Source organism: Molothrus ater, chromosome 5 (genome assembly GCF_012460135.2).
Source record: "Molothrus ater isolate BHLD 08-10-18 breed brown headed cowbird chromosome 5, BPBGC_Mater_1.1, whole genome shotgun sequence".
Classification (NCBI taxonomy): domain Eukaryota; kingdom Metazoa; phylum Chordata; class Aves; order Passeriformes; family Icteridae; genus Molothrus; species Molothrus ater.
The window spans coordinates 35,000,315-35,144,493 of NC_050482.2; the positions used below are offsets into that span (position 1 = coordinate 35,000,315).

At 39.5% G+C, this 144,179-nt stretch overlaps 2 protein-coding genes across 4 annotated transcripts; both read left to right on the plus strand.

Moving 5' to 3' along the window:
* The first annotated feature begins 203 nt into the window (after positions 1 to 203).
* On the plus strand, positions 204 to 32,979 carry RAB3IP (RAB3A interacting protein). 3 transcript variants are annotated; one of them, XM_036401010.2, is made up of 11 exons: positions 204 to 266; positions 8,359 to 8,631; positions 8,838 to 9,099; positions 15,886 to 15,981; positions 18,446 to 18,523; positions 18,884 to 19,087; positions 23,820 to 23,948; positions 26,139 to 26,251; positions 29,667 to 29,766; positions 29,871 to 29,940; positions 32,613 to 32,979. In XM_036401010.2, the coding sequence occupies exons 2-11, from the start codon at positions 8,384 to 8,386 to the stop codon at positions 32,693 to 32,695; spliced, it is 1,383 nt and encodes a 460-aa protein (XP_036256903.1). In that variant the 5' UTR covers positions 204 to 266; positions 8,359 to 8,383; the 3' UTR covers positions 32,696 to 32,979. The 3 variants fall into 3 exon arrangements, with proteins under 3 accessions (XP_036256903.1, XP_036256904.1, XP_054370875.1); XM_036401011.2 differs by lacking the exon at positions 204 to 266 and adding an exon at positions 6,284 to 6,386; XM_054514900.1 differs by lacking the exons at positions 204 to 266; positions 15,886 to 15,981 and adding an exon at positions 6,285 to 6,386.
* A 2,374-nt stretch (positions 32,980 to 35,353) lies between these two features.
* On the plus strand, positions 35,354 to 75,775 carry MYRFL (myelin regulatory factor like). Its single transcript, XM_036401742.2, has 25 exons — positions 35,354 to 35,537; positions 42,098 to 42,188; positions 45,158 to 45,225; positions 45,320 to 45,578; positions 46,366 to 46,457; positions 48,332 to 48,479; positions 51,636 to 51,831; positions 52,295 to 52,371; positions 52,880 to 52,990; positions 53,568 to 53,658; positions 56,453 to 56,653; positions 57,636 to 57,744; positions 58,193 to 58,302; positions 61,690 to 61,853; positions 62,437 to 62,500; positions 63,226 to 63,311; positions 64,110 to 64,181; positions 64,304 to 64,350; positions 64,465 to 64,629; positions 68,997 to 69,071; positions 71,228 to 71,315; positions 71,581 to 71,655; positions 72,628 to 72,736; positions 74,820 to 74,894; positions 74,988 to 75,775. Exons 1-25 carry the CDS (start codon positions 35,492 to 35,494, stop codon positions 75,072 to 75,074), a joined length of 2,706 nt encoding a protein of 901 aa, XP_036257635.1. The 5' UTR covers positions 35,354 to 35,491; the 3' UTR covers positions 75,075 to 75,775.
* The last annotated feature ends 68,404 nt before the right edge of the window (positions 75,776 to 144,179 follow it).

Below are 144,179 nucleotides of genomic sequence, written 5' to 3' on the forward strand. Positions count from 1 at the left end.
GTGTTTAACTCTCGGGCGCGGTGAAGAGCGGAGCCCGGCGGCCCGGGCCCTTCGCTCCCTCGCCCCAGCCCCGCTCCCCTCACGGAGGTCACCCGCGTTCCCTCACCCCCGCCCCGCCGCTAGGGGGCGGCAGCGGGGGCCGTGCACACCTGCCCCCCCCGCCCTGCTGAGTGCGCCGCGCCGCGCATGCGCGGCCCGGCCCCGCAGGTCGGCTGAGGGGACGCGGCGGCGGCGGCGGCGGCCGCTCCTCTCTCGAGGCTCGGCAGGTACGTGCGGCGGGGGCTGCGCGGCCCCGGCCCCAGCCCCAGCCCCGGCTCCGGCTCCGCCAGTGGGAGCGTGGGGTGGCTGCTCGGGCTTTGGCTCCCCGCTGGTGCTGCTGCTGCACCTGCCCGCCGACGCGTCTCCGGGAGCCTGTGCCCAGGCGGGCGGAGCAGGCGCCGCCGGGAGCGCTGCCCCTAGCCGGGGCGCCGTGCCCGGGCGCAAGGCTGGCTGTGGCGGCTGTGGGACTCTGCCCGGAAGAACGTGGGGACAGGTGACGGCCCGGGCCATGCCGCTGTGCCCGTCTGCAGCGGGAGGGCGTCCCCGGATCCGTCGGGGCTTGCGTGGGCGCGGAAGGGGCAGTCGGCGGCAGGGATGCGCTTGTCCCCGAGTCCAGCGGCGGTCGAAGGCAAAACTGGGCAAAAGTACCTCTCAGGGATCATCCCGGGAAGTGCCGGCAGCACCTGCTCCTGGGGTGGCAGCGGCGGCGGACAAAGAGCCGTGGCATCCCCGGGGCCGGCGGGTCGGAGCAGCTGCCGTGCTCCCCCGGTCGCGCCTGTGCGGGGCCCGAGGAGAAGGGCGGCCCGGCGGCGGTGACCGAGGCGAGCACAGGAGCGATGAGAGGAGAAGCTGAGCTAGTGCTGAACGCTGAACGCTTCGCCTCCGCTGCCAGAGCTCTCGGCCGGCGGGGCGGCAGGTGCGGATCAGGGAGAGCGCCGAAAGGGGCAGAGAGAGAAGCGGGCCAGGGCAGGGCAGGGCCCCTTTTGGGGTTCGCAGATTTGGCCCCCTCGAGGGGTGCCAGAGCAGCCTGGGCAGGGAGCGGAGTGGCGTTCTGCGCTGTGGGACAGTGGGGCTGCGCTCGCCTGTGGTTTTGTGGTTGCTTTATGGTCTGTCGAACGATATTGAGGGTCATACTTAAGTCGCCGATAACTGGTCTTGTAAGCTGAAGTAGTTAAGTAGCATGTTTGACTTTGCCTTAATTTCTAATGTAGTTGTGTTGGATAGTAAGGCTCAGAAAGTAAATTTTGGTACAAGTTGATTTCAAGCGATGAGCTGTGCAGAAATTTGTGCTGCCAGAGTGCTGATGCTCCAGTAATTCCCCGAGGGTCGCAGGGCTTTGGAAGTAACAGAACAGAGTGACCAAGCTTTAATGATACCGTCAGAGTTTGTCTTGCTGACAAAAAGCTACGGTGTTTTCATGAGTTTGAAAGTGTGGTCTGTTTTGTTTGCAGATAATATACTAAGTTTTATGTTGGTTGCTTTGTTTGCTTCATTCCTTTTTAAGCATGTTCTTAGGAAGTCTCAAAAACAGTTGTCTAAATAGATAAAATAATTATTCTTGTATAGACTTGCTGTAACTGAAATTATCAGCTTCTCTTTTGAAGCAGATGTAAGGTTATTCAGACTAGACGTATGTATTGGCAGCTACCATCTGTTCAAATATTTGTATTCCTCACTGTAGGGCAAAACCTGAAATCTAGTTGCTTTAATATTTTTATTGTTGTTTCTATTATAGATCTGTTAAATGAGTTTTTGGAAGGGTTAAAGTTTGGCCTTCTGTATTTGTCTCTTGGCAGTCATTCATCCATTGTGCTTGGTTAGTGTTACCTAGTGAGCAAAGGAGGATAAATAATTTACTGTTCTCATTATGCTTTTAATAAATAACAAATGGGAGTGCACCTCACAGCTGCAACTGAAATATCCATCTTGTTATGCTATATTTAAAAGGAGAATTTTTTTTCCATAGGAGAACAAGAAGCATTTTGATTATAGACTGCAGCTTTCTTCATAGCTGTTATTGATTTGGTTTAAAAATTCATGTAAAATACCAAATGAGATGGTCACTCACCATTCCACTTAGGTTTATGGATTTTCTCAGAAAGGAGACATGTACTTTGGATTTTTATTTTTAAGACCCTTTTAATATGGCATGTAAAATATTGTCTTTCTGTAACCTGTCAAGACTTGTATTAGAGACTTTATTAGCACTAATACACTAACCCTTTTTTTTTAAATTAAGAAAATATTTCTTTAAATGCATTTGCAGGTACAATGTCAGGAAGTTCATGGTAATTTTACTGAAGTTTAAGTTTACTTACTGAATATTTTCAGTGTTAACTGAAAATGAGAGGATCTTTAGGTCCAAGTCTTGGCAAGAATGACACTACAGTCATTGTGATCAGGTTTAAACCTGAGATGGGCTTGTGAAATTGTTTCCAAGATAAGGCAGAACAAGGCTCTGCTTTAAAAAGAACAGGAACTGCAAAGAGAATCATATTTTTATTTTAATTAACTTGGTTTGAGACTCTTTGTTAACAGAACAGCATTCTTTGAATGTTTGTTTACAATGAAAGTTCGTGGTATTCTTTGTCTTTGCAAAGCACTGGCTTTTCACTCTAGTAAGAGGTGTACTATCTCCCAGACTCTAAACCATGTTTATTTATAAGTTTCACAAGCACTACATAAATATAGGTCATTGAATCTTGTGTGCTGCTTGTTTCTGTAAGAGAGACACTTGCTGTCTGTACCTATATTTTTCTAGTTGAAGATATACCTAAAAAAAAGTTTTCGAAAGAGATTTTTTTAATCATCAGTTCATCACAACAAAAATCCTTGTAACTTCATAAAATCCTGCTATGAAGTAGAGTGTGTTTCTTTTAAAACAGGGCAAAATAATGTTTTCAATGCATAAAGTGAGAGTAAAAATAGACCCACATCATAGTATTCTATGGCAGCAGTAGAGGGAATGCAGTAGAGAAATATTCTCACATTAAACCAAGTGTGTTTCTGCTAGCTGTTAAATTCTGTAAACTTGCTGAACTTAACACCTTACCTTCCATTTACTGTCTTGCCTAATTTATCATTTGTTGGTAAATACATAGTGTGAGGTCACTTGAAAATAAAATAAAAGTAGAATATGTAAAGACTGGAATAGTCCAGTGCTTTCTTTTCTCTCATATCTTACTGGCTCAAAAAAACCCCAAAAAAACAAAAAAGAAAAAGCTTTGTTTTGGGTTCCTGGAGAAGAAATTTCTATCACAGTTGCAAGATTTTAGGACTAGGAATTGTTTTTTGCAAACCTTAAAGGAATTCCTATGTCAAATCTTGAATTGTGTTCATGCAATCAACTGGCATTGATAATGGTATTTAAACTTACTTGAAATCTCTGGCTAAGCTTAAATACAAACAGTTTAGGAAGAAAATCTACCAGACTTTTTCCTTTGTCTGCCTCTCGTGAATATCTTATACTGCATAGATGTAATTGAATTAGTTTTGAACTTGAAATTATTGCCCGTATATGCCTTACAGCAATTTAAATTTTAAACCACCTGTTTGCATCTGATAGGTTTGAAGTAGCAGTACTTAACTGAACTGTTTCTTTAAACGGTGTTCTTTAACCTACTATTTTTAATTCCCTACTGAGTTCTTTAGAGTTTAAAACATATTACATTCCAGGCTCTGTAATGCCACATACTTCAAAATTTTTTCCCCTAAACTGACTGAGAAGAATGCAGGCCCAGTGGTGGGCTAATGGCAGTTGTTTTGAGGAAAAATCCACTTTCCAGACCCCTCTCAAATCAGCTGAAGCAGGTTTTGGAGTCTAATAAATGAAGTCTTGGAGACTCAGTTACATATTAAAGGCCTGCTGCATGGAGGTTAAACCACAGTGCCTAATGGGCACATTCTTTTGATGAATACTAACTAGAATTTGCTCTTGGTGTAAATGTTTAGAGGTGTTAACTTTCTTCCTTAAGGGATTTTTTTTTTCTTCCTACTCGAGCAGGTAGCCATTCTGTTATGATTGTACTCTTTTACTATTAAAGCTGAAAATGAGATTACTGATGTGTGAAATGTTTGGTGTTGGCATTGCTTTTAAATGGACTATAGCAGTCAGGAGATTGTTCAGAGTTGTTATCTTCAAAGTGTCTGGTATTCAGAAGCAATCTGTGAAAGACAAACTCCAGAGTTTGTGGTAGGTGATTTTCAACAATTTTTTTTCAAAAGGAAACAAACCTTAATAAATTACTGCCTTTCAGGGGGCTTTTTAGTATTTAGTTATTGAGTGCTTTAGTTCAGACAAGTAGTTAAACCTCTCTTAGAGTTATAACAGAAAAATTAAGTATTTTGATTTGATTGCTGTTAAAAATGTTTGTGGTTCTCAATTTCTGTTAGAAGCTTTAGGAAGTGTTAAACCAACTGTTGTTGAACTGGTTTCTTTGTAGTACATTTTAGTTTACTATTAGACAAAATAACAGGTTTGAGCATAGCTTCCTCATGAAGTTGTGGTTAGTCAGCAGTGCAGGTGTGGCAGTGAAGAGGTAATAAAAAGCGACCTCCAAATTTGCATTATTTCCAGATGAAAGCATAAGGAAATGAATTATTTTGTTGTTTCATCTTGATTTATTACAGTACTTGACATTTTTATGTCATGCTAATTGCATAGTATCAACTAAGAAAAAAAAGTCATATTTAGTAGGCACTAATGTGATTCCAAGCCTTCTTATATTAATGTAGTAGAAGAAATACTAAGAAAATTAGTTATTTTATCTGACATATGTGCTGCCCTGAAATGTCAGAATATCAGCTTTTGTTCACAGTAGCAGAATTACTACTAAGGAGTGCTGTGTCAACACTGTGTGGCTTTTTTGCACACAGTCAGCTTGGCTCCTAGTGAAGCTCTCAGCTTACCATTTGCTTCGTGTTCCTTCACAGCAAAGCTCTTCATTGCTCCCTTAGTCAATAATATGAATCCTTCCTGCAAGCCTTTAGGAAGCCTCTGATCTTTAATGACACTGAAATTTAATGTGCATTTTTAATTCTTCTCCTTTTGGTTACCACTGCTTTGAAAAGTTCTTTCCCAAGAGAGAGCTTTTAGTTTTACAACCACATTCAAAGAATGCTGTTCTGTTAACAAAGACTCTCAAACCAAGTTAATTAAAATGAAAATATGATTCTTTTTGCATCTATGTTTGGTTTCATGAATGTGTAATGTGTCTTCATAATGGTGTTGGTGAGTCTTGAAACTGAGATACTTAATATGGTCTCCTTTGTCTTGTCTGGGTGGTGTACCCGGCTTCTGCCTAGTGAGAAGTAATCTTAGGAAAGAAAAAAGTTGTGACTGGAAAGTGTTTTACACAGATGGTTTGCTTATGAGTGCCCATTTGACAGGCTATGGGAAAAATATAGCTGAAGGACTTTATTTTCAGCTCTTCCAGGAATAACTTACATAACTTTTAAAACTTTTTTAAATTCCTGTATCAGAAAGAGCTTGTTTTTGGATAGCTGAGAAGTTATGTGTGGATTTATTTACTGTTTAGGCTGAGGTCAATATTTAATGTATAAGCTGAGTGATATTCTTGTAAATTTCTCAGAGGAGTGGGACCATGTAGGTAGGATAGATTCCTCCCATCCATCCCCTGAACGTATTATTTGGCCAGGGTAAATTGATGTGATGGTCCAGAGGGACAGTTAGAGGTGCGTTTGAATATTTGAAAGGTAATAAGTAGGCTTTCAATTGTTTTTTTTCTATGGGAGCCAGCATGGCCTTCTAGGCTTCAGAATATAGACAAATTTGTGTCTGTTATCACAGATATATGGAATGGTGCATCTTTTAACCTGTTGCTTATTCTGTGTACTTAAAAGTATTTGCTTCAAACAGACAGCCCTAGTATTTGTGCAGGAATAGTAAAATAAATGAAAAAACAGTAAAGAAGCTTTTCTTGAGCCTTTTGTTTATTCTTGGAGAAGGCTAAGTAGTATTATTTTAAAAAACAGTTTTTTGAAAAAAGCCTTGCATAGCAAAGTTCAGCCAGTGGTGATTTGAAGTTCCATGATATCTCTACTGAATATCAAGGCAGACTGTGAGCTTTAAGAGTAACTAGCAATGACAAACATCTTTCAAACTTGAAACAGAAACTAGTCAACATCAGGGAGTATGTGACAAAAGTGTGTTCCTGTTTTAGTTTCAGGTGGGTCTCATTGTCTGCTTCTGTTTTGTGGATTTGGGTGCACTTTCCTAGGTGCTGTAGAAAAGACAAGGCATCCAGACAGCCCTTCCACATCCATGCTCAGAGCCTGTGTCTTCTGTGAAGACTGGAATCCAAAAAATTGAGAATTTTAAGTGGCAGGTTGGTATTGTTGCCAGTATAGTGGTGCTGGGTATGGCTGGCTTGGTTAAAGAAGAGGACAGTGGTGGGAACAAAGAAAGGGAACCTGTTTGTGTAGATGTCACCCTGACTTTGAGATCTGCAACTTGGATATTTTTCAGCTGGTGTGATGAACTATAAAGATGACAGTATTTTAGCTTATTAAATGTAAAACAATTATGTAATAATTGCATTGTAGAGCTGAAAACATTCTTGAAATTAAACTTTGAAGAAATGTCCTGTAGCTGTGTCAGTTCCTTCATTTTAATTTGTCTACTTAACAGGCTTTATCATCATATAGAGCATGTAATTATAAGGCTTCTAATAGTTAAGAACTGTAGGGGAAACAAACAGCAATATTTGCCAAAGTTACTTAAACTCAAAAATAAGCTTTTCATCTCTGTTATAGGAAAGCTTCGAAACCCAAAGTGTTTTTCTGTGTAAATCATTTGTGCAACTGCTCTTGATAGTTCAAAATAAAACAAATTTCTGCATGAAATTTTCTGCAGAAAAGGAACCTGAAACAAAACCATTCCTTTTTGTTCATGTAGGGTCCTTTTTGTCTCTTAAGTTTCTTAGAGGGGGATGAATTTTTTCTTTTAATTTTTTACCTTTTTGTTTTGTTTTGAGCAATTAACATATTCTTGCTGTCTGAATGGTTGAATTTCTCCCACATGTACCTGCTGATGTGGCCAAGCTCTGTGTTTCACTCTGGTGTATACACACTGCAATCCTTGAGATGCAGAACAGTTTTGAATAGTGTTCTTTGAGTTTAAGGTGACCAGAAAGTCTTAATTTAACTAAAACATTACTTCATATGTAATTTTGGGATTCTGTTCTTGATGTCTTCCTGTGTATTTTGTGAAGTAGCTAAGGAAGTGGAGGTACATGTAAGGTGATGGCATCCTCTCTTCCTGGTTATGACCATCATCTTTCTAGATCTTCTTCCTGCCTTGTCTTTTCAAGTGTAGGATCAAGCAACTTTCTCTGTAAAATACGATTTATTATTTTGTTTAGATTTTTTTGCACATTAGGTAACTTTTTGAGCACTTCCTGTCTTCTGTATTTATGTAACGTGGAAAAGGTGGAGTTTTTTGCAGTGAATAATCAGTGCTAAGTAATTCCTTCACAAATTTCTTCATACTCCTTCCAACATACAGTTTTGAATTATGCAAAGATTTTTGTCATCTCTGAGAAATTGCTGGAAAGTAGGACTTGTAAAAATCATGTGTTGTAAATGTTTTCTGTTGATTTTATGAAAACCATATGTAACTAAAAAAGAAATTGAAAGATGGTCAGTGAAATTGCCAATTCATAGTACTTTTTACCTATAATATATTTTTGGTATACTTGTTCACAATTGTCATGTTCACTTAATCATGGGATGTATTAAATATATACCATCATACTTCATGAGAAATCTTATTAGCAAAGTCTGTCATTTCAGTTAACTGTTAAAAGATCAGATGTATAATTGAGCCAAAACCACTATGGACTGTAATTTATTTAAAGGTTCACTGATTTCTGTCCTAGATTATTTGCTTCATTGAGATGAAAATTGGAAGTTTTACATTTAAAATTTTTTCTTTTCTTCACTGATTCCCAGGTCTGCCCCTCTTTCATGAATGAAATATATTATTTTGATATGAAACAGCTCTAGATTATATTAAGAATGACAATGTTTAATGATATAGAGTATGTTCTTGATTTCATCATCCCATTTAGATGGGATAACAGAGTCTGCTGTTAGATCTTCTGGACTCAGCAGTACAATGGGTGGGAAAAAACATTTTTGGTGGTTGAAGTTTGTACTTTTGCTGGAGTAGTTCACAGTTTCTATTCTATCACAAAGTATCTGAACCCGTTTGAGTGAACATATTTAAGATTCAAATAGCTGTCAGATATATTTAAGTATTTCCTGTTTACTTTCTGATAATGTGATTATTTCATTTAGGGATTCATATAATGAGGCTTTTATTATGGCCAGTGACCCCTTGGAAGGCTTTCATGAAGTGAACCTCGCTTCACCTACTACACCAGATCTTCTTGGAGTAAATGAGCCAGGGACTCAGGAACAAACTACCTCACCCAGTGTAATCTACCGACCACATCCTTCTGTTGTGTCCACACCAATCCAACCCAATGCATTGAATGTTTCTGACCTTCCCACACAGCCTGTTTATTCATCTCCCAGACAACTGAATTGTGGAGAAGTATCAGGTGTCAGGTAAATGCCAAGTGTCTTTTTATTTAAATTGTTGATGTTTGTTACATATAAACTATTTGCATCATTAAAGATAGTTTTAATATTATTTACAATGTTGCAATATTAAATTGTGTCCATAATTATATATTCAACATCACTACTGCCACTTCTAAAATATTTACTCTTAATGTATTATATAAATAAAAATTATATTGCTCTCTTTACAGCATCAATGTTACCGACGCAGTACTTTGTTCTACCTCTGGACCTCAGAGTGGGTCATTCAATCACAGTAATGCCAGGAAGGAGAGCAATAACGTGGAGAGAGAGCTTTTGCAGGGTACTACAGTAGCAGATGTTGCTGAAGGAAATGAAGATATTTTTGGGTTGAGTACAGACAGTTTATCTCACTTACGGAGCCCATCTGTACTGGAAGTAAGAGAAAAGGGCTATGAGCGATTGAAAGAAGAACTTGCAAAAGCTCAGAGGGTAAGGTTCGTTGTCTTGTTTCCTCCCTCTTTTTCTCTCTTCAAAGTGTTTCTAATATTGCAGAATGATAGATAGGCCAGAAGGTGTATTTGAAGTCTGCTCATTTCTTCTAGATTTATTATGATGTAATTATTTTATGTAAAATTTTCTAACTACTTTTCTAAGACAGTACTGATGTCTTAGAATTATTCTTTGATAATGTTTTTTTTTTCTAGTGCTGCTGCTGCTACTTAACCACGGAAGCTTTTGCTGCAATATCTGGTTAAACACACTCTCTTTTTTGAAATGTAGGCTTTCCTTCATTCTGACATTTGAGAATAGGAGTAGTTTTCTGTCATTCTGTTGTTACTGAATAAGTATTTATAGACACTGATTATATACCTTTCGAGTCTTCTTTCCTCTAGAGTTTAAAAGTGTAGCATGTGTCATGGAATTTATAAATGCTTTAGAAACAGAAGTGTTTCATAGGGGAATGCTTGCATAGGAAAGAAGCAGTAAAAATGCCTCTAATGTTCTTTAGAGTACTGATACACTACACTTCAAATTGAATATGGATACCTTTGAAGACACTGTGTCTCAATTCATTAATATTTGTAAAGCGCTTTGTCTTGTTTGGATGGATGGTGCTATATAAATGCAAAACCATTATTTATCATTTTAACATTTCTCTGTGCTTAAGTTTTTGAGTAGATTTTGTGCTATTTGTATCTGTGCCCTTTCTCCTCTAGGTGACTCCATTCTTGTTTAGGTTTAAGCTCATCTTGTGTTTGAACTTGCTATGCTCTGTTTGTTACCTTATCTTGTTGGATGCAGTCATCATTACTGTCATAGCGAACCTTAACTATGGATTCAGACATTGCTTTTTCTGTTGTATTGCTGAGTAGTGGCTTCCTTTGCTAATGTGTGTGTTTGCTTAGCTTTTGGCCACTGAAAGAAAACATTAACCTGAGCTAAACTTGAGGACCTTGCATGTGAATATATAATCCTAGCAGTTAAACTTGGAACCCTCGAAAATAAGAAATTAACATCCAAACTTTAGAAAAGCTCTTCTTTACAGTGTATGAAATTACAGCTCATGTACTTGAGAACCACAACTTGGATCTGCTGCTGATAGCTTGGAATGATCTAAAAATCTTATTCCAATGTATATCACTTTGTCTCTTAAAGATGGAAATGTTTCTTATTTCACTCTAAAATTTGTTAAGGCTGTTCTTAAGGAAGTGGCATGAGGGCTGCTAGGACATACTTAACTGCATGTTATATGTTTTTCAAGCCCTTTGTGTGGTCTTAACAGAAGCAATTCAGCACTAACTTGCGACTGTTGATGTCAGAGTTCTTGCTAATTCTCAACCCTTCATGTGATTCTTACCAGTGTTATACTGGAGAGGTAACTTGCTTTGCTTGTCTTTCTGAACTTGCACTGTTTCAGAATTGCTTAGTCATGGCAGGGGTCTGTACAGACTCTACAACCATAAACCTCTTCCTTCCATTATACCCACTTTCTTCCTCTTCCTGCATGAGGACTACTTTTTCCTATCCCTAACTCATCTCTGGTATCTTTCCTCCAAAACTCATGGCTGTTCACATAGTGCTGTATCCTCTCTGTGATATTCATATGTCATGCAATCTTTAAACTTCTGTTTCCAAGCACACTCACTTCTGTTGGTGAGAGCTCAGTTCAAGCCCTCTAGGGATGTAATGAATAGGTAGTGTCTTTGTATAACTGGTTGTCTTTTGTGTAATGGCTTTAAATTCTCTGTAATTCTCTGAGCTGTTTACTAGTGAGAAAAATGAGAATTACAATTTGCACTTGAAGCTTATTAAGCCTGGAAGCTTTACAGGCTACAGAGAGTGAACAAAGTAAATGCAAATTTGCTATTTTGCATTTTTCATTTGTTCCAAATTTCCTGCTCAAACTGTGTGCTATTGTACTATACATTAAAAATTGTTTTGAATTTGTTGCAGTTGTGATCAGAAAGGGAACTAGAAAGGAAAATGAAACTTTAAAGTTTAGGGATCCACTGATTTTTTCCTTTTGCTTGGAGTGCAACTTTTTTCTTAAAGTGCTGTCAGTTTTTTATATTAGATAATGCATGTATGCCATATATTTGTTAGACATTTCAATATGGTTCCTGAATAAATTATTCAGTAATAGTAATAGAATAAGTATTATTTTTTTCCTGCTTTGTGTGTGCCTTGGATTTCTTAAGACTATAGACTTCTTAAAATGAAAGATGTTGCTGGCAAGATTGTTAAAAAAAGTCTTTCAAAAGTTTGTGTCTTGATGAGAGAAAAATACACTTTCTACTTCAATCTAGATTAGTTGAAGCATCAGATCATGTCATAAGATTGGGAGGGAAGGCTGGGTCAGAGGTTAACAGCAGTGCTGAATTCTGTACTAATGGGGCATTTACAATTTTATGTTTGCCTTAAAATGCTCTCTTAATTAAAATGACAGATTTTTTTCAATCTCTGAGACTATTCAGATAATTTTTTGCTTATTTTTTAACTGAAGTGGTAATTTCTGGCTATATTCTAAAAGTGGAGATGAGTGTTTGCTTTAGATCATCTGAACCCTTCTTGTTTCACTAATCTTCTAAAGCAGCATCAGGGAAATGGAGAAGGTGTTAAAAGACTTAGTGATTGTAATGCCTGGGACCTTATGTCCTCGTGTCTCTATGCATTTGCATTTTCCATATATTTTCCATGTTTGCATTGAGCTCTGTCGCTGTGGCTTATTGACTGTAGGTCAAGCACATGTAGATAGTCTCCAGAGAATAGGGATGGTATTTTGATACATCACTATATACATTTCACACATGGTATTTGTTGGTAACACAAATATAGTGGAGTCCTTGCAAGGGAATACCTTTTGCTTTTCCTCTGACTTAACCAGCATACTGCATGTGTTTTAGGTAGCTTACCTGTAGTTTCTGAGCTTTAGCATTTCATAGTCATGTTTTTCTTGAATTCTTGTGTGATTCAACCCAAAACTATTTCCTTGTCAAAGAAGCTGATGTTTTAGCCCTCTGATGAGGAAAGAGCAGTCTGCCAGAGGTGATGGTAACAACGTGTTTGGTTTCCATGATTCCTATGACCTTTTAGAGTTAGATCTGTATAATTAGTAACAAGTAAAACCATGTTTGACTTTCTGTAGTAAAATGTGAATGAATTATATTTTCCTAGTAGAGTAAAATTGATTTGTTTTCCCACGATACAGTAATTCTTGTGAAAGAGGTGACAGTACAGAATGTACTGTAAATTTCAACATAGTTTGAGCGTCTGATTCTCAAATCTAGAATTTTCTTTCAAAGGCTTCAATTTCTGTATGCATTTTTCGTCTCAGAAACAAACAGAGTGTTACAACAAATCTCATGTCTTCAGATCTGCTGTAAAACATGATGTTTTAAAACTCTGATGGATTAATAATAAACAGTTTCACAATAACTACCCAGGAATTCCAGTAGTACTATACAGTACTATTCAGCGTTATAAAATTTCTGCTCTTTTCTTATAAGTTAACAATAAAAATGAGGGTGTGTTAGAACTCTACTGAAACATATACTTTCAGTCTTTTCTAAAATCAATTTCCAGTTGAATTGTAAGGCCACAGGCTTGTGATGGTTAAAGGTGTCTTGGTTCTCTGAAGGTGTTCTAGCAGTTCCTGGCTGTCTTTGAAAGTTTCCACACTTCTTGTGCCATTGCAGTGCATTGTAGGCGAGTGAAATTTTCTCAGGCGAGTAGAAAGAAGACTACATGAAAGCAAAATAGAAACATCTTCACCCACACCATAAGATAATTCAATAGCTTGTGAAATTATGCTAAGTTTGAAAGGAGATTCTGGATCTTCTGTCACATCAGATCACTCCCTTGTGAATCTGGTTGCAAAGAACTGATTTTTATGTAGCTTTTTAAAGTTGTCTGCTGAGTGAAGACCAGTCAAATAGGAGTGCATTTAATATAAATACTTCTTTGACAACTTCAGCAGTATCCCATAGTTCAGAATTTAGGTGATATCTATAGAAAATGTTCTTTCCTTGGTATTATGAGTCTAGTTCTGACTTGGTTAAATTGCTGAGTTAGATGTAGGATGATTTTCTTCCTAGAATAAAGTGTGAATTGTTTTGAAGCAGTAATTTGCAATTCTTATCTCACAGTTGTTTTTAAATACCCACTCCATAGTCTGAGAAAATCAAAGAGAAATAAACAACAATATGACCCTTTGATACAGACTTTTTTTTAACTGTAAGTTTTTTTTCTCTTGAAGTTAATTTTTTCTGTAAGTGTGTTTGTAGTGTGCTTTATAATAGTTCCTCATCTTCATGTAGTTACTTTTTCAGAACAGTAATGTGTAAAGGACTGCAGCATGAATGGTTAGTCTAGCACACAGAGTTGTCTTTTCTGCTTCTTTATTGGGTATGGCTGGGAAGTCTCCAGAAATGCCTTGAAGTCACAGGCAGTAGTAATGTTTCTGATAACTGCTAAGCTTTTTGCTTTGGGCACTCTTCATTTCTGCCTTGCCTAAAAAACCTGAACCTAAATTTGCTTGACAAAAATGTCTTTCATTATGCTTCTCTTGAATCATGTCATGGAAACTTGTGTAGTGTTTGATAAATCCAGCTAAGCAGCCATGCGTAGTAGACTGCCTGATGCTGTCTTTTTGTTGAGAAACTTTACTCATCTGCCTAATTTTTAATCTAATCTCTCCTGATCTTTCCAGTTGCAGGCAAAATGTAACTGTTTAAAGTTAGTAGTGTATCAGTAGTGGTAGGTGAACCTGAGGTTGTTCTACTTGCATTGTTAGTTTGACAACTCTTTACCTGAATATTGATACAATCTGCTTTTAAGAGGTATATAGCATTGTTCTTATAAATCAGGGAAGTAAGCCAAAGGAAATGTTGATGTTTCCTCTGCATTTATAGGAAAAGTTTCAACTCTTTTTTGACCTTTAAGCATTTTGCATCAGATCTTCTTTTTCCTGATTAAGAACCATACTTTATATGGAAAATACTTTGAACCAACACAAAATAATTAAATTTTCCCCCTCCCACTTTTTTTTTTAGCCTCTTTCCTTTTTTTGGGGGGGGGTTTAGTTTTTTGTATTCATTTCTCCTTCTCATGCCTCATCTTGTGGGTATTTTCCAGCTGCCTTTTGGGGTTTTTTTTTTGAGAAAGCGATAAGTCACTGTGTGCAGAGTAGTAGCTAGCAAGTAAGATTTGAATAGAATTTGAGAAATACCAAGTTTGGGAAAATCCCCATCATTTAAGTGGTACCTCTCAAAATAGTTGCAAATTGAAGCAAAAAAAATCCAAATGACAAACAAACTAGACTAAAAATCAATCAAAATGTCCAAAGTAAAAACCAAATAAAAGGATAGAATAATGCCTTTGATACTAAATGATTCTAGAAGAGTCCCTAAACTCTTGTCCAGTCTAGGACCTGAAGTCAAACAGGAGCCTTCACCTTACATTAAAGTCTATTGCCAATTTCACTGCCGAAATTGAGAGCAAGACCTAATACCTGCATGCTACAAAGCAAAATGCAGTTTCCCATGTAGTTGTATGCAACATAACTTCAGTCATGAAGACTTTGGAGGAAATACTAACCACCTTCCAAAAACACAAAAGAAGCTGCAATTTGGGCCTTTTTTCATGACTCTCTTGTGACTGGCCTCCCATAGTTTTCTGAAGGCAGCTATTTTTTACTGGTTTGTGGAGGTTTTCGGAGCAAATCATTGCTAGATTGTATTTGAAATCTTTAACCTACTAGTGACAGTCTTTGGTCTTGCATTTCAGGAACGATGGCAGTGTAATACCTTTCTTGGCAGGGAGAAGTGGAAAAAGAGGAGATGGATGGGGATGAGAAGGGAGCTAGGGCCAAAAAGAGTTTGAAAGGTCAGAATTGGCTACTTTTCTTTCTTTGACTTTATCTCTGCATCTTTCTCTTTCTGCAAGATGCCAGGGTTTAATGGATACAGAAGGGGAGAAGAACTTTCTTTCAAATTTCTTGTCAGCCTTTTTCTACTTCTCTGCAAAGGACCCCACTTTATCCTCAGTATGGATGAGATTGGGCATATGTCACTATTTTAGTGCCAAATCTGTGTTAAAATATTACTGCAAGAATAGATATGGTCAGATATTCACTCAGATTTTAGTGGGGTGGAACACTAACATTTTGAATTTCATAAAGTTGCTTTAATTTTATTTATAGATCGGCATAAACAAGGGCAAGGATATAATTAAAGAACAATTTTAGAAATATTGTAAAGAGATATTTGAAGACAGTATTTATAGTAAAATATGTTTTAAGATTTGTTTAGAATGCAGATTGTTCTGAGCCAATGCTTTTTTATTTTTTTAATAATTTTTTTAAAGTCTTACTTTAAACATATTTTAAGGAAATGGGTAGATGAACTGGTGTTCTGTCTGTCCCAATAATTAATTTGATCTATATTTTATGTGAATACAGCCCTTTACACTTCCAGGGGAAAAAAAAAGTTTTTTTTACTTCAGAGTATTTTGGAAGTGTTGGTGTTTAGCTTAGGTATACATTAGATTGCCTTGGTATAATTCTGTACAGCAGGAAGAAACAGCTATACATGCATAGCATTAATTTAATTGCTTTTAGTGTTATGATGACTATTTTGAAAGGCTTGGTATAGCAAAGGATTTATGCTCCTCTGATTATTTGCTTTAAGTTTTTTGTCCCCCCTCTCTTGTGGTATTAGCTTTAAAAGGCCAAATTACTACTCTAAGTCAGAATAAATAACTTTCAATTTTCCATAGGAGCTGAAGTTAAAAGATGAAGAATGTGAAAGGCTTTCTAAAGTGCGAGATCAACTTGGACAGGAATTGGAAGAACTTACAGCTAGTCTGTTTGAGGTTTGTTGGAGTCTTCCATGTGATATACTTAAGGGAAGCTGAGCCAGATGTTTTATGTAGAACCAGTATATTGTATGCTGAATTTTTCTGCAATAAGTGCATAAAAGGATTTGTGTCCTGAAGACTTGGGTGTGTGGAAGTAGAGGCTTAAGAGAAAGCAGCAGACTTTTCAATTAGATGTGAGACACCGTATTGAGCTTGTCAATCTGCCTCGACACAAAATGAAGAAAATAAGGGAAATAAATCAGCTTATTTTTTGGCATAACTATTTTGAGACAGCTTCTCTGTCTGACAACAAGGCTATCTAGATAAGAGCTAAATTTGGGGTTGCCATGGTGACTAAATAAAAAAATAACGTAGTTCCAGATGAATGGAGGTAGCAAGTACATAACTTAACCATGCTTTCAGTTTCTGAATTTTGGCTCTGGTAGCATGCTGCACCCACAGGCTTCAAAAGAAGCATTACTGCTGAGTGATGCACCAGGATGAAACCTGGTTACCAAGTGAGAAGCCTCAACTTTCAGTGGGACCTTTGCATTTGAGGAAAAGGCAGTAGTACCAGCAAAGATTGTGAGATTGTATTACACAGAAATAAAATGCTAAATCCATAACTTGAAGTAGGATCAGTTCTCATTTTATCTTAAGAATATATATAGGAATGCTTTGGGCCTAAATTGTGGTATCTTTAACTGTCAGAATACATTTCATAATCCGGATGATTTATACATTTACTGAATTGTAAGTATTGGCTTTCAGCGTATGCATAAAGATACAACATTAGTTATGTTTTAGAAGCAGTGTTTAAGCCTATGATGTTGCATAAAAGTGCTATTAAACATTCAAAAATCAAATTACAAAGTACATCCTGGTAGAGCAAGGTTACTTAAAATATTAAGCAGTTGCTTTGTGTAAAAAAAGAAATAGAAGAGTGAAAGGGTATTTTAGAGTAGAAATACTTGTGTGTGCTGAGTGAAGGAAAATGTCGGGCAGGTATTTTAACTGTGGAGGAATAAAAGGAAAATTATTGGTGACATTTTTTATTTATGACATTGCATTGCTTAGAGCAGTGTGTCACTTTGTTAAAAATATGTTTGAAATACAGTTTATTAGTAATAATAGTTTGAGTTTGAATTGTCCAGACTGTTATAGGCATGTTACCCTAAGTTTTCTTTCGTGATTTCATTTCACGTAAAGGCTCTAATAAGGCACAGTGTTGAGGTTTATTGGTTTTTTTTTTGCACTGGGATCTGCAGCCCTTGAATTCATGTTTAATTTTGAATCCCACTAATTTCAGCAGCCATCTAAATGGATATGCGAGGGCTTATATTGTTGCATCCCAGTGGAGGATTGAGACTTGTTTTGCACAGCTGGGTGCATATATTACATTATTACTCTGTAATAGCACAGTAACATGCTTTGCTTTCAAAGATCCATCACTAAGCAGAAACTGCATGGTCAATGTTTAATGTATTTGTACACATTGTATAAATGTGTATGTTCCCATTCTTGCATGTGTCTTGTTACATATGAGAATTTTACAAACCCATACTATACAGCTGTGTTGGATGCTAGTGGGAGTCAGATCTTTTGGTATGACAATGTATGAACTTTTTTGTTTTATTTATATAGTGTCCAGATGTGCTAGGCGCTTTACAGATATGAAAAGGATCCTATCCCAAGTAATTTGGTTGCTGGCTCTGATATTTTGATTTTTGTGGCCTTCAGTAAGTACCACGTGAGAACAGTAATTTGATCATAGGCACAAATTGCTGGATCAGAGCCTAAACAAGTACATTATACAGACAAAAGGCTTAGAGTTATGAGGTAAAAGGACATTGGAAAAACCCTCAGTCCTTTAATGCTTTATTGGCTTAGCCTTGTTTCTTTATTTGGATTGTTTTATTAGTGCTTTTTCCATTCTACTGAAAAAATATTTATTAAATAATGAAGTGGTTTTATGCTGTTGTTTTGTCTTTTTTATTGATGGCAAGAATTTAGACTTCATAGTTGTTTGACTGGTTCCTTCATGCCGAAATTTACAGTTGTCTGAAACTGGTTATTCTGGCTACAACAAGGGAGAAGTTCTTTTGAATGTGCTACTGTGCCTATGTTGCTTTTGTTGCTACTGGTTGAGTCTTTCTCTTGGGGGTCAAGGAACTTGTCAGCCACTGGAGCATGACTGGAGCCTGGTGTTCATGACAGGTATTGTTCCTGCTGGAGTGGGGTAGGTGGAATTGCTGAATTTTTGAATTTGGGCTCTTGACCAAGGAGAACCTTATTTGGCCAATGAATCAAAAATCATAGATTTATAGGGATTTTTTTTTTAACGTAGCTATTTCGTTTCAGACTATTGCACGTCTTAATAGTCACAAGTAGTCTTCATGAAGCAAAAGTATGTCATTAGTTGTTGGATTTTTTCATAGATTTGTCTGAAGCATTTACACTAGCTAAACATCTTTTATAGGAAGCACACAAAATGGTTAAAGAAGCAAATGTCAAACAAGCTGCAGCAGAAAAACAGTTAAAAGAAGCACAAGGAAAGGTGAGATTTTCCCAGCTTGTTTGCTTTGTACTTTCACATGGTTTTAAATCTGAAGTGTGAATCATAAAGCTATAGGTAGAGGATTACCTGTATACGCTTTTAGAATGTATACTCAATTGTTTTGTGTTGCTTGACATACTCGGACACGGTGTTTCACTGTCATGTCAGCCAGCAAGGTGCATAGGAAGCCAGTGCTACTACAGTATGCAATTGCCTGGGCATCTGTGTGTTAGTACTGTTGGAAGATGAAGTTTCGATGTGCAACGAGATAGCTGGACATGTTTTTAATTGATTTAACGTATTTATAAATTAATATATTTTTTGTTTGTTAATGACTTTATTCCCCCCTGCCCTGTGAAGATTGATGTCCTCCAGGCTGAAGTAGCAGCATTGAAAACACTAGTACTGTCTACTTCACCAACATCTCCAACTAAGGAATTCCAGTCTGGTGGAAGAACTCCTTTTAAGAAAGGCCATGCAAGAAACAAGAGTACAAGCAGTGCTATGGGTGGCAGTCATCAGGACCTTACCATGATGCAGCCAATTGTAAAAGACTGTAAAGAGGTAATGTACAAGGATCTTTCTCTTTTTGCTGATAAACTGGCTTTATTGTTTTGTTTTACTCACAATAAATAGAGTATATCTTAAATCTTCGTTTAATGCTTACTATCTTAGAGATATTTTTCATAAATGAAAGAACTTTCCTTACATACCAATAGGAGGTGATTTTTCCAAGTCTTATTTACCTTTAAAACATTAAGGGAAGATGAGATAAGATTTCAAATATTGAAATTGCATTAAAAAAATTAATTGGTGATTAAAAAACCCTAAACAATAAACCAAACAATATAACTAAATGATAGGTCCTGGTGAACTTTTCATGAAATCCATCACTGAAAGTTCATAAACTTTCATAAGCATTGTATAAACTGTCATAGAAAAGAGGAAGAGTAATTTTATAGATCAGTAGTCGGTGAAAGAGGCCAGCGAAAAGATGAAATCAGTAATTTATTAGAGAACAGGTTCTAAGTCACTGGAATCCTGAGTCCTATCTGTTTTTTGGGGTTTTTTATGTGGGTTGGGGTTTTTTTGTTTGGTTGGTTTTTTTTTTTTTGGTTGGTGTGTTTGCTTGTTTTTTAAATCTACTCATGTCACTGAAATGAAGGAAATAATGTGGCAAGGGGTTGGTACTTGGAATGGTAGTAGCAAAAATTGACCAAAGTGTGGAGAAGGAGCTTATTTTATTGGGTGGTTAATAAAACAGCAGATGAAATCCTAAAATCAATAAATGAGAAATGAGGCATTTAGGAAAAAAATGCAAATAGCAAGCTTGCTCTTGGAAAAGAAAGCTCTTGGAAAGAACTACACTGTGCTAGAAAAAAACCTAGTATCCTTGTTGATCATTGTCTGAAAACCCTATTTCAGTGTTCAGTGATGGTCAAAGACATACAGAGAGTTAAGAGTTTTTAGGCAAGGAATAAATAACAAAAGATAGGATTGTACTGCTCTATAAACATGTAGTAAGAGTGTTTCTGCACATGCAGCTATGATATATTCATCCCAGAAAGGACACTGAAAATAGCTCAAAGTGTAACATAGATGGTCAAACCTGATGGAAAGATTTCTGTGTAGAGATACTTGAGATAGAAGAAAAATCTCTGCAATCTCAGGTGACATGGAGAAAATGAATGATGAACAATTATTAATGAATTAATGAAAACTCTGGAAGCTAAAAGGAAAATAATTTATAGTCAGTACTTAATGAAATATTTTCATGAGGAAATAAGATTAAAAATACATCAAAGTAGTCATGGAAAGTGACAAAAAAAAGCCTCTCAATATATATATAGGAGATAGATATGACATTTGGCTTAGAAAGCGTCTTTTGCTACAGACTGCTAGAAGTTTTGAGACTGTCAAAGAATATGCATCACTATCCTTCCCCTCAGACGTCTCTTCAGCCAGCTCTGTGGCTGCTGGCTATTGTCAGAGGGGTGATATGCTGACTGGATCCTTACACTTCATTTTACCATTAATTGCATTTGTACTGGACACCATTTTACTATAGAAAAATTTTACTAGAAAGTTACTGTAGAAATATTTTACTAGAAAATTAAGGCATCTTCTAGTTGATATTTCATACTCAAAAGAAATCAGATTATTTACAACCTACTTGCCCACTTTCAGTGCTGTCAAGGATTTTTCCTTACTAAACCTAATCCTTGTTGCCTTTCAGAAAAGGGGAGAACTGGAATGGAATCTAATTACTTTGTAAGCATCACACCGAGGTCATGACTCAATGAAATTTTTTAGTCTTGGGCAAGAGCGAGAGGCCAGAGAAATCTGTTTTACCACAGTTTCTCATGGAGAGAAGGTGGTGATTGTGGAGGACATGCTGCAGAAGAACCAGTCTGCCTGATGCTTTTCTTTAGTTAATTCACCTTTTGTGGGCTGCATAAGGAGACACTTCAAGGCTGCCTAAGGCTGCTCAAATTGGTGACTTTTTCTACCAGTGATGGTCCAGGGAATCACTAAGAAGCACATTGGTTTTCTACCCAGTGGGACTGGAGTATTTTTATTTCTCTTCTGAGTGAGAGTAATAAATGGAATGTAGAATGGGGTGAAAAGAAAAGCAGGAGATACATGCCTTCCCAGCGGTTCCGGTTATCTAGTGCTTTGGCATGTTGTTTGCTGGCTTTATTTGTAGCTGCTCTAAGGTAAATTTTTTGCATTTCTTGGAGTTTGGGTCTGGAAACCTAATTTGGTCCCCTTCTTGCTTGTTCATGCCACTGAGTTATTACTTTTTGGATCTTATCCTTCTGATTCTGAGTGACTTGACTTCTAAGGGGGATCAAGAGTACCCTTGCTCAGGGCTGTGTATTGGCCCTGAGCCAATAGATTTGGACCCTTTTGCAGAGTCTACCACCTAGAGCTTTGAGTTATGGGATGGAGCTGGGTGTAAAGATGGTCAGCTCTCAGATTTCTTTGTGGAATGTAGACAGTGTCACGAGTGTTTGGCAGTCCACCCTAAATTGCAGTGGGGCTAGAAAGCTGCCAACATGTCCCGGAGAAATATTTTCTAGTATGTGGTAATAAGCTCTAGATAAATAGACATGTCTAATGAATTTCAGTATTAAAAAGATTGAGATAAGCTGCCCAGATCTCAAGCAGACAGGTATCTGCCTCACCAGAGGCATCACCGTTTTTCAAAGACCTGAGATATTTTGCTGATGTCATATTTACTGTAATGAAAGCATAAAAAATTTAACTGGAATTGTTATTACATTTGATTGTATATTTAATTTCAGGTAATCAAAACTGGGATCTAGTGAAAGCATCTATAAAGGCAGGGAGGAGATACATATCACACATTGTAGATTGAAAATGAAGATCATCAGGCTATGGTCACTGAACAATTCTTCTCAAGGCAGCTTCTTATAAACTGTCGGTTTAGGTAAAATTGAGTAAATATAGAAAATAACCAAGTTGATAAGAAATGCATCTTAATTTTTAGAATTCTAGAGTACAAGTAAAAAATGGATGTTTTTCTGCTGGTAGCTCTTGATTGTATTAATTTTGAAGCCAGACCTGAGATGGGTTTAAGTTATGGGAAATGTTCCTTTGGGGGGAGCAAGTTACACATATTGAATTGCACTTGTACCATGAAGTTGGTGGCTTAGCAACCAGAACACTTATGGATTAGCTTAATTAAGATAGTTGTTCCTGATTTTACCTGAGCATAATGCAAGTGGCTCTAATGAAAAACAAAATTTCCAGTCTAATTTTTGTAAGTTATTTTTCAAGGAAAAAAAAGAAAAAAGTTTAACCAAAAACCCCTGAAAATGATGAAAAGAACTCCCCAAAGCATATATGTAAAAGAATGGCAAGGTACTGAGAGCTCAGAAGGGGTGATGCATGGGGAATGAAAAAGAGACTGAGGTTGGTTCAAACCAGCATACTGTTCTTTTAAATAGGATTAAAAATCAACTTTTAGTATGTGCTATTTCCCCATTTCACTATCTTATCTGTCTTTTCTTTAATTGTACGAAATTTTAGATTCACATCCTGGCTTGTCTTTCTCCTGCAGTGTGCATCCTTTCAATAGTTTTAGTTTTAGGAGTATAGCCTGCTGTAGTTCAGCAGACTGAAGGTGCTGAAGCAGAATGTCCAAACCAGTCTGGGGATGGTGCTGCATGTCCCTTTGGGACTGGAGTTAGTTTTATCTGTTGGATTAGGAGCACATGTCAGAAGCACTCACCCCCACTCTGCTTGGAGCCCATGAAAGGTCTTTTCCCAGGTAACCCTAAAGCAGATGATGTGCTCTGGGAGCACCTCAGTGTGCTCTAGCTGTTAGTGGGTAGCAAGCCTGTGGGACAGATTGCCCCATAATGCAAACAGATTTTTAATAACAACCTAGTACCCATCTCTGGAGCACCACACTGGGTAGGTGCCATCCTGCTGCTAGCTGGTCTCAGCCTGGAGATGACAAAACAAGGTGTTTTCAAAGCAGGTGCAATTATCTTTTCCTAACACAGAAATACAGTTCTTCTGAGCATGATTTAGTAGGTAATTTTAGCATTTCCTCTTTGCCTAGAGGAGCTGTTGGGGGAGCAGGCTCATAAATCATTCCCAGCAACCATCATTGCCTTTCTGTTGTAGGGAGGTGTAGGAGAGAGTTTTATCATAAAGAGGAAAAGTGAAGAATAATGGTGTACTTTTAACTGAGTTGTACTTTGACTTCCTCTTTTCTTAGGATATTCAGTGTGTTAGTCTGTTTTCTTTTCGTGTTTGGATAGTAGCAAATTGGAGTCAGAAGCAGCATGAACATGTAAGATGTCTAGGATTGCAGTTGTTTTCTTTGAATTTCTCTGCTTTTCTTAACTTACATAAATGGAGGGGAACTAAAGTACTTTAAGGAAGATGCATGAAGACGGAAACTGTTTTCTGGCTTTTCCTAAGTATTTCAAAGCTATCTGTAAGCTTAGGAAATGGGGGAAAGGTCATTAGCTTGTAGTGGTAGTGTGCAGTGGTAACCAGTAAGTGCATTATCTCTGTGTATTGAAAATCATTTTGTTTTGATTTGCTTGAATTTACAGGCTTAGGAAAGTGGATTTAAGAAGGTATTCGTAGCTGAACCATGATAGCATTCTTTCAATTTACATATCACATTCTTTCAGTTTTTCCATTACAATAGAAGGCATTTTAATGCTTATTATTTACCTGTGGATGTTTGCAAATGATAGACACTAGTGTGATAATTATGTTACTAAAATATGTGAATTTTTGTGTGTTCTAGGCTGACCTGTCTCTGTACAATGACTTCAGGTCTTGGAAGGATGAGCCTACTATGGACAGAACATGTCCTTTCTTGGACAAAATTTATCGGGAAGATATTTTTCCATGTTTAACTTTCTCCAAAAGTGAGGTAATGGAAATGGTCGAAATGTGCTCACTGATATCTTCCCCTTAAATATGTTACATGGAACCAAAAGACTATTATATTGTTTTTAATATGAAGTTTAACCTTTTTTGTTTCATTAGTCTGTGGCAATTTACAGTGAAGTCCTAAAGTTTGACCATTTTTTTCTTCACTATTCTATTCCATTTACGCTCTTCCAGAGGTGGCCTTTTTATGTCTACTTCTTCAGATCTTATGCCTGTCTGTTAGAATCTGATCTTTGTTGGAATGGATGGAAGTTTTCTTCCTGATACTTCAAATAGAGTGTAAAAATTGTATTCTATGTCTTGTTTGTATAGGGGGCAGTAGAGACAAAGATGCTTAATTTTGTGGACTGGTTTTCTCTCATATCAGTTGAAGCAGACTGCAAGCGTAGTCTGGGCCTTTTCTTGAAGAGAGGTTTGAGTTACAAGAATTTGGCTTAGGGATTTAAGATTCAACAGGGGAAGTTGGTGAATGTGGTTTTAGAGGAATCAAATTAGGAGGCTTTTTTCCTTGTGTTATTCCCACACATTCTCCCATACAGAGGAAATACTGGAGTTTCACCTATCCTGGGAATAACATGGAACTGATTGCAGATCCAACTGCTTTACTGAGTTTTTGTCCTTAAGCACCATTTATAGGCTGTACTTGTAGTACCTGTCAGTAGGGAAAAGGGAGCATATTCTTAGATCTTTAAAATTTCTTGTTCTGCTTTTAATAAAGTCCTAAGTATTGATATTCTTTCCCAATAAAATTAAACACCTACATTTTTTTCATAATGTTCATGTGTTGTTTTCAGGAGGTATTATGTTCTTTTCCTATGCTTTTCATCTACTGTTACTTGCTGGCTGTAAGCACATGCAGTCTTTTAGTCAATTGTATACCAGTTTGTTATGGTTGATGTACAGCATCATATAAACCTCTCCCACCAAAATTTTACTTGGTTACTATGGGAATTAAATTGCTTCTGCAGTATATGTAAGTAGGCCATCCTGTTGTCTTTTGCAGCAACTTAATTTTGGAATGTGTTCTTCATTTGTAATATAAGTACTGTAGATTTGTATTGCCTTTTAAGGGAAGAACGAGGCTTCTAGCACTTGTCAGTTACACCATTTATTGTTTCCAAATGCTGTGTGTAGTGATCAACTTCTGTTTTACTTGGCTATTGATGCTAGTGTGCAGTTAAACCAAGCAATAAATTGCACATGTATTGTGTTTTTGAATAATTGGAAGTGCAGCTATGGTTGAAGTATTACATTAACTCTCAGTAGCCTCTTGTGTGTACGTGTAGTGTTCTGCTTTTGGCAGAAAGAGTATTTCATATGAGCTACTTTAATAGTAAGATTCTGGTCTTAAAATAATTAAAGTGCAATAGAAAAAAATACCTTTATTACTTAGTAGGAAAGAACCTTGGCACAAAATTAATTCATTAGTAATGTCAATTGCACCTTTTTTTAAATCAAGTAATGGCTATTACTTGAAACGGTGGTCTTGGACAAATGTTCAATCCAATCAAGCAAAATGGTCACATTTCCAGTCTCTTATGATTGCTTATAAGGAGTGAACATAAAAAAACCTGAGCAAAGTTGCCCTTTAAGTAGGCTAGTGTTTGAAAGTTGCAACTGGCTTTTCTGTATATTGTTCAGTCTTACTCGTTTGAACACCTTGCTAGAGCTATCTTCAGCTGAAAACAGTGGCATAACATTTCCTTGTTTTATTTAAGATAAAGATGTATGGAGCATAATTTTGTATTTTTCACAGAGCACAATAAAATCAGACCATTTTTTAAAAATAAAGTTTGTGTGATATTCAGTCTCTGACAAGAGCATAGCATATATAAATACATGTGCTATTTGGGTGTATGAGGAAAGGCTGAAAATACAGTTAGTGTTTTAAACATGCTTTACTACATTCCTGGCTGTAAAGGAAGTTAGGTTGCCTCAGGGAAGGCAGGGTTATTTGTAGGGCAGAATTTAAACAGGAGCCTGGAAACGGGATCTCTTGCTCATGATAAAAGCGAAATCTTATTTGTAATAGAATTTTTTTTTGGTGGGTTGTTTTTTTTTTTCCTTCTTTCCTGTGTTCTTAAGTTTCCAGAATAAGAAATATGTCACTGCTTTGAGGCAATGTATGAAGCAGAGCTGTTTTTAACTGCTTTCTAAATTTCTCTTGCAGTTGGCCTCAGCTGTTCTGGAAGCTGTTGAAAACAACACTCTGAGCATTGAACCTGTTGGCTTGCAACCTGTTCGATTTGTGAAAGCTTCTGCAGTTGAATGTGGGGGACCAAAGTATGTTGAGCTGACACAGGGGGATACTCTTGACTCATTTGAGTTCTCTTGGCTTGAGAAAACTGCTATCAGCTGATTTACCTCAGTCAAATTTGTGTATCTTAAATTTAATTCCCTAAAAATCTAGGACTTCAAAATTGTTGTTACAGATTTTGTGGGAAAGTAAGCAACTAATAACTGAAACTTTTAAAAAATCCCCTAATATAGAACAAACCTTATCATTTGGGGAGAGCTTGACTTCTGCTTGTTTTGATGCATTGACCCTGAAAGTAACATTCACCTCTTTGGAGAAGGGCATTCTGATACTTAAACCAGATGGCTTTGAACTGGGGGCTCTGAGCTGGAAAGGATCGTGAAAGGAATAGGTACTGAAATAGTACAGGCTGGGTTTATGACACCTGAGTACTTGTGGCATAAAAAATACAGGACATACGTAGGACACTAACAAAGGTAGCTGAAATATTTGAGAAATATAGAGAGAGTTGATCCTCTGAATTTGAGCAGGAGGAATGTAAGTGGGAATGAAGATGAATGAGAGTTGGAATCTAAAGGAGGAAGTATGCTTGAATGACAGGAAGGAAGGTTATTTTAAAAATTCTGGAATGGTCCTAGAGAAATGTGAAGCAAGACTTGTTATCAGGTGCTGATACTGAAATTGGGTAGGAGGGACTTGCCTGAGGCACTGAGGCTTTGATTATGTGGAGAAGGAAAGGGACTGTAGGATGCCTTAGTGGATGTTGGAGTAAGAAAGCAAGGTCAGTCTAGATATTAATCTGAATATCTTCCAAATCTTGAGAAAGACTTGACCATTCTGTTGGAAGTATTTTGGACAAGTTGACAATTTACTCTGTAATATTTGATTTGAGAGAGCTCAATTTTATAATGGAAACCTTTCATAAGAATGTTTTCATCTGACTCTTAAGATTTCTTTCTTTCTTATTGCCATTGCTTTTTAATTGTTTTTCCTCTGACTGTAAGAGAAACTACAACTGACGCGTCTCAAAATTATTTATTTTCTCTTTAAAGAGGCTGTATAAAATGAAAATTTGTTTTGCGTGTTTTATGACTTAGTCTTTGATCCCTTCTAGCCTGCGAAGTTCAAGCATTCAAATTTTTTTCAACTTCCTTCTGTCACTAGAACACACTCTTTGAGCTGTAGCAGCCTCTCATCAAAAGGGCCTACACCAGTAATGGAGCTACTCAAGGAGTAGGGAATTCCTGTCCAAGATCTGCCACTGTAATCTGTGTTTCATGAAAGCAGTAGAGAATCTGGACAGTCAGAAACCACTGAAACAAATCATGTGTCATCAAAAAACAGCTGGCAAATGGATTTGAAATCATTGTGGTTCAAGCAACTTTGCCACATCTTGATGTGATGAAATACTTAACCCAGACAGGAGACTCATCTGCATCATTCAGAAATTTGTGGAGATTTTAAACTTGTTTTCTCCAGTGTAGGATAACTTTAAAATCAGAACTTAGAAAATCCTTACATATTTGGCAAGATAGAGATTCATGTTTTGGGATGACAATACACAAGTTGTAATTTAGTTATCTTAGATATACCAAAAAGGTCAGGCAAATTCTTCTCTCCCTTTTCCAACTCTTCTGTACCAACAAAAACTTCTGTGCTGCTGCTTGTAGGTAAGTAATAGGTAAGGAATCTGCAGTATTTAAGTGTAATTTTACAGCAGTTGTGCTTTGCCTTATATATTATTACTGGAACTGAACGGGAAATAGGTGTTGCAGTTTTCACTGAATCAGCATAGCAGTTTCATGTTTTTTTTTTTATATGGTACAAAATGCTTTTTTAATTGAAACTATCGACTTAAATGGGTGACTTAATATAGACAAACTGAAGATAAGCAATAACAAAAGCTAGAGTAATGTTTTTAAAGAATTCATTTGGTTGTACCTTTGCATTTTGTTGTACGTTTGTGTGGCGGTAAAAAGGTGCATAAAATAGTGAGTAACAGCCCAAATAGCATAGTGAGGGGTGGAGGACCTGAAAGCTGTGATAGTAGTGCAGAAAGGTTCTGAATATACAGAAGTTAGTGAATGGTAACTGTGATGGTGTGCAGGGAGTGCTGCCGTAACAAAAGGCAGCGGGGTTTCCCCAGAAGAGTCACATAATTGTGCCCAAGGCGAACAAAGCGCCGAGCTGTGTGTGCTGTACAGCACAGAACTGAGTCACCAGCAGGAACCCTCAGCTTTCACTGCTGTGATGGAAGACAACACAGAGAAGGCAATTATGTAACCAGAAGAAAAAAGGAGTTTTATCTTCCTATCATTGAAAGTTTGTCTTCTGACAAAAGCTAGACTGAAATTGTGATCCAGCTTGCTTCAGCTACTTTAGGATTTCTTGTATCAATGAACTGCTGTTAGTCCTCATAAATTGCTATGGAAAATTGTATACACACTTCCATTTTCTCCTGTTTTACATGGTTCTGTGGACCAGTTGCAGGCAATTTAAGAAAGCCTATGAGCCACTGTTCAGAACCACAGAAGCTTAGTAATTTTTGTTTCACTTTTGAAAGGCAGCTTGTTCTTAGACTCCCCAGTTTCATGAGGTAGAAATGGGAGAAAGAAGAGCCAGCAGCTTTTAAAATTAATGAAACAGTGGTTTCCATGACAACCCAATTCATCTGAGAGGCTGTAATACAGACATTCAGAATAAATCAAATTCTTCTCATCTTTAAAAATTCATTCATTTCCTAACTTGTTTTTTTTTTTTTTTTGGGAACAGTTTTTGGTGACTAATGACCTTTTCTGAATACTGCATAGTTGCAATACACCAGAAGTAAATTTGATTATTTTACTCTCACTTTTTGTAATGGTAACAGAAAGAATTACTGCCAGACAGCCAATTTTCCTTTGTCCCAGAAGATTTTATACTCTGAATGTAAAATATGATTTCAATTTGGGCATAAATGCAAAACTGATTTAAAATGCATCTCAGAGAATTGACTGCTCTTCTGTGAGGCTGATTTTTTTTTTTTTTAGGATTAAATACAATATCAAGTGTAACTTTAAAAAAATATGTTCAAGTGTTGGCATCAACTGATACTTTTAAAAATGTTTATTTGACATACCAAGAGTTAATTAAAGAAATCCCACTGTGCCAGAGTTGTCAAGCCAATTTAAATTAGTGAATATGGAAGTTCTTTCCCAGAGCTAAAGAAAGTTTTAAAATTCAAAAAAAGCATCATAATGCACCAATATTGAAATGAAATTAGACCTTGTGGGACTAAAATAATTGACAACATAATGTAATAATTGCAGCTTGTAAAATGAAGTAGACACTCATCTGTCTGCGCCAATGTGAAGCAGTTACATTGACACCATAAACACATGCATGTGTTTAGACATTAGTGTCAGATTGGTTTATTGAATCATGTGACCTTTATATTTGTAGGAAGTGTGCTCTCAGTGGACAAAGTAAGTCATGCAAGCATAGAATCAAATTAGGAGATTCAAGCAGTTACTACTACATTTCTCCTTTCTGTCGTTACAGGGTAAGTAGATTTACTATTATTTAATTTAGTGTAGTAGTTATTTAACTATTTTTCCATGCCTCTATACAAAATTACATTAACCACCATTATTTTTATGAGTTTAGATCACTTCTGTGTGTAACTTCTTTACATATATTCGATACATCCAGCAAGGACTGTTGAAGCAGCAAGATGGTGAGTATAAAAAATTGTATTGACCTATATAAAGAGACATTTATATAATGCCTGTTTCTAAAAGTTGCTCTCTGTGTAACAAAGTTGCTATCTGTGACATTACAGGTTATCAGTAGTCATAGTTGTAATTTTGAGAATATGTTGATATTTCACTCTCCAATAAGGTTATTTTTTAAAATAACAAATTATAATACATTGATTTTCAGTTCATATAAAACCCCTTATGCAGTAAGAAATGTTAAAATAAAATATAACTAGGGGAGTTAGTCACAGTTTTTCCACACAGTGGTCAAAAATCAAATTTCTGTCACAGAATGTGGAAGTATTTTCAATGCAAAAAACTTCAGTTTGGTTTGATCTGGACCACTTTTTCTTTAGCTTGGTGTTTTGTTATGTCTTCTGGTTTTGTGCAGTGGCAGTTGAGACAGCTGTTCTTGTCAGACTGTTTTTCTAGGGGGAATGGCAAGAAAGACAATATTTTGGGTGAAATTGCAAAATGTAAAATATATAGAAAACCTGTAATCATTCATCTGAGTGCAGGTGAGAATTGAGATCATTGCAGTGGCGTGGCCAAATCTTGATTAGGGCTCTGGTTAAGAATGTAAGGCTTGATCACCCTCCACGCCAAAAGAGAAATGTGATTTTTGCTGCCATTGCTTCAGGCTGTGGCTTGGGGGTGTTCCCTACCTTTGTTACCCAGTTGCTTTGGTTGTGTCAGAATATCATATCCAACAACTGCCTATTTAAACTGTTTCTGCACAGTAATTCAGACATTTGCTTAGCTGGGCTATGTGGTTCTGATCTGTCCATATAGAAGAAGACGTTTGTGAAAACATATTTGCAGTACACCTAGTTACTTGATTTTGGAATTTAAAAATATATTGCATGTTGGAGGCATAGCTTTGTCTTCATTTTCAAGACCATTTAACCTGTTTATCACTATAAAAGGAAAAGATTATTTGGCTGTGTTTAAACTGCACACAGTTGATTCAATTCTCTTTCCTGTCCAGGTCAAAGAATATTGCCAAACAGCTTTCAGTCCAAATTTTTTTGAAACGGGTCATATCACTCAGGCTTCCAGAAGCACTGAGCACAGATAGTGGAAAAAGTGTCATTAGCCCCATGTCAATAGTAAATGAAAATATTTGCTTTCTCTGTGAAAATGTAAATTTTTTTTTAGTTCAGTTGCATTTTTGGAAGTAAAGTAAATCAGTTAACATCGTAATATTTATGGATGTCTGTGCATTTCATTATTCCAGTTTTCAAGTGTCTGTGGATTTCCTCCATCAAGAATTTGGCTAGAATTAGCCCTGCTTTCCTACCTCACCTATAGTCATCTCTTCCTGATGTTTCCAAATTTCAAGAGCTCAGGATTTTAGCTACACCCAAATATTTCTAACCTGAAGTACTCCTGAGGTGATAGATAGACTTAATTACAAAAAATAATGCTGTTAATTTTCAATGTTAAAGGGTCATGGAATTCACCAGAAATTCAGCTATTTACTATACTTAATTATGCTTAATAAAACCTTCAGATGGTGGTAATTTTTACTAATTTACTAGCATCACTGAAGATCTTGAAAATGTGTTAAGTTTTAATATGGTTTGTAGTCAAAAGGCTTTTTACTTTGACCAAAAGGACTTGTGAAGTTTCAACTAAAAATTATTTACTTTGCTATCGAGATGAAAAAAAAGAAATTAATGGGTTTTTTACATCATATAATGAAATATTTTCAACATTATCAGATTGATTTATTCTTCCCAAGAAGTTTGTAAAAAAAACCCCAAATTTTGGTGTTTCAGCTCAGTTATCATCATTACCACTAGAACATAGCATTTGCATTTCTAACTTTATGTAAGGATTTCAACAATACATTCACAAGAATGTAGGCACTCATCATAATTGTCTGTATAATGTGCTGCATGCATTTCTACTAATGCACCATATAATTTTTAAGACAGAGGTCACTTATGCAAAAGTGTTTTTGAACTATGGTAGAGAAGACCTTGTGCTTGTTCAGGTTTATGATATTTGTAGACGTTCTACATCAGGATCTTGACTGCATGGAAATTTTGTCTTGAATAATTATTTACCCCATGATTTTGATTTGTATTGCTGTGACATCTAGAAGCTTAGGCTATGCATTAGGCTTATCACATTTAGAAAGATACAGATGAGTTAAGAAAAAAGGGTCTTTCCTACCCAATTTATTGTTGCTAGTAGATTACTATAGGAAAAAAGGGAGCAAGAAGGATTATAAAAGGTAAAATTGCAGATTCTTTGAAACAATTCTTATTCAACAAGCTCTACTTTTTTCTTTTTGTAGTCATTTAGTTTCACAGAAAATGAGTCAAGGGGCAGGGAAGCTTAAATAGGAAACTGCAATTAATTGAAGCTGACAAGAATACTGATATAGTTCTGTTCTCCATTTTAAAGATAACTAAAATATGAGGAATTTTTCCTAGGACTCTCATTTAGAATGTTTAGAATATGTGCTTGAACAAATTTTGTCATAACCAAATACAATTTGCCTTTACACATACTAATGTTGGTTTTACCAGATGTTTGTTATGAAGTTCCCCTAAACTTACGTAAAGTAAGGCAGCCTGAATACATCAGTTGAAATAAAATGTGAATTTGGTATATTTAATGATATTTCTGTCTTTTTTAGTGGATCAGATGTTCTGGGAAGTTATGCAGCTGAGACGAGAGATGTCACTAGCAAAACTTGGCTATTACAAGGAAGAGCTCTAAAACTTTTTACTCTTGCGCGTGCATGAACTTCATTGAATATACATAACTAAAATTGCTGAACCTCTTTTTGTCACTTAATATTTATTTCCACAAAGTGGGTCCAAGATCTTTTTCCATTTGCAGATGGCACTACGAAGTACTGTGATTGTTTTAAACTGACCTATGCTGTATATGCGTACATATAATACTTAGTTGAACAAATGTGGTAAGCACTTGCAGGTGTATTAGTGATTGTAATTTACATTTAAAAACAAACCTTCTGATTAAAGTGTTAATCTGAAACAGTCTCTGTCTTCTGTTCTTTGTGATGTAGTATGTGAACTCCCCAGTAGGACACTCCAAAATATTTGCTCTTCATAATATAACTTTTATAAATGCCTAGTATTTTCTTCATTGTAGTGTTTAGGTACACTTGTGTAGCTCTCTATGCATGTATGCCATTACAGTTAACAGACAGCTGGGAGAACTTGGAATTGTTTAAAGTGCTGCTTTCCTATACTTGCAGTTTTTAAAAATATGTATGTAGGAAGAGAAACACATATAGTGAAGAGTCACAGCACACTAAACCTGAGTATCTTCTCTTTAGGGAAGGGTGCTTCTCAAATATGAAGGAACAATAAAATAATCTTGTTTGCTTTTTGGTTAGAAATCTATTTTGACCCATATATGACTGCTAAAAACTTTCTATTTCTCTCTAATTTTCTTTCACTAGAATTTTTTCATTCCTTTAAGTTAAGTTTTTCCCCCCTAGTCTTCTGGGATTTCCAGTTTTCAATGTCTTATACATAATTTCCCCCATAGTTGTTCTTGAAACTCAGAAATTTCCATTATGTGATTTCTTTAACATGCTGATGGTAATTTCCATATAATGTTACAATTTGTGTGTGTGAAAAAAATGGTGTCAGAGAACACCCAAAAAGGATCCTGGCCTCTTAAGAGATGCTTTTTCTGTTGGAAGTGTTTCTTTGGCACTTGAATTTGAAGTGGTCATTTTTTTCCTGGGCATTGTCTCAGCTGAAAGCAGACAGTTATGATGTTATAAGGAACATGGTTGTGGGTATGAACTGGACTTGCCTTTTTGGAAAAACATTAGATCTCAGTCCTGGCAACTATTTATCAGTTGCACACAAGATTAAAACTTTGACAGGTAAACTGACTAGAAGGTGAGCTTATACAGTTTTTTTTCTAACAAGAAGCATCTCAGTGGATCTCTTTGGTGTTGAACAAAACCAACACAATTTGTCATTGTCTTGCTGCAATGTTCTCTGTTTTCATAAGAGTCAATAGAATGGGCAGTGAAATTTAATACCATGCTTGTGTTGCTTGTATATACATGAAAACACTTTGCAAGTGTTGGCTTTGACCGGACATTTCAATGCTAAGATAAAAACAAACAACTGAACCTAGATATTATTAGTAATGGAGTATGTAGGTCCAACCTGGGCAATTTTAGTACTGAGGGAATGCTCTCATCACTGGCTACTACTTGCTGTTGTAGAAACCTGGAATAATTCTACCAGCAGTTGTTACAGGATTGTTTATCCATTCAACAATGCTAAGGAAGTCTGGCTTTACTCAGTCTTAGAAAACAAGCTGTGTTTATTGGTATTAATTTTTTATGTTAGGCTCATAAATGCTTCCTGAATGCTTGTTAATCCTTAGTTTAGATAATGAGATAGAATGGTTTCCTTCATTAGATAACAGTAGGCAAATGGTAGCCAGTAGCTACCATTTGGACTTACTATAAAACAAAATCTTCTGTTGCTCATTTAAGCAGAGAGAAGGCCTTTTTATACATGGTAGTATCTAAAATGTACTATGCTGAGGTGATTTTCTTGTACAAAGGTCACCATGTAGTGCATCTCAGTAGTAATGACTGACTCAATTACATCAACATCTCATAAATGCTGACTGACTTCTGTCTTCATGTCCTAATCCAAATTTATTTTCTATATTTTTCATATCAGCTGTTTATCATGAGAAACCTGTGTCACTGTGAGTGCCAGGGGCTTGTAAAAATTGGACAACTATTTGTCTGTTGAATATAATTACTTCCAAAAATGTCATAATGTCAGACTTAATTGGAACTTCTGTTCATAACCAAATGCCTTTTTTTGATGTCTGCTCAAAACACTTGAGTATTTCTCTCCTGTTTGCTTAGTGGTGACAGAATGGGCAGTTTTCAGTGTTTAAAGATGAACTAAGAGAAAGTGTAGTAGAGTTTGCTGGTAGCCTTAAAAGAGCTTTGTTCCATGTTCTGCTTTCCCATGTTTTCCAGTGTTACCTTAGAGAAACAGGCTAATGTGTGATTTAGTTTTTTCAATAATAGTAACAGCATAGAAGTTCTACTTCCCTACCAGTGATGGCTTTGCTCTTGCATTTTAGATTACTATTGCTTCTATTGGTAATACTAATTACATGACCTATGTGAAAGTACAAAGACAAGATAAGTAATTTTTATTGCTGCATTTTTTGCGCATGTGTAATTAGTACTGGGACCAAAGGTCCTTAAGACAAGAACATTAGACTTACTGACAGGCTAGAACCCATATCATCTTGCCTCAAAAGCCTTGTTAGATTCTCCTTTTTTGTAGTTTAAGTCCTTTACATAAAGCCTAAGTATAACCCTGAATCTAGTTACAGAGGAATGAAATCAGCTGAGACAAAGTCATTGAAATCCCTGACAAAATGATGATGTATTCCTTGGCATGTTCATAATCATCTGGAGGAGACTACATTTGTCCCAGTGGGAGCTCTTCAAGTAGTAGGAAAGCAAAACACTTCTACTGCCTTTTCATGGATGTGGTGGAAGAAAATGAGGCCTTGCAGCAGTTCTTTGAAGGTAAGATGAGTTTCAAGAGAAGCCTTAACAATTTTTAGTGTCAGCAAAACCAGTAATTGTTGGGGGTAACTGAGGAAGAAAGGAGGAAGAAAAAATGCTCTGAAACCCAAAGCTGTGTTTACACTAAGTTATTGTGGAAGACAGTACCAGAATGATTACAAATAGTACAGATGTGCCGCAGTGCCTTTTTCTTTGTGCTGTGGCCAGAATATCAAAGGGAAGGCACACCCAGCAAAATCTGCAGTATGGCTCATTGCAGTGTAACACTTCTGAAATCTTAGTGATTTTCATGTGGTTAGAGATCTCACTTCCTTCTCAGTTTTAGCATGTCAGGTAAAGAGGGTTTTCTTTCCACTAACTGAAATGGCCCGATTGTAACTGGTAAAATGTTGATTGTGTCAATACCCTCAGGACCCTTCTGAGGAGTTAAACTTGGATATTTTTGTCTTTTGGCTGGGATCATCTGTCCTGCCTTTTTCTCCAAGACATTTTCTATTCAAGCTGGTCCAATTAGTTTCATCACTTTCTCTTACTACACAATTCACTTCCTAATAGATTCCGTAATAAAACTGCATTTTTAGACTCTCTGATAATGTGTTCAAAGGCTTTTTACTTTTGGTTTTTTTACTATTTTTTTCTCTCCCTCCAGTTTGCTTTTTGCTTATTGTTTTGAATATGTAAACTGTTCTATTCTAAGCTGCTTTTGTTGTATTTGTTTTCAAATGCAGGTATTCACTGATCTCAAAGTACCTTGGGAAACTACCAAGTTAATTACTTGGGAAAATCACTCTTGTGATTTGCTTTCTGTGTTATTCTTTTCTCTGCCCCTCTGTTGGCCTGGGTGAGAGATGGCAACTGTAACTTAAATTTTAATTTCAAGCTAAGACATTAAAAAATTGATCAAAGAAATATATTTAAGCCAAGAAATTTAAATTGATGAGTTACAATCTAGAGCTGCTAGCAAGCAAATGTATTGTTTATAGGTGGTAGGAAATTCATACCATGTTCCTTAAGTTCAGTTTACGTCATGGAGTTGAAAGGCTAACAAACTTTTTTTTGCTTTGCTTTCAGCAGCATAATACTTGTTCTTATCATGCCTTTTTTTTTTTCCCCCAACTGTTTCATTGCATACCAGTTAAATATCACAATAGTGTTGAATACAAATTATATTACAAAAAAGCACATTTTTAAGGAATTCTCTTGGAAAACATGACTTTCTAGGGAAGTATAGGTTAGATTCTGTTTTCTGATTTTTGTGACAATGATACTTTGATGGTAGAAGATGTGGCAGGGATTTTAGCTGTATAAGCTCTTTAATGAGAATTACTATTTTAAATTATATAATTATTACTTCAACTCTTTTTTAGAAGGTCTTTTGGTAGTGTGTGCCAGGGTGAGAAGCCCTGTTGATTCCTTTTAATTACAGGAAAAACAAAACATCTTGGCATGTCACGTCCCTTCCATAATATGTGGTTGTGCTGTGTTCCATTAGAATGTGACGGGTCTGCTAAGGCCACACAGCACACAGTGATGCTGTTAGATGGCTGAATTTCATTATCTGGACACGGATATGTGTCAAGGCTGCAAGAGCCAATCATTCATTCAGCATGGAGTAGGCTCTCTTGGTTTTGTAAACCATGGGTAAGTCTGAAAAGGGAGCAAGCTGAAGTAGAGAAGTGGTTAGCCCTCTTTTTAAGCAGAGGTTGTGTTTACTGAGCACAAAGCCAGTTTTAAGTAGTGGCATCTCTGCAACTTAGCACTACAGCTTGTGGGCTGGCTTTGTAACAACACCTCAATGAGGCGAAACCTCATGAAGCAAGAGTCGTAAATTGCTACTGTTGATTTGGTGGTCTCTGTGATTAGTCATAGCAGTGTTAGAACATGGTTTTTCAAGGCTAAGAAAAACTGGATCTTGTGATATCAAGTGGAGAATGGTGCTACTGAGTGGCTCCTCAGTGGTTCAGTTTGAGCGTACAAATGCATCAGCTGGCAGTTAATGAATCTATAGATCTGCTTGGTAAAATTATTTGAAATTCATGAATGAAAAGAGTCCCCTCTGCCTTGTGCTTTAGCTCCTTACAGTCCATATTTGTTTAGACATTCACTAGTAAGACAAAATTGCATCTGCAGTATTGTGAGGGGACAGTCTGAAACAGGATTTTTTTCTCAAGGAAAGTGAGATAATGTTTGTTTTCCCTGCAGTCACTTCTTTGAATAGTTGACAGAACTTTTAGATTAGATATGACTCTGGGATTTGACCATGGCTTTTTCTCATTCAAGTAAATGGCTTTTGTATAGTGTTGCTGGGAAGTTTTGATTTTTTTTTTCTGTTTCATTTCACTTGTACATTAGAGATCTCATCTTTGATGCAAGTTTTTTCCTATTATTCTTGTTGAAATGAATATTTATAATTAAAACATTCTGCATTTTAGAGTCCATAAGTTCCTATTTGTCAAGGGAAGGTCAGAGCTCCTGATTAGCTCTTCCACCTGTGTGTGGCAGAACAATCTGTTCTTGCTGATGTTATCAATGAGAGAGATCTGGTAGAAGGTCAGCCTAGTTACTGTTGAACTTGGTCTTTTCTGTTGTAAGGTACTCTGAGGTGTCTGAAATGCATGTATTTTGTCTGTGATCCAAAGAAATCTCTTCCTTAGTGGAATCATCTGCTCTCTGTATACTCATACTTCTGCATGGGTAACATGGAACATAGATTAGAGTTTGTGGTAAATAATGAAGCCACTGAAGAAACATGCCCTTAAAATACAAAACACTGAAACCTCAGGGGTGCCACATATCATTTTAAGGATGAGAGTTTGAAAGAATAAAAGATGAAATGAAAAATATAAAATATTATTATAAGATTTGTTTCTATAGAAAATGTTACTTTGGGGGGAAAAAAAAGTGTATCTTAATACAAACTCACTCCTTACAATTTGGAGTAACAGGTCTTTCTGAAGTTGAATAACCTAGGCTGTGATACCTCCTGGCTGGCTGCAGCTGGTTTATACTTATAACCCTGTAGCTCTGCAGCTTGTGTCAATGACAGCAGGTCTGTTCCAGTCATATTGAGCTGGACTTTTGTACACAATTTAAATGGCAACCAGTCTTGGAGTCCATTACCATGAAAGAAGGGCCTTAAGCCCCATAAGTAATACTTATGTTAGTGTAAGTCAGTGAGGTTCAGCTGGGCCATTAAGCCTGTACAGTGGAGCTCATAAAGTGCTGAAACCTCTTTTTCATGGTAAGGTGTCTTAAGGTGGAAATCATTTATTACTTCTCAAGCAGAAACGTATCCCTCAAGTTGCAAGGCTTTGTAGCAAACTTGAATTTGTCTGTTCAACAAGCATTACTGAACACTGACCATGTTCTCTGTGCTGTTTTTACCCCTTGAGCTGGTATATAAGGATTGTTTCATGTGTAAAATAGGTGATATTTTAACACTGATCTTACTATGAATAGCTGGACTTGGCTAGGAGCTTCCTGGCATCCTCTTCTAATGTCAGGCAATTATTAGTTTAGTATTGATTTTTAGTCAATACTATTTCTCTGTCCCCCATCCTTCACTTTCCATTTAGATACCAGTGAAAAGGAGGCAGCTGATTTAAATGCAGCTATACATAAGGCTACATGAAAGTGTTCAGAGAATTGATCGAGGTAGGTTTTTCAGGGATTGAGACTTGGTCACAGGACCTTAGAGTCAAGCTGAGGAGCCAGGTGATGAGAGCCTCATGTCTGGAGGAAAGAAGGGGATGTCTGCCAAAGAATAACTGTCAAATTGATAGGCTGGAATTCATACTTCTCCTTGGGAGCCTGTGGCTGGGTATTACGGACAGGCTAGGTGAGAATGGACAGGAAACAGAAGACAGTGGTACTACTGACAGGTTTTAGACCTGGGGACAAAACAACAGAGGTATCAAGCTTAAGAAGAAATGAGAAAAATATATAATCATATGCGTGCTGTGACTGCAGTGTGTGTTCTGCAAACATCTGTGTGTGAACTCCCTGCCATGGCACTGCCTTGTCCTTTCATCTTCATCTGTTTGTTGGGTAGCAGGTAGTCCTCTGCACAGTGACACCAAAGTTGAATGTGTCACTCAGTGCAGACTCTTCCAGAGACTTCTGGGCATATTGCAGCCTAAACTAAACTGCAAGCAGAGCCAAGCTGATGATTGAGGCTGCTGACTCCACATACCCTCCAGCATCTCTTAGCCAGGCACATGGTTCTGTGCTTCACAGAAGCCTCACTGCAGGGCTTGTCCTGCCATATACACACAGTTAGTTCCCTGCTCTCACAAGCATGTAACATCCAGGTGAGTGACTGTCTTGCTTGGTGCCCATATCTGTTAAGTACTTACTGTGATCAAATGCCTGTGAAATGGATGCCACCATTTAAAATAAATTTGCATATGATCCAAGAGGTCCTTCTCTGCTGAAACAGATGCTAGTATGTGATGCCACTGACCTGGAAAGTACATTAACAGCGTTCTACAGGGCAGCAGAATGTGCCCACTCTTCCATGTACCTGCGTCACAAACATTCATTAGTGGTGGCCTGTCTTCCTGGTGTACTTCCTTCCTCTCCCAGCACTGCTTATTCTTTCATTCTCCTCCTTGCCATTTAGCTGTTCATGCAAAGTGGAGAGATTAAGCAGAAATGATAGATATTTCTGTTATCATCACTTAGCAACAGAGCTAATCTCTGAACTCTGGGATGTCCACTTGAAAGGCCTTGTCCATATTTGATTTAGAGCTGTATTCTTTGATTCAAAAGAGCCTGTCTCTGATCTTGGTCAAAATAAAGGATTCTTGGTTGTATGGTACAGGAAAAACATTTTGTATTTGACTTCTGGCCTCAAGTTAGTAATCAAAGTTTATAATTCTTCATGAGAGTTTGGTGGTTTGAACAGGAAAAACAGGTGGGGTAAAAGAAGGAGAAGAGAAGAGAATCATTTTCCTGTGGACTATGTTAGTAAAAGGAGAAAGGTTTATAATTCAAGGTAGGGGGACCCTACATTCAGACATGAAGAATGAAAGGATGAGAATCCAACAGGTTTGAGGAAGGCTGCTAAGGAAACCCAGTCTCTTTTTCACTCTCTAGCTGGTTTTGCAAAGCGATCTGCTGCTCCTTCCAGACTTTGTGTGTTCCAGCTTTGCTGAGATAAGCTAGTGGGCTGCACCTATTGAATCTGTTCTCTGGTGTGCATGGGACAGTTTTGTGTACATCATCAATAAATTGAGATGCAAGGATCTATCAGTAGCACACCTCCAAGTTGCTATCCCCCTGTGAAAGGCAGTCAAAATTAGGGCTACAGCACCAACAAGTAAACAATAACTAGATTAATCTACGACCACAAAGCGATTTGGGAAATATTTATTAGCAAAGTGGATTTATGTATTGAGGGAATCCTGTGCAAGGTGGTGGATTTTTAGATTCTGCTTGCATGAATGTCCTTTCTAAACACTGGATCAAGAAGGAACAGTATCAGACAAAGACATCAGAGAAGGAACTGAAGATATATTAGGGTAAGTGTCCTATGCAAGGTAGTACAGTGAGAAGACAGCAAATGCACCAAAGGCAGTAACTACTCCTTGGCTCAGAGGCAGAGATTAACCCTTTTGTGTTTTCACATGCTCCTGCCGAGCTGGGGGGACATGGTTGGTGTCAGACTCTAGGCTGAGCCTCACATCTCTGGCTCTGTGGGCTGGTCCATTTTGTCGTGTGGGAAGTGGGACAGAAGCACTTGCAGCTCAAGCAGGAATGTCAAGGCCCTTATCTTGTTTGCATTCTGACTGGCCACACCTGTATTTATGGAAGGCTTGCTGCAGAGGCGGGGAGCCTGCAGAGTAGGGCTGCTTGGCTGGGTTTTTTAATGAGTCGCTGTTGACTTTCTACAAAAGTTGTCATAAATTCCGGAAACTTTATAATCATAAAATCTGTTTATAGCCTTCAGTTACTAAGCAACACAGGACAAAGTACTGAACTTTTCTATTCGCTAATACATTTAACATGTTAGTGGGCTAGTTTTTTTAGAATAAAAGGAAGCTACCAATCAAACATTTTAAAAGCTTTATTCAGGCTTTATTTAAACTCAGATGGTGGATTTTTAAATGGAGTTTTAGATCAGAAATTCATTGCAGTACTTGTGAGTACTAATGTACCAAGTGGATCTGTGTAAGACAATATCTGAGCTTCAATCCAAAAAACTGTTAAGACCTCAATGTAAAGAAGTTGGAAACTATCTTCAAAACCCTTTTTCTCAGTTGCAGACTGGGGTCCTTCATCCTCCTGCTGTAGTAATTCCCTGAAGCCTTAATGCCATGCATTCAGTGTGTTTGCCTGGTGCTGCACTGTAATCTGCAGTGTCCCTGCACATTGTTAATTACTCTGCATTTCTCACCCTCCTTTTTCCCAGAGTGACTAAACCAGAAGAATAACACTTTTGCTACACATGAGACAGGACAGATTTGGTTTTCCTTTGTGTAGGACCATTGGTAGCATCACTTATTCTAAAACACTGACAATGCCCTCTGAATTTCTCTCTTTTTTACTTTTAACCTTAGGGCAAGATGTCCATGGAGCCTTGGAAAATCCAATGGTGGATACAAGCCTGTTGGAAGAATTCATTGGTAGTGACATAGAGTTTGGAACTTTGTAAGTATTATAGAAAAATGTACTTCCTCTCCTTAGCCACAGCTCTTGGATTGTTTTGTTAGTAGATAGAAACAATTTATCTATGCCATGATGCATTCTGAGTTTCAAGGGGATTGTGCCTCTCTTGGCATTGTTTCTTGAAGCTGCATAGGAGGACTTAGAAAAAATGAACTACAGCCAGTAATGGAAATATGGTAGTCTTCTTGTTCAATGGAATGAGTGATAATAGTGTCTGAGTTGATTCACAACTGTCGAGCTAATTGTGACATTAAATGCAGAGCTGTTACTTTAACGTTCCTGTAAGTGCTAATTTACTGTTTATGTACAGAATAAGTGATATAAGTGAGACTACTGTATAATAAATTGAGAGAACAACAGGAGTCCCTCAGTTTGAAGGAAGCAGAGCTAGTTTTCACTCTAATACTTAGAACAGAAAGTGTCCATCAGTCTCTTTTGAGACTAACTTTAAAACTATCAAAGGATACATAGTGTGAAAGCTTATGGTCAGGGGTGGAAAATTATGTAGTATAGATCTATCAAAGACTTAAACACCAAATCTTTCATCTAGACAACTGTCAGATGATTGTTGTTCAAGGCAAAATACTGTTAATAGGGTGACACTCGCACTTGCCAAGAAGCAGGGCAAGAAGGGGTGTTTTAAAAATAATTAAACATTGAAGTTTTCATTCTAGACAGATTTAGCAGCACGTTTACTTAAAGTGAGCCAAATAGGCTCCTACCTGCTCTAAATAATGAATAATGAATTGATTCTCTTTGCCCACAGTAAAAAAGTAAAGAAGAATGAAGAGAAGATTGTATGTAAATATCCAGAACTTTTATTTTTAGAGTGACTAAATGTGTTGTAGGTTAACAAGATTATTGAATTCCTGTATGACAACTTAAAAATGTTATTATTTTGTTTTTATACATAAAGTATATCCAAAATGTAAATGTATATATATATATGCTATTATGTAGATTAAGTAAGTTGATATTATAGTTACAGTGCTACAAAGTACTTACATGCAAGAAAACCATCTGTAAAACTATTATGTTTTCGAGGCTGTACAGGATTTTACACTTACACTAGAGTTCTATTTTGTTATTTATGGGATTAAGAACATTTACTGAATCATTAGATCTGTACAGGTCAAATTATTAAGCATTTGTCTGTAGTGCAGAAAATTTGTGCATAAACAGAATAGAATAGCATAAAGAAACATGTCAATATACTTCAAAGTAGAAAAATATTAAAAGCCTCCATATATACATAGAAAATGCAAAACTCTATAATGTCATGTGCAATGAAAAGGGTGCTGTTACCACCAAGGTCTTGGGTGTACCTTGAAATTTCCATTAAAGATCATCTTGCATCAGAAAGGCCATCAGCATTACATTTATTCTTCTCTTACATTACGTGTGAAGCACCATGTGATTTCCTCATCTTTTGCCACAGTAATACCTTCCACATTATCAGTGAAAGGAGAAAAAGGGTTGCCATGTCCTTTGCTGAGTGGGCATTTCATTGATATACTATGTTTGTAATGTAGAATAATTTAAACTACAGATTATTTTCCTTCAAAAAGCACAGTATCAGTTTCAGTAAAATTCTAACTTGGAGATATATCCCTACTACCTCTTAACTTCATAAATACTTTCTCCTAGAAACATCTGTCTCTCTATTTTACTGAAATAATCTACCTTAAAGCAGAAATCAAGTACCAAGGCAACATTTGAAGCCAGACTATGAACTGAATGTGCAGAAGGGAAGTTTTAGACTTTTATGTATGTATCTTTTAAAATTTTACAAAGCACAATTGGAATTCAGTATATATGGATCTAATATCCCACAGGGAAAAGAAAAAAGAAATATTTACTAACTATTCAAAGCTGAAAACAAAAACAAGGTTTAGAGTGTTGTAGTCACGATATTTAAAAGCATCAGAGAATCTATTTTGAAGGAAATTAAAGAATATTCTAATGTGGAATTTTAGAATTGATTTTTAAAGAGGAGCCATGTGGTTGAAGCTACCCAAAATGCAGGGTTGTGGACATAACATGTTAGAAGACCAGTAGCAATACCATTAAGAAATACTCAAGCAGATGTCAAAAGTAATAGGCAGTAGCCAAAAATGAAACGGCTCTCTTTAATGCTATCCAAACTCAGAAATATAAAACCTACAGTAGAAACAATAGAGTGAAAATTTTCCATTGATGCTTGAAAATATTTGCTCTGTGTGTGTGAACATGCCTTTTATACATATGAGGGTGTCTCTTCAAGGAATTTTATTTTATTCAGCTTCTGAGAGAACACTCAGCTTTGGTACAGGAGCTGTTTCTCATTAGATTTCTGTTATCCTTCCTCTGCTGCTGCATTTTTAGCCTAACAAGCACCTTAAGACTTGTGTTTCAGATCAGGCTTCAGAGCAGTGTTTGAGCTGACAATTCATAGGAAAGGATTGAGAATCCATTTCTTGAACCTCCATCTATTCCTAAGTGTAACAGAGGAAGCCTCTGTAGCTCCTCTGAATGGCAGCAAGATGGCATAGGATTTTCTCTTCCTTAAGAGACATGAAGATGCCACAGATTTTTAACTATTAGTTTAGAGAGAATGGGGCTTAAATCCCTTGTGAGTGCCATATGTTGAGAGCCACTGACGTGCCTGGAGGTAACTGAAGAACCACTCATGGGAAGGAGGATTGAAATGAGCAGGTTGTGAAGGGGGGATTTGGGTGAGAAGGGATGGGGATTGGGTCTTCCTTCATGGCAGAGAGCCACAGGAGATGGTCTGATGAAGTGTAGGTGACATTGCTCCTGTAAGAAGGGGCAGCACACATGGTGAGCAATGCTTCCTGAAGACCCTTGTCAGTAGAAAGCAAGTGGTCCCCCTCCACTTGCTTTCAGCATTTGTTGTTGTTGTCTTCTGTGTCTTGTTCCAGGAGAAATTAAAATTTCTTTTTGATCCCCAGGCAAAGCCAGTTGCCAGACTCCCCACCAGACTCTAGCTCAGAACCGTGTTCCCCACCACAGCTACAAAGTAGGTGACATTAATTTGGCCTCTCCCAAGCCTGTAGGAAGATCTCCAGCTCCTCTTCCTTGTTCTTATGTTCTTCTCTGTTTATTTCTCTCAGCCCCATGGTGTGATGCTGTGTGGCCCAGTGGGCTGCAGCCTCCTCTCCCATGCCCATCTGTCAGGGCACCCAGCAAGCTTCCCTGCAGGTTCATGGGGACCTACCCTGACCCCAGTGCCACGGGGTATCCTTGCACCATCTCCCAAGGCTGCTGCCTGAAGACAGAAAATGCTGTGCCTCCATGGAATCATTCCACATCCTCCAGCTGTTCGGGTTTTAATTATTCATACTTCCAGCCTAATGCATCTCAGATTTCTGGGTAAATGATAGAGCTTTTATGCAAGGGGTGAGACATGCAAAAACCAGTATAACTGGTGTAAGACTGGTTTTAAGTCCCTGTGGGTGTAGGATTTTCCACAGGATGGCAGTGTTTAGACATTTTTGAGACACTTGTGGTTGAGGGTTCTTTAAAATACCTTGATTGAGGTTTAGATGGGAAGTAGTAGTGCATTTCAATTTTTAAAACAGTAATGAGAAATCAACAGGTTTTTCATGACTGGATTATAAAAATATTGAGGTGTTTTTCAATACTTGTTGTAGAGATTTGTGCATGAGGATCTTGTAAGTGTTCTAGGAAATAACATAAGAGAAAGGAGTTTTCATATCCATGTAAGCAAGTGAAGCAGTATTGTATACTATGTGCCATATGAACCCACCAATGTGTTCTGCATGCTCAATTATTTTAAATGTTCTGGTATTTTAACATTAACTAGTAAAAAGGAAAATTATTCAAGATAAAAGCTGTAATTTTAATGCAAATGTCAGGAAACTAAAACCCGTGCCACTGATGCACTGTATAAATTTTTTAATGGAATCAACTTCTTTATTCATGTGAAATAAAAAAAAAAAGAAGACGTTTTGGAAGGAAAAAATTGGATAATTCAGTTTTAAAAACCCACCAAAAGTCTCCTCCTGGAGCAAATCAGAATTTGCATGACAGTGCAGTTATAATGAGATAAGAGGTACCTGGGTGTTCTTTGTTATGATTCTGGAAAATCTATGTTTAAATTTATAAAGGAGTAATGCAACATGTGTTTTCACAAAAGTATTTCTGCAGCATCAAGCAAAAAAAGGAAGCTCTCCCAATTACTAGGAGATGGGATTGATTCTCCAGTGCAGTCTCAGGATTCCAGACAAGGTGAGCAAGTGTGTGAAGAGGAAATTTAGTGTTTTATGCCATAGACAAGTGAATACTTGAGGAACCCAGCTCCTGCTGGCTCAGAAAATGTAATGGTATTATTGGTCTGTACTCCACTACCCAGTTTGGAGGAATTTACCTTTTTGGAGAGCCAGGATTTATTTCTATTTGGCCAAGAGAAAAGAGCATTAGAGGTTCATGTTTCCTGAGGCTTTTCTTGATAGAACATTCTGCCTGTTTACATATGCAGACCTCCACTACAGAGATGGTAATATATTTGGCTTACTTTGCTTGGCACTAACTTGACTGGGCTAATAAACAATTTTGGGTCAGCTGAGCAGGGAATTAGTGGGGTGGATGAGCAAAGAAATTGCCATTTCCCATTATCTCCTTCACTCCATGTTTTGTTTTCTACAAAGTGTGTGCATAAGCAAGCTTGGTAAAAGCAGCATGCTCTTTCCCACCTTGCCCATATTGCTTTGGTTCATTGTTTTATCAAGATAAAAAAATAAGCTCATACTGATTGATACAAAAAACCATATTAGGTATGTACAGAAATGAATCAGCCTCTGTGAAGTGTGAGGCTCTCTCTGAATGAACAGTTTGTAATGACCAGTTTACCTGAGGAATTTTACCCATGTCTGTTAGTGAAAAATCTGAGTGGCTTGTTATTTCTTCAGAGTAAGTTATTTTTCAGGATTAAATCAATCTTTTAGAACATGTTTAATAAGTATCAACTGGATTTAGTAAGTTGCTTTTCTTTGATATTTTTGTTTAAAGATTTTTGATTTTGTTTAATCAGTGTTTCTTGATTGTGACTAGTCCTCTAAGTCAACCACTGCTGAAAATAAAAGACAAGCAGACACTTCTATATCTGAAATTGCTCTTGCTGATTTTAATACTGAAATATATAGCTTTGAAACAAGCTTTCTTTGGGTGTTGTTCTTAATAAAATCTCACTGACACATGCATTGGAAAAAGAACAGAGATATGGGTGAAAATGGCATGGGGATAATTTGGAAGTGAGGTGTGAATTTCTTTACTGTGGTGTTTTTCTATCTATCTATCTATCTATCTATCTATCTATCTATCTATCTATCTATCTATCTATCTATCTCTCTTTGCTGTAAGTCAGAAGCAGGGACTTGCAAATTAAGCTTGGGCCTGAAGTCATTCTGAAGACTGTTTTACTATGCTGTTGCTGGCTGTGGATGGATCTTAGTTATATGCTCAATGACAGATTTTCTCCTATCCTTACTGCACTCTATTTATCTGTCTCTCTTATCACATTCTCCTCTGTCTTCATAAAATGTATAATATCTCAGAGAATAGGGGTTCACCCTGTCTATCAAAGAATTCTCTGATGTATAGGCAGAAAGCAGTAAGGAGATTGACCAGATGTAGTGGTGAATGTGCTTGCTATTGGAAAACTGTGCCTCCTGTAGTATATTCTTCAATTCAAACTTGTGGTAGAGGGAATGGGAAACAAATGCAATTATTTTGCTTAATTGCTTCTTGCAGTGTTGCAGATGTACAGTAGAATTCTTAGCTTTCCTTCTCTTCCTGCTCCCCCCCTCCCCTGAAGGAAACTATTCATCCTTTTGGAGAGAATAAAAATAGAAAGTACTACTTGTCATGTCAATCAAACATTTGTTTTGCAAATCAGGAAGGCTGAAAAATTTATTTCCTAGAGCAAGAGAATATAACACAATCTTGTGGAATAACTGCAGAGGTTAATCACATTTAAACATATATGCAATGCATTTGTGATTTAAATATAGGTGCATTTATGTAAATATATTTGTAAAAATGTCTATGCAGGATTTTTTGCTAGTCCCAAAAGAAATAACTGAATTATCACTATCTCTCCACAGCAACTCTAAAGGACTGTGCTGCTGAAGTGCCAGAATATGACAGTGATGGACAGAATGCAGCTTTGGAAAAATACTGTCAAGCTCTTACATGGCAACCATATCAAACTTCTCAGTGGAACAGCTTATTTGACTCTAATTATGAAAAACTGTAAGCACTGATGTTTGCCCTTAAAAAAATTGGTTTCTTCTGGCTTTTTTTCGCCTTTTTTACCTGTTGTAGTTTTGTAGGAATAAATGATACATTTGGCATCCCTTGTTCTTATTGGAAATAAGAACAGAGAAGGAAGTATAACAGGTATGATGAAATATGAACTTGCAGGTATATCAGATAAATTGAACTTGAAACACTGGTTGAAATTAATGCCAGTTTCTCTGATTTCCTTCAGGGATTTAGAGGCAAACGAAAAGTGAGTTAAGATACTTGGTAACTTTTGTTTATTTTGTCAAATGCATTGGGGCAAGTAATTACAAGGCATATGGCACTTTTCCCTCTAGTGGCCTAAAATATTAAAGGAAAACATTAGACATTATCAGTGCTACTTCTGGGCTTATACAACTTAAGTCTTAATAATTATAGATATGTGGGTGACATGCAGCTGTTCAGTCAAAGATGTAGATTTTTGCTGTGTTAATCAAACTGTAAATAATTTTTTTTTGGCACATGATCTGGAAAAGGTAATTCCAAATTCACTTTACATTCCTGATTTTTTCCTTCTAATATTTAGCATATGAACCCTTTTAACAAATTAACCCTTTTCTACAGCATCTGGTAAGTTCTTCAGGATTGTTGCAAAAAATTTGTCACTGTCTACATGGGACTTACATAGCACAGTAAATTTTAATGCTCCTCTCGCCTAACCTGCCAAAATGTCTCATGGGGTCTGGGTGTATATCAGTGTCATTGCTGGACACTGATGTTCCCTGTTTGCACAGGGGGATAGGGGCATTGCACATCTTACTATGCCCCACACAACCCTTCTCCTCAGGTAGTGATTGACACGACAAGAGAGCAGACTGTTACACTCCTTGGGAGCTGGTTGGATCCAGAAACCTCCAGCTGAATTTGTGATATGACCATTCACTCTAAATGAAGGCTTCCAACTCCTGGTTGCACTTTCAGTCAATGACTGCATGAGGGCTGTGTGCTGATGGTGGGACATTGCTCTCCTGCCACTACCCAGTTACTTGTTGCTTCCCATACACCTAAAATTAAGGTTCCAGACACATTTCTTTGTGAAAGATTACGTGATGCTTAGCAATAGAATATCCCAATACACACTTTGTTGCCATTATTATTGTGAGAGGGGACTGAGGTGTTATTTGCAGAGGAAGTCAGTATTACTTCTAAGTGAGGTCAATGGCAGTGCTCATGTTCCAAGATGCACTGTAAATACAGCACATTGCACAGATTTTCTGTGTAGGGATCCTGTATTCTGTTGGCCTCAAAACACTCACATGCTTCTCATTGCTTAGTGTAGATGAATTGATCCCATGCCTTCAAATTGCTGTACCCATTTGAGGGGTATTTCTCAGGTTAATTATTATTTTCCATTTTATTCATACAGTACTTGAACATTTTAGTTATTTCATTTTCACAACAAAAATGCTGTTAGCTGAGGTGGATTAATTAGGAAAGATTACTCTACCATTAATTCTCCCATTCATTGTGTCTGCTTGCCAGATTCTTGGCCCCTGATATTGGTAGTTCTCTGTCCCAAAGATGTCTGAAGACTTAAATTCTGAACAGAAAGAGGAACTTGAAGCATATTTCTAGTAGGGATGCTTGTGTGACAGGAATATCTATTACAACATAAAAGTTATTCCAAATTTTGCTGTACTGCTTGGTATGACTCATCATTCTTTGTGGACTAGGAATAAAATATATGTTTTTTCTTATTTACTATAAATGACACACTCAGAAAGTTATAATAAGAAATTGCTCTTTGGGAGCCATTGGTCCAAACACTGCAACTTGCGGAGATGTGGGCGCTTGTAATTTTGCTTCTCAAGCTGTTTGCCTGTGTGTAGAAAATAGCCTGAAATTGCATAAAGAATATCAGCTAATGACCTTGCTGACACCTAAATATGAAAAACTACTTGTTTCCCTACTATGAAATATACTCATTTCCTATATAAATAAATTAAAAAATACCCATCGTAGGAAAAACTCAGTAAGTTTTACTTCTTTAATAATGATGATTTGAGGAGATGGTAGAATCTTCATTATAATTTTAAATATGAAGTAACACGTAACTTAGTGGTTTTGAAGTAGTTGCAAAGTAATTCCAAAGTAGTTTTCTCTATATTCCCTGTCCAAGGTAATTGATAGTTGTTTGAAAGGGGACTTCTGTTCATAATTTATAAAGCAATAATAAGGTCTGTATATATCCTATGCAGCCTGTACATTTTGATTTTTCCAAATAATAGTGGAAGAGTAATGAAAATCCATCTTCAGTAATTGTGTTAATGAGAGGTTCTCAGTAGCATCATATGAGATTATCATAATCAAACTTTCATTAACAAAAATGCCAATGTCTATACAAGAGAACCTTGCCATGTAGTTATTTCAGAATTATCCATCACTTAAGTCAGAGGACTAGAAACATCATTGGAATGGTGAGTTTGCTGTCTCTAAAAGAAAGACCTTTTGATACCTTTCCTTTACTGTGAATCATAGACACACAATACTCTTTCTCTTTGGGTGAAAAATTGCCCTTTGAAGAAATAAAATAGAGTTGCTTTAGCCAGAGTAGCATGGGCAACCTAAAGTCAGGCTGTAGGTTTGGTACTGATAGCTTTTCTTTTAGCTTAAGTAAAGCCTCATTGGAATCCCAGAAGCTTCTACAGAAGCACTTGCTGTGGGAATTTGTGAACAAAGTGGGGAGTCTTGCTGGCTCATTAGCTCATTGTTGTCTGGAGCACTAGCTGCAGACTGTGGTTTGTAGCACTGTTGTAATGAATGATTGAATACACTAAAAGGTTGGTTTGTGCTCTTAGGTGCACAGACTTCCTTTATATCAGGTTTGTAAGTGAGGATTATGGAAGCCTCTCAACCTCTAGTTTCCAAACATTTGGTTTTCAGACCAGAATTAGGAGACATTTTATGTGTGTTTTCATTTTTATACCTTTGACAGTCTAAGAAGAAAATACTGTAGAACTGGTCATTGTAACATTGTATTTTTAGTCCAGGTTTGTCACTAAAAATCAGATGGATTTTTGCAACACATTTAAAAAAAAGGAGCTCAAGTTATCACTTAAGTATGTCAGTACTTAAAGTTGCCATTCCTTCTCCTTGTTTTTGTAGACCTGCTGTAGGATATCACATTGTCACAGATAAAGGATTTAATTTTTCAACAACAGATGATGCCTTTGTGTGCCAAAAGAAGAATCATTTCCAAATCACAGTTCATATTAGAATCACTGGACATCCAAAATATGTCAAAACTCAGCAGGGGAGGAAACCAATAGAAAAGTATTACTTGAAAGCTTATGGAGTTAAGGCAAGTGTGTCTTCTCTTTGAGATTATTACTTTTAATTATCCATGTAATGAGGTAAATAATTGAAATGAACTCTTTTCTTAGTAATTTTTTGACCAAGAACATCTAACAACCTTATGTAGGTTCTGTTCTCACATTGAATATCTGAACTTATGCTTGAACATGGAATGAGCTAATAACAGTCTGGATTCAGAAAACATTTTTTCTTTTGTAAATTAATGCACTTTCCTTTCATTTTTTTTCTCTTTCAAATTACATCTGCAGAAAGACTTGGGCCTTCAGATTAGATGTCAATTATCAATTGATCAGCAGTCAGTTCTTCTATTGATTTCTATGTCATTCCATTAGAAATGAGTGCATTTTCACTGTTTTAGGCACAATTTGCCTATTAATGTCTATTTCAATTTTTATGTGTTTAAAAATTTTATGTTCTTGTCATTTTTGAAAGTTATGTTTGTTTTATAGGTGGAAGCTCCAAATGAAACAGTTGCTATTGAACAGTCTCAATCAGATCGAAGCAAAAAACCTTTTCCTCCTGTTAAGTAAGATTTTTGAGAAAATTATTCCATTTTGTTTCAATGTGTATGATTGGTTTGAATATTTCAAGTTGTTTCTTCTTACAGTAGCTCTAAGCCAGTTTTCTGATTTTTATCCAGATTTCATTGTGGTTGCACACATAAAATCACAGTAGTAATATATACCTGGTCACAATTCATTAAGAGAAATTTTCAATTTCAATACACCTTTACAGGTGTACTAAGTATGGCTATCCAAAATATTTATATTTGTCTAGAAACACTCTTTTACGCTGCTTAGAACTGTATGACAGATGCATTTTGAATCTTAAAAAAATGGCAGAATGTTCCTGCCCTATATGACCATGAGATACATTTACAGTGCTTTTTAAGGGGAAGTGCCTCTCAGAAACACTCATGCAGCATCTCTCTGGAGCTCTGCCATTCTTGAGCTTTTAACTCACTGGCAGAATCAATGTTTGTTCTTCTGATCTCCAAATATTAACTTCCCTGATCTTGTTTCTTTCTGTTTTAGAGTTGATCTGCCAGGGGACCAGATAACTAAAGTAACACTGGGACGGCTGCATTTCAGTGAAACAACAGCAAATAATATGAGAAAAAAGGGGAAACCTAATCCTGATCAGAGGTATTGCTATAGCTAGTTGGCCTGTGTGTTAGAATTAGAAAAGAGAAGGTCTGCTTTAGAAAGGAGCCAATGTTTGTGAAAAATCTCTGCTATCAAATCTGTGGTTTTTTTCAAATTCTGTAATACTTCTCTAACACTTGGTATGTTCTTAAAAGCCTCTTTCTCTGCAGTCACAGAATAATATGCGGATAAAATACCCCTAATTTTATCCTCATGGTTAGAGATAGTTTCAGGAAATCATAGCTAGAATAATGGCTGACGAAATCAGGAAGCAAAAAATCCCAAATAATAACCATTTTCTTCTGAGGCAGGAAAGGCTTTCATCTTTGAAGCTTCATTACTTAAATTTGTTAATTTAAATTATTGTATTCTTTGCTAATTTGTAGTGATTGTGGGGTTTGTAAGAACATATTTCTTAAGAGTGAAGGAAATGCTTTTTATTTTATATTGTAAGAAACACATTAAAAAAAATTGTCTGTCTTTTTCTGTATCAATAATAACAGCTGTATTTAAAACACTTTTTCTGTGAGAAAGAATTACTTCAATTATTTTCTTGATTAAATCAATTTTAAATTAGATACTTCATGCTGGTGGTTGGACTGTATGCTGTATCTCAGGACCAGTTCTACTTACTATCTGCAAATATCTCTGAAAAGATCATTGTGAGGGTAAGTATAAATTTGTATTGCTTTCATGTAAAAGTATTTACTGTTTTGATATTCACAGGAGATTGAGGGGTCGTGATTCTTGGGGATAAAAGTTACCACTGAGTAAAAAAGATTGAGGAAAAAATCTACAGTTGCATATTGTATGAGTATGTTATCTTTTAATTATCAGAAATTAAAAATGTTATAAGTAGTGCTATAGAAGGATTTTAAAATAAAGCTTGTTATGAGTTCCAATACAAAATAACTTAATTTTTCCAGACTTTTTTTTTATTTGCAGTGAAACAATTTACTTCATTTCCCAGGAATTTTGTAAAAGCTTTCATTAGCTAGAGTCTTCAGTTTCCAAGGAGGATGAGAAGGAAAAAGAAATGAAGGAAAGAAGGACAAGCAGCTCTAGGAAGTTTAAGACCCATAGCTTCACTTTTCCAGTGTGTCCCACCTCTCAATTTGATGGTAGTAATATAGGATTCAAATTAGCAAAAGGAAGAATAATCTCTTTTCCTCTTAACTGTTATTTTTCACTTGCCTGGTTCACAGACATTTTTTCTTTTAGTGCTCAGCTTTAGCCTACAGTTAGGCTCAGAAAAGAGAAAAACCCCAGGTCTGTAGTGTAACAAGAGCTATGGAGAGTTGGGGTTAGGAGAGAGAGAAAACACAGAGTCCCAAAATGAGTGGGATTGCAAAGCGACTGCCAAGGAAAGGTGGGGGCTGCTGAAAGCTTTCAGTCCTGGCCCCTTTTTCTTGTCATCAGTAGGTGGTGGCTAATGTTTGAACTGGGCATAGTCTGGAGTTACAGTTATTTCTAGGGTGAATATTAAATTTACAGCTTAGAAAGATGGGAAATATGTAAGGTGCCATGTGGTGGGGCTGCAAAAGATGGAGAGGGTCTCTGGAAAATTGCAGTCCACTGAACTTTTTCATGTGGGTCTGTTGAAGAGCTGCTTCTTGTTTGCATGGACTCTTTCTAGCCCTTGGCTTATGGAGAGGAACAGGCTTAGCATTTTGGCTTGGAGTCAAGCAAGACCAAAAGCTCTGGTGTCTTAAGTGGAGCTGGGAAGATACTGCTAAAGAAAGTTGAGGGCTGTCAAAAGCTCTTAGTCCTGGCATTGTTTTGTGCAGGCCATTGCTTGCATCCTTTTTGGCAGCCCATCATCTGCCTAGGCTTACAACTATGGTCTGGTTTAGCATTTGGGTTTGGGGAGAGCAAAAGGACAAATTTCCAGCATGTGGGGTGTTGCTCAGGGGTTTCCAAAGGAAGATGGGGGCTTTCAGATGGTTTCAGTCCTGGCTCCTTTTTCATCTGAGCATGCTCTTGTGCCATAAGAGGATGTCCTCATGTCCTCTTTCTGTAGTTATGGTTAGGTTTTGGGGGGTATTATGGCCTGGAGCTCCTTTCTGGGTGGAGCTGTGAAGAGACCTTGAAAACAATGTGTGGAGTTCAGCAGTTTTCTGCATGGCTGAGAAGTTTTATCATCCTGGCTGCTGCTGTGGTTTTTTTGCTTCAGCTGGATGCTGAAGCAGTGTGTTTGCATCATTCCTGCATATATAGTTATTTTCCTTTATTTGTCCATTAATTTCCACAATCCTGTTTTCATCTGATTTTCTTTTTCTGGATCTGAAAGTGTTACAGATATCACATCATTAATAATTTGGGGACTCTGTTGAATTCTCACAATGGTCTCATTCTTGTTACTTTACAAGATATATATTTTTATGTAAGATTAAGAAATTTACATTTTTCCCACAATTTTTAATGTTAGATTCTTTTGACATTTCAATGAAGAGGGCTCCTTCAATGCATGTGAGACATGTTTTGAACAGGAATTCATGGAATGAGATTTTTCAAACCTGGCCACTATTTCAAACAGAGGAAAAAGAAGGCAGTAAGACAGAAAGATCATGAGGGACAGGTCTGTAGCGGTGAAAATATCAACAGGAAAGATGGAAGGGAAAAAAAAAAATTTCTAGCTGTCTAACAGGGCTTCAGTGGCAGGGTAGAGCAAATCAGCCATTGGCTACCTTAAAGTGGCAAAGCCATGCAAGTGCACTGTGAGGAAAAGCAGCTCATCTTCTGGCCCTTTATACACTCCAACACAACAAAGCTACCAGCTGCGTGGTGCTTGTCAGGCTTATCAGATCATGCTCTAATTGTGACAAACAGTGGTGAGTACACAGTGCCAGGCCTTGTAGCTGGCAAAGCCTTGTGAAAGCCTGGCTTCTTTTTATCATGATTGTTGGCCTGAATTCAAATTAAAAAAAAACAAAACCCAGAACAACAAACAACCCAAAATGAACTATTGGAATAAAATACCTTTTCTTGTTATATTCATTCTGTTGTTTTATTGGTGTTCTTTAAAAGTTTCCTTGACATGAAATTTTCAATATGACATGACATTTTCAATAATTTAAAACATTACAGAGGATTTTATGAATCACATGTGTTTAATCTCTGCCTTGCTTTCTCTTTTCTGATTTCCAGTCTCTGCTAAAATTTGGTGGTAGATAAAGAATGGTTATGTGGTATAATGTTAAAATTAAAATTTGGAAAGCTTTGGACATTTGGACATTACAAATTCTTTGGAATTCAAGGGAAAAAAGCACGAGGCTGGTGCAGTGTGAGCAGAAACCCTTAGAAATAACTCCACTCTGGTTTTTTCTGTTAGTGTGTTAAAAATTTCTTGAATACAATTTCAATTTTTAAGATGTGGCTTTTCATTTTCCCTGTATTTCTAATAGAATAAACAGTAGTGCATCTATGCCATACTGTAACTTTAATTAAAACATTTCCTTGCAGGCATCTAACCCAGGGCAGTTTGAGCACGACAGCGATGTGCTGTGGCAGCGAGGAGCCGCTCCAGAGACCATAGCCTATCATGGCCACGTCGGAATTAACACAGACGCGCCGGACGAAGCGCTGGTGGTCTGCGGGAACGCCAAAGTGATGGGCAGAGTCATGCACCCCTCTGACAGCCGAGCCAAGCAGAACATCAGGGAGGTGAGGCAGGGCAGCCTTTAGGGCACTTCTGTGTGCTCTGCAGCACTGGGGATGGATCGTTGTTCCCACACGTGGAGCTGTCGGGATCTCTCGCTGGTCAAAGTGACCCCGAGAAAAGTTGGAAAGTCTCTTTTCCCAGCCTGGTGCTTGAAGAAAGAGTCAGGGCTCTTCATTTCTAGGCCTCAAGGTTGTTTATTGTATCTTATCTATAAAATTCTTTCTCCTGTCCTGCTGAGGTCCACTCAGCAGGACAGTCAGAGGCACTCTGCCTGCCCTCCAGGCAGTGTTATCTTTTTATACTAAATACTTTGTATACAATGTTTACAATTACTTTCCAATACCTATCACCTATGTTAGACAGTGAGCTTCTACTCTAAACCAATCTAAAAGTGCCAACATCACAGCAGAAGATGGAGGCCAAGTAGGAGAAGGAGAAAGGCAGGACACGCCCAGATCCCTCCATCTTGCCCCCTGAACCTCCATTCTAGAAAACCCCAAAATCTACTTTTTCACCTTTTGATAAATTCACTATCATTCTACTTAATTTTTCGTGGCTTGCAGATCTTCATCTAAGGCTGGTAACTTGCTCCGCGGGTCATAATCAAAATCACAGGCATTTTGGGCTGACAGGGGTCTTGGCTGCTCAGGACAGCCAGAGGGATGTCCTGGGTCCTGACAGAGCAGCTTCTTTATCCTTCCTGGCTGTGCTGAAATGCTGGCCTAAAGAAGGCAGATGTGCCATTGTGCTCTGACAACCATCACCTACAGACTTTGGAGAAGGCTCTCTGTGGAAGCTGGGAGTTGTCAGAGGGGTAACTGGCAGTACAAACAGCACTCTGGTAGTGGGGAATGGGAAGATTGTCTGTATTTTTCTATGTGATGATTGGCCAAATGACTGTGTCAGGCCAGTTGCTCTCTCAGCGGTGTCCTAGATGCCATGCTTAATGTTTCAACACGTAAATCTTGGTATTTTTCCAACTAGGTCGACACAAATGAGCAGTTGAGAAGAATAACACAAATGAGGCTGGTGGAATATGACTACAAGCCTGAATTTGCATCTGTTATGGGAATAAAAGATACCCATGAAACAGGTATAAAATCAGCTCTCTTCCCATTTTTCATTAACATCTACTGATATTTATTGGGCCATAGTGTCTTTTAATATCCTGCTATTTCATCCTCATTTTTTAGTTTACTGAAATTTCACACTGTTGTGTATCTCTTGTGGCATAAAAATGCCAAAATTAGGTATTGCTTGTAATTTTATAACGTCTGTTTCAATTCTTAAAGATGAGAAGTTTATTTTCCAGAAGTTTAATGAGAATGAAGTATGTGCTTACAAACTATTTTGTTCTTTCTGCAGAAAAAAGAGAATTCTAAAGGCTCCTGGGGTTTTTTTGTGGAATGGAGAAAAAAACCAGACACCCTGGATTTTCTTACCACAGAGATAGTTTATTTTGCTTTGCCTGTCGTTTTTAGAATGGTCAGCAGGTACACCAGTGTGTTTCCTGACATTAGTTTTTCTGACCTCCTGAACAGGAATAATAGCCCAGGAAGTGAAGAGGCTTTTACCTGAAGCTGTTAGAGAAGTTGGAGATGTTGCTTGTAATGATGGAGAAAAAATAGAAAACTTCCTCATGGTTGACAAGGTATGGTCTTGAGGGAGAAAGTGGGGATATGTATTTAGACTGTTCTTCCATGTGGGGAGCTGTGAACGCATGCTGTGCCCCATAAAAAGCTGTAGCCCCCCCACATGTGTTACAGAAATGGTGTTCAGTGAATCATTGAGAAAAACTGAACCACCAGCTCTTAGTAAAGGGCTGAATCTTTTAATAACAAGAAGTATCTATATTAAAAACTGATTACAATACTATATACACATACAGTTAAAAAGTAAAAGCCCTAACTTTTCTGAATAGAAGTGGATAGTGATTTCATAGCATTGGTTCAACAAGTGGTACTCCAAAACATTATTTTGTGCTTAAGCGTTTCAGTTAATTAAGTGTTCCACAAGTGAATAAGCAATGATGGCATTCAATTTGTTAAATAAAAACTTCCTGACTCTAATCCTGGTATAACCTCTACATACCAAATCCAAGTGCTAGCTCTGTGTGTGGGGTATTTTTTTGACAATCTGAAATGCTTTTTATAGGTTCAAAATCATATGCTATGAAATGGCACACAAAAAATGCTCATAGGCTGGAAACACTGCTGAGGTATTGTTGTCCTGTGCTCTCTTCTCCTCCTTTTCCTGTGGAAATACGACTGCAAGGGACTGTCAGTCGCAGAGTCCACTCACACAAGGCTGCAGACAGCACTTGTCTCAAGGTAGCCCCTCTGCTGAGTGCTGGTTCACTGCATGCCAAACACCATTTTTCAGCTTTTTCTCACTTGCAGCTGATAATGAGAAGTGAGGTTTTAGAGAAAGGTGACCTTGTCTTGTCTGGATGATACCATGAACAAAATCCTGCATTCATTATCATAATGCATTCTTTCATTTTTCTATAGAAAACACAGGTTTACACCACCAACCTTGGAGAAAATATCTACAAAAATATTGCATGTCACTTGTCATCTTTTGATAGGCTATAAATAATTTAAATTAAATCTTCTAGGTTGTATTCCATATAAAAGAAGTATGAATTAGATACCTTGAAAAATGCTGTGGAAAGAGCACTTCTGGAGATACCTGTGGAAAAGGAGACTTTTAGAAAATTTACTCTATTTGGTCAGGGTTCCAGCCTGTAGTTGATTTCTATGCTAGTAGAAGAGCAGTGTTGGTAGGTGACTCCAAGTTAATTTTGCCCTTTAGGCCTTCCAATTATATGGTATGACACCTGTAGCATCATTTGCATTTTTGAATGCCTCCAAAATTTCTTTGGTGTAGCCTGGTTTTTCACCTGACAGAAGTTTAGGTTGGAGAATTGAGCTTTTGATTCATATCTCTTCCTTGCTGAAATATCACACAAAACACCAACTCGAGCAGTGCCTCACAGCACTGCCATTTGGGCCCATCATGTTCCCTTTCTTCTCTGTACCTTGGGTCTCTGGAGGGTGCTTGCCAGTGCTTCCAGGGATGTGATCTACAAATGGAGAATGCCTACTTTCTATTCATGCCTGTAGGGTGTGATTCTGCTGTGTATGTGGCCCAAGCAGGAGTGGATTGTTACAGCAATGGCTTACTTGCCACTTATCATTTTCTTGACTACCTGTCTAGATCTGGGTCTGAGATTACTTCACAGGCACTTTGGTGTTTTAATATGGTCAGGTGAATCTGTGCTTTCTCTCTTTCTCCTAACAGTTGTGGCAGAGCATATGAAGGTCAATTCCATGACCTTTGGGGTGACAGGATCAGGAGAGATCTGTGTCTAACAGTTTAAGATGTATATTGAATGCAGGGATTTGTAACATTTCTTGTTCAGGTGGAACATCTGATTTAAATTTCTGGAGCTCCCAGCTCCGGAATAGCTCAGCAGCTTGAATAGTAAATGGACAGTGCTTCATTTTCTTTTTTTTTCAGTTTGGCGGGTGATGAGACCTTGAACTTTGTTATCTCATATTCCAAGTTTATATCCAGATAAGTAGAGTGTTGGCTGGTGTTGTGTCTCTTTGTCAGGTTGGAGCTGTTGATCTCTGTTAAACTATTTGATTACATTACATTTGAACCAGGGTCAGCTGCTTTCTAGAGAAATGTCTCAACTATAGGCAATTTGTTTTTTTGAGACAGAATCTTTTCTTGTCAGTCACACTGTGCTCAGTACTTTGTCACTAGAGGGGGATTAAAACTCTGATCAGTTTTTTTCCTTCAAATAGTGTTCCTTCATTTTGTGAGAAGAGCAATTTTCTCAGCTAGTTGAAGCAATTCATGCTTGATTTGAAGACAATGGAAAGGGCAGCTGCTGTGTATCATTGATACAAGTGTCCATATAAGTGATTTCACAGTTCTAGGTACAAGAGATTATTTTGAAGTCACTTTTTATTTAAATGGGCTCTTGTGGCAATAGGAAGTTTTTGACTTGCAACTGATAGTGTGCTCTGATTCTGATTGCATGAAATGCTGTCTGGTTTTGTGGAATGCAGTCATCTTTAAAAGAAAGGTGTGCATGGCTTTTACAATGCGAAAGGCAAAACTGCTTTTACCTTACTTCTGCATAACTTGACTAGGCTGGACTACAGCAGCATTAACTGCAGTAATAGCTTCATCCAATGGCACCAGTCTGGTTGGACTTTAGAATGAGAAAGCCATTCTTTCACACACAGCAAACAAAGTACTCTTCTACTATTCTCCTGCAGTGGATCAGTAACCATTATTGACTCAGAAATGGATAAAATACTACCTGGATGATTATACTGAGGGCATTTCCAGCAGCAGATTGATACCTAGATGATAAGAAGGGGTAGGAGAATAGGAGGCTTTTCCTGGGTAAAATATCCAGAATGAGTAAATGGAGGGTGTCTAAAATGTTTTAATTGCAGAGATGATCATGTTATTAGAACTTACAAGATTCCTGTAAGAGACTGGAGAGGGTGAAAGGGAGAGCAAAATTTTACACAATCACAGCTTGACACCTGGTTTGGTTTTTAATCTGTGTCACTTATCTCTGTGAGATTAATATTATGTGTAAAACATGGATAGAAACTCTGATTTGTCTGAGCCTACCTATTGCCTGTAGGAAGATGGTTGGATGTACATTTTGCTAAGGGATTCTAAAATCTGTGATCAGCTAAAGCGCTGAAAATCAAGTAGTAGATGCCTGTTGGAACAGTGTTAAGGTTCCAACATGGTATGAAGGTAAAATACAGTTTAAATTCTTGGTACAAAAAGCCCTTTAGCTTCAAATTTTTCTGCAAGTCCTCATTTTCAATTTACTGCAAATTAAACGTCTAGCAAAAGGGTTTTATGGTCATACATGCATCCCATCTACAGTGAGATAACTTGTGTTTATATAGGTGAATTCTGCACTAATTTCTGCTTGTTACACCTGATTGATGAATATACTATGTATCTACTAATTTTGTCATTGTTTTCTTCTCAGGATCAGATCTTTATGGAGAATGTCGGTGCTGTAAAGCAGCTTTGTAAACTAACAAACAATCTTGAAGTCAGAATAGAAGAATTGGAACAGTGGAATAGGAAACTGGCCAGGCTGAAACGGATCAACAGTTTAAAGTCAACAGTCAGTGAAGAGAGCAAAGTCAGGTACCTCTGGCTGGAATGTTCTCTAATAGTTGTCACACAAGTTGTTAAAGCGATCTCTGAGATAGAAGTTTTTGCTTGACAGAAGAGTTCAGCTATTTTCCAGTATTTAAATTGTGCAAAAGACCCCAAATTTCCCAAATATTTTTTAGTCACTGACAAATTAATCTTTGAAATGGCTGTTAAATTACAGTAATTTTTGTAATTGCTTCTGTTGCATAAAGTAAAGGGTAGATTATGTCCAGTTACAGCTCTGGGACTTGGAAATTACTTGTAAAGCAAATCTGCAGAGCATCTTCTGCAAAAAAGAATCTTCACTGGTGCTTCAGTGGAAGTGATGAGTTTCCTGTTTCTAAGCCATTTTCCCAAGTTTTCTTCAAAATCAAATGTAGCATTTAAGAGCATTCACCTGAATGAATTAACTGGAGACCTTTATCCTTGAAAATGAATCTGCTGACACTTCTGCCTTTCCCTTTATAAATGTTAAAATTGCAAAAGCAAGTGACATTAACACATTAAAAATGTCTTTTCTTCATTAATTACTTGCTGAAGCATTTGAATGTTAAAGCGATCTTGTCTCTCATAGCAGGTATAGTCGAGCTAATAGTCTCTTGCCATCAATAAAATCAGTCCCACTAAAATCCAGGAAGGTGAGTGAAATGAAATCCTTGTCTGAGTCATTCACTCTGATTTGCTTTCACTTTGTCTTGCCTGTATTAGGGTATAGGAAGTGGATACCCCTTTTCAAAGGGATCATGTGAATGAGGAAATACATATATTCACCTTTTTCAAGACAGTCTTCCTAGGCTGCCAAGCCCTGTCCTTTAATATGAACCAATGCTCATTTGCCTACTTTGCTTTTGCCAGTGCCAAAGAGCAAGAGAAAATAATAGGTCAAATATGCTTTGTACCATAATGACAGTCAAATGCTCCATCACCTAAGATTATCCTACTTGTTTGGAAAGTGCCTTTCTTCTGTATTTTTACCAGTCCTGCTTTAACATATTCTGAGCACATACTGAAAGCTGCTGATCTTTTATTCTGGACACTTACTGAGTTCTTTATTTGATTTTGAAATATTTCAAAAGTATGAAAAATGGCAGGAAGAAAGGACAAGGAGCTGTTATTTTTTGTCTATCCTTTCTTCTTCTACAATGTTTGTGCCCCCAAACTATCAACCATGCACAGTGCACTGAAAGTCTTAGGGACCTTTTAATTACTGAAGTTTTTCTCTGTAGATGTTGACCCCTATATAAGGGGGATCAGAAAAGAAACAAGGGTGATGCAAAGTCAACCGAGTGTAGTATTTCTTAATCTACTAGTAGTTGCTTAGGTATGTGCCACTTGAATTAACCAAACTCTTTTTTTACCCTAGGTTTGTTTATCAAAGACCAAAGAATCTTGCTCTGTGAAGATTTTCCGGGTGACTATAATAGCTTTGCTTGCTATTATGGCACTATGGTAAAAATTAATTAACAAAAATTTGACTTCTTTCTCCCTTCCCCTTTCTACTTATCTGAAAGACTATAGCACTTTTTCTTCTTCTTTTCCCTTCCTACTTGAAGAACACAATGTATTAAAATTAACAATATCCTTGGTAATATTGTAAAGTTGAAGCCATTGTATAAAAGTAAGATACTCATGGGATGGACATACAACTGATCTCTCTCCATGTCACAATGTATGGTGCACCTTGAGTCTACCTCAGTGGCTTGTACTACAGGTACAAAACTGGACTCTGCATGTTTTATCCAATCATTCTGTGCCTAAGTACAATTTCTGATGTACAGAGTGATTCTGTTGTGTGAAATGAAGTTGAAACCGTTCCCACTGTGGTGGGCAATTATGTGACTGGAAGTTTAACTTGTGACACTGGACTTGTGGAAAGGAAAGTATGCTCTGGACTTCTGATATTGCCATTTTCTGTCTCCAGTCCAAAAACTTGTGGCTTACAATCAATCTCTTTGCGACCTGAGTACTTTGAACTGGTGGTGTGATTCTATTTATGTTGGAAAGTGGCTGTATTTTGTGTTGAATGCAAGAAAAATGAACTCAATACTGTATACAAGTATCTGATCTAAACCTCATTAAATTCAGCTGAAATTTTTCCCACTAAAGGGAATCTGATCACTAAAGGGAAAGTGATCAGATAGTTAATACTTGCATGACTGCATTTCCCCACAATGCTGTCAAGGTGTTATTCCTATTGTGTTGCATAAAAGATGGATGTAAATCTACAGAACAACTCTCTTTCTACAGTGCTTTGACAATATGGAGCCTATATTTACTTAGCATTCATGACAGACGTTTTGAAAAACATCCAGTTTACAGGCAAGTAGTTAAATTACCATTAGTGAATTCAAATTAGTAGAATCAGTAATAGACTGTGGATCAATTTGTTTTGGTCCTCAGCTCTAACATCCATTTCTTAATGAATTGTTTTTCTTCATCAGCAGTACCTCAACTCCTGTTCCAGTCTCTCCCTCTACTACCACAGCAGGTACTGTGTCTCTGCTGGTCTGCATACACATAATTGGCTAATATAAAATGCCAGTATGCAGTCTTTGTGAGAATTATATTTTGGTTTCTTTTGTTGTTGTTTGCTTTTTTTTAGCATTACAGAGTGAGAGTACAGTTTCTCAGACCACACAGCCCATCAGCAGGATCCCTGAAGTGAATTTCTGTGACATTTTACCTTGTGACAAGGTCTATTGTTGTCCAATTCACCAACCAAAAGTCAAATCTCCAAGCTATGAAAAAAATAATGCAAAGGAAAAACGTAAGTTGAAAATATAATTCTTGATAATTTGAGCAGAGACTGTATGGAAAGTGTGGGGAAAGGGGCAAGAATCTTTAAAGGTAGTTATCTTTCTACAAAAGAGCTTATTCCAGAGGATTTAAAAAATCTTGATATAACTAATCATCACTGCAGATTTTTTTTTTTTTTGAAAAATCCAGTCGGGTTACCCTTAAGAATTTGGGGCCCTAAGATGTCTTGTCTGCTGTCACTGTTTTTCCTGGCCATTCGTGGTAAATTATTTGATGTTAACTGGAAAGTCACTAATCCATTTAATTGACCTTTGGCTACAGTGGATGTGAGTTGATTAGGGGAGTAGAGAATTAATTAACAGATGCAAAAACCCCCAAAAACCAGAATTGTGTCACAATGTGGTGGTGCTACATCTTTTCCATGGGCAGAGACAGAATGCCAACTGCCTGAAAACATAAAACTTACACTTAAAACTCTGATTGTTAAGGCAGGGGTTTTGAACAGTAGTATTTGAAGGCAGAGCTCTATAAAATAAAATACTTTTACTGGAATTAATTATTTTACTGATACTGTCTGCCAGATGTTGTTTGCGTAGTGTCTGAGAAGAGGCATTGTTTACAACTTTTACAATATTTATAAGAAAGGTTAACGCATAAAGGTATTAATAACTTGTGGGAATCTATATTCCTCTCTCCCAGTCCTGAACATATCCAGTGTCTGGAAGTAAGTGTTAATGTTACTAAACCAGCATTCATACTCTTCCTATCTTGGCCTTGGGAGCAATTCTTGCAGCACATTGACAAAGTGAAGTGAAACTGGGGCTGGATGCAGTTCAGCCTCTGAAGTACAAATGTCTGCCAGGGCAGGCTTTACCAATTGCTGTGACACTGTGAGCATGAACTGTTTCAGTGGGACTCACCCACTGGCCATTCTTTGCTCTGCAGACAAGCTGTATGTGAGTGGTCCTTGTGATTCTTGTGATCAGTGCTGCAGTAAGCCCTGTGGCAGATAAAACTCAGTACAGCTTTCAAGAGGTCATACCTGAGTGATTTGTATTGCTCTGAAGCCTGAAAGAGTGTTGATTAATTAAGAAGACATTAATCTCATTTATAAATGAGGGAATTGTAGATGGATGAAAATGAAATATGAAAACCTTCTATCCTCAGCTGGCTGCTTCTGATATTAGGTGGAAAGAGAAGATAAGAATAAACACAAAGCATTACCTTCTCAAGGTTTTATGCTCCAAATAGCATTAAGAGTGGATCCAAGAGTGAAAAATCAGCACAGTACACATGCTACTGAAAGATTTCAGTTCTGCACAAGTTTAATGAACCTGAATATATCCCCAGATGGAAGGTAACAATGTCAATATGAAATCCAAACAGAAGGAAAATCAACAAGCTGTTTAATGTAGCTGTAGCCAAGATAAATGAAAAGGAAAACGTTTTCAGAAAAAAAAGCTAAGCATTAAATATGGGGAATAATCATCATAAAAACTGGATGCTTTAGAATCAGCTGATTAGTCTGATTCATGGAAAGGTAGAGCTGTTTAAAATTGCAATTAAATTAATACTAATTTAGGATTTACTGCAGACCTTTTGCTGCTCCACATGCAATACTTGAATTCTGTGGGTGCAGACTACTGCATATATTGTAGCTCCTAAACCTTTGCATACCAGAGCTGTTGATGAAAAGGCTGTTTGGAAAGCTCAAATAGAAGCAAAAGCATTCATAAGCAAGAGAAAAATTATTAAACAAAAACTCAGCACATCTTTATGTCACCTAGCTTAATGTGACCTTTTTTCCTCATATTTTCTTTTAACTGATTTCTCTGGAGGATTTAGGCTTTTGAACTTCCATCAATTTCAGTGGAATTGAGGAATGTGAATACCCTTCAGCATTTGGGCCTTTTTTGCTTTCTGCTTCCATGCCATTAGTGCTCACTGCTCTCCCCTTAATGTTAAGTGCCACCAATAACCAGGAGCTGTCCTTACTTGTTGTTTCTCCCCAGTGTCCCTCCCCACACAATAAAAGGTTGGTGAGAGCTCCTGCTGGATTTTGGTCAGCCTCAGGCATTCCCATTTATTGCCTTCAGAGGGTAGTTAACAGATTCATAGTAAAGTACCACCACAATGAGAAACCATCAGCAGATTTTTCCCACGCTGCTTATGGAATATAACCACTCACTTGAATTAAAACCATAGAGTATTTGAGGGGAAAAAAAAAGATACTACATTTATTGGATGAGTTTTTCTTAATCTTATCTGAAGATGATGGTTTTCCTCATTACATTCTTGCCATGCTTGTAGTTCTATATTTGTTATTGAATTGGATCTTCACAGTCCACATGGGCCTTTGAGAAAGCCCTCAGTGTTACTATATGTGAAAGAGTGGAATTTTATTTACAATTTATTGAAGGTTGCTGTGGTGCTTTGTGGTAGTTCTTGGTGTTCTCAATTGGCACCTTGTATTCAAAATTTAGATTGCAATATCTGAAAGAACAATGAAATGGTAATTCTATGATGAGTAAAAACCCAAGTGAAAATAAAGTTCTATGCTGGTAACTGACTTGGTCTAAAATCTTAGTGAAGTAAATCTGTCTTTGTCCTGGTTTTTGTACAAAATTCTGATACTGCTTAATGCCTTCTTCCACCATGTGCAAAAGAATCACAATTTTAAGTGTTTACTAATTCCAATTTTTTAATAAATATTCCTACCAACACTTGCATGGGCTGAACTATTTTATCTACTTAGGGCAATCTTTTACCTCCACTAGGGGATATAGGTTTTCTACAGAATAGCTCTCTGTTAGTGAAAATACAAAATTACAGTGTTTCATGCATTGCTAGCATAACTGGACTATTAAGAGAAATCAGGAGAAAATGAATGTGTGACAATTAGTTTGTGAATTAAAGGGAGGAATGAGAGAATGAACAGGCTTTTATTAGATCTGCCCCAAGATGAGTGTACTTGTATAAGTGATTGCATGTGTTCAGTAGCCATTTTACTAGGTGTTTGGAACTGTATAATGAAATGGGACAGCAGATGACTGCTAAATGCAGCAGTTACCACCACATCTGGCAGAACCTGTAGATCTGTATGATGAGTTAGTAAATAGGAAATGAATTCAAGGAATAGCTGGCAGCAGTATGAGAGTTTTATAAAAAACACAAGACAGATTAAAATCCCAAAGATGATTTTGTATTACATTGCTTCTGGGCCCTTGGATTCCATTTCTTAATGTTGCTCCATGCTCTTGGTAACCTACTAGCATGAGAAAAGTCTGGATTTTCTTATTTCCCAATACTGAAATGAAATCCAAATCTGGCGTGAATAAGAAAACAAAAAGGTCAATCCAGCTGTCTTGCTTCAATCTCAGTAATAATGCATTTTGATCTCTGCTTCCTCATGAAACAGTCATTCTGAACTCAGAAAATTTCCTTTGGAAAACATAATAATGGAATATTTTGGTATTCTAGAAATGACATTCAGTGGAGCATGTTAGTTTAGGTAAGATCAGGATTTCCCAGGGCCAGTTTACTGGTAACACGTCTCTGAACAGATTCTTAGCTGGCAAGCTGTGTAGAGGCACAGGAATAGCATTAGACCATTTCCCAAGGGCTTGAAGGGCCATTTGCCTTCCCCAGGTTGTACTATATGATGGTCATTCAAAAGATCTTTAAAGTTCACTTTTCTAGGCAAGTGTTGAGCAAATTAATAGAATAACAATTAAAAACAGAAGTCATCAGCTTATATTACACAGCCTAGTTCCATGTTTGAAGTTACAGAGGTGATATCAGTGAACATGGTGATCGTGTTGTTAGAGACATGTATTAGCTTTTTAAGTTTGGTTATGCATCCTCTCTCTGAAGTACTGGCTCAGTTCTCAGTATCTTTACAATACACTTTCAAAAATCTAAGTTGTTCCCTCAGCCTGTATTTGCATACCAGATGCCTATAATTCCTAACATGATTTTCTCACTAATAAGAAAGATGTGGCTTTATGTTCAGATTTGAGCTGAAGTGCCTGGCTGCATATTGACTTTCAGCTTGGCTCTCTGTTATAGAAATTGGTGATGTTCTCTGTGTGTGATGAAGTCTTTTCTATTAGGCTATGGTTTGGAAATGTTTTTGATATTCTGTAGATTTCAAAAACTTGTTTCTTGTTATCTGCAAACTTATTTTGACTGTGTATATCTTCTTCTGAATGGAGGTGCTTTGTATTTTAAAGATCTCTCTCGTGGTTATGCATATCTATTCAAGAGATAATTAACAAAATGTCTTCTGGTTATGTATGGTATACTTTGGAATATACTTTGCTGTTACAATTGTGCAAAGCTGATTTTGGTGATGTTTGTATGTTCATCCTTTCACAGAAAACAAAAGTGACATGTTACCCAAACGAGATCCCATCAAAAAACCTGGTGGAAGACCTGATCTTGGAAATGACTGTAAGTTCTATATTTAAATGAAAAAAAAAACCAAGAAGTTGTATAACTTTCAAGATCTACTTTTAGGCTTTGAATTCTGCTTCTGGAATGTAGGGAAGTTTCAGTTATAATTCATCATTATAGAGAATTACCACTTGTGAGTCTAGTTCCTGTGAACAACAGGAAACCTGTGATTCACTATAATTTTCAGTTTATTCTTACATCTTCATTAGATTTTTATAGACATTCTGACTGCCCTCTCTAGAGAGTTCTTAGGCTTGGCTTCAGATACAATAAAATGACAAGTGGCATTTTCCTTGACAGGAGCTCAAATCTTGTGCTTAAGGATATGAATGTGATATTCATGTGCAGGAAACTCATGATACAGTGTGAAGGAAGTGCTTGGGGTTTGCCTCTTCTCACCTAAGGGATTAAAATGTCAGCTGCTCAAAGGGGCCATCCCTACCTTCAGATCCTAACACTGCCTTCAGAGGAGATGAAATTAAATTCCTTGGCACAGAAAGTTTGGCTTGATTTCAGGTTCCCCTTTTAGTGACTGTGCACTGCTGTCAGAGCCAGCCTGGGCTGAAAATATTGATTCTTTTATGTAAAGATGAGTATCTGCTGACTACATATGTTATAACAGCATGCTCTGGCATTCATTCAGTATGAGCAAGATTATGCCTTGTGTCTTTTTGGTTTATGTGGATCCTCTTTTTTAAGGCTTGGTTGATTCTGGTTTTGGGTTTTTTTAAAATAAATATTTGATTAAAGAATAGGCAATATTTGGATGATAAAACATCTAGACTTAGACATCTAGACCATGCACTTAAAGCAGGTGAGGAATAGAACACAGATTCTGCTTGTTGCCTGGATGTGCCCCAGTGGGATGATCTGGGAAAAAATCATTCCCCTTCTGATTTTTTGCATGGGTACACACACCTCAGATGAGGTCCTCTGAGGCATCACTATGTTACATGTTGTAATGAGTTGCTGTGTCACAGGCAAATGTTCTGTGCTACTTGTCTGAAATGAACATGCTCAATTTCCCTCTGTCACTTGTAGATACTTGCATACTGAAATTTAGGTATATACTACCACACAGAGATTTTATAGTCAGAGAACAGATCACCCTATACTTATCAAGTTTCTCTGCAAAGTAGGGAATGGTTGCTGTGGAACAGAGGAACAGAAACACAAACCCAGTGTGCACAGCCTGGTGTAGAGGGCTTGGGCCTGCTGAACCAAGTCCTCCTTGTGCTTTCTGCACCACATCGTAAGGCCACGTGAAGGGTCTGCAGAGGAAGCTGTATGAGGAGCAGCTGAGATCCCCTGGTTTGTTCAGCCTAGAGAAGAGGATACTGAGAGGACACCTCTTGGTGGCCTACAGCTTCCTCATGAGGGGAAGAGAAGGGGCAGACACTGATCTCTTTGCTCTGGTGATCAGTGATAGGGCCCGAGGGAACAGCATGAAGTTGTGTCAGGGGAGGTTTAGGCTGGGTATTAGGAAAAGATTCTTCACCCTGAGGTTGGTCAGGCACTGAAACAAGCTCCCCTTGGTCACAACACCAAGGCTGCTAGAGTTCAGCAAGGATTTGGACAGCACTCTCAGACACATGGTGTCTGCCTAAGGGAAAAACAATGTTACCATGGCTATATTCATCATCTATCTGCAGTATATTACAAAACTCTTGCAAAAACCAAAGTTCTTGCAAGTTCAAGGCAACACTATATGAAGAAATTATAATTTTCATTTAAGGTGGGTAATTTTCTTCACAGGGAATTAGAAAAAAGTTTTGTTGCATTCCATATTATTCCTCTCAACAAAGATGAGGTTTTTCAACTTTATGGTTACTTGAATGGGTATGACTGGTACACGGAAAATGAATATTGACACATTTGAGTTTCACTTCGGTTGCCATCAAAGTAGCCTTCAACATCTGTGCAAAAGAAAATGGTGCAATATTAGGTTCCCAGGATATTTGTCCTTGCAAACTGAAATCTCCAATGGCAGAATGATGGTAATCAACCAGAGGCTTTTAACAGAGTGCTAATTTAGACCTGGAGCAAGTCCTGTAGTGGCAATCAAGGCAGTAGACTAACTGCAGTTTTACTATGATCTTATCTATTATTTCTGAAATAATCAAGAAAAAAACTATTATTCTTAATATTTTTAGGGATTGATACAACAATCAGTTCCATACAGATTTTGCAAACTCAGCAAAGCATTGACAACCGCTATTGTAGTAAAAATCTGCAGTGCAGGTAGGAGAATTTTAAATGATTATTATTTTATTATTTAATAAAATAATAAAAATAATAATTTTATTTTGCTATAGTAGGATAAAAGACCATTATGGTGGCCTGGCTGCCTGGCTGGCTTCTGCTCACAGTTATTTCCTCTCGGATGCAGTAGTCTTTGATACCTCTTTATGTTTTTTTTCTGTTTAAATGTAAATGCAATTTCCATGTTTTGGGGAAGATACTGTCTATATCACAATCCCATGTGTATTAATACAACCTTTTTCAGCTCTGGAAACTACAGCTATGTTATTCCTATTAACAAATACACGCCCATGGATGTAGAAATCTCACTGGAAATAAAGTAAGTACAATTAAAAGGAATACATGCGAAAGACAACAGTGGTTCTTCATTTGATAGAAATTCTTGCCTGATGCCTATTGTTACACAAACCCGTCCTGTTCAGAGGAGTGGGAAAAATATAGTGCACAACTAAATTGTTAATGTAGACCTTTTGGGTAGATTCCTTGCTGTTGCATAGGCCCAATACCACTCTCAGCTCAAGGAAGATTTCACCTGATGTTGCAGGTATTGAAATCGAGAAGTCTTGAGCTTCAATCCTAATAAGCATTTGGGCAGACACATATATGTGTGTTGGCAGGATTGTGGTCTCTGGCCTAGGGATCTGAATTTTCTTTTGTTGTAGAGAAATGTTATTAGGAACACAACATGAGTAACTCCAGAGAGTGCCTTCTCTGTTGTGCCAACACTGTGAAAGGGGGGTTCTTGTGCAGGAACTTCTGGTGTTGCATAAAATTGCGACTTACAGCAGGGAAAAGCAGTGGACTTATTCCTTTCAGCAGCTTTTTCTCCTCAAAAGCTCACCTCCACCATGTTCTCCCAGAGGGAACAAGTAATTTATTTTGGAGTTTTAGTCTGAGAAAGGCCAGCACTAGCCTTTAGTCTGAGAAAGGCCTGGCACTAGAACAGCTGCCAAACAATCTGCTTGACAACAGTTCATTACTTCCATCTCTGCAACAAGGGACTCATCCTGTCTTTTGATCTTCAATGTTATCCCTGTAAACATCTGCATTTTTCAGATAAGATGAAATATAACAGTACCCCTGAAGTGTCTGCTTGTTTTCTACAGCCACTGAAAATTTGTCTTTTAAATGCATGCCATTATTATCCAATAGTATAGCATTCCCATGTAGGGATTAATACATCATATTCAGAGTTTCACTGAGTATGGCTGTATTTTGAATATTGGTTTGTGGGCAACTGATTTTATTTTTAATAAAGTCATTTATCCTTATTTTTCTCTGTTTCTTGAAGCACCACAGAACCATTAATTATATTTCTCTGCAAAGTCACATTTGGAAATTATTGCTCCCATTATTCTTCCAGCCAAAACAGTAGGAAGAATTTCCAAGAAACCACACAGGTAAGACTTTTATAGTGATACTCTGGGGTTTGGGAATAATTTTTATGAAATTAATGGCTGCAGAATTCTGATCTTTGTTGAAGTACTAGAAATCCAAATGCTGGTACTTTGAGTCTGTCAGTCATGGCTGGCTTTGGCATGACCATAATGAGATGCAGTCTTTTTGTTGGAGTCAGTTTTTTGCTGACTTTTATAAAAACCTATCCAGTAATTCTCTGAAAAGACAGTTTTTATTCTGCTTCAGCCTAAGCTACCACTACAACTCATTATAACTCAGAGAAATGGGAATAACTTATCACTCAGAGCTTTAGGAGAGCCCTCCAAACTCTCATCTACTTTATGGCTTCCATTATTATCTTATGGGTTATTATCTTATGGGTAATTAATTTCAGTTTTTAAAGTCTAGAATTTGCTGGTAACAATGGTAGTGTTCTGCTTTATTTCTGTGTGAACAGGAGCTTACCAGTAAATCCCTCTAGGGAAAATTCTTCATTTTAAAAGTGAGATTGTTTATGTGTCATTCTCTGGATTCCTTCAATGGGGATAAAAGCTGGTGAAACAGGTTAGCTTTTCCCAATAAAAAATATTTAGTGACCAGGTCTCGCAAATCTTGAAGCACCTCCAGTAAACTGATGAAGGCTTTAAACTTTCTTCAGGTTCCTTGGACATACAGGCCTCCTTCAAGGCTCCATTTGTCAATATTTGTTCAGAGATGTCTGGCTAAATTCTGGCTAAATCAGTAGGAAAGGCAGAAGTAATGATAATAGCATTTCTGAACACATTGTAGGAGAAACATCTCTGAATTTGGAAATAATTTCCAAGTTCTTCGGGAGAAGAGTTCAGAACTCTGATCTATGATCCCATACATAACATGTTTTTAATTGATTCTTTTTGTTCGTTTGTTTTTTGATTTTTTGTGCTTAGTCAGATTACAGCACTTGAGATACCTCCAGCTGACTTTTTGCTCAGCTTTTTAAATGTCTTTGCAAAAAGTTTGAGGCTTCTCTGTAACAGTGGCATACTCATCAGAAAGCCCAAATTTTCCAAGTTTTGACCTGTCGGCTTTAATTTCAACAGAATTGAAATTAAGTCAGACATAGAGAGTTTCACAATGCAGAAATGTCCTTGAAGCTTACTGACAAAACTGGTCAAAGAGATTTCCTGTGTCAACCTGAAATCCACATCAAAAGACTAAAGCTAACTAGCCTCCAGCAGCAGAGAGCTTTCAGATTTGATGTGACTCAGAATAGAAATGCTGCCTAGTTGAAGAGGTTTCTTTTTAGAGGATTTTTCTAGGGATGGGAAGGCTTATTCCCTACCAAAAGGTGGAACAGCAATCATTTGGACTTACCAACCCCACATAAGTTTTGTCATGTAGAACATATTGTCTCCAGCAGAGAGGATGTGTCAGAAAGTGAAGTTAGGAGAGAAAGATGAAGGAGTTGAGACACTAGAAATATAAATTACCATGGATCATTAGGTGAAAGAGAAGTGAGGATTGAATTTTGTTTTATTCAATGTAGCATAAACATTTCAGGTACAAAATATGTTGTTTCACTTTTGCATGGCAGAACACTGTAATAAAAAATAGCATGAAACCTTGCAGGTATCTGTTTTTGAAATAGTGAGTGAAGACTCTACCCATATCTTTAGAATATATGGAGGAAATTTACTGTCTTCTGAGCACTGCTAAAGTTGCTGTCCCAAAATCAGCAGAACTGCCATTTGCTAGTATTACAAATTAAAGCTCTCAGGCCACCTGGCATATCAGGAACAATCCCTATTTTTGGGGGATTTGCTTAGAAAATGAGTGAGGGAATCCACTCATTCAGAGCCAGCTGAGTGTCACTGGGAGTCAGATGCCTGCCAGTTCTCCTCCATGTGGAGCTGATCAGAGTAAACCTTCATTTGCAGGGTTTAAAGTCAGTACTTGATCTTTAAATACATTTGCCTGTAGTTATCAAGTCTTGATATCATAATTACCTTGCACTGCGTTTGTCAATGAAACATTTCCAGAGTCTGTCCTTCTCTCCAGTTTCCCCTGGAATGAGGTTATCTGATCTGTGTCTCATTTGCCACCTAGGGACGGCAGCACGTTTGGGCTCTCCCTGTAGCTAAGCTGTATGACAGTGCATACTCTTTCCGCGTGGCCGTGCCGGTAAGCCTTTCCAAATGGCAACGTGGCAAAAGACAAATAGCATTTGAACTGAAAGAAGTTCCTCTATCAACCTCCTTTATTTTTCTTTTGCAGGGTTTTGCTAGCTGCTCAACAGACCGTTACTTTGCTGGAATATTTTTTACTGATTACTACTTCTACTTTTATCGGCAGTGTAATTAAAATGTTGCCAAATATTTTGTTCTTTGGGGAAAAGATGAGGAAACACTTAATATGAAAAAGAGATATGAAAATAATCCTGGATATTTTTAAACCTCTTTCTGGGTTGTATGGGACTTTCTTGGTTTTTTTTCACTTTTAAATTAAAAAAAAAAAAAGTAGAAAAATAAAGTGTTAACAACAACCATAGCTCTGCAGTTCCAGAAACTGTTTCTAAAAAGACACGAGGTAATGGAGTATATGACGTTGTTGTGGGTGGAGTGGGAGCTTCAAAGCTTAGTAGAGAAGCCTTCCCACTGACTCACAAGGTGCAGAATGACCTCTGGTTTTCTAAACTCCTCAGAGAGGAGTCTGGGTGTGGTTGGATCCAATCTTAGCCCCAGACTTGTTCAATGGTTTAAGTCTAAAGAATTATACATGTGTGATTGAACCTTTGTACAATTTTGTCATGCAGAATTAAGGATAGCAAGCCAGATGTATCAAAATGAATGATTTATTACAATAAATGATTAGACAAAAAGATCTTAATCAGAATTACTTACTACATGGTATGGAAGCTAACGCTGCTAGCATAGTATATGATAATGTACTATATTAAAGCAATGGTAATAAAGTCATCAACAAGAAATAATTATTAAGTAGAGATCAATGTTACTCACCCAAACCAATGATTGTGGCAAACATCTTTAGCTCACCTTAAGAGGCGTCCCCACCCAAGGGAGGAATCTCCACACACGCTCCAAGAAGGAGCGTGCAAGAAATCCCTGCCATTTGGCACTTTTATAGTACATATATAAGTGGTACTCTTATAGTATAAAGTGGCCACTGTCAGTCATATGTCTCCATATGGTTATGGAGAAGTCAGCTGTGTCAGCTCAGCATCTTTAGATAAGGATACTTTACAATATCTGCCACACCTTCATCTCATTATCAGGATGTTTAACTTTGGACTTGATGAGTCAGATTTGGTTTTGTGTAATTTAGCAGCAAAAGCAGCATGACACCTCTCAGTTCACCAGCGATAGCTTTGAAATTTTGCATTGCTCAAATCTTCACTGCATTCCAGACAGAGCATCCTGCTACAGATGTGTAAATAAAATGATTGTATGGATCATAGAGAAGTTATATGATATTCTATGTACAGCAGACAAGAGCAAATGGGTAGGAACAGCTGAGCTGAGATGCCCTTAAGTTTTCAGAAAATGGGAAGATGATTAAATTTATTTTTTTTTAAATATTATTCCTTTGCAATCAGGAAACCTGCTTCTGTCCTGTAGGCATGCACCTTCTTTTATTATCTGCTGCCCTTTTTTAGATATAAATCCATTTCTTTTTTTGCTAAGAGAACTAAAACCAACCAAAACTCTAAAAGAGAAATGTGGCACTCTGCAAATGTCCTCTAACATAAGTGTAAGTTAGGGAACAACAGATCAGTTCAGTTGTCTGAGTGTTTCCATTTCAGAAAGCAGTCCCATCATTGCCACCACAGCTGTGTGATTTAACAATGCTACTGCTATTTCAATGAGTTGTATTTTAGCTACCGTTTTTTTCCCCTCTGAAACAGGAATGAACTATTTACTCCTAAATTCAGGTCATATTTTTTCTTGGTGTTTGTGATTTGTGTTAGTTTGATAAAAGAATAGAAATATTGAAAAGAAGAATGTCTCGCCTTCATGGCTTTCTAAGTTGCATATGGATACACACCTGCATGGGAAAATTCTTTCTATTTATATTTTGGAAATACATTTTTAAGGAAGAGCTATTCAAATGAAATTTTACATTAGTTGCTCAGAAAGAAATCAGATATAATAATCAACTAAAGCGTAAATAGTGTTGTAGGGTATGTTTAGATCAATCCTTTTTTTGTGTAAACAGAAAGTAAATATGATAGACTGACTGTGGGCTTTTAAAGATTTATGATGTGAAAGCTACATTTGAACAAGTGTCCTCTAAATGAAATTATTTAGCAGTGAAAGGGAAACATTAGGAAGAAAAATTAATGTCTAAAAAAGACCTTGACACAGTCTTTGTAAACACCAGTGTGCCTTAATTATATATTTATTGCCTGACAATGTGATGGGAGAGTTTAATTTGTTTCTCTGCCTTGATTTGGCATTTCTTTTGTCGCTGTTTTGGGATTTCCTTTAAGAATCTCCTTCTCACTGATTTTTTTTAGATGCATGTGCTTAGTTGGGGTCAATTGCAATATCTGGCTTCTTTTCCTTAAATGACTCATTTATTTGCCCTTGTATGCGTAAGGGTTTTTTTGTGGTGTGGACTTTTTTTTTCCTGGGAAGTATTTGTGGTGTAAACCAGTGTTCTGTGATATTCCAGAGACTAACTGGTGTTACAAAATAGATACAACATAATCAGAAATTTGTGCCTTTAATTTTTTGTAGTCCATACTTGAGGGTAGAGTCAACCTGTCACAGATGATAACATGTGCATTTTGAACAGAAATTCTACATTTTAGGCCCACCTGGTTTTCATCACCCTATTCTGGATTGTAATTCCCTTCCCAGTGGCTCAGAGCACTGCAGGAGAATATAAACTCTTAAGTGTTTCCTGTCTTTAAAAGGCTTTCTGTAATTAGTCTAGGGTGAGGTGCATGTGGGATAGCGACTATTTTCTTTCTTAAAAGGCTTGTGGTGATTTAATTACACGTCAGTTTGCCCATTTAAGAATTTCCAACTAGTTCTCTAGTCCTGTCATTTGTTTGTAATAAAATACTGTTGAAGATTTCATTCAGGTTGAAGTTGTGGCTGTATGAAGGCTGTGTTCTAACACATCTGAGGTAACAAGTATCAATCTTGGCAAAAGCTAGGGAAGACCTAACAGAAATGAAATACTTGGTGTCTAAAGAACCGTGGCTGGGTGATGTTTAGCTGCTTACTGGGGTTAGACTGTGACACAACCCCACCAGAAACCCAGTGAGTGACTGACCTTCATGACCAGATTTTGATCCATTTTGCACTGGAAATATAGAAGCTCTAGGAATGATTCTCACACCCCTAACTGACAAGCCTTCACTTTACTATGTTTGGGGAAGTGGAACTCATCTTGACAGCACTGGACTGGTGACATTCTTGGCCTCCTGCTGTCCTTCTCCCTTGTATGGCATTGAACTAGAACTACCAGAGAAAAGAATACCACAGGGAAAATATGACCAGCAGCATTTTCCATCCTGTACAGACAAAGGAAGTATGGATTGACCTTTTCAAATGAATAGGTCTGTTGCTTTTTTGGTTTGTTTTTTTTTTCCATTTCTGTCCTCAGTAACGAAGTTACAACATTTTTTAGTAGTGGTCATTCTAAGTTGAAAGAATTTTTGTGAATGCTGAATAATGAATTATTAATGGTTTACGTAAATTCTACTTGGAACAGGAAATTCTCTTTCCCTTATCTATTTTTACCACAATGTGGTTGTAAGAGACCTTCAGACATCCATCACTGGAATATGTCTGCCTAATTTAAGAGGGAGCTGAGGCAAGGCAAACTGCCAGGCTGTGTGAAAGTCACAGCTGTAAGTTGCAGAAGGCAAATGCAGGGCTAGAATGGGGTGATCTTGTTCCATCTCATCTGGGTTTCAAACCATGCTGTGCATACCAAGAACATGATGTGGCACTTCATGTTTTTAACTTGACTCTGACACAAATTACTTCACTGTGCTTTTTCTGAGTTTGCTCTAGCAGTGGCAGCAGCATTTGAAGTAAGAGCCAGAGATCACTTCAAAGCCCAGTGCATTGAGCCAAGAAGAGGCAGAAAATCCTGCATGGCCACTTCGTGGAAACCAAGGACAAGGCAGAAGAGCAGAATGAGCAGTTCTGAGGTGTGAGTTTGCAGCTGGAATTGCTGATGGCCTTTGGCACATCTGTGGACAGCTGTGAGCAAAGAGGCATTTTGGTCTCTTACCACAGCTCAGTTCAAGAGACTCTTTTGTTCAGAAGATGCCTGGGAGGTAGTGAGGAGGCTGCCTGGTGACTTGATGTGAGCCCACCCTGAGAAGTTAGCAATCCCAAAACTGGGTTTGCAGTCCTGCACAGCACAGGTCTGAAGGAAGACCTTGGTGTGAGCTTTTTATTAAGTCCTGATTGTCTACATTTTTTTAGGATTTTAGCTTGCTTTTGTAAAATCAGAAAAATACTTTCATTAAGATTTGCTGTTGGGTTAAATTCTGCTCACAGTACAAGAAGTCCCTCACTCAGGAGTCACTGACTTTCTTGAACTACAAATCTGTTGCACAGAACCTGAGCCAATCTATCTGCAAAATGCAAACCTGATTTTGAGTGCTACAGTGTGTTTTAAATAAGCCAGTTCATTTTAGGTATAGAAACTACTTTCAAAATACACAAAAAATTAATCATTATTTTTCAGTTGCTGTGCTGTAAGACTTTTATATGATATGTAGCTTTATGTGAAGACATGGCTTTTATCTGTGACATTATAGTATACTTGGAAGCTTTGAACAACTGATGGAAGCTCATGATAAGGAATCATTTACTGATCTTGCTTTCATCTTGGAGTAATTCTATTAATGTTCCAGATAAATTGTGCTGCAGAGAAATAATGTTTTTCAGATTTGTGTCCTGTATCACTGATAGTCTGTCACTGCAAAAATCCCAGCTGCTCTGCTGGATTTGTGGATTGCTCCTCCTCAAGATGTTTGCTTCCTCCCATGTTCCCTACATGTTGGACAAGGCAAAAGGAAGGACTGGCTTTGATTTGAGCTTTTCTCACAATGATGGTGTATAACTGGATGCTCCCTCACACAGAGATTTCTTACTTGCCTTTGGTAATATTCAGTTGTTCCTGTTTCTTTCTGTGGGCACAAGTTTTGTATTTTTCAGCTTCCTGGCTTCAGATTTTCTTGCATCTTAAAGAAACATAATTTGGCTGAGCCTCCATCAAATTTGATTGTAATTGGTCAACACCTTAAAATTATTAGTAAGCAGAATAGTGAAGCTGATCATATCAGCTTGTGAATTTGATGTTGTGTTAAAAGCCAGGATTTAGTTCATTCCAGACAAAAGAATCTCGAGTAATGTCTCCCAGATTTCTTAAGGGAGATGCTTCTTTTTGAAACAGGATATCTGGGGAGTTTTAGTTCGTAGCTCCAAAGCTTTGGATAACATCTGTGGACCAAGGTGGCTGGGATGCAGTCCTGCTCCTCTGTAGACATGGGACCACTGATGAAGCCTTCATGCCTCCATTGCTCACTAATAAAACTTTGCTAATTGTGTTTTTACTTCATGAAGGGGAAGAAGATTTGGAAGTGAGTCAGTGTTGTAAGGGTAAATGAATCAGGCACACTGAGATGCTCAGATGTGTCAGGATTATGTATGTCTTGTACTGATCAAATAGGTCCTGTTTTGGTAAAACCATGTGCTCAGCACTTTAGAAAAATCAGCCCCAGTGAGGAGTGTACTAGGTCTAGATTTAGCTTTTCAACTTGAATGCTTTGATTCTGGCATGTTAATTCAATATCTTTCTTAAGCTACAGAAATATTTCTCCAGAAAAAATATGAATGTTTTTTTTCTGCACAGTGGGATCAAGTAATTGAAAGAAACTGTTTTCACTGTTACACTTCCACACCCCCTCCCCTGTACTTATGCATGCATGGTACTTGTGAAATTCTTCTGATATGGACAGAATCATTTTAATTAACATCTGCAAACCATCACATAATACGTGGAGTGGCAGTTGCTGGCTATGAGTCATGCATTTAGCTGAAAGAACTGTGCTTTCTAAGGAAAGGCCAAGGCATAGATCACATATATTTGTCCAGTGACTTGCTTCCCCTCCTGCTTGTTTCTGGGCCATGCTGGCAGGTGGTCAGGAGCAGCCTGGCTGATGCACCCAGGGCACTGTGGGTACTGCCTGAAACCTCAGTGAAATTCAAGATGTGTAATGGCACTTCAGTTAGTCCTAGTGTGTTTTGTCCAGGTACAGTGCCAGTAAAAAAAAGAAAAATTCATGCCCTCACAGCACTTTGGGCACTGATTTCCTCATAAGCAGTTTCCTCTCCCCTCTTCAGCTTCACCAAATGGCATGTTTTCTGTCAAAACAGCACATGAGTGAACATTTTCAGTGCCAACCCTATATTCAAATAACAGGTTTTGCACTGGCAGTCCTGACCCAATTTTAGCTCTGGTTGCTATGGTGCTCTGCAGGCTGGGTGGCTGGCGGGGCAGGACGATGTGGGGATGGCACACAAGCCTTTTGTTGCTCCTTGGCCAGGGTCCAGCCAGCTTGTTTCCCCCCTTCTCCCTCCACCCCACAGCAGCTGGCAGCAGCCTGCATCTGCTGATCAGGAGCAGTGGTCAGGCTGCAGCCTCTGATGCCTCTCTTGGTCTGTGTCCTGGAGGAGGCACCTTCTCCCAGGCACTCAGAGCTGCTCCTCTGCAGACTAGAAGTCCCATCCTTTGGCTACATGCCCCTCTATTGGATAAACCTTCATCTTCCTGCTCCTGGCTTTTAAGCAGGCTCCCTCTCATCCCTCATTTGCTGCTTTCCAGACATCCTGTGTCCTGCTTTACCCCATCCAGAAAAGGAACTCATCACAATACTTACAAAGGATGAGATCTAAAATAGGTCATATTCTTAGTAGCCAGTGGAAAGTGACTTCTATGGACAGGATTTGAAACAAAACTCATTATTTTAAGGGCAGATTTAAAAATTTCTGGTTGATGTTAAATGTATCACAATTGCCTACATGCAGTAATATAAGCACAGGATTTGCAAATATGAGTTTAATGTTAATTTAGCTGGTAGGTAGTCTGCAGAGTAATCAGTGCTTTGCATTTTTCATTTGATCTTAATGTTACACTTTGCCTTCTACAACATAATCCAAACCACAGAGCAGCTGGCTGTGTTGATTAAAATCCTTTTTCTGCTTTTTATTAATCTTCATGGTTTTGCCCTGGAATTATGATAGACCAGGTCATGGTCTATCACGAAGGAAATCTGCTGGGCCAGAATGCACTATTTACAAGTTGAGATTTCTGCCTAAAGCATATTGCTGATTCCTAAAATAAGTTGTGTCCTGACTACTTTGTTATATCTGCAGAGCTTGACATGAATTTGGAACAAAGCTCTTTCGTAAATGACTTACAAATAATTCGTTATGCATTTGGATGACACATTTTCTCACTGAAAACCTAGATTAAGAGAATATCATTGGGGGGATGAAGGTGACAGAGGACTTTTGTTGTCAGTAGGCCTAATCCTGCATTTTGGAGGCACAGAGTCATGCAAGCTTTTCTGTGGACCCTCATGACCTTTTCCTTGATGGTAGAGGGAGAATGGTTGGGGTTGGGGTTGTGCTGCAAGGGGGACTATCAGAGGTTCCTCAGGATGCACAGCAAAGGGACATGAGCAATTCTCAAACTGGAAGTGATGGAGCAGCAGGAAGGATACTCCCAAAATTAGCCCAAAAGCTTCTGGGACATTGTTTTGATCTTACTTCCTCTGTAAAAGTCATTGCACAAAGGATGTTAGTTCAGACTTGGTGAGATAGGCCCCAAACAAGTAATGTGCTCTGTGTGTTATTGCTTTTTTTGTAAATAACTATTTGATCACAGTGAATTGAATTTTTAACAAATTTGATGTGATGATTAGACAATCACTTTAGCATGTATTTTTTCAATTATCTCTTGTTAACAAAATGAGACAGTAGCTAAGCATGATCTATATTTTCTGAATTCTCACAGTGTTAATTAGAGACTGAATATTCTTGCTGATGTGTTTGGATGTCTTTCCATCTAGTGCTGGTTATAATGGTTATGTCCTGTAGTTATGCCACCCATGCATGGACCAAGACCCTACACTTAAGGGTGTTACTCTGAAAATGTTGCACAGGGAGACAGATGTGCTTTCAGGGCTTTGCTGCACTCTTCCCTTCCCTGCTCTGTTGCTGTTGGGGATTGTGTCAGTGCATACCTTTGGAGCAGAAAGAACACATTGTGATGATGCTCATAAACAATGCCTACTAATACTTCAGGGTTTTGCTGCAGGGGGTTCAGTTTTGTGTTAGGCTTTACTCTTTTATTCCTCTAGTTGCATTGAACTGCAAACACCCATTTTTACTACTCAGAGTAAATTTCCTTTTGGATTTTGTACCATTGCTGTCTGCTTTGAGCTTTAGCAAGGGGATGTGAGATGTGCAGGTTGAAGAGTCAAGGCCCCAGATTTTTCTAGAAGGTTTTCTTTCACTCTGAGGAATGATATGCTTCAGCTCAGCATGTCTCTCACCAGTGCAGGGGTATCCATCCTACAGCAGAGTAGGACAGAGATGGCCCAGGAAGACATGAAATAGCTGCAGCCATGGCCTGCCAGATACCAGGGAGAATGAAGTTTCCTCTGAGCCAGATCTGCTGTGACTTGGGCAGCTGAGCACAAGCTCTATCTGTGAATGGAGTTGTTCTCTACATTATTGCAGGTGTTGTAAGCCTTTATTGGGCACCCTTTCTGCAAACTCATGATTCTCAGTTTCTAGGCTGGTTGGGAGTCTGCTGCAACCTTGTGATTTTGCAATTTTAAACTTTAAGAAGCAATTTCTCTTTCTTCCTTTGGATGGTCTTGGCTGCAAGAAAAGTGACTGTCTTCCCAATTTACTTTGGTCAATGTTTTTAGGAAGTGATAATAGTTTTCTGATTTATCCAGGCAAAAAAACTTGCACTAGCAACATGTTGAGGTAACCTCATTGCTGGTAGGGTGCTGGTGAGCATTGCTTGGCTGGCTGCTGAAGCCTCATGGGCACTAAAAAAACAAACTATGAAAGCTATTGCATGGAGCAGGTTAATTGCCTTGGTTTTACCCTCATGACTGCCCAGCACTTACTTTCACTGGACTTTTGCCATCTCAGATATTCTCTTTACTAAAGTGCACATAACAGCTGGGCTCTGGCTGCAGAAGTGACTGTAGTGGCATTCAGTTCCTTCTCTCCCCCTGTAGCCTCCTGTGTTCCCATCTAGCTCTCCCCTACAGTATCATGGCTGAAGCAGTACCAATTAGCCTCTTGCCAGTTGTTTTATCACTTTCCTAGGTGATCTACTTCCTTTAAGGATCTGACTATTGCCTTGTCTCTTGGTAACTATAATCCAAAATTAAAATTCTTACCTTTATCTTCCAGAAATGTTCAATGGGCTTGGGATCTCTGCTGGCTTTTGTGTTTCTCCATCGCTTTTGTCCCTACACTTTCTCATGTAAATCCCTCTTTCAGGTCACTATTTCCTACAAATACTAAACTGTACCATACTATAATACTATACCAGCCATGCTACCAAATATGTATTTTGTGAACTTTCATACCACAGTTTTGTTTTTTTGACACTTTCTGTGCTTGTGATTGCTTGTGATGATCTTATTGACTTCAGCCTGTGCTCCGGGCAGTGCTGATGGGCCTCTGGGAACATATAGCAGAACTCCAGGTGCTTTATCTGCACCTGCTCCTGGGCACAGGGCACAAGCTGGAAACTTCACAAGCAGAAAAAAAGAATGGAAAAAGAATGGAAACTCTGTGTTTCTGATTCACTTTACTGTCCCTTAAGGATTTATTTTTGCATTAAATTGTGGGGTTATATGTGTTTTTCAAGACAACAAAAAGTGACATGAGGGATCTCATTTAATCCATCTGTCTTTGCAAGGTTTAGTTTCTTGCTTCTGTTCAGACAGCTACCAAGAACCATATCCCCTGTGTTTACTTATTTAAACTGAATTAGGTATGATGGTTATACAAATCTAAACAAAAATGGTCTGGGTATACAAGAAGCAACAATGTTCTGTTTCTGGAATAAGATATATGAAGATTTTTTTTCAAAGCAGATATAATTAAAAAAATCTGAATCTGTCAAAGTCAAGCATACTAAAGCAGATGGCTGAAAGAAGACCCATATGCTGTACATAGCATACGATTTTCTTTCTTTTCCATGTCTGCCCTCTGAGAGATGAAAAACTACAAGGGCAGAAACTGAAAGCATCATTAAATGTTAATCTGCTGGGGCTTCCTTAGTGCTAGCGAGGTCAAGCTCTGCAGCAGAGCGCGGTGACAGATGGAGCATCCTCTGTGAAATCCCTGCGTGCTGCCAAACGCGGCGCAGAGCCGCACCCTCCGTCCCTGTGCCCGCGCTCCCCGGCAGCTCCCGGGGCTGGAGGCGCTCCCAGGGCCCCTCGTGCACGGACACGGTGGCACGGGCGGGTCGTGCCGACACCGAGCCAGGGCGGATGGCCTCTGGATTGGGGCCGGTAATGAGCTTTCTGCCTCTGTGAGCATATTGTAACCTGCAGGCAGGAAAATGCGGTGTTTGGAAGTGGTTTGCCCTGGTGTAGTGCTGAGCTGGGGATCTCTAAATCCCTCTGAAGGGCAATGTCCCTGCTGAGCCTGGTTACTGCGTTTTTCATTGCCTTGTATTAGAAAGGCTCAAGTCTTGGAGATTTATCATGTTTGCAAAATTAAGTTGAAAGCTGAGTGACAGCCTTAAGGGCTTTTCACAGAAACACATAAAGCTATGTGCAGCTTTGGCAGAAGAATAGGGTTTTGCTTGGTCTCCAGATACACCTGCTCGTGACCAGGCTCCCTGCATTGCTGCACTTTTGGCATCACCACTTTGTAACTCACTAGCTAATTTAGTCATGAAGCTGCTGACAGGAAAACTAACCAGCTGAGTTCCTCCCTGAAGCTTTGGCTCAGCAAAAATGGAAACAATACCCAAATCAATGCCTGCCCCAGCTGCTTTTTGCCAAAGTCCTTTGCAGTGGAGGAGCTGAGACTGCTCCCTGGGGCTGCCAGGGCAGACACCGTCCATTAGGACTTGTCTGCTCTCGTTCAGCAGGGAAATAACATGAGCACCAGTTCAATGTGACCTCCCCCAGTGGCACTGCACACAGTTGTCTGCAAGCCTCATCCTCTGTTACACTGCTGCACTGGAAACCTCCTGTGCCATAAGAGCGAGTGTTCAGCTCCGTGGTGCTTTCCAGGGAGAAGTGGACAAGCTAGCTAGAAGCCCCCTCCAAAATTTTAGCAAGGTCTCTACAAATATTGCTGATGAGCAGTGTAACTAGTGAGCCCTCAGAACTTGTATAAAGTCTCCTAACATTTCCATCAAGGATTAGGGAAAGAAGAACAGCCCTCTTGACTCCTTAGGAGAGGTCTTCTGACATCCACTGCAGGTTAATGGTGGTCCTTATCACAGTTTCTGTAAGTATGAGTTTCACTTTTGGGAATCTGGGCAGGACAGCTTATGTCAGCCTGAGTATTGAATGCCATAGGTGATACCTAACATTTTCCAAGCTAAACATCAATTCCCACACCACTAAGTGGTTCATTGCAGTTTTTCTTCTTGCTTGCATTGCCTGCATCTGAGCTCTGAGCCAGAGAGTGCATCAAGGTGACTTCTGTGGGGCACAAGGGCCACTGGGAGCCACCTTAATCCTCCGTGAGAAAAGCCATTCCCAGTACCAACCATCAGCCTTGCCTGTGAGGAACAGCAACTCTTCTCAGTTTTCAATGTCGTTGGTGCTTTTTTCTTTGTTAATAAGAATTGGTGTTGTGTTATTTTGGCCCATTCTTTGTTGCTTTTCTTAATGAGTTCCTCTAAGGAACCTTGTTTGGGCAAACAAAATTTGAAGTGTAAACTTTAGAAATATCTAACACACATGTATTTTTGGCAGGACTGAAGCACAGGAGAGAGGGAACAGATAAACTGACAGATGGAAAGAGATCCATCTGAAGGAATTTATCCATGAAGGGGCCTCTTTAACCTATGAGGCTGCTTTGTACTCACTACCTTTGCTTTCATTCGGATTATAATGTCAAAATAACTAAAGTACCTGAAGTACAGACAGTCATACTTAAAGGAAATGACACATTTATGACAAATTAACCATTTCCCTACTTGAGGAGAAAGTACCTTAGGCACAAGCTAGATGGTGCTAGAGCATATGGCTAAGATGCTCTTCACCTAACAGCTGTGTGAAATTAAAATATGATAATCAAAACAGACTTTACTAAGGGAGCCTCTGCAGTGTTAGAGGCTTTTTAACACCTGGTTTTGTCTGCTGCTTTTGTTCTGACTATATAAAAGTTGTTTCTGCATCCCTGAGCCTCTCAAAATGCCCTGTCAAATATATCAACTTATGGAAAATGCTCTTTGATATTCTTATTTTGAACTGATTAATACGGACAACCCTGCTCTGTGATTTGAAGTAAGGTTGGTTTTGTCTCTCTCTTTCACTTCTCTATTTGCATTACATCAGGAGGGCAGTCAGACATTCTGCCAAAGGGCAGTGCTGCTCGGCATGGAGCTTGCAAAGAAAGTGGGCATTGTGGAGTAAGTGTTCAAAAGCATTCGTGGGACTGAAGGGCATAATTCCCATTGAAAACCAGTGGGAGCTGTACTTCGGAGTTTCCCTGCTGCAGAGCGTTCCCCAGCATGCTTGTGTCTGTACATCCCCTATTCAAACTTAGGGGAAAAAACACCCATGGCTGTGATTTAAATGATTACATGATTTTAGAAGTTTTGATATGCTTAAAATATGAATTAGTTTGACCTGAGGAATGAAAGAATGTCACTATTTCAGCTGTAACTACAGTCAAAAATTTGTGACCATAAATGTAGTCAGAGGATCTAATAATGCCTCTGGGGCCTGTGCTGCTGCTGTGCATTTTGATAGCACTTCAGAGTGATTTACCCCATGTAACAGAGTCCAGAGTGCTATTGATTGGAAGCATGCATTTGCTTCAGACCAGAAAGGAGAGGGAAAAAGTACCATGCAAGTTGAACAATTACATTTTTTTAAATATTTTTTTTAATTTATAATTTGTAAAAATTTTTTAAAAATTTAAATTTATTTTTATGTTTCATTCATTTATTTATTTATGTTAATTTTAAATTTAAAAAATGTATTGTAATTTGTTTTATTTTATTTATTTATTTATTTAGGGTTTTTATTTTTAATATTTTTACTTTTATTTTTTATTTTTATTTTTTACTTTTAAAATTTATTTTTGAATTTTTTAATTTTTATTTTTATTCAAAATTTTTTTACTTTTTAATTTATTTTAAAATATGTACTATAATTTATTTATTTTTTATTTTTTCTATTTTTCTTTTTTATTTTTTAATTTTTAAATTTTTTCATTAATTTTAATCTTAATTTAATTTCTGTTTTTAAAATTAATTTATTTTTAACTAATTTATTTTTATTTTTATTTATTTATATTTATTTTTAATTTTTAAAATTTATTTTTAATTTTTAAAATGTTTTTATTATTTTTAAAATGTTTTAATTTTATTTTTAAAATTATTTTTTTATTTTTATTTTTAAAATTTTTATTTTTTAATCTATTTTATCTAATTTTTAAATTTTTTTTTTTACAGATTTCAAAATACAAGATCTTTGCACTTTTTAAAGTGCGGCTGATGAAGGGTTTAAGGTGTATACTACTTCATCCATGTAAGAAGCTGAACAGAAAACCAAGAGACCATTTACTTAGGTAAAAATCCCACATGATTTAAGATTTCATACTTACTACCTTTGCTTGTAGTTGTACAACTTTATCAGTGTGTGTGAGACCCAGCAATGTCCCTAGACTGTAATGTGATGTGATGGGCAGAGCACCATATGGTGAGTCAGGAGGCATTTCTCCAGGCTCTTCCCTTGACTTGCCATAAGATATTCTGCAGGACTTAGTGTCTGCTATTCTTCACTTACAAAACGTTATAAAAATATTTTCCTAGCCACATAGAGTGCTGTGACATGTATGGGTCACTGAGTGTAGCAAAAGGAGTAAAACTGGAAAAGCTGAGTATGTTCAATGCATGCAAATACGCCCGGAGGTTAATAATTTAATTGGCAGAGTGCCCTATTTTTCTGGCTAATGGGCCTGTTCAGTGAGCTGCTGCAGTGCCTGACATACTGGCCCACTGCTGTTCAGACACAGCTGTACATCTGGTGAACTGTGCTGTGCTGCTTCATCTCTCCAACCCCTTTGGTGAGTGTGTCAGAGCTGAGGCGATGCCTAAATTCTCAGCCAAAGAGCTGTGCATTTGTCTGAGGCCTGAGGTCGTGCTGGAAGTGGTCCTTTTTGCAGTGTTCAAGGTGATGGCTGGGCACAGTGGGAAGCTGCTGTGATGTGTGGAAGAAATGGTGCTTGCAGAGCACTGGTGCTGCTCTGTGAGGAGCACACATGGGAATATAGGTCAGTGAAACATCCAGAGGGGCTGCACAGCTGCAAAGGGCATATTTACACATGCAGGGTGCAGATGGCAGGCTTGAGCTAGACAAGCTGCTGCTGAGCAGCCTGGTGTGTCCCTGGGGAGGGAATGTCAACACTCCCTGTCCAAGCCTGGTCCTCACAAATAGCTATGGTGCTTTGGTCCAGAACAGCCCTCAGGCTGGCAGGACTATTTTGTCTCTGGAGTGGGGTGTCATCTGTGGCACAGGACTGTGGGGCATTAGAATTGACCAGGTCCCATGGCTCCCCTGCAAGTCCTGGCAGGGCTATGTGCCTGGTTCTTGGAACCTCACTGAGCTTCGCCACAGTGAATGTGAGCAAGGTGAGGCTTGGGGGTCAGAGCAGGTATTGTGTCTGTGTTTTCCAGCTGTATTAACTGATCTGACAGACATAGGCTTGGATCCACAAGCACTATTTCATGCCTGAAGCAGTGGCAGCCAGTTTTGCTCTAATGCAAGCCAAAACAGCTTCACTTGCATCAGCTGGTGAAGTATTTACAAGTTTGTACTATGAGATGTCCCAAGTTTCATGGTCCTTTCCTGCTTACATGTGTGTGTGGCTTCTTGTAAAACTTCTTTACTCTCTGCTGCTTGTGTTTATTTGACTGCCATGATTACCCTGGTACCAATAGAAGCTGATGGATGAAGGGATTGAGAGCAGCCCTGTGGAGAAGGGCTTGTGGGGGGCTGGTGAATGAGAGGCGGGATATGGGCCAACAATGTGTGCCTGAAGCCCCAAAAGCCAAATCTATCCTGGACTGCATCCAAAGCAGCATGGCCAGCAGGGCCAGGTGGGGATTCTGCCCCTCTGCTCTGGTGAGACCCCACCTGGAACACTGCATCCAGCTCTGGGGTCCCCAGCACAGAAGATATGGACCTGTTAGAGGAAGTCAAGACTACAGTCACGAAAATGATCAGAGGGCTTGAGCAGCTCTGCTATGAGGAAGAGCTGAGAGAGCTGGAGTTGTTCATCTGGGACAAAAGAAGCCTCCAAAGTCCAGGGAGACCTTACTGCAGCTCTGCAATACCTATAGAGGGCTTATAAGGAAGATGGGGACAAGGTCGGACCTGTAGTGATAGGACAAGGTGTAATGGTTTTAAACTAAAGAGGGGAGGAAGAGGGTCTTTATGAAGAGGTGGTGAAACACTAGAACAGAGTCCCTGTTGCCCAAGTTTGGAAGGCACATGCAGCTCAATAGGGAGTCCCTCTGTCTCTTAAGACTGTTGAATGTTTTTGGTTTGAATGCTATGTGACATTAGCCAAGCAGACAAACTTGCCTTACTCTGTTGTTGTGTCCTCTGCAAAAACATGGAAAACACAGTACCTTGCATCTTTCTGGAGGAGAAATTGAGGCTGTGGAGAAAAGAGTTTGCTGGTTGTGGAAGCCAGATGTTCTCACTTGTCATGCAATGTGTCTCCCTGTCCATCTCAGAGTGAAGCTGCAAGGTTGTGTTCAGTGGCAGCCCTTCTGAGTTTGCTGCCTGTTCTGGTTTATGAAATAAGCTCAATAAAACCTATTCCATGTTTATTTTACAAAAAAACCTATTTGTCTGTGATACCATAACTGAGCATGTTCATGGTTATTTAATCCTGTCCAGGATAAGGCAAAGATTTGCTCTACAGGGAATTTGAAGTCTAATGTTAGTTCTGCCTTAGCCTGGATTATGCAAGTGCTGACAAAAATTAATTTGGTGTCTTATTCCTGCTGAACAACTCAGGGTTTTCCTTTAGGGATTCTAAGATTGTTCTTACCTAGTAATTAATTAAATCTTAATTATGTTTTTGCCAAAAGCAGTATATTTGGATTGCAAGGGGGGAGATCCCTCTGTATCTTTCTGTCCCTCCTCCTCCTCCCAGTCATGTTTGCCTTCTCAATTTTTCAATCTCTCACTCTGCAAACTGATACCTGGGTCCGCTGTGCTTGAACAATCCCTGTGCCGCATCCTGCCAGGAGTCATTCTCTTTTGTTCCCCTGGCATACAGAGGAGGTTTTCCTGCCCGGGAATGACAGCTTTCCCTGCCAGGAGCCACGGATGCACAGTGGGACTGGCACAGGGCCATCGTGTGCAGTACCTGCCTGCTGCCCAATGGGGACATGTGGCTGACATCAAAGGGCTCCAGGCAGGATGTGACTGTGGTCACAAGGGTTTTCAGGATGAAGAAGAGACGAGAATGTTGACTCTATGATCAGAAGGCTTGATTTATTGTTTTATGATATATGTTACATTAAGACTATACTAAAAAGCAGTAGAAAGGAAAAGTTTCTTCAGCAGCTAGCTAAGCTAAGAATAGAAAAGAATGAATAACAAAGATCTGTGTCTCAGACAGAGCAAGAGCCAGCTCTGCCATGAGTGGTCAAGAAATCTAAACACCCACAGGAGACTAATCACCTGTTGCATTCTACAGCAGCAGATAACCATTGTTTACTTTGGTTGCTGAACTGCAGCTTGTCACAAGGAAAAATCCTAAGAAAGGATTTTTCATGAAAGATGTCTGCGACAGCAGGAGGCCCTACAGAGAGAGCTCCTGCTTTTCACCCTTCCCGAGGGATTTCCTGGCACAGTTACCTTGGGTAAATGACTTCTGTCCTTGTAATAGCCAGCCTGGAAAACTGTACGTGCATGACAGAGCAGGGAAACTTGCTAGATTTAGAAAAAGATAGTATGTAATGCAGTGTGCAGATGTATTTGTGTATATTTTCCTGTTGTGTAATTAATCCCATATGGATCCTACTCTGGATTCTGGTATCATATTTGCGTTTCCATGATTTGAGTACTTTCTTTGTTCTCCCCAAACCCACAGAATCACAGAATCAATGAGGTTAGAAAAGACCTTTGGGATCATCAAGTCCAACCTATGACACAACACGACCATGGTACTACTGAGTGCCATATCCAGTCTTTCCTTAGACACCTCCAGGGATGATGACTCCACCACCTCCCTGGACAGCACATTCCAATGCCCAGTCACCCTTTCTGTGAAGAATTTCTTCCTGATGTCTAACCTAAACCTCCCGTGGTGTGGCTTAAGACTGTGTCCTCTTGTCCTATTGCTGGTTGCCTGGGAGAAGAGACCAACTCCCACCCGGATACAACCTCCTGTCAGGTGGGTGTAAAGAGTGGTAAGATCTCCCCTGACCCTCCTCTTCTTCAGGCTAAACAAGCTCAGCTCCCTCAGAGGCTCCTCACAGGACATGTGCTCCAACCTTGGAGCCTCCAGGCTTGTTTCACTAGCCTTGTCCTTCTCTGGACATGTGCCAGCATCTCAACATGCTTTAAGTGTCCCTTAGTGTTATTCTGAAAGAATTCTGCATTCTTCTCAAATGCCATATTACTGTTATTATTTTGTTTCTAGAAATGCTCATAAAAGCTGTGTGTTCTTTCAGGAAGGCGAATGGTTATCTTACTGGTTTTCAACATCACTGCTATCATCAAAACAATGCTCTGTATTACTGGCTCTGTCACGATAATCTTCAAGGGCATGAAGTCAGTAAATTCTACAAAACCTTTTGTACAAAGAGTTGAGTTTGTAGATGGATTAGCTACCATGAAAAAAGCAACACCAGAAAAAGTAACAAAATCTGATCACCTTTCCTGTCTGTTGCTCAGACTACTACATATATATGTCCTAATGACAAATCATTAAAATTAAACATGGATTTGCTTTCAGCTAAGGACAAACTTTGACAATAAAATCTATTGGAGTGCAGTTTTCTTTTAATTGTTTTCATTCTGGAACCATATTCTGGACTATGGGGCTTTCCAATTTAATGTACAAATATTTTTTTTCCCAGGCAAGAGTCAAACAGACATGTATATGTATCATAATGCTCATTTTACTTTTGGGAGTATGCATAAATGTTGCTAGATGTGAAATATTTAGAGCATGTAGGGCTGAAAAATTGGGTTATATCACCTAGCTTTATCACAGCTTTGTCCTTTGCATGGCTCAAGGACTTACTCTGCTGTGAAAATTACATGCATATTCTTGGACAAACCTTTTCCTTTCTTTGTCTTGTTTACTTTCACAGACAGAGTCTCCACGATGGTGATAAAAATTAAGCCTCTGTAGAGTTTTCCCAGGAAGAATATTGGGATACTTTCCCATTCTTCTCTTGTTCATCTTAGAGGACTCGAAGAGGATTTGGTTTGGTTCTGGTTGCCAGTGACATGTGCATTGCACATGCCAGAAAGACCTTCAGGAGACACAGACACTGTCATGCAGGAGCTACCAGTAGTGACAACTGCATGTGATTTTGAGAAGGTATTAGTAAATCTTCCTGTTCTTCTCACGTGAGTTTGTGAAAATGGACCAAAATGGTGGTTTCCACTGCTCAAACCAGTGACCAGTGTAAAGGAGCAACGCTTTTTTTTCTGTGAGTCAAATTGTCTGCAGCACATGCCAGTGTTTAGAGTCATGGCACCACAGCCAGATCATTTCAGTATGGAGCATGTTGCAAAGAGAAGTTTCTGTCCCCATTCTAAAAGATCAAAAGACTTCAAGATGTGCATGTGTTTCACAGTCAGCAGTAAATGGTTTAATGTCAAGCCTTGGTATGAGATTGGGTTTGGATTTTGTCTATCTGAAGTAGCACAGCAGTTAAGATTAACCTGGCTTACAGTGTTAAGAGTTGCATTCAGAGTAATTTACTGAATGACTAGTACCAGAATTAGTTTCCTTCAGGCACTCTTTTTGGGCAAATGCACTGAAAAAGGAGGTGCTGCTTTCACTTCACCAGTGGTAGGATCCATACCCTATTGTCTAGCTTGGATAAACTTCCTTATACTATGTAGGGCATTCAACTTTCAGTGCCTTTAAAAATGGAAGTATTGTGACAATATAATGTGACGCCCCTAGGTGTGTCAGAGTTTCCTCTGGATTTTCACTCTGAGCAACCTGCCTTCCTCCTCTCCCACCTGCAGACCATCAGAGCATTCTTCAGTCCTCCTCTTGCCACATTTTTCTATCTTCCTCTGGCTCCCAGGTGCCATCTCCAGCTGCTGCCCTCCCAATACCTTGCCAGTAGCAGAAGCCAAGTAAGCTACAGCTAGTTTGACTCCATGGTTTTGCTCCCATTTTGTGTTCTCCAGGTTGCACTCAGGCTCTGCCCCTAATGCAGCACTGCACTGCCTTGCACTTTGTTCAGCAGGAGAATTCGTGCCATTTAAGAGAGTATGGGCCTTTTCCTGGTGATTAAAGAGACAGAAGTTGAAGGGTACCCAGTAAGATCCCCACTGGACAGTGCCAATACCCCACTGAGAACCCTGGCAATGCCATTACATCCCTAGTGGATTCCCATTGAGTCAGCCATGAATGCACAAGGATAAAGCCAGGATTCAGTTCCCCATTCAGTCCAGCTCTGGAAATCCAGCTGAAGGCTTTTTTGGTGGGGGGTGGGTGTTGGATTCAAGCACCAGCTGGTCTTGAAACCACAAAAGGCACTCAGTCTTGCAGGGGCCTTCTGTGCATTTGTGAAAGTCAGGCTCCTCTGGTGGAATGTGGAAGGCATTCTGAGGGATAACATAAGGAGTATGTGAGCTTGTGAAGAGAATATTGCCTGCTTATGCATGCGTCCTGTTTTCACTGCCTCCAGTTTTCATCTGTGCTGTACTTAGGTGAGGATGAGGAGAAGACAAAGTCAAGGCTCTTCATGTTGATTACACTTAGGCAGTGGATTGCTCCACTATTACTGATGTGATGGGGCAGTGGCAGCAGGAGGGATGGGAGTTAACTGCTCCTGCCTGGTTTCCTGCCTCTAAGGATTAATCTACAGCTTAGGTTTTTTTCTGCAGCCTTCATCATGCTGACATTGATGTCAGTCTGTGCTGACTTGTTTTTTTTCACTGCGAACACAAACAGCACTTGATGTGCATATTGTCATTTTCACAGCCCATAAGATCTTCTCAGGTTCCTCAGGTGCTTGGGAGAAAGGGGTTATTCAGCAGCAGCTTTAATTCATGGCACCTTGGGGAGTCAGAGATGGTCCTCAACAAGGGCAAGCAGCTAATCCCAGGCCTAGTACTACCCTCTGTCTAGGATAGTCTGGTTGGCAGTGTGGAGCATGGGAGCATTGGCAATGTGGAGCATGTGAATAATTTAAGAAAAAAAATGAATGTCCCTGAGAAAGGACCAATTCCTGAAGTTACTCTCAAACTGTATGTCTACAAGGAAGCCCAGCTGAATCTTTGGGGCTGTAGACTTTTACCTCCACATGAAGGTGGAGCTGGTTGTCCAGAGGAAAAGGCAATGAAGTGCAAAAGTTTCAAAGGCTTCAGCTATTGTTTTTTTTTTCTACCTGGGATCAACTCCCTTAGAAGTGAGACTTTCTGGATAAATGAGCCTTGGAGACACGGGAATTTCTGCCAGTACAGAGAGGCTGGGTAATCAGTCACATTAATTTGGGCTAAGCGAAGCATGAATGAGGCCTTACTATTCATTCAATGTTAATCATATTGTTAGCTAGAATAACAAAACTGACTCTGTAGAAATCCAGTCTAATTTCCTTTTGTTGTAAAGTTAATCCAACCATGTTGTTATTGCATAGAAGTTCTGTCTTCCTGAAAGATCTTTGACATTGCCTTAACATCTCTTTCATAAGCTTAATTCTCCCAATTGAATATTGTTTTGGTCTTTAGCAAAGAAAACCACTCCACATACTTTGTGAAAATAAACATTTAATCATTTGTATACCCTTGAAATGGGAGACTACCAAACATGCATCCAGGCAGAGTATGATAACTCTGAAATAATAAGGAATAATCAGATGAAAAATCATAATATAAATAGGGACATAGACGTTTTCCAAAAGGTAAAATTGCATGAGAAATACTAAGTAAATCTCCCTCCAGAGACAAGACAGACAGCTATGTGTTTATACTTATTTCAGGGGTGAGAGAAAACAAGGCTTGGAAAAGATGTCTTAATGAATGTTATTTAATTTGTATTTTGACTCAATTAATAATTAGATCATAGGTATTGCCAAAACTTTGGCTAATGATAGTTCCTCCCTAATATGTCCTTAAAATACACACAGAAGAAAAGGTTTAGGTCAGTTAATCAAAACAATCCCAACCTTGATTTTTTTGATGATGACATAATCAAATAAGTTAAAAAATACAATTAAATCCTATTTTCAAGTCTGACTTTTGAGTCCGCCTTGTGCCCTCTGCTTAAAATATTGCCTCCAGATATCCTTGCATACTTTATAAACAAAAGCATAATAAGTATGCGTACACAGCCACAAACTAAAATTCACTGGCAGCCAATGCACCTAACTTTCAGCCAAGTGCACTTGTGTGGTGCTTGTTCTTAGTGATTTAGTGCTTTTGTTTCAAATTCATAAAATGTTAAGTTTTCATCACAGAAGCAATGAGGTCATATTCAACTGGTTGCTCAGATCAATTGCTACTGAGACATGCCAAGTGGCAGTATAACCATCTTCTCCAATAACCATCTTCACAAATCTACCTTGATGTGCTTAAGCTGAGTTTAGAGTGCAGGGGATGGCTGGGTCTGACCTTTCCACCTGGCACTCTCCTCTGTGGGTGTCAGTAGCTTCACTACGGTGCCACTGAGGGGTACATTGGTGCAGGTTGAGAACACACTGAGACCTGATACATCAAATGAGTGAGCTGAGGTTAATGCCTGGTCAGACCCATGAGCTGATCTGACACCCTGTGTGGCAGCAGCACCCGCAGCCCTGCCTGAGTGACTATGGGAACATGACATGGGCATGACTGAGGTGCCAAGCCCACACTGAAAGGAGGTGGTGTTTTCCTCTTAGGCAGAAAGGAGCACCGAGAAAGGACACACCAAATTCCACCACCTTTGGAAACTGGGGAGGATGTACTACATTTTAGCTCATGGCAGTCCTGAAGACTCATTACCTGGAGGTTCTGGTTGTTATCAATGTGGTTGTCTCTGCCTGCAGGTACCAAGGTGGGGTTATAAACTGCCACTGGGGAAGCACTTTCCCTGGTATTTGTTCTCTCTTGGCTTTGTGTTTCATAAAATAATTAATAGGTGTCTGTGAGACATTTTCAGTAATGGGTGGTTGTCACTGTTTTGTGGATGTAGGAGCTGCCTTCCAGGATAATCCCAGGCCCACACCTAGGTCAGCGTCCTATGTTCTGTACTGGTCAATGTTGCTGGGAAAAATGCCCATAAATTCTGTAATAACATGTTGCCCATATGTTCCCCTTGGCCTATGTATGATGCCTGAGTACCAATAGAGCTTTTAACTTTTTCTCCAGCGTGTTGAGGAAAATGAGAACATTTTTGTAGGTTGCATTTTAGGGAAAGTGTCCTGAGGACTGTCTAATGCTCCCGAGGCTTTCTGAGTGCTACAAAAATATGACATATTTATAAGCACATTTCAGTTGTAATGCTAAGCAACTAAGGCTGACATCCTGCATTTTGTTAGGGAAGACTTTCAATCCTACAGTGCTTTTTAAAGTTGTTTTCCTGTATGCATCTATTACTTAGGCTTATTGCCTGCTACATGGTGCCCAGTACTTCCAGTACTGGGATTTTCATGTGTGGGTGAGGGGCAATTTCTGACTGGGTGGGCAGGGGGTCTCTGCGTCCTCATCTTCAGGTGCTCCTTGTGAGACTGCAGCTCCAGCCCTGTGAATGGGAAGGGTGTGAGGTGACCATGGAGTTCTTCAGCCCAACAGCAGAGCCATGAGCCCCCCCAGACACTTCTAATTGTCCATCAGGTACTTTAGCAGGCAAAGGTAAGTACGAGGTCAGATGGTTTCCAGATCTTGACTGTTGGAATTATTGCTCATATGTTGCAAATTTTATCGTTAGCTGGCATTACATTTGCCTGCTTGTGTTCCAGAAGTATTTTAATTTGCTATTTCAAAGTCCCCTAAGTGACAGTTTTAGTTGCCATATCCTTTTCCTGGCCATGACATCTTATTTCTCCTCTTCTCTTTGACTTCAGATTTATTTTTTTTTTATGGAGCTTTTTGGCTTTGCACGTCAGTGCACAGAGTATAATGGCCCACTGGGAATTATTTTTCTGCAGCAGAGGCTGGGAGATCATTGTTCACCTCTGGAGAGGTCATGGCTGGGTGAAGGCCAGTAGACATGACCAGCATCTTTTCACACTATCCTGGAGCAGTCTCATGTGACAGACGTGACCTCCTTTGTCCCTCAGGATAAATCTGGCTTCTTCTAACTCATTCTCATTTTGCAAGAAGCTGGGGACAGAAACTGTCCTCAAGAAATTTTGTTACAGAAATGTAGCTGGGGCTTTGACTATTTTGTTTAATAGAGTTGTTAACAGATAGAATCAAATGTCCAAAGTTCTTTTAGTTTTGACTGAATGGTATAAGGTTACTTAATTGCCATTGACTTTTGCAAACAATATTGGAGAACAGGAATTATGAAACATAAAGTTAGTTGCAAAGTTATCAATCTTCAAAATGATTAATCGTGTGCCTTTTAATTAATCTACAATTGTTGCTTTGTATTTAAACTTGTATTGTGATTACTAAATTCTTTAAATAACAATGTATTATTTAAAATAGAAGAAGGGAAGACAGTCTGCTCTGATAATGTCTTACTTCAAGCATAGATTTCTGCACCCCTGCCAGTGCTAGCCCCATCTGACATCAGTAATATTTTCTGTCAGGAGAAAGATGCTTCTCCCTGAGATGCAATTAAGCAGTAAATTAGTGTTGGTCACACGAATGATGAAAACTCTGGAGCTCTTGGCTGGTGTGAGCAGTGACACTGCCCCAGGCTGAGGGCAGAGGATGTGCAGGGCTCCACCAGCCCTGCCCAGGGCAGATCCTTGGGGTGTGAGTGTGAGATGGGGAGCCCTCCTGTGCCCACCCCGCTCTCCTTCCAGGGCTGGATGAGGGTGTGCTCCAGCCCTGAGGAGCATGGCAAACCCATGGCTGATCTGATGTGGATGCAAAGGCAGTGGAATTGGATGCTGTAGCTCACTGGTTCTTGGTACGTGTCCTTTGACAAGTCTTCTTAGGCAAGTTAACTTTTATGTTTTCATTGGTCAAGAAGAATGTGAAAGGAATATAGTGGCTGATACAAACAGGAACTTAGTTTCTGTTTGAAATTAGTTGTATCATTAGGGAAGGTTTCAGGTGATACAGGGATGCCCAGCCGGCAGGATTTTGTAGAGGCAGAGCATGAAAGGGCAGTGAATGAACCATCCTCTGCACAGGTTAGGAGAAAAGGTTGCTGCCTCTTAGTTTTCTCCAACAGCTGTCACAGAGGGACATGATATCATGGATGTTATTCTGTGTGTTATTCAACCACACTTAAGGAAGCCTCTTGCAAAAGCTGGTATTGTAGAAGCACTCTGCTGCTCCCCATTTTGGTAGAGAGATCAGAGATGAGCAAAGAGATTTTTTCATGCTCTGAAAGCCACAGCCTTTCCACAGATGTGGAAATACGAAGATGAGTTGGTTTGCAGGAGATGATGCTGCACTTGTGTCTCTGTAAGGCATCTCTGAATAAAGGAGCACAGCTTCCAGCACTGTCGTTTCAGCACTTTGCCTACTTCAAACACAATGACAGGTGTTGTTTTGAATTAGTGGCAAAGTAGTCATCATCAAAATTACACTCACAGTATGATGAGCTTTAGCATTTACCAAGAGCTATGTATCTTTAGTATGTTTATCAGTATTTAATCTGCAAGATTGGATTGTCTCAGCAGAAAAGTTGACATTGAACTGCTTTCTGGATTCTCTCAAGCACCGTAAAACACAATTATCTCTACTCAAGCAATCTGTGGATAAACTAGAAAATTAATTATTCTCAAATACTATCCTTACAATCTTGTAAAAGCACTGAAGTAGCTCCTGTAACCTAAAAATCCCAGTGAGAACAATTTTTCTTACTCTACTTAGTTACTTGAGGCCAACCGTATATGTTGTTCAGTTGAGCTTCACCCCAGTGGTATCCAGATTAAAACCAAAAAATTGATAAGAGTATTTTTTCTGTTAGTTTTGCACTCAGCCAGCCAGGCAGGATTACTTTTCCCATGATGCTGCTGAGGGTCTGTCATGCAGAGCCACTGCTTTGAGGCTTGAAGTGAGTCCAGTCTCTCAGTGGTCACCATGTCTCCACACTTCCAAGGGGAAGAGGTCCCCAGGAGCTGAGGCTGTGTCCTTTCTGTGAGCTCAGAGAGAAGGGTTTCCAGTAAACTGACTAGCTCTGATGCCTTGAATGGATAGTGGAAATAACTTGGCTCAAAGAAAGGAGGTAGGCTATAGGCAAAGCAAACAGATTTTGCCACCTTTTTCTTCTAATCAAAAGAGAAAGGAAATAATTGGTTTTGAAATTGGCACTATTCAGCAGGCCAGCACTTCCACCTTCCATGGAAGAGCCATGGAGTTATTTGCTCAGAGTATAAATCATCTCAAAAAGGGCTGATAAGACAACAGATCTATAGCTGGTGAATGACACCAAATATTTAACTTAGAAAAGAAAAAAAAAAAGAAAATATGCAAATACTCAATTTATAATTCATTGGCACCAGCTATTTCCCCTTAGAGCAGGCAGATTGGGAAGAGCAATTAACTAAGGTCTTTTTTTTTTGGTGTGGGTTAGCGGGGAGCACAACCCCTTTCAGGTTACAGCACACAGTGGAGTAAAAAAGTATTTCTGTCCCTCTTGGATGATGAATGAGAGCAAGCCCTAACCCTACCTCTTGCTGAGAGACAAAATTTGCCGTCTGTTTGTGCCATGGGGTGGCCTGGCCATGGGACAGGACTCAGCCTGGCATGGCACTGAGCAGCTGTGTCCCAGCTGAGGTGACAAAGTCTGGGATCAGTGTTTGCACTGGTGAGCTAGCCAAGACCTTCACAAGCTGCTGACAGGAATGATTTGAACAATGAATTCACCCCAGGGGATACTGGATTAATTTGCAGATGGGATGGAGGGAAAAAGCTAGATGTGTCTGATGACAGAACACAGAAACCCCCTAGCTGATGTAGTTAGTGATTTAAAAAAAAACAACTCAAGTGCCAGACTGTGTAAGGGACAGAGTGGAAAAAAATTACATGGGGTTATTATTTTTCCTTTCGAGGAATTTGCTGTCCACTTTACTAGGAACATGATTTCTGTTCTGTTTGCCTGTTGTTTAGCAGAGCAGAGAGTGGTCTGGACCGGGCAATAAAAATTAATGAGAGCAGGAAAAGATCTCTGGGAAATACAACAGAAAAAATAGATTTTTTCAGCTAGAGTGGAGATGAATGCAGGGACATGTGGAAGGATGTGCATTAACAAACAGTACACAGAAAGCAAATTGGCCCAACTGACTTTTCTTCTAGTTCTAGCATAAGAGGGGATTTTGTAAAATGAATTCATTAATGTAAAATGAAAGACTTGAAAGAAAGTGTTAGCAATCTTAGTAAAAGGAACAAGTCCAATGTATTTCAAAAGTTCTGCATATCCTAAACTATCCAATTATACAGCCTTTGCAGTAATCATATCACTTTCACAGTATTGCCATTTTACAAAATATCCCATTGAAATACAGCTTCTTTTTTTTTTTTTTTTTTTTTTTTTGTGATGGCAGGTTTCAGTAAAGAGTAGGGTGGTTTTATAATTGGAATAGCCTTAATGTTCCCCATCTCCACTTCAAATATGTCATTTGTTTGACAGCTAGCTAGGGACCAACACTGCTGAATTTTTTGTCCTGACTTCTAAGACAAAAGAAATAAAACATGTAGAGAGATTTTGGGTTGAGAGGCTGGTGAAATCCAATACTCGGCCCTCAAGAAACAAAGGGGCTTTTGGTGAGGGGCCATGACTGGGTACATGACTGATCTGCCAAGGCAGGGCAGGGTTACAGCCCTCATGTGTCTTGGCCAATAAGCTCCTTCTTCTTGATGTTCACTGGAGAAATCACTTGGACCTTTGCAGTGATGTGGAAAGGCTGAATCTTGTTTCAGACCCGAGGAGCACTTACTTTGGCATCATCAGAAGAACAGATCAAATCAGAGGTCCCTCACTCCTTGGTTTTAGTCTCAAGCATTTCACTGTGTCCCCCCTTGGTTACTTGGGGATTTCCAGTGCCTTTTGGTGCCATCCAGCAAAGTCCATCTCCAAACTTTTTTTCCCTGGATGACTGATGAATATGTGGGAGTGCACACAGTGTGACACAGGTCCTCCCTCCTGCTAAATGGAGAGGTCTGCAGAGCTGAGCCTCCCCCTGTTGCCAACCAAACCTGTCCAGTGAGGTTTTTGCATAAAAGTAAGCAAATCCACCCACTTTTTCTGCTCAGTACTTTCAAAGGTATTTCTCTAGAATTGCTCCACTGGTCAACTAAAAAGTGTTTTTACTTTTGTCATAGTGTAATGAGATTTCCTTTTGAGATGTTTTCATGTACCTTTCAAAATAGAACCAAACCAACTATAGTTGGTTTCTTATGAGATTGAAACTGTACAGGCTGCAGAGATAATTCCCCCCCCCCCCCAACTCTTTCATTTTAAATTGCTTTCTGATCTTCCATTTTATATAAAACGCTTACCTGGGACAGAAATTTTTGAAGTGCCACGCATTCTACTATTTCTATTTTCATTTTGTTGGGTTTTCCCCCCTGAAATGTGGGAGTAATTCCTAGTAATTAGTGCAACATCTTGTGCCAAAGCTAGTAAATTAAAGGCTTGATCTAAAGCATGAGGTCATCTCTCTATTTTTATTCATCTAGTAGCAAGCACAGATGTCAAAAGCACTCTTCTATTTCCTGCTCCATGCTCAGAGCAGGCAGAGAGGCACCCACAGAAGGCTATTTAACCTGCAAATCTGAAACCCTTAAGGAGATGATCTGCCATTTGGATATGCTCTCTTTCCCCTTTGCCAGAGGAGGGAGCCTCCATGATTAGATCAGACTAATCTAGCCTACACCTTGGTAAAACAAGTGCCATCCCAATTTACCAACTGGCAAAGGTCTTTAGGCCACAAGGTTGTGCAGTGTCCCACTGGCCAGAGTGTTCATTGAGAGTACTCAGAATAATCCTGGTTTGATACCTGGACTGAAATGCAAAATTTATTTAAGGGAAAAACCATTTCATAGCAATGTTAAACAAAAAGTGCTGGGTTACTTAAATAATACTAAGTATCATGATGTTTAAATTTAATTAAAATCTCTCATTTTCATAAGCAACTGTTTCATTTTTTCCCTGCCTTCATCCGTATTATATATGCCATTTATACCAAGAACAAATTAAGGAGATTCAAAAAATATTCTTCAATGGGAATTGAATTTAGCCAAGAATAGAAATGACAGATCCAAAAGCTAAACCTCAGTTGTTTAAACCCCAGTCTCTCTTATAAAGTAAAGATATATAGCATCCATGGATGAGGCTCTATTTAGTATATAAAGAAGGTTTTGAAAGTTTGAGAATCTTTTTTTCTTCTGCCTTGTCTTCTGGTACATTCTGTAGGCTTCCCTTCACCTTCTCTTTTTTGGTGAAAGACCCTGAGATTAAGAAACTCTGGGGTTTCATGGCATGAGAAAGCCATTTTTCAGCCAGAGTTAATCTCAACCACAGTACCCTTGGGGGAATTGATAAGGTGAGGTGGGATTTATTAAAAAAAAAAAAAAAAAAAAAAAGTTAATTTTATTACTACTTTTTTTAGCTAAACATTTATAGGCCACAGCAAGATACCCCGGCAAAAGCCATTAGAAAGACACTAGAAAGTTTTAATCCTTCTTCTCTTTTTTACCTCTTCTTATTGCTGTTTAGCAGCTGCTTTAGGTCAGAGTCTCCAGGTGAAATGTCCCTTGGTTTTCTCCTCATTTGCAATCCTCACCATATGAAATACACAGCCATGGCTGGCCCCACTGGGTCACAGCTAAACCTCTTCTCTCAAATAGCAGTGCGAGGTTGACCTTTTTTTTTTTTGGCAAGAAGTGATTTATTCACAGTTTGACAACACATTACAAATCCAAGAGTGGGGTCATTGCAAAGGGGACCTCAGTTTATCTCATTAATTTTGTACCTGAATTTCTTAGTTTTAGATGTGTTTGTCTGGAGTGCTTTTAATTAAAGTATTAATCAAAACTACCTCAGTCCTTATTTGGGCTCAGAAATCCCTGGATGAAGGACTGCCCTGTTGGTCAGGCAGCAGGGACCTGTTCTCTCAGCCCCTTTTTCTGTGATTTCTGATGCTGCACAGGGAAACTGCCTGTGTCCTGATCTGATTTAGATTATTATCAGGTCTAGGGAATGACATTCAGATCAAACATATTTTTAAAAAAATCCAATATGCCATGAATTCCAAACAAAGCTGAAATTTGCCTGGGATGTAATGACACCAGCCTGTTGTGCTCTTCCACAGCAGCCTGTAATTATATCTCTCCTCAAACTGTGCATACATCATTGAGGAGGCTGATATATAAATAAAAAGGCTGCATTAATTTCAAGCTACATTAGGAATGCAGGAGTAAAAATAACCCGACAGAAGAAAGGGCAAAATTAGAATAAACTTGACTGTGAGGTTTCTAGGGAAATATAGAGCAAGGAGGAAAAAAATTCAGAAAGCAAAAAAGTTTGATATTGTTGCAGGATTACATACAGCATGTGGGCTCTGTAGCCTCCTGCAGGTGTTACTCTTGCAGAATCATAGAATTGTTTAGGCTGGGAAAGGCCTTTAAAATCATTGTCCAACAATAAACCCTCCACTAGACAATGTCACCAAGTGCCACATCCACACATGTTTAAATACCTCCAGGAATGGGGAGTCAACCACTTCCCTGGGCAGCCTGTTCCAATGCTTGACAACCCTTTCAGGAGATTTTTGCTAATATCCAATCTAAGCCTTCCCTGGTTTGAACATAACAGGCTGGGCAAAGGCAGGGCTGCAAAGGCATAGTGAAACCCCTGGTTTTTCATCCTGTCTTCTTCAAGGTCATGAGGGAAATGTGATCACATGAAGCCCAGTGTGATTTTCTAAATTGCACTGGATGTGCAAGGTGAACATGTTTTATAAAAGTGGGTACATGGAGCTGGCAGAGGCTGTCAGGGAGGTGATGGATACTCTTGCTTTCCCTCTGCTATTTTGGAGTCTGCAGTTCAAAAGCTTTTGTGTGCTTGAGTACCAGCTATTCAAAATAGAGGATTATATTGGGACTGAAATTTCACATGAAGCTTGGGTTTGACATGATAAATCAAGGTCTCTTCCCATCTTCCCCATCTCACAGCTGGTCAGTTTATCTCTAGCATCTAAACACAGGTATCCTCCATTTGCTCCCAGGAGATGCTGGTTTGGCTTTAAAACAAGTTCTTTCAGGTTAAGGGACATTTTAAAATAATTTTTATTTCTCCATGTCTGCTGTGTACAATCAGGAAGGAGGTGACTGTATTTTTCAAACCAGCATGTTACAAGTTAAGCTTTTAAAGCCATGATTAGGTACACAAATAAGAGTGATTCAGTTCCTGGAAGAGCTGAGTGATTTCAGCACATATTCTGCTGAAATCCCAAAGGTGACCATTTTGGCTAGGAGGGAATGTATGCTACAGAGGTTTTCAAAACAAATGAAATCAATTCCAATCTTACATGTTTAGAAATCAAGGCCCTTGTTAGAAGAAAGAGCACAAGGATAAGTTAGCTGCCTGTTATGCAGCCAGGTCCTTCTCAGAGAGCATGCTGACACCTGTACAAGAGGTGGTCAGCAGTTGGTCTTGCTGCTTTATTTCTCTTGAGCTCATACACCAGATCTAACTTTTGTGGCTAGGAACCAAATGGGGACTCTCATCAGCATCACCCTCTTGGAAATCTCCCTCCAGGTCTCTGGCAGGGGCTTTTCCTGGAGCCTGGTGCTTCTGGCCCTACAGAGGGAGCTGGTGCCTGGAGCCAGGAGGGAGGACAGGGCTGAGGAGGGGTCCCACACAGCACTGCTTTGAGTGGGGGGTGCAGCAGGGGAGCCAGGAAGGACTGACAGTGTTGGGGCAGTGAATGCCACAGATGAGCAGGAGAGGTGACACCTGGCCTTGAATGCCCATCCTGCCTCATGCAGGGGAGCACTCTGTGGGGCAGCAGTGCTCTCACCACCCAGGAGTCCCAGGAAAGTGTGACCTGGTGGTTCTCCAGAGTTTGGGGGCTTTCCTGTGTCTTTTCTGAATGTGCAAGGCCTGCTGTGTAATGACTGGAATTCAGGATTTTATTTTCTCTCTTATATACTTTGTTATCTGGGAAAGAGAAGTGAACTAAACAGAAACAAATTTCTGTTGAGTTTTTAAAGGACTGTGGCTTTAGTCAGTTTTCTGTGTGATGTAGTAAAGTTTAATGAGTTACCAAGGGCAGGCAATGAGCAACCAGGTTTTTTATGCAAGGTGTTTTACAGAAATCCATTAAACTCCGAGTGTTAATATATCATACTTTCCACCAGAGTTTAAGATTACATTGCTGCTATTTCTGCTATGACTAGTGTTGTAGCCTATATTCAATTATGGGTATTCTCTGGCAGGTTTTACTAGACTGTCTACCCAAGTTAACTTCTGTAGCTTGACTGAATGGCACCAGTGAGAAACCTGACTCATGCAACACAAGCCAACCACTTGCTCCCCTATAAATTCTCGAGAATTGGCTTTTTCTTGAGTGCCTGCAGGAGCCAATCCAAATAAATTCTTCTTCTGGCAGAGGTTGCTGAAGGACATGGAAAGTTTTCCTCTGGAGTAACTGCATTTGACTGCAGAAATACTCAAGTAACAAGTGATTGTTTGGGAAAATGTGTCAATTTTTTCCTCCTTTATTTTCTCATCATTGTCTGTTGCTTGGTCTTTGCCACATCAGTCTCTTTAAAGAGGGAGCTGTTCCAGCTGCATCAAAATAATTTTCTTTTAAGGGTGCATGTTTTCATTGTTGATCAAAAGCAATTAGAGGGAGAAGAGCTGACAGTTTCAGTGAACTGTCAATGAAAATACTCTAATGAACAGTTCATTTTGAAATAACCAATTCTCCCATTAAATTATCTGTAGCCCTGGAGGGAGAAGAACTGCGTGAGAACAAGAAGCATTGTTTGTTGCAGCCATTTATGTGTTGATCTTTTGATATTTTCTGGGAACACAGTGGTATCAGTATTTTGAAAGGAATATTGGGAAGAGTGAAAGAGGCTGCACTGTACCAGGATCTGACCTCACACTGGTGACCACAAGAAGTTTCCTTTTCATATCAGGAACATTTGGGTGTTTTGCCTCTGTCAGAGCTTTGCTAGAAAAACAGATCTCTGTGAAACCTCTACTAAAAAATGGGAGAAGTATGCCAAGCCTAGCTTACTGGTCTTAAATAATGTTATCTGTTGATTGCTTCATAATCCCAACTATGTGGATGATTAATTAACCTTTTATTTTTAATGTGGACATGAATGGTTTGCAGCACAGTCCTCTCAGCCTGGGAAGGGTTTGTAGGACACCATGTCTTTACATGGGCTGTTAGGTATGCATGTCTACAGATCTTTACCTCATTTCATAGGCAATTGCATCCAAAGATCATCAGCAGGGGTTAATGCAGCCCATCTCTGCACCAGGCACAGCCCACCTGGGAGACCCCAGTGGCTCTTGGTGGTCACGGTCTCACGTGAGCTTTGCCTGCCCTGCCCAGAAGAAAACTGAGCAGACCAAGGAACTGCTCACAAGGAGACTTAGGCACAAAACCAGATGCTAGAAAGGTGTTACATCCTTGGTGGAGCATCAGAGGAGTTTGCTCACCTCAGGCAATGTGCTCAACATGTTTTAGATATACCTTGCTTAACCTAAAATCCATTAAAGAAAATGTACATGTTTGTAAAAGACTGTATTAGTAATAGAACTTGTTTTGTGCTCTTAAATGCTCCTTCTCCCTGGACTTCCCCAGGACCACCCATGCCCAGGCTTTTCCTGCTTTCTGCTCTCCTTTTCATGACCTTCCACATTTTATACATCTATGGCTTTTCCCCCATTCCTAGAAAAGTTCATCTCTGGCCCTCTCAGCCCCATCCTCCTTCTCCTGTTATTCTTCCCCCAGACAGCCTCTGCCTAGGCTGAGACTGACCCTTGGGTTTATGAAAGCATGAAGGAGAAGAGTCTCCTCTGCTCTTTGCTGTCTGATCTGCTGTCGTGCTTGACCTATTTCCAGGCCAGGAGCCACCACAGCTGAGCAGCTGCTACCCCTCTCTGCAGCTCACAGACACAACCTGTACTGCCTTGTTTCACAGCCACAGCAAAAGGAGACAGACCAACCACTTCACTCTTGATCTGCTGACGTCTTGTTTACCTCCCTAACAAAGCAGGGAGAGGATCTTGTGCCTGGCATTCCAAGTCCCCTTGAGAAAGGGAAATTTCTGGAAACACATCTGAAGCTACCCTGTCTCAGAAATGGTAGAGCTCACAGTTTTCCCTAAGTGTTCTCTCCTTAGCCTGGAATTTGAAAGACTTCTCCCCTTTGTTCCCAGGCCAGGCCCAGGGTGTGCTCACCATGACCTTCCTGCAGCGTATCAAATGTCAAAGGGCTTCTCCTTGGTACAGCCTACTGAAGCACTTGGTCTCTGTGGCGCCTTCAAGATGGCACCATTTATTTGGGACTCATTTTCTTGCACAGGGTCACACAAGAGGTACCACACTGCAGTTTTACACACCTGGTGTGACCACCCACTCTCCCCACCTTGTGTCTCTGAAGCCAAGGTAGATGTGCTGAAAAGCCCAGAGGAACACATGGTCTGCAGCAGATATGTGCAGAGCTCAGACACCTGGCATGAGTGAAAAGCTTGGCAGTCTGAAGCTTTTCCCTGGAAAGTCTCATTTCCACATTTGTTTGTTACTCATTGGACCAAATTTATGTCTTGTAGCACAAATATCAGAAATGGCCTGCGCACAGGAATGACTGACTGTCATCCATCACACAGGAGGTCAGGCCAAACAGTCAGTAATCCCATTATGACCCTCTTTGCCTCTTGCTGGCCTCTTGGCACTGCTTTTACAAACATGTGTCATGGCTGCAGCTCAGTCACTGACAATCTAATTCAGTTAGGCATCTGCTTGAACTACAAGAAGTTCCAAAAATATGGAACAAAAACTGCCTTGCTCAAGTATCTTGTGGTGTAGTGTGTGACAGCCAGTGCTTAGACACCTGGCTGCATTTCACAATGGGCTTCTTTAAGGGTATAATAACTAGCCAATGTAATTAGCAAGAGTTCTGAAATAGCACTGAATGCAATAAAAAATGGATGATCAAATTGGTGTCTTGTCTCCCAAGGATCTGGAAAAGGGAAAATTTTCTTTCCTACCAGAACAGCCAAATCCCCAGATGTTACAGCAACCCTCAGACTGCTGCTTCACATTCCCACTCCAGTGTGTTCGTCTGAGAATTCAGAATTTATTACCTATTTTTCTGGTTATGCCTCTTTTCTTAGGACAATTTCTTTCACATACCCTTCAGGACGTGAGTTTTATATTAATTCCTGTGGTAATAAGAATCTGTGAAAAGCCTTCTCAGGAGGGCAAAATGGATCCCAAATTATTATCTCAGCTTAGTTATTGCTTCTTTTCCCAATTATTGTTTCCAAGTAAAACTTGTCAGTTTATGCCTTCTGACCCAGATGTAATTATAGCTTGGCTGTCTACTAAGAGATGGTTTAGTGCCAGAGCTGGGAAGCCTCCTGTGTAGAGACATAAGGAGACCATTACTTGCAGCTTCTCTTACAGGGTATGGGTCCTATTTAAATGATGAAAAAACAGCTGTCTGTCTCCAGGAGAACACTTTGATTATTGAGGCCTGATGTGGGTTTGGGTGGGATTGGCTTAATTTTCCTTCAGTAACTGGTAGAGTGCTGTGTTTATTATATAATATGATATATATATATATAATATATAATATTATATAATAATAATAATATAATATAATAGGATATAATATGTACTCATATAATTTAATATTATTACAATTATTTTATTATTATGATGATGATTACTTTCTTCTTTTTCTGTCCTGTAAACTCTCTAATCTCAAACAATGACTTTTCTAACTTTTACTCTTGGCTCCCCCATTCTGCTGGAGAGGATTGAGGGAGAGCTGGGTGATGCCTGATGACAGCTGACAAACCATGACACAGCCTTTGGGTGAAAGGTTTGGTGCTGGTTTTATGCTTTTTTTTTTTTCAACAGCTGTTTCAGTACAGTCTGATACAGCCTCTGATGTATCCAAGCTGGACATGAGAAACAGCAAACATAACAATTTTACTGGGCTCTTTGTTAGGATTTTCCATGGAGTTTTCCAGTGCTCAGGGAGGTCCCAGCTCTGTGAAATGCAGGAGTGACTTCTTGCTACTCTTCCTGAGGCTGAAGCTTCTCCCCTGCTAGAAGCCATGCCAGACAAAGTTTCCAGGTGTCTGCTGATGCTGGAGCCATGCCAAGCCTTATTTCTTCATGCTGAGAGACGGTGCAGGGTAGAGTTGAAAATTATCACCTGATAATTGTGTGCAACTGGGCTGTGTGCAAGCTCCCAACAAGTGACAGGGCTGACACTCTATCTATTGCACATCCTCTGGGATGGTGTCCCTGACTGTGCTTTGCTTGGTGGCACAAAGCTCATTGGTGTTATCCCTGTCTCTGGAACACAGCAGCAATCCTGAGTTTAGTGTGTATAACACACCTGTGCCTTCCACTTCCCAGAAAGTGGTAGTAACATTAACACTTATTAGTAACATTTATTAGTAGTCTCTGTGGTTAAAGCAAACAATGCTCAAAATTGTATTTTTCCATGCAGCTTTTATGCCACTTCAGGGGCAGGGCTCTTCACTGCCCTCTCCATGCGCAGGGTAGGTATTGGCAGTCATGGAAGCAGTGCTGAGTTTGGCACGCTGGGCTCTGTGTGTAACACGTTCTGGAGTGATCAGCCCTATACACATAAGAAATAGCCTTGGGCTCACAGCAGTATTGATGCAACCTATCAAACAGAAGTACCTCACAAAGCAATGCAGTGCTGGGCAAGTACACGGCAACAGGTTGGACACCCTCACTGGAAGGCTGTGGCAAATCCCACCCACCTTTCCCCAGGGATCCCTTCCTCTCCAGGACACATCCTGCCCACCCTGGCTATCTCCTTGCCCTGGCCCAGCTGCACATCAGGGTGTGTGTGCTCCTGGCAGATCCAGCAGCACTCCTGCTGCTGAGCAAACCAGCACAGCCTCTGTGCTGACCCCCAGGCTGGGCAGAGCAAGCTGCCACGTCTCTGCTCTGACTGCTTTGGCCTTGCAAGGAAGGCTGCCATGGATGGGTGCTGGGCCATGATAGATGCATCCAGGAAAGGATGCTCCCAGGGGTGACCTTGTGCTGCAGCCACCTGGTCAAGTAGCTTTGCTAAGCTGGGGCTGGGAGCTGGCTGTGCTGCAAAGCTCACAGCAATGCACTGGCAGGCAGTGTTATACAAAATGTCACAGCCTACAACAGTTCAGTACAGTCAAGTAATTAGCAGCTCATAAAGGACGTTGTAAACCCATAAAATTGTTGGACTAATAATGCAGACATTTGTGGCCTAAAGGAACGAAGTGAAAGTAAATGAGGTAAGGTGTTATGCTCCAGTCTATTGTTACTCTGGTTTGTAAACTTGCAGGCACCAAGCCCCATAAGGGTGAAAATGGAGTTGCCTGTATTTGAGAGGCTGGACTTTCATTTTCAGCAGAGGTACAAAACCCATAAATTCAGCAAGACCAATCAGCAATTAAGAACATTTTTCTGAACATCTAGATTTACTCCCAGCAGTAGAAAATTAAGTGCCCATCACTGTGATTTTGGCACTCAGCACTGGAACAGTGCCTGATGCTAAGGAGCAAGGATACTTTACAGCACCATAGTTCCATCTTCTACATGAGGTTAGTGAGACTCCTCCAAAGTAGAAAAGGTGCCTTTGCAAAGAAGGAGGTTGAGAGAAGGAGGCTGAGAGCACTGCAGGAGCCCCTGCTTGCCAAGGCATAGAATGTGTGTGACTGAAGATCATACCTATTCCATATATACTCTTACTGTGTAAATAATAGAATAAAGAAAATATTAGTCCTCAGGTTATGGTTTTCTTGATCAATTAAGCTTGCTTAAACTGCCCATTTCCTGGATAGTGTCTGATGGCAAATATTCACATGCCATAGATTCAGTTGCCACTAATATAATTGTTTTGTTTTGAGTTGCATTTCAGAGCAGGTATATCTACCTTGACATCACAGGGACCTGATTGTGTGGGCACGGGAAAGTGGCTTCAAGTGCTGAATTTATTGTCAATACATTTGTTATCATTAGCTGTCATACATGTTAATGTGCTTATTTTTTTTCTCCTGTGACGAAAACTACAAACCCCCAGATCCTGCCCTGAGCATGTGAGTGATGCTGGGTGGGAGGTGCTCAGCACACAAGCCTAGCCCACTGTGTCATCTGCTTTTTTTCTCTTCCCTGTAACTGGGATGTCTCTGCATGAGCCATCCTTTGCAGCCATTCCCCTGGGATGCATTAAGAGGATCACCTCTGGATGACTCTTCCGAGTCTGCTCGTAGGCTGTCCCCTGTGTTTGTTAGGTGTCTTCTTGTGCTCCTAGACCTGATGTCTGGAGAAACTCCTTCCACATGGGATTCTGATGACCTGCTAAGAAAGGTGCTATTAACCCCTGCCATTCTTCTGCTGTTTCTCCTGAACTATCCCATCCATTCTTCATTCAGACTTAGCATTTCTGTCAAATGGGAATAAATTGCAATTATTGCATCTCTGCAAAGATGTCTGCAGATATTTAAGAACTGGCCAAACCAACATCTGGCAGAAGTGATTTATGGAGCACAGAATCCAGCCATCAGAGCCAAGGGTCAGCTACATGATCCTCCACATGTCTTTCAGCCTAGCTCTATGGTCCATGTTTATATTACTGTATCCAGATTTCTTCCTTGATAGCACAAAAAGCCCTGAAAACCTGAGCTGAGATTAACCAAAACCTTCAAACTAGAATGTAACCAATTAATTTTGTCAATAATGCAATTAATTCTAACAGACTGCCCTGGTGTTTTTATGCCTAGGGTGATTTTCTAAATTCTTAAAGTTTTAAGGATTTAATTTAATTCTTAAATTTTAAGTATAGATATGATATATAGGGTTCCACAGTAATAGTAAATAAATACTGGCCTGCATTTGCATCTACAGTCCCCTTTATGTGCTAATCATGTTCATTCCACACCTGCATCCCTAAGGGCATGAAGGCAGTTCCTATTTATTCCATTCTTTTCTTAATATTTAACAGCAACCAAAGCTAATATATTACAGTGGGATCTGAAACCATAACTGAGGTTTTGTGTTATTGCACCCTTTGGTGAGGAATCCTTTGACAGATTGGTCTCAACAAACCCAGCAAGTCTTCCTGCAGAGATGCTCTCCTCCCTGAAGAAATGAGGGTGAAAAGCTTAAGCTGGTGGTACTTCTGGCCTGAATGCAGCAGTCAGGTCCACACAAGCAGCTCCACACTGCAGATGTGATAGATGAGTAGATTCCATGCAAATCCAAGCACAGCTTGTCCACATTGATAAGCTTGGCTGGAGTCACACTTTTGCTCACCAGTTCACTGAATAGCCTGTATATTGCAGAGGAAATTCAATTAATCTGTCCTAGCTTTGCACTATGGGTTCCTTTATTGTAAGTGAAGAGAAAGGGGCCCAAGGAAATGCAAGGAGAGGTGCTATGTCTTAGGGCCATTCAGTCTTCCTCCTCCTTGGGCCAGCAATTACTGGCCTGTAACACCAATTGCTTCCAATAACTGTTCCCCAGTAGTATTTTAACACTTAACCTTTCATAGCAAAAGGTGTTTTTTAATGCAGAAGGTCCAGGAAGTCTCCTGAAGTTACTCTGGGAATTCATCCAAGAACAGGACAAACCCTGGCAAAAGGCCAGCCCTCCCTTTGAGCCACCTGGGCTGGGGCTGTTCTCAGGCAAGTGCTCTTAGCAAAGGTTTTCTCCTCAAATGGTGCTTTGCCTGCATGTGGCTATTTTGGGCTATGGTCAAAGCTAAATTGAAAAGTTATGCTCTGAGAAGCTTGGCTCCACTCTAATTACACATTTAGTTACACTATTATTGGCATATTAAAATATGTTTAAAAGCAGAACAACAGCCTGTACTTTATGTCCAGTTTGGTAGCTCCTACCTTGGACACTGTTTACCTCTGTGAGCACACTAAATACTTCTGAAGCCCAGAGGAAGCCTCTCCCAGACAAACCCAGCAAGAAGTGAGGTCCTTCACCCTAAATTCTTGCTAAAGAAGTTCAGCAATGTGGCTGCCAGCAGGCATAAGGATTTGGGTCACTGCAACACAGGTGACTGAGCAACCTGCTTATGGTGACCTTTCCTGTGGTGACCATTCACCATATGGTGAATATGCCAGAAGGTCTGAAAATGGATACAGAAATATGCCTGTGAACTGGAGGATGGCTTAACCAGTTTCTCTGTGTACAACAGTAAACCTGCCTGAGCTTTGCACAGTTTTTATCCAGATGATTGCAGCTGGATGGAAATAGAAAGCAAAAGAAGATTCAGTCTTTTTGTCCTGAAAGTGGATATTTTTAGTAGACTCTATTCCAGCTACCATGATGCTATGGTTACTGGCTTTCTGTAAAATAGATGTGAACTCTCTGTTAGAGGCTAATGGGAAACAGATGTTGTCCAGAAAAAAATTCCAGGTGCGCACAGCCTGCAACACTGGCCTTCCTGCTGCTGTGCCAGGGCTGCCACATCTGCATGGAGCAGGGCACCCTCAGTTGCAGGGCAAGAAAGAAAATGGTGCTATGTTACCTTATCTTTTACTGATCTGGGAATTTTTGAGACCAGGCACTTGCACACCTTGATCAAGATGTTTTACTTAACATACAATGAGAGCATTTTCAGAGCAGACAGCAGGGTCATAGCTGGGAGCATCACACACTGGCTCAGATTCTGACCTTGAAATTGCAGGTCTCCAGGGCCCTCCATTCCTTCCATCAACCTCCACAGCTGAATGGGGTTCAGCTGGGAAACGAAAAGGCTTTACTTGCATTAAATACAACTGTGACTTTGTGGGCAACAAACATTTTGGTTTAAAACAAAAATTAACAGATTTTATCACATTCTTTGGCTACAGGTCCCTACTGAATGGAAGCTACTGTGAGCAGGGTAAGTAATGCAGGGTTTTTTCTCTCTAGCAAAATACAGTCAGACTCCTTGCAGTTCACCAGGTGTACCTGTCTCCTCGTAAGGACAGGGTAGAGCCTACACCAAGCACTCAAAACATTTGTTTCCTGGTGAAGCCAGATCAGTATTTACTGGGGCAAGAATTTTTTATTAGCAAAATATGATATGTTTCTTTTCTATGCACCTCTCCATCTGCTGATGGTAGACTAAAAATGCCTCAGTGTGTTCAGGTGTATTGTCCCTTACTGAGACATCCTGCCCAGCGTGTGCTGCTGGTGTGTGCTCTGTACTGATAGCGCATGCTCTTTTGTAGCACCCTCTGACAGCTGGCACACAGGAACCCTGAAAAAGGTGGGAGGTTCTCTTCATGAGACTACCTCTGGTGCAGAATAAAACCATAGCAATGTATATCTATTTCTTTTCTTACTTTTGTAATAAGTAGAGGGACGTCTGCACAGCAGAGCCTTGCTTTATTTCTGTAACTCAATGGGGTCTCCATAGATTGGCACTGAAATTGATTAGCCACTGTAATCTGGCATCATAATGGCATCACCAGGAGGTCCTTCTGTGCATGTGCAAGGTCCATTACCCAAACACCCACCTCCTTCTGCTATGGCAGTTCTAGCTAATAACGACTTTTTAATGAGTTTTTTCAGAGCTAAGGGTTTTTCTTTTAAATCCAACATTTTAATGACCTTTTTTTATGGCATAATAAGACAGTCTCCTCTGTTTGACTGTTTGTAGTATTACAGTGCCTAATTGTGAATCTCAGTAGCAGAGAATAAGTGCTTTACCTTACCTGGCTGCAGAGCTGAGAAACCCCACAGAAGACAAAGGCAGGGGAGTGCAAGGGAGAGCTCAAAAAATAAGGCAATACCCTGCCCAGTGCAGAGAGCTTCACCTCTGTGCAGAGAGAAGCCTGGCAGATGAGGGCAGGCAGGCAGCAAAGGTCTCTGTGCAGCTGCCCAGCCCGTGGCTCTGAGTGCAGCAGCAAGGCCAGGGTGCCTGGACAGACATCTCCATTACACAGGAGGATTTCGGGTGGATGAACTGCCAGACTGTCCTAAGCTGCCACCAGCTGCCACTATCTTGTTTTATAACTTACTTAATTTTCTTTTTTTCCCTTCAGAATTGCTTTTCCTCCCTTTTAGAGTGAGGATTAGCTAGTTGCCCATTTTTTAATTTATGAATGTGATTTTAATCACAACCCTTTTTATGTGAATGACAAATGCTTCTGCAGAGAGGGAGAACTGGTTTTAAATCCATGTTTCCTACAACATTCTGTGCAAAATTAATCTTTGCCAGTTTTTTTTCATCTGTCCCACCCAAATCCCTCTGCTCAGAGGGAGGCCTCAGGTCCCATTTTTGGTGCTGTTTTCAGACTTTGCAGGCTATTGGTGCCTTGCTGTGCTAGCCCAGATTTGCAGGGGAACGCTTTGAGAGGCTGAGCAGCCAGGCTGAAGCTCTGGCTGTTGGTGGGGCAGACAAATGCTTAGAAACAACATCTTGCCTTGCACCCCTGAGAGAGAAAAGGGGCTCTCTCAGCCCTATCCTGGCCATTTGGCCAGGGCAGCCCTGTCTGTGCTGCTGGGTGCAGGGCACCTGCTGACAGCACTCCTGTTCCCCTCCGCCTCTCAGGCCCATTGAGAGGTCCCCAGGTGAACGTGCAGGAAACCTTTCAGTTCCAGCCCCTGGCTTTCCTTTATGTATCAGCAGCACTGCCTTTCTGGGTTCAATTTTTTTGTCTTTCCTAGGTCTGATTTGTTTCTTTAATACAAGGCTTTGTGGCTGGCTCAGCACAGAAAACATTCAGGGTGAATTTGCTGGTCCAGTTATTTTATCTGCTGTTGAATCTGCATCTGCTGCTTCCTTTGCTCAGCATGCCCCCCTTGGCTACTCTCTGCCCAGGTTAAACAGGAGCCCTGCCACCTCCAGCCCTGTGCAGCAGCATCTGAAACCCTCTCTGAGCAGAGATTAACATTCATTTGCTTGATGTGATGGTTCATAGCTCTGACAGGCTCTTTGCACAGCCACAGCACTCTGGCCTGGGGCGTGTGCAACACAACCTTTCCGGAGACTTTCTCCCCCCGAGAGCCATGCAGAGGATGTGCAGCACAGCACTCTGTTCACACATCCCTGCTCCCTGGATCAGCCTGTGCAGCCTCAGCACTGGGGATTTGCAGCACAGGGTGGCTCTGTGCTGGTGCCTTTGCAGTGGCTGTTCCCTCCCGCTGGGGTGGCGCCTCGTTGCACACAGGGATGGCTCTGCTTCTTTCTGGTCTTTATTTACTCTTGTGACATGCTGCTCTGGTCATGCTCCCAAAAGGGACTGGATCTGTGTCTCTCTACCAGCTTTCCACAGGCACTGTGGGCACTGGGCTGTGGGGGGGACAGGGATGTCTGCTGGGGACACTGGAAAGCTGAGCTGGAGAAGGCATCCAGACAGTGCCTTTTTGGTCCATGGGCTGTGCCATTGTGCATGAACTCCCAAATTTTTTTTCACTGAGGAAAAAGCTTCAATGGGGTAAATGGCGGGAGCAGGAGAGCTTTCTGCTAGCAGATAAGGTGCTGAGGAGTTCAGCTGAGATCAGGTTTGGGGTTAAGGTGCCACATTCCCCTTCAGGCACCAGGATCTCCCTTAGTATCTGTCCCAACATCCCAGCATGGTTTGGCCCTTCACATTTGTGGCTTAAGTGCAGCTTTCCCTGGTGTTTCAGTACTGGTCTTATTTTCTTTCCTATGGTCAAATTGAAACACTCTTTATAATCTAAATTCCCATTCTTGATAAATACACAAAGATAAGGTATTTTCTTTGGCCATTGTGTCTGAAAGCTCTCACAGTTCAGCTCGGTAAAATGAGGATTGTTTGGGGCTAGAACTGCCCAAAACGTGCTTTTCCAGCTCTACTGAAGGGAATACTTCTAATAAAGCCTTTCTTTTGTCTTGATATCTGCTCAGCTCCTAGCTTTAATCATAAATGAGAATAGGAGTTCTCATGAAAGAAAAGTACAAAAAAAAAGAGCAGACCTTTATTTTTAAGCTGATCTTCAGAGAGGTTTTTGAGGAGCCAGCTGGTCCCCTTGGAAGGGAGGACAGTTTTAATGCAGTGAGGCCATCAGGTGATGGTGGCTTTTCAGGCTGAGTCAACTGTCTGTCATCTGGGGGTTGTCCTCACTGCAGGAACAGGATCACAGGCTATACACAGCTGTTAATCCCTGTCTTTTCACATCCCTCTGATCCTGCTCCTTGTCTCTTTTCTCCTTCCAGCTTTGTACAAAAGGGTGTTTTCTGTGCCCTGACCCCCTGCCCAAAAGCTCTTTCCTCTCATTTGCCCCCCTGTCCTCCAGTCACTGGCTGCCAGTGCCTTCACCCACTTGCCTCCTCCCCACACCCCACTGTCCTCCTGGCTCCCCTGCAGCCCCTGTGCTCCCTGGGGAACATGGCTGAGTATGCCATGGTTTTGAGGAGAATCATTTCAGGACAGGAATGTACGGGAATGGATCTGCACTGGAATCATCTGCAGCAATGACAGCACCTTTTGTTTCTCCCATGTGCACATTAACTTTATCAGCCGTTAGACCTTGAAATTGCATTCTACCCTTAAATATACTGTTGGGAAATGAATTCAGCTGAGTAAACTGCAGCTCTCCTCTAATGTATGTAGGCTCGGGCCAGCTGGTGTTTAAATTTCTTTTCAGCATACACATTCTTATGGGCCACAAAGCGTGTGTGTGCAGTTCAGAAAGAAAAAGAAAAAAGGGAAAGGACTCTGCTGCAAGGAGATCATTTGCAAATATTGAGCGAGTGCATATGAATTTTGCAGGGTAATTAGGAGGATGAAGTTGGTGTTTACTCAAGGAAGTTCATTTGGCAAACGATGTGTTTGAGAGATGCATCCACAGGAATTGTATTGAAAGACCTGGGTTATGTCTGTCTTCTGAAATGAATCCTCTGCTCCATCCATCCTGATGAACAGCCCTGAGGTGCAGAACCCCTTACAGTACAAAGTAATTTATTTTTTAACATTAGCTTCCTGGGTGCATACACTCAAAACCTATAACTCTTGCCACAAGTGTGTGGTAAAATCCACCAAGACCATCTTCAAAAGAGATAAATCTGAAAGGCTTGGCATAAATGTCACACATAAAAAGCACAAAAGAAATAAGGGGACACAACTTAAACAGCAGAAAGAGAGGACAGCATCTTTTTCCCAAAAGTGCATGGTTTTCCTTCTCACACGTCCTTTCATTTAAAACACTGAAGATGTAAATCAGCATTAGAGAATTAGAAATATGGTTGCACACTGGCCTTCAGGACCACACTGATATAACTTATGGTCTCATGCTGAGCAGATCTTAGATCCACACCCTCCTGCTGTGCTTGTTACATGAAGGGAGGAACTTCAATTCTAAGTAATTTGATTAGTAAAAATCAGGACAAGTTTTAAACAACTCATTGAAAGAGTTTAAGCAGATTTTTATGTTAGGTAATATGTATGTAACTGAAGTCAGGTTTGTATCTGATTCAATATAAAAGGTGTGAAATTAGAAAAAAAGTAATATATTCATATGTTGTTGGTTTCTGGGCTGGTCTGTGGAAAACCCTGTAAGTGTTTTTGGATATCAGTGACGTGTACAGCAGCAGGCAACATTACACATTAATGTTGATTAAATGCTCATAAAAATTCATTAAATAGCAATAGAAACTACTGTGCTGAGTAGTACAAACAGAATATGTGTGTGTATGTTTAGAAAATCTCTGGAATGCTTTCTTCAGTACTGTTTCTGATCTCAAGAAAAAACATAACTTAGAAAAGATTCAAGAAAGAATAACAAAATAAGAGATTTGGTGAGACATTTAAAAAAGAGTATACAAAACCAGAGAATGGTTCTTGGGGAGAAAGACAATGCAGTGAGAACTTGATTGATTATGATTGGTATAGTACAGATCAATCAGTCCTTTTAACTGTATTTTTTTAATTAAGGAACAGAATGATGCTTATGTGAAAGGATGGTAAAATTGTAAGCAATTAAAAGGCTCCCACAGGAAATTTGTAGTGGACAGTGCTGGAAGAGACCATCTGAGCAGGCATCAGGGCTGGATTTGAACAAAATGTGCATCACAGAGAAAGGACAGGTGATGTGTTCTCAGACAGCACCATGGAGACACCCAGTCTCCCAAAAATGGATGCAGAAATAAGCTAAGAGGAGAGAAAACCAAGCCTGGAATGGCCTTTGAGGCCTATCATGTCCATGGCATAATAGACTGAAACAAAGGAAGTGTAAATACATTCCAGGATGGGAGGCCAGAGGAAATATTGTGGTCATAGAACCAGATTTGCTGAAGTTAATTCCTCCTTGCCACATCCACACAGAATTTAGCTGTGTGATGCCTTTCATTTGAAACCACTGGAGTCAATAGCAATTCTAGCTATATCATATACAGTTTAAGATTACTGAAAATGCATGAGGTGCACACTGATTATTACGTCAATGTGTATTCACGGTCTACTTGTAATTAAGATGCCCTCCTTTCATATCACACACAGTCTCTGCTCCCCTTCAGTATCTGTGTCTTTGTTTACACTGCCACTAACTTAACAGAATTTTTGTAACATAATTACTCTAATTAATGACCTTAGGAGACTCAAAACTTTTTCACGAAGTTATTTTTAGAATGTTGGTTTTAGGTAGTTGTGTTGTTGTTATTGTAGCAAATTTCTCAATTATCAGACAACATGCTAATTTCAACGAGACTCTGCTTGTCCCTGAGAATAAGATTCTTAATGTATAATTAACTACAACAACAATTTAGTTAGCTGTGGTTTTCAGACACATACTGTATTTTTAAATATGCTTTCAGCAGGATGGTGTTATCTTTTCATTTTTCAATTGACCATGGTCAGTGTCAGTTCCACTCAGCCCCTGTCTCCAGAGGCTGCCAGTGCCCCGCATTTTACAGCTTTATCTGAGGGCACAATTAAACCTCATATGCACCTGTTTGTCCAGGTTTGTCCCCACACAGACACTGGAAGATACCACTGCTGCAGCTCTTTCTGGCAAAACTTGAAGCTATGTTTCTTCCTATTTTATCCTTGACTTACTCCAGCACCAGGTCCAGTGTGAGCTTCTTGTCTTCTGCAATGTCTGACCATGCTCTTGACCTGTCCTCTGCTCTCGTGTGCTTGCTGTTTCTCTTCTCCAACGCCCAGCCTGGACTTTCAGGCCATGCCTGGATTCAGTGCAGCTTTTGCAGTGGTTTTGGTTGTGCCACTGTAGCACAGTGTCCCAGATCTCAGGCGTGAGCCCAGCCTTGCTATAAGGACAGAAACAACCTGGTGGAACAGTAAACTTCCACAGCAGGCTGGGGATCTCAGCCTAGTATGTGTTTCCTCAGCAGCATCTGGCAGCCCCAGACTGTGATCCCCCCCAGCTCTCAGCTCCCCCTGCCCTGGAGATGATGATGCAGAGGTTTTATGCATTGGAGCTTTGGGGTATTTCCAGACCTTGCTCTCTCCATCCCTGGGTACCTGTCTTCAATGAGGACTTCTGCAGTCTCCAGGGAAAACCTGCCTGCTCCTACTTTCAGCTCTCAAATGTCCTCCAAAGATGATCACTGGGTTAACTACTGGCACCTTGAGCTGGCTGCTGAGGAGTGGCAGCCTCATTAGAGAGGGCTCACTTACACCCAGCAGATGTGCTGCCGTTTGCAGCAGTTGTAGCGTGCCGGGGTTATTCTGTCAGGGAGGAAGGAGAAGGAAGTACCACCCTTACAGCTACTGCTGTGGAAGATACCAGTATTGCATCTGCTGTTCCATCTCTAGGCTGATTAATTCTGTACAAAAAAGCTTGCAGAAAGAAGAGATTCACATTAGATCTACGGACAAAATTCAAGATATTTAGCAATCCCCCTTTCCTCCACTAATCCTTAACTCAGGTCTAGGAGCACTTTGACAGCTGTAATGGTGTTCTCTGAAGGTAAGGAAGACAACTGTGTGGGCTGAATGGCTTGTTCCATAAAGTCTCTCTGTCAGCAGGCAATTAGTTAAGCTATTTAGATGTCTAGCTCTTAGATATCTTATTCCTTTTGAGATTGATGCAATCTGAGTGCTTAAGTAGCTTATTATGTCAATTGTTTTCAACAGGTTTGAGGAAAAGTAATAAAAAATTATATATCCTCCCTATTTTTTTCTGAAACCTGCCCAAATCCCACTTGCTTATAAAAACATTTAATTTTCAAGTGATAAAAACCAGAAAAATTTCCAAATGAGAAAATTATCTGCAAAAATGTGCTTGTGCTCTTTTTTTCTAAGATAGTTCTTTTCCCTCCGAAAGTATGACCCTTTCTATGCTAATTTCTGGAATAGAAGAAATCCTAAACTGAGGATCCAATGCACGGTGATTTGACAAAGGGAAAAGGGATATGCTAATGCAAAATAAATAGATGTAATTAAATTTATTCACGTCTTTGCAGTGCCAAGGAAAGAAAGGAGAAAGTTCTTATACTGGAACATTGCTGGAATTAGTTTTGTAAAATCTTGGCTCTCTAGTATTTATCCTTTTGGAGCAATAAACCTCGAAAGAAAGTGCAGAATTTGAAAAAAGTGGAACAAACCCCCAAGAATCTGATAAACCCAGTGGGATTGCTGCTGCAGGAGCTCCCTTTGCCTCCTACAGACACTGTTTGCAGAGATGTCCTCTCTGGGCACGCTGCACTTTCTCCAGCCTCACCTGCTCACGATTCTGCATCGCCTCTGGGCTCTCCAGGTGACGTTTCCGTGGAACCCAAGCTCTGCACCAGGCAGGGCAGGAGCCCCAGGGTGCCCTCCAGCACCAAGGCAAGCACTCAGCACTGGAGGTACCTCAGGATCCCCAGGTGTCTCCCTGGCCCTGGACAGCAGCTCCAGCGAGTCCCTTGTCTCCCATGCTCCAGCTGTCTGCCTGGAAATCATACCTAAGTGGAAAGGAGACTGAGAAGGACAGAGAATTGGGCTGAGGTCCAGGATACCCATTTGTGGGGCTGTTGCCACATTAACCTCCCTCCGAAGCCAGGAGTTTGCTTCCTTTTGCTTTACTCAAAATAATTCATGAGGCTCTTAAAATTTATCCTGCATGTACTAAACAGGGAAGCCCATAGAGGACACCTGAAAGATGGCATGAAAAAATAGGATATCTGAGGAGGTGCTAACAGTTTTATTGGGTCTTAATGACAGGGGGAAAATTTTAAAGCTGCTGGAACACAGAGATTTCTTTTTGCCCAAGTGTAACAACATGCTCTTCCCAGGCACAGTATGGAGGTGTGTAGCCCTTGACTGGTCTGCATACAAAAATGATGCTGAAAACCCTCCAGTGGGCCCTGCAGAAGAAGCTCAGGCAGCAGTTTGGGGTGCTCCTTCTGTGCCATGTGCATCAGCCTGTGTGACACCACCCACGCCTGATGGGCTACACCCAGCCTCAGTACAAGCGAAGCCCCCCAGCAGAAGTACTGCAGGCTCCCCCTAATTGCCTGCAGACTGGCTGCCTCCTGGGAATTCTTGTTTTACAAGTTTCAAAAAGCCAAACCCACCACCAAACCAGCTCTCCGGAGAGTCTGGCATGCTGTCAATCCTGAAATGTCTGCAGGATTTTAGTCCTGAGACTCTGTGTGTAGATGATTATTCTGTATTTCAAGTTTACAGGCATGCACATGCCTCTTTGTTGACATATAAGTTAGTCTTATATGGTCTCCTCCTATGCAGAGGCACAAGTCCTCAGAGTCAACAGCTCTATCTGCAAAACCAGGTTTTATAGTATTGCACATGCTATACAGGCTCAGGTGGGCATACACTCACATACAGAGGACAATCTACTGCATTTCATCATTCATAACTAAACCATATTTTCCTAGAGAGACATCTGACCTGCACATGACATAATCCTCAATGCATCCTTGGTGCAGCAAGCCCAACAGATAGTTATTTTGAGGCTCAGTAGTGAAAGGCTTGAAGTACAACAAAAATGCCATTGCCTTAACAAGTGAAACATGCTCTGTGTAGCCTATGCCTGCTTATGCCATGCCCTTGGTCAGGCACAGATGCAGCTGTCACTGATTCTGCACCTTGTGCATTAACAAATTGAACACCGACCTTCCAGCTGCTAAGGAGAATGAAATATTACACTGTGAAGGAAACTCAGAGGCTTCTGAGGGCAGGACATATGAAGGCAAATAGTTCCAAGGATAGTACAAAGAATTTCTTTTTCCCCCTTCTGGTTACAGTAGCTCCAGTAAACTTGCTTGTAAAAAAAGATTATTTCTTCTAATATGCAGTTAATGGTCCTCTGCTTGGCATGCTCTTGCACTGCCTTGTGATTTATGAACCATTTCCATTTTAGGCAATGAAATTTTGACATGTGACATGGGATGTATGGAACTGCTCTCAACTGCCCTTGAGGTTAATTTTAAGCAAATCAGTCTGGAGTCTGGCTGTTGCCAAAAGCTTCAAATGGGTGCATCCTTTCCTTTGCAATCCCTTTTATGCTATGTGATCTCTTTATGTGCATGAGCTGCTTGAGATGCATAAACTTCCATTTATTATTTTCAGTAGCAACTGATATTTTCAAAGAAGGAGATCATTAGGTCTGAAGTAGTGTATGAGTGACTGCCATGCAAATCAGCCCTTAATGTGGTTCATCTTCCTCTCTGAAGATATCTTCAGCATCAGGAAGCCTCCAGGGGACACATGGCTACTGCATTTGCCCCCACTGCCTGGGGGCTGGCATTTTGGCACTCACTCCAAGGTGGCAGCCCTCAGCACTGCTGCAACAGCCCCCAGGGTTTGGCAGTGTAATTTATGGCAACCATCAAGTTTCCTCATTTGCAGCTAAGATATGGCCAGCACTGCTCTGCAGCAGCAAGGAGTGGCACAGGGAGCCATGTACCTCATGTATCTCCTGTCACTCACCATCTGTGCCCCTGGGGTCTGTCATGCTGCCCACAGGATCAAGAGAGGATGTAGCCAGTGTAAAACTTCAGAAATACCATAATATGCTCTGACAAATGAGAGAATGGTACAACTTTACCTCATCCACCAAGCCATCTCCATCCTTCAGAAAGGGAGCTTATTTTACTTTTGAAGGCTGGTGGGCTTCTTGAACATGACTGGTGACCCTGGATGCACTGATCATGAAGGATTTACACAGCGGACCTGATTTTCCAAATTAGTGAAAATTAACAGTAGTATCCACAGCAGTGGTAGCTTATGGATGTGAGATCACTTGTTTACCCAAAGAGATACAGAATCACTCTTCTGCCTTTGACAGGAGGTTTCTCTGAGCACCTGGAACTTATTTAGTACCTGATAAATGATTTGCAAACTGTTTGGTAAATTCAGTTAGTGCCAGCAGAGAGCTCTCCTTCAAACACATATTATGCCTCTCTCAATGTACAATCCAGATTTGGGGCCATGTGTGAAATAGTCTGAGCTGTTGATGAATTTAATAAATGTAAGTTTTTCTCATTGCATATCTTAAAGCAAATATTTAATGATTGGTGTTGTTATTACAGAATATTCCAACAGTTCTGCTTTTCAGTAGGGAGCGCATTAAAACCAAGGAACTCAAAGGAAATCATATTGTCCTGGGCTCCTGCTACTTGAAGACTTTGGGAAGTCATGCAGAAGGAAGATGCCTTAGAAAGTGTGCAGATAAAGATTTTGGAGGGGAATACCAGCATAGAACAGATGATGGGTGAAAATTTCTTTCTGATGGTAAGGCTCCTTGTTCACAGGGTTTGCTCCAGATAATTAGAGGCTTTTTTTTTGCTTTAATTTCAAAGAAATTTATAAGTGAGGGAGGGGTTCAGGAGACCTGGAAACTTTCATATACATTAATTTCATGATCTATGGTCCTATGTATTTACTTCATATGAGAAGCTAGCAATTCTGCCAGTAAACCAAAATGAGTTTTGAACAATAAATCAGCTCTTTAATAGTCACTGGGTGTGACACTTTGTAAAGTATTTCAAAGCATAATTCAAAGAGATGTGCAGGCAGTTCTCCATTTTAGTGAGTTTTCCTAATTTTGGAGCCATTTAAAACCTAATCTCTGCCCCAGGACCCTCTGAGAAGGGCAGAGGAAGAGAGTCAGTGGGTGCAGCTGCAGCTCTGGTGGACATCAGCTCTGGTGGGACTCCGTGCATCAGAGGCAAGACACTCTCAGAGGGACTTGGTGAACAAGAGGCCTCAGAGAGGGCTTGTCTTACCATGGCAGCATTTGCATAGCCTCTGTCTGGAGAGCTTGGGCCGTCATTTAAAAAACCTTTCCATGCTCGTTTTCTGTTGTTTGGGGTCTGTTGCTGAGCGAACTCGGCAAGAAAATGAGGTGAATAAATTAAGCTTCATTAATAACAGATGATCCCCATTATCTGTAGAAAATAAGACTAAGTTGTTTAGCTGATGCAGTGGGTGCTGTTTAAATCACTCCTATAAGCAGTAGGGTTCAGAAAAGTGCAAGTAGTGCAAGTTATTCTATGTTTTAATAGTGTATCTTTTTGTGTAATTGGAAACTGGCAGTCAAGGAACACAGCAAAAACGAAATTTTTGCAGAGTGAGCAGTAATGAAACAAAAACAATTTCTTCTCTGTTCGCAATATAAAAATTACCAAAATGAGATTTCCAAGTCTACCAGAAATAGTAAGAAATGAAGAAGTGGGGGAGGGAAGTTATCTAACTTTGAAAGAAAAAGAAACAAATGGAGAAATAGCCTCATGCTGTGGTAGAACCTGGTTTTGCATTGAGAAAGAGGCAAATTTGCTTTTGACTTTTACAGGAGCCAAACATTAGTTCTTGTCAGAGCTGCCTGTGCTGAGCCCATGACAATGTGTCTTCTTAACCACATAGCTGTAGCTCATGCCCAGATGAATATCCTGTTTGGGAGCAGACACATTTGGGATTTCTTTTAACAGAGAGAGAGAGAGAGAGGGAGCCATATGTAGCCTAACCCATGTCCCATCGATACATGAGAAGGCTCCAAGTTCCAACAAAGCAGTAAAACCTTCATCTTGGACCTTCAGAGAGCCCCAGACCTCAGCCACCATCCCTCATATGTGGAGTATAGATGGCAGCCTTGACAATCTCGACTTGGAAACCACATTGGATTTATATTTAACAGGCAGTAAATTCATAATTGTATCATGAGCACATGGTGCTAGGAAAAGCTGCAGCTCAGAGAAAGATGCAGCTCAGTCTGAGAGAGCCAGTTTGTGTGACAAGGGTGATGTGTGTCGCTGACACACGTGTTGGCTCTGGAGAATGAACCTACCCTCTGGATAAGGACTGACTGAGAAGTTGGAGACTCTTACCCCACATATTGCTTATGAAGATGGATTCACAGAAAATGCTGCACCATTGGAAAACAAGGGTAAGATAACATGTGAGAAGGGAATAGTTGAAAGTGCAGTGTCTGGAGGGGAAAGGACTTGGGAAGAGTAAAAGAGGGAAAAATAGAGGCCAAAATTGGTGCAGTACAATTGTCATAGTGAAGTGGTTTTAAGTTTCTGAAATATTAATAGACCATCTTCTAATTGTTTTTTATGTTTATCTAATAGATGAATAAAAGAAATGACCAACAAACACATCTACAAACATTGATAAAGTAAAGGGCTAAGGAGAACATTTACAAATATATTTTTCTGTACATTCACGTGAATAACTAGAGATATAGCAGCCAAACTTAGGGACAAGGCACAGAGATAACATCATGTGATTATGCTCTCTCTCTCTGTAATTAGACAAACACTACCATCCTAAGCCTAGCTTGGTTTTCTAAAAACTGCATTGTTATTTTCACTACATGATGTGATACTTGGCTGTTACCAAAGTGCCTTTTCCCTCTGGAAGGATTATACCAATGAGATACAATTCTTTTGCCTCTACAATCAACATGTTTCAATTTTTACAGGGTGTGTTTTCTAAATCCCCTGATTCTACAAAATGAGTTAGACTAATGTAACCAAATAATAATCCAATAGTTATGAATACAGAAACATTGTGTATTTCTTACCACTTCTTAACTAATGTCTTTTTTTCATTGCTTATGACTAATTGTTGTTGTGTCAAAAGCAGTAGACAGGAAAATTGGTGTTTCTTCCAAACATATCATTACAGTCACTAAAGTAATGAGGAATACATCAGATATTTTTAGATCATAATTTTTTTGTCAGGGAAAATAGCAACCTTTTTGAATAAACTGAAAATCATTATTGCTTCCACAGGGATTCACACTGAATGCAATAATTATGGTGAATTCATTTGGTACTGACAAAGTTACAACAAAGTAATTTCCTCCATGAGATATTGCAGAGGGCCAAGTTGTCCCTGGGCCAGGAATTTTTCTTTTGTCTCTGCCAAGCAGTCTGTCCCCTGATGGGCTGCCAGAGGGAGAACAAAGTGGGTGGAGAGGGCGCAAATCCTAGTCCCCACAAATCCTCTGGGATTGCCCTTCTCACCTGCACCCATGGACCCCATGTGGGAAAAGAATGGACACCCAGGGGCTCGGGAAGAGGCTGGGAGCAGCCCTTGCCCTGCTGCAGGGCTTTGGGGCATCTCTGGGAGCAGTAGATTTGCATTCCATGGTTGGGCTGCACACATAGGAGTGCTCAGGGGTTCCCTTTGCAAAGTAACCTCTGTATAGGTATGTCCTCAGGAAATTATTCTGCATTAACTAGAGGTAAGTGTGTAAAATACCTCATTAAATCACAGCAGGCTGAGGCGCACAAGTGTCCACTAGACTTCCAACAAAGCAAAGTAAAGCCATCTTGTTTTCAGCCAGGAGAGTCTCAGTGCAGCCTGAGAAATGTGGATATCATGTACAGTTGATTCCCCCTTCCCATTCCTCAGTCACAGTGTCAGCTTCAGGCTCTCCTTCCCTGACTGTCCTGGTGACAAGCTGCCACCAGTGTTAGTGGGGCTGAGCAAGGAGTGCCACCAGAGGGAACTGCTCCAGGTGGAAAACAAAGCCTTCCCTCTTTCCATGCAGGCTTGCTTCTATTGTGAATCCATCATCTGATATCATCTTACACGTGGCTCTAAAACCAGCTGGAGAGGCACAGCTGAGAAGGTGATGGGGAGCAGGAGTGGGAGGCTGGAGTCTGAGGAAATGTTTGAGTTACTATTAGCACAGGAATAAAACTGTGGCACATGGATTTCACTTGCCTGTCAGCATCTTCTCCCTCAGAGTGTCCTTGTGATCCTCTGTGCTTCGAAGATGCCAAAATGGTCAGGTACAGTCCTAGTACAGACACCAGACCTAACTTAAGGAGTGAGAAATGTCCACAGAAGCAAAATCTTGGATGCCTTTTTATAACTAGGGCTCACAGAAGCACCAGAAAATACTTCCTTTTGTTTTTTAAACCTTGAAATTCAAGGGAAGGAGAGGGCAGGTCTCTTCCTAGCATCACCTCCACTTTCCTTGTTGTTAAGAGGATCCTCTGCACAAACACAGCTGATTTGCCCCAGATAGCAAAACCACTGCAATCACTTCCCTACCTGAGCTCCCCCATCACTATTTTTGATCTGTACTGAAATCTGTTTGTTTTGTACAGTTTCCATAAAGGCAATTCTGCTCCTCAGAACACTCCAAAGTGACTACTGTGTGAAATATTCCAGGTGGGAGTGAGTACTGCTGGCAAACACAGCTGAATGTTCAAAACTAGGAATAGTTAATTTCATATATAATTTCCAAAGACAGTCATAGGAGAGCCATAGGAGATTTTTTGTTATTCTCTATTAATTAAATTATTTTTTTTAGCTTTTTACTGATTATTTTTACATTTTAAACTAGAAACTACTTGTCTGAACTAGAGCAATAGGTAGGTGTGGTTTTTTGTCTGTTTGGCTTTTTTAAAGTAGAAAGCATAAAAAATAGAAATCAATTTGGCTCATCATATATTTAGAATAAATATCTGGCATTGACTGCAAACAATCCTCAGATGTTTTTAAATTCATATCACAACCTTATATTTTATTACTTTCAAAGTGTAGTGGGCTGAAATGTGGTTAACAAGTGTTGCTAAACTTTGTTCATTAACTAATAGGCAATTCTGGAATGAAAAAAACCCTGGAGGACATGTTGAAAAAATCCTGCAAGGTTTCTGCTAAAAAAAAAAAAAAAAAAAAAAAAAAAAGAATAAAGAAAAAAAGAGACAAAAAGAGCCAATTGAGATGTAATAAAGAGGAAAATGTCTCCAGAGTCAACTTACCTAAAAAATACAAGACTCTGAGGGCAGTACTTACCTTGCACCAAAAATCTACACACCTAAGTCATTCAATAGATGCAAGCCACTAAGATGAATATATCATCCTGTTCCTCAAATATATCATGGATCAAAACACAGTGTTATTTTTCTGAAGGCATTGAGTTTCTAAATGAGATGGTCATAACCAAAGAATTTGTGCTTACTTACTTTTTTTTTTGGTCAAAGATTCACCTCACAGAGTGGCTCCCTTTGCAGGGTAGGAGACTGATCAGAAAATGAAATTTTGTTACAGTAGGCAGATTTAAACAGAGCCACTGATTCACCTTAATTTAGCAGAAAGGTAATTAATGTTTTGAATAATGGAATGTATTGAAAATTGAATAATGGTCACTTCCATGAAGCCCTTTCTCTTTTATCTCAGTTCAGTGCTCAGTTTGGAAGCTCAGGGCTCAGTTTTTCTTTCTCTTCCATCAAAGGTCCATATTAAAAATTTCCTTTTGTGGCCACCTGATGGTTGTTTTGGAAACTCGCCTCCCCTGCTACATTAGCTGTGACACCTCCATGAGCACTGGGGACCAGAGGAGCTTTCCCATCACCAGACCCAGCACAAGACCCAGCACAGAGACCTCTACATTCTTCAGTCAGCACTGAGCCCTGGGAGCCCTGCTGACTTGTTTCTGTGGGCAGACTGGCATGCACAGGGGATTCTACATCTGGATATGGCAGATGACTTCGAAAGGCAACCTTTGCAACTTTTTGGTTTGGTTTTATACAAAACCATCTGTGTTTTCATATATATAGGTCAGAAAAGTAAGTCTGTCTGCATGAGCCAGCACTCAGATCCCAGAAGCATTGCTGAAGGATCAGCATTGGCCTACGAGAGGCAGATATCAGCTCAGATACCTTTAAATATGTGAATAATCTCTAATTCAGCATTCCTTTGATGCATTAAATTCTGGCAACTAATTGGAAGAAACCTCTGTGCAATACTTTGAGGTGTTTCAAGACTTCCAGGAGTGAAACCTAAGGAGACTTAGACTCTTTAATCATGTTGGGGCTCCTGAAGATGTCACAGTCATGTTGGGAACCAGCAATAAATATTAGTAGGAAAGACAGCTCCACATCACTTCTTGTGGTGTACAAAGACTGAGCCTTGTGGCTGCACACCACCAATTCCTGCCATTTGCTGAACCTGTCCTTCAGATATGGGTCTGTGTTGTTCCAGTGGGGATCAGGATTTTGGCCTTCTGTCCACAGGAACATATGGGTTAAAAGACAACCACAGAATGCAAATCTGTTGCCAACAGGCTGAAATCCACGGTGCAAGGATTGGCATCTCAGCTGGAGGTCATCAGCATGTACCTTGCTACCTATAATCAGTGCCTTCATAGACTCACAATGGCATTGTATTAGAGAACATCTGCATCTGCTGAAGTCAACAAGGGCTTTGACTGTGATTTTCAAGGTCTTTATCTGCAATACTGATTAATTTTTTGAAGGTCAGCTGAAAGGGCTGGATAGCTTTATGCTTACATGGTAACATGAAAAGAATGACAGGGCTGAAGAGCTTAATGATAGTTAATTTAGGGGCACTATTAAGGCTGAGTAAAAGTCAGTATTTAGAGATAAAAGTGGATGAATTAATTTCTTGAAAAAGGTAGAATTACTGTAGTATCAGAATAAGTGTACTTTATAATAGTTTTTCAGAAAATGTCTGTTCTGGGACAGAAAGAAAATTCCTATGTTGTTTTTAAGCTTTCACATATTTTATATTATAAAACTGCTCTCCACATTAATTTTCTTGCAATTACATTTAGCAGCTTCTCTTTTTTTATCATTCAAAATAAACCCTGTCAATACTCTTCATACTTTCACTGGACATAAGGACACAGTTTTGCTGTCTGTGGCTGAGTAAATAGCTTTTTCAATGCCCCTTGCTTGGTGACTGGTGTCCCATTTTACAAAAGGACTGTGAGCTAGGATTTATCATCCCAGGCATTTCTTTGCAGAGCAAATGGAAATTACTGATTTTCTGGCATTCAGGAGGGACTGCAGAGATGTGTATGCATGTATGACCTACTTTTGTATGTACAACCTGCATTTAAGGAGAGGAGACACACAAATTACCAGATCTGGTGAAGCTGTGAAAAGGGCACAGCCAGAGTCAGACTGTAAGTCCTGAGTCCTCAGACTTTATGTAACAACTAGAATATAACCTGCCCCATAGCCATGGACTGTATTTCTCTGGACAGATGTAACAATTTGAAATAATTACATGAAGTGTCTAAAGACCGTGTTCATATCCGGTTAAACACAGACAAATGCAGACTCACTTTGTTGGGAAGACTCTGTGTCTGTGCCACTGGACGATACTTCCCTCACAGCATTGCACCTTTTGCTGAGATACAGCTCCTGAATCAATTCAGCTGAGTGTTATATTTAAAAAGACATGTGATTTTGGCTTAGCTTGCTAGCTGCAAGAACAGTGTCACCAACCATAATAAACAAACTGTCTCTCCCAGCTTAGAGATGCCATTGCATTCTGCTGTTGAGAGCAGAAGGAAAGAGGAAGGCCTGAAGTCTGGAAAGGCACAGAGGCAGCAAGAAGAATAAGTCTCTAGAGGTAAATAAGCAGTGTAAATTACACCTTTTCAGTTTATTAAGTACTAATTAAGGCTTGCACGCCTGGCATTCTTCTACCAGAGGTGTGGTGCCAGGAAAGCAGCCACCCGTGTGTTCGGAGGTCGACTGCTATCCTGTGATTATACAGAATCCAAGCGTGGCTTTTTCTTCTTTGGGCATTGCTGCCATTTGAATAATATATCCCCAGCATGCCTGGCTGGGGTGATCCATTATTCACAGGCAGTTATTGTCCAAGAGGGCTGTGACTGCTTCATGGAGCTCATGTGATGCCCAGGCAGCCTGCCCATATGCTGGGAGCCTCCTGAAGGTCTGAGCGACCTCAGGAGATGGAAAAAAGATTCCCTGGCCATCCCTCAGAATCAGTGAGAATAAGCTGGTCCCTGGTATCATTAGGCAGGATATTCCTGACTCTGAATGGAGCCATTGCTGCTAAATATACTACAAATCTCCATGTAGCTCCAGGTAAAAAATACATGTTCCCTGAAGCCTTCCTCTGTGAGGAATGTTTCATTTGCAGAAGGTTTGTTCTGGCTTTTTTCTGCAGAGAGGCAATGAACCTCAGAACATTTGCAACATGGCTGCCACCAAATCTGCTACTGCTATCAAAGCCAGGCAGAGGGTGAAGGAAGGGACCATAAAAGGATGACAAGGTAGGTCCAGGGGAGGTTACAGGGAGCATCCTGCAAGCAGGAGAGTGCACACGAAGAACCTGGTTTGAAAATTAGTGACAAAGGTTAAGATGAAACAGAGAATCCCCTCCTGATACCTAAGGGGAAAGGAAAATTTGTCAGGGAGTGAAGGAACAGTAGAGCTAGGAAGTGGAATAACCACAGGGAGGCTGCACCAGGGAGGACAAGCATCCTGTGCTGCAGGAGAGAGAGGAAAGGGAGGTGCTGTTGAGGAGAGCAGCAAGGAGAGTGCTGTGTGCAGCCCTGCTCTGCCAAGGCCAAACAGGAGCCTTCCATGAAACCTCAGTGTCGGGGTACCAGTCATTGCTTCTCTGGGTCTGCATTGAAGGCACTTGAGACAGTAGTTCATGTTCAGACTCAGGTGTTTATTGTTTCTTATCAGTAAAACAGTCTCACTATTGTGAGTATGGCAGCTTTTCATTAGAAGGCACAAAATGGCTAACTATCTCTTGTGACAAGGTCTTTTAAAGCTAAACTATCCAGTTAAGAACTGGCACCTAGATTATTTTCCCTTTTAACCCAATAACTGATCCCAAAGAGCCCACAATGCAGACTTTTCTGCCCAACTACAAAATGCCACCCAAACCCATGAAGAAGAAGGAAGAAGAAGCATGAAGAAGAAACCCAGGATGACACCCTGTGCCTTCCATTTTGCTTCCATCCACAACATACTAAAAATCCCAAACCCTAAATTTCTCACCAAGTAATACACCTACACTGCTCTCTATAATCTATTTCACACTTTTGTGGATTCCAGTCTATCTCGAAGTCTAGGAAACTTTCTCCATGAATGAGGGTCAAAGTCAGTGCTCCTCTGTGGGTCAGGGCACTCCAGAGCAGACAGAGAAATATTCCCAGTGCTCTGGGTTTCCACACCTCAGCTTTGAGATGATGAGAACCCAAACAGGACCTTTGTCCAAGAGTCCAGCTTAGCTGTCTGGAGCTAGTTTAATCATGCATTAAAGTGTTTTTCTCCCACATTCCAGAAGCAAACAATAGTAACTCAACAAAGACTTTTAGTGGCAGTGAAGCCAATGTGAGATCAAGGGTGGCTAGTTTGGTCATGTACAACATGATTTGCAGGCTTCAAACAAGGAACTACTCTGGGCTGTTCTCACCGTGCCTTTCTTTGTGCAGTCTCTTTGTGTTGCTCTACAAAGGCAGCTTAGTCTAAGCTATATTTTGCCCATACTTTGTGAATGTTTACAGTGAGCTTCTCCCAGACAGGAAACGAAGCATGATGGATGTTCCTACTAAATCCCATACCAGCTAAACCCCAGCTATCTGAACATCTTCAGCATAATTCCAAATAATCCACTTGACTGAATACAGATAAATAGAAGAAGGGTTAGGCAAGATTAGGTCACTGGTTTTCTTTCAATGTTTTAGATGTTTTGCTTTCCCTCCCTTAAGTTGCACTGCTAAAATTATTTCTTCTTTCATGACTTAAGGCAACTGTGATATGAAAGGTTTTTCAGTTTACTGACAAAACTATTCAAAAAAATACAGGAAGTCCCCCAACCCTGTTCATTTTAAAGATGTTTTTAAGACGGTTTTTCCTTTCTTACAAAGCTGAAAGCATTTGGAAAAACAGTTTGAGGACAGATGAAACTGGATTTTAGTTTTATGCTTGCATAGTAATAACAGAACAGTTAGGCTGAAAAGCTTTACAACAGTTAATTTAGGATAATTATTTAGCCAAAATAGAAGGTAGTATTTCGAGATAAAAGAAGATAGAAGTTTTCAAAAAAAGTATGTTCTGGGAAAAAAAAGACTAGGAAATGCAAAACCTCAGCATGCATTTCCCTTAACAGTTAAATGACAAAAATACATCTCAGAACATTGCAGATCCCAAGGCAGCACGTGCATGCCCCTATTTTGGCTTAATAATTAATGAAGTAGTAGTGGTGGATATCAGCATAAAACTGTTATTTGGGTTGACTACATGTGAGCTGTTGTGTGTAAAACTGTGTTGTGAGGCAGAAACAGGAGAGAGTGCAATTTCAGAGCAATCCCTCCCCAGGTGGCATTCCTTAATATTGCAACCACTTTGCTTAATTATGCAAATGCTACTGAGAGTATTAAAGGGAAAAGCTGGAATCTTTAATTGTGTGGACCTCCTTGTCTATATTCTGGATACATCCAACTGTTAAGCTGTAATACTTTTAGGACTGTTAGTAGTAATTACTTTGTGCTAACTGTATTCTGCACAAAGGAATTACTGAGTTTTTCTAATTTTGGAAGAGACCCCTCCATTTTTGGCAATCATACTTTGAATTATAAAATAATTAGTTGATAGAAATGTTTTACTCTAATCAGACATTAGTTCTACAATGATTTCTGGTAAAATGTGTCAAAACAAGACTTCAAATTTTGACTTAAAAATAGTAGAAATTAAATGAACACATGGACCAAATAATTTTTTTTTTCATAGATTTCCACCTCAGTTTACAAAAATGCAGCCAAATAAATAATGTCAAGGTAACAATTTCCAGTCCTACATTATTGTTAGGATAGCTATAATTGTAAAGAACCCCAAACATTGTAAAAGTTGTCTTTGCATCTCACACCTGTGGGGCAGATGGCTTATCTAGAATATAACAATACATAAGCAGCATCAGTTTAAGTCTGGACTATTTTAAGCTGTTCAAGAGAAGAGTTTGATCCAAATCCACCTTCCGTCATCACACATGATTGAATGTAAGAAAGATTTACTCATCTGAATGAAAACAGAGAGAAAGTCACTCCGTAGGTTTTTTAAAGGCTTCTCTTGTGATGTGTCTGTGTTGTTCATATTTTTGTCTAATATATCAACATACCATGAGATACAGAAACTAATTATATCATCTCTAAACAGACTTTTTTCAACTGGGTGATTATACAATTAACTTATTCAGTAAGGCATTATTCTCAGATAGTATTTGAACCTCCACTCTCACTTTTGCACCTTGCATCAGGAGGAGAAAAAGATGAGTGTGATCAGGAGAATGCCCCAGCAAAGCTGCTGAGGGCAGCAAAAGTGGCTGGAGAAACTTGAGTTAAATTGCAGTGAATCAGTTCCTCAGCAAGAAAGGGGATTAATTACTGTGCACATGTATGCAGTCAGTAATGGCAGATAATTTGGAATGAAGATTAATTGTTTCCTTAATATGTGATGTTTGCTGGCCAGACTCTGCTTGCCCGCTGCCACAGCCTTGTGGGAACCCTGCCAAACAGTCTCTTAGGAGCATATGAAAAGAAGGAGGGATTATCCCTTCATGTGCCCTTTATGGTGATTTCCAAATATTTCAGTTTAGACTGTGCTCATGTCACTGCATCAAGCTAAGATTGCCCCTGAGGCTGACTCATGCTGTGAATCTCTCCATTTCCCCAGGCAGAAAGCCTTCAGATTGGAGAGGTCTGGGAAAATGGAAGAGCTGGCAAAAAAAAAAAAAAAGAAAAAAAGAAATATAATGTCTAGAGAAGACCAGTATTCATTCTGTAAGGATCACTTCTCTTTAAGGAGACATGTCTCCACCTCAGCAGGGTCCTGACCTGAGCCTACTGGATGATGTGTGGCATCAGGGAAGCAACTTTCAGGCTCACATTTGTCACAATGAACACTAAAAATTACTCATCTGCAGCGCCTTGGCTTCTGTGCTTACTTGCAGCTGTCCTGCACTTACAGCTTTCTTCTAACTCCAGAGAAACTACCTGCCATCTATATGGGGAGCCTAGAGGAAAGGAGAATGGGGCCATGTGTCTGTCCTATAAAAACATTGTAATCCTGCAGCCAGTGGCACCTGCTATGGTGGAAATTGCCATTACAGGACTAGGAGCTGACTTTTAGAAAAATGAAGAGTCTTCTCAAAGATGTATCAGAGCTGAAAGCATCTGTGAGACAGATCACCAATGATAGTTTGTATTAAAAGTATAGCAGCAAGAAAGTTGAAGTTCCACAAGATTAAGCACTTGGAAACTTTTCGTTAATATATGAAGAGGGTTTCTTACAATCTGGATGTCTTGAGGATCTCAGATATTTACAGACTCATTCAGCTCTCTGCAGGCAGTAGACTGAAATTCACCCAGGTCTTTATTAATTGATGCATGCAAGTGACTCTGGTCCTGGCAGCATAATTCCCCAGGAACATTTGGATGCATCACAAAAATGACCAAGAACTACAACCTTGTATGTAATCCCAGTTATAGGACTAAGTAGTAAATGGATGTGTAGCCTGAATTATCCCTCTCCTTTTGGACACAGTTCTTGCAGTTAAGGAACATCTTGGAGGAAGAGGGCTTGAGCTCTCTGTTCAGGTGTCAAATTTACATGCAATAAGCACTGCATTATTTTTCACAGCACAAGAGTTGAAATCCTGCTCTTGCACTGAAAATGTAAATACCAAGGCAAAATAAAAAGTGGCAGTGAAGATGGCCTTAAAAGGATGGAGCTCCATAAACACTAGTGTTGCTTTATAGGCCCTTGGTAAGCCAGTATTTCTGTGTTTCACTGGACTACAGGAATGTATGAAGAATTACTAAATTAATGCATGATATCCATAAAAATAGGAATTTTTATGAATGTCATGTATTAATCCCGCTTATCTAGTAGCATGGTTGCAGCATATAATTAGCAGCTCTATCAGCAGGAGTCAACATTTGTCAAATTATCATTACATTAAAATATGCTTTACATGCACCTCTTGTGTAATCACAGAAGCCAAGTTCTTGCATATTCTCAAACAAAAAAATCCAGCCTTCCTGTAGAGTGGTCCCACTGACCCCATTAACAAGCTCCAAGAGTTAAGGTGATATAGACCACCTGGTTAAGGTTACATAAGCATCTGGCCCTAAACACTCTGTAGTGCTCTCAGTTGCCTAGATAAGGTGGAAGAGAGTGAAAGCACATTGATGTAATGCTGATGTAAAGCCCTTCTTAGCCCAAATTGGGCTAAGGGTCTCCTCAGAAGATCTATGAGAGAAAAATGTAAGGGTAAGGGGGCTAGAAAGAGAAAGGAGACACATGGCAGTAGAGGTAAGTCATCTATAGTTCTTAGAGTTTATTCAGGTACATAAAATATTATTTTAATTTTAAGCAAGGAATAGACAGATTGTGGATAAGGATTGGTTTTAATTATGACTTCCTGTGAAGTAGGACTTGTAAATTGGAGCTTCTAACTGTGCTACTTGCAGAGCTGTTTGATCTGTATCCAAATGCACTGCTGCTGCAGCAAGACATGGCCTTTCACTGCAGTGAGTGGTCTAATAGCTTCACTAAGTGTAATGTTGCAGCAAAAACTCACTGCTTTTTAGTCTCATTTGTTACTCATGATTATTAATGAATCCTATATTAGTAAGGTTATCTATACTTAGCAGTCCTCATACAACAATGTTATAACCCTTTCCCTTGCAGTGGTAAAGATATTTGACTTCAACATGTAATTTAATTAGTGTGAGGTTTCCTGCTGGATGAATTTGGATGCCTTTGTTACGGTTTGATACCATACCCATGCAGTGCCAAACCCTGCTCTCGTGGGTATGACTGCAGGCTCACTGGTGCAAACTGCAGCTTGTTGAAATGAGATACCTACTGAAGTGAAGCATGTATTCACCTTGATTTCCTTAACAGTTGATGCAGAAATTTTCAGTGGACTAATAAGCCAACAGGAAGATGCCTGCGTCCCTTACTGATGGTTGAACATGCCCAGACACTGAAATAGGTGAGGTGAATCTGAGTCACTGAACTAAGAGATCCTTAATATTTTGAACTGTTCACTGAAGGATATGCAGATAATCAACAAATTAGTTTACAGAATTGTCAAAAAACCAGTCTCTTTCTTGAGGAAAAAAGCCCCCAGTGATCAGTCAAAGTTAGCATTTATTTTTTCTCATGTTACTCTCCACACTGGTAGTGTATACAGATACATCTTTCTTCTTTTTACTTACTTCTTATGAATTTAAATTACAAATTAAAATAATTTGTGGAGTCTTAAGCTCATTTGGGGAGAATGGGAACTATTTTATCTCAGAAAGCAATGTCAGGAATTAGATCTTAATGTAGAAAACTTGAGTGTGGTCCTTCAAGGCCACACCACACCAAAGGTCACTTAATACTGCATCTAAAAGTAACATTTTGGACTCAAGTCTGGTGGAGAGGAAAATCAATTAACTCAGCTAGTGTTGAAATCTTCCTTCAAAAGCAAGCACTACATAAAGGATGATATTGCAGGCAAAAATATTAGTCTTTAACTGACTGGCAAACAGGACTTACACACTGCATGGATGTAGCACTGTGGTGCTCTGCTTCTTGCCCTCTCTTGTGATTGATAAGACGTCAATTAATCCATCATGAGGTTTGTGTGTTCTGTGGTGAAGAGCTAGACTGAAGTTGCCAGCAGAAACTTCCAGTTACCATTTTTCAAGTGCCTTTTCTACCATTTCATCTCTGAGTGGATGCTATGTTTGGTAGCCAGGAGTGAACAGAACTACAATAACCTAAAATCTCTAAATAAATTACTCTCAGGTTTTGAGTGAAGTTGGCTCATACGGCTGAGCCTCTGTTAAGAATTTCCTAACTTGCAGTGTTTCATTGCAAAGCCCTCAAAAGTTTCTGAGTATTGAATGCAGTCTTTCTCTCACTTACTCCTTAAAGCATAGGTGAAATTAAAAAAAATTAACAGTGTCATTTGCAGAGGTCAGCTCCCTCTTCTCCTCACAAAAGAAATACATGCAAAAATCTCCAAATATGAAAATCAGTGAAAAATAGCATCAATAAAACATGTATCCCAAAACCTCTTGGTAAATTCAAGCAAGAAAAGTGGAGTTACTCTAAGCTAAATTTAAAAAGCCACTATTTGAGTTTCAAAGTTACACGAAAAATAAGAAGTCCATTTCTGTGGGTATACAGAAAATACATTCACTAAATATTTCTTATTTTCAAGAAGTCTCCTAACAGCATTGAGTAACATGTGAGAAAAATCTTTATCTTTGTTTTTAACTTCGTATTGTTACAAAGTTAACATATACATCCCTATCCCAAATATATCTCTATATCCTTATCCCAAATAATTTCAAAGGTGTTTTCCAAACAGGTAGAAAAAACAAAGTGTTGGGAAAATGGTTTAAAAGTTGGAGGAAATATATATGTACAGATGAAAAGCTAATATTTTTTCTTTCCATGGTACTTGTCTATCCAGCTACATTGCAAATATTGCCATGTGTATCTACTGTTACTAGAGAATGGCAAGAATAAAAAATTTAAGATACTGGAGATGGCAGAAGGAAATAGAAATTGCCTGGATAAAATACCAATTTAGACCTGGACCACTCTCATGTTTTTGTCTTTTAACCAAAAGTATTGTCTTTCCTTCTGACCATATTAATGGTATATGTGGATCTCTTACATTTACAAAAAAAAAAACCAAAACAAAAACCATCTATATTTTTGCTGGGTTGCATACACATTTTCATGCATATTAATGGAACAGTCTGCTATATGGAAATGTGTTGATTGCTGTCAACATGAGCTACATTTATAGATCCTACAAAATGTAACGTCTTCACCTTCAGATACATAAAAGTAAGGCTCACTTCCTTTACCAAAATTGAGAGACCAGAGCATTCTCCTGGACAAATGAATCAGAACTCACAATGGACTGACTCATAAATGGATAAGCAAGCAAAAGTTTGTCCTAGAAGGAAGATGCATACTGATGCATACAGCTGATGCAGAAGGACAGGGCAGTACTTCTCCTAATATGGACTTCCAGCATCTGGCAGTATCTGCATTTTTCTTGGATCTGCTCCTCACCATGACGTATCGGGTTACTTGCAACAGCTGGAATCAACTAGTATACATGGCATGTTAACCAGCACTTAAAATGCCATGTATGTTGCCCAGTGTTATGAAAGAAGTTTTACAGCAGGAACTGTTGCATTCCTTTCCTATAGTATTAAATTTCTAATTCAGGCACTAGTGTGAAGGCGATCAGATAATGTCTTTGTACAGGCTGGACTTTGATCCTGGGAACTCCCTGCAACAACACAGCATTCCAAGAAGATAAATTGGTGTACAGGCATCACAACATAGAAACTATTATATTTATTAATGGTGCCAGGATAGTTTCAATTATAATAAGAAACCTCTATACAAAAACTTGAAAAATAATTCTGTATGCGAACTTTCTCTCCTTTTAAAAAGGGAGACTTGTGAAGACAAACTCACAGGAGATGAAGTTGTTTCTTCCAGTAAGAAAGATCAACATAGAGCATGTCAGAGATTAAAACTCTGAAATGCAAAGCTTGTATTTGTTTTTGGCTTATGACAATGATGCAAAGAAGTAGGTGTAAAGAAACTGTTGGATATGTGTGATCTGTGCATTGCCTGGGCTAGTCTAGGCTAGGCTTTACCTTATCCATTTTAAAGTTTGCAACAAGATGCTGGAAACCATACCTTTCTTTTGCCTCCAGCTGTTCTTGTAGCTCTACTCCCTGACTTCCCCCTTGCACCCCCAGCACCCTGCTTCCTACCACTGCCTGCATCCACCCTGCTCCCTGGCAGGTCTCCCAGGCCTTGTGCCACGATGTCTCCACTGCAGGCTCACCACGAAGTGCCTGGAAACTTCCACACCTCCTCCTCGAGGCAAATGGCAGCAGAACAGGCTTTGGGCAGGCTGCCAGGGCAGCACCCTTGCACTCCTCACACAGGTTTTATTGATGGGCAAAGCTGGCTGTCAGCACCTCAAACTGTCCATGAGAACAAAATGTCATTTGGAAAAGTGTATGTGTTGATCAAACTGCTTGTAGAGACAACCTCTCAGGATTGAACACAAGTCTTTCCCTAGTGCTTAGTCCTTTAGGCTGGCCTGCAGAAGCCAGGGATCCTGGCATCCTTTACTCATTAATATTGAATTAATGCTGGAGCCTGGAGAAGCACAGCTTCAGCCTTGCCCAGGCACGTCTGCAGGCTGGAGGTAAGTTAACCCATGCACATGACAGAAAGTTCATGTTTCCAGCCTGGCTGTGGGAACACAAGCATTACCTGACCTGATAGAAACTAAAAGTAGCAAAGAGAGACAAGGCATGATCAAACATAAATACTGTTGATGCAAAGTCTAATCACTACTATTTTTGAGCAAAGTTGAACAATGAGTGCGTAATGGAGGATACACACTGTTGCTCAGTGTGGTTTTGATCTGGCTCCAGGAACCTGACCAACACCCTTATTGCACAGTCCAGCCTGAGGTTTGCTTGCAAAGGTTGCACATCCCAAAGATCTGTCAGGCAGCTCAGAAAGGGAGAGCAGCCAAAGTATAGGAACACTGAATAGTCTCAGAAACAGTCACACTTCAAATCTGCTCGATGTTCCTGCTGCTGTCAGTTATACAAATGTAGCAGCATTATTGTTGTAGGACAGACTATTTTCAGATAGACCAACAGAGTCAGATTTCAACGTTCACTTAGATTCTTAGTTTTGCCATTGCATGTGTTAGGGGTTTTTTTTGTTGGTTTGGTTTTTCTCCCCCACCCCAAATGGCTCAATTAGACCTAATGCCTAGCACATATTCCCTGGGGTGGGCTGCCAAGCTGAACTGTGACTTATGCTTATTATTTAAGGTTCTTCTACTGTTACTTGGAGAGATTTTGGTTACACCAGTACTGCTCATGCTCTTCCAAAACAAATTAATCAGATGGGGTCTGTGATCCTCCACAATTTTTAAGAGTCATGCTGCAGAGATGTGGGTAAAGGAAACTATGATCACCCTCAAAATCTTTTCAGCTGTTCAATTTATGTAAGATCCCTCCTTGGTAAAATAGGGGAACCAAGGAAAAAACCTTTGATAAAGCAAGTTAAAGTCCATGAACAACAGTACCAGAGGAAAATGTTTAGGTGTTGTAAGACTTAGCTCTTAATGAAGAATTTTCTTCCTTCCCAGTGAAATTGCTGTGCCATCCCACTTAGATTGCCATCATTATTTTTCTCTTCAGTACTTTCTTGCATTTGACATGTTTTTTACTATTTCTGAGAGTAGAAAAGACCTTACAGTGACCTCTTTACAAGGACATTAATAATTTAAACTCCCTGAGAATGAAACTCCTTTTGTCACTTATCCTCAGCCTCACATAAAGGACTTTCTTAGGATATGCAATTTGATCTCCCATTAGCCTCTTCTTGTGGCCTGAATTTCCTCTT

Bases quoted from the DNA above. Each gene is read 5' to 3' on its own strand.
- RAB3IP (XM_036401010.2), top strand. From the start codon at position 8,384: ATGGCCAGTGACCCCTTGGAAGGCTTTCATGAAGTGAACCTCGCTTCA. The intron at 26,252-29,666 runs GTATGTTGAGCT...TTATATTTGTAG, and splicing joins GTTGAATGTGGGGGACCAAA to GAAGTGTGCTCTCAGTGGAC. The intron at 29,767-29,870 runs GTAAGTAGATTT...TTATGAGTTTAG, and splicing joins CTCCTTTCTGTCGTTACAGG to ATCACTTCTGTGTGTAACTT.
- MYRFL (XM_036401742.2), top strand. From the start codon at position 35,492: ATGGATGTGGTGGAAGAAAATGAGGCCTTGCAGCAGTTCTTTGAAG. The intron at 46,458-48,331 runs GTGAGCAAGTGT...ATCTCTCCACAG, and splicing joins GTCTCAGGATTCCAGACAAG to CAACTCTAAAGGACTGTGCT. The intron at 57,745-58,192 runs GTATAAAATCAG...CCTCCTGAACAG, and splicing joins AAAAGATACCCATGAAACAG to GAATAATAGCCCAGGAAGTG.